The sequence below is a fragment of the Diadema antillarum genome, unplaced genomic scaffold, assembly GCF_040938485.1.
Source record: "Diadema antillarum isolate AM-2024a unplaced genomic scaffold, OU_Dant_1.0 seq00000277_RagTag, whole genome shotgun sequence".
NCBI classification, from domain to species: domain Eukaryota; kingdom Metazoa; phylum Echinodermata; class Echinoidea; order Diadematoida; family Diadematidae; genus Diadema; species Diadema antillarum.
Window position 1 is genome coordinate 2,543 of NW_027271308.1, and position 144,179 is coordinate 146,721.

At 37.7% G+C, this 144,179-nt stretch overlaps 1 protein-coding gene and 1 long non-coding RNA gene across 2 annotated transcripts; one reads left to right on the plus strand and one right to left on the minus strand.

Annotated features, from left to right (window-relative positions):
* The first annotated feature begins 14,527 nt into the window (after window positions 1-14,527).
* Window positions 14,528-18,522, plus strand: LOC139729963 (uncharacterized). The gene is made up of 3 exons (XR_011710895.1): window positions 14,528-14,852; window positions 17,747-17,914; window positions 18,414-18,522. It is a non-coding gene; the product is annotated as an uncharacterized lncRNA (long non-coding RNA).
* Window positions 18,523-30,443: 11,921 nt separating this feature from the next.
* On the minus strand, window positions 30,444-101,173 carry LOC139729964 (SID1 transmembrane family member 1-like). Its single transcript, XM_071640880.1, has 23 exons — window positions 100,885-101,173; window positions 74,519-74,640; window positions 73,224-73,388; window positions 70,423-70,468; window positions 60,678-60,776; window positions 59,109-59,198; window positions 57,884-57,986; window positions 53,541-53,606; window positions 52,726-52,819; window positions 51,514-51,557; window positions 46,976-47,044; window positions 45,724-45,776; window positions 44,957-45,097; window positions 44,093-44,166; window positions 43,510-43,615; window positions 42,507-42,624; window positions 40,716-40,852; window positions 39,609-39,738; window positions 38,168-38,226; window positions 36,082-36,128; window positions 34,840-34,945; window positions 34,207-34,326; window positions 30,444-30,774 (listed from the first exon to the last, which is right to left on the minus strand). Exons 1-23 carry the CDS (start codon window positions 101,038-101,040, stop codon window positions 30,559-30,561), a joined length of 2,361 nt encoding a protein of 786 aa, XP_071496981.1. The 5' UTR covers window positions 101,041-101,173; the 3' UTR covers window positions 30,444-30,558.
* Between the last annotated feature and the right edge of the window lie 43,006 nt (window positions 101,174-144,179).

Genomic DNA, 144,179 nt, shown 5'->3' on the forward strand with positions numbered 1-144,179 from the left:
GATACAACCATTACATTTGTTTTATCAGCATTAATTTTCAATTTGTTATTTCTATACCAGCTATATATTTCATCAATGCAGGCTTGAAGCTTTATTTCAACATCATTCACATTTTGCCCATAGCTGTAGATTGCAACGTCATCAGCGTATATATTACAGATACCTGAATTAACACTCTGAGTGATATCATTGATAAAGAGCAAAAAGAGTATGGGTCCAAGAACTCCACCTTGAGGGATTCCTATTGTTACTTTGTTTGGCTTTGATAGCTTTCCATTCAAACATACTGCTTGTTTCCTTCCTTTCAGGTAACTCTCAAACCAGCATAATTCAGTGCCATAAACTCCATGATATTGCAATTTCAAAAGTAATAATTCATGTGAAATTGCATCAAAACATTTGGATATATCTAGGAAACACACTGCCACTACTTCACGGGCATTTAGAGCTTCAAGCCAGTCATCAATTACTCTGTGCAAGCACGTAACAGTTGAATGATATTGTAAAAATGCTGACTGTTCAACAGTAATCAATTCATGATGAAAATAAGAAATGAACTGCTTTTGGACAAATTTTTCAAGAATTTTTGCAACGTGAGAGACAACCGAAATCGGTCTGTAATTTGACAACACTTCTTTATCTCCATTCCCTTTGTAGATAGGGGTGACACGGGAGAATTTCCAATCTTCAAATACAAGTCCAGTCTTTAACGAACCATTGAAAAAACCAGTCAAAGTTTTAGATATATATAATGCGGCAATATTCAAAAGTTTACTATCTATATCTAAAATATCTAAATTACTGTCTTTGGGCAGTTCACGTAAAATCTTTAGTACATCATCCTCTTGTATATCAGAGAATCTAAATTCGTAAAGACATTTCGGGTTTTTCCAACATAATGATGCATTATTAAAAGAATTAAAAATTTTCTGCCCAACATTTACAAAAAAATCATTCAATTTATCAGAACTTATTTCATTATGAACACTATTAAGATACTTCGAATTACCCGTGGCTCTATGTAATTCCTTCCAAAGTTTCTTAGGGTTGTTTTTATACGTTTCAGAAACTGATGCTAAATACACTTTCTTTGATTTACGAATTGCATCAGTGACAATGTTTCTTTGTTTCCGATATTCATTCAAAGAAGTAGCACATGTAGCCTTGCGTTTAAGGTAATCTCTCTTATACATCATACCTATAATTTCTGATGTTATCCATGGATTATATCTATTCTTTATTCGAATATGTTTAATTGGTGCATGTTTATCACATATTTTCAGAAATGCATTTATCCAATTTTGCCAAATATCATCACAAATAATTTGAGATGAGAAACCTTGATGATTTGTCAAAACATCACAGTTACATATATCATTGACAAAATTATCACAGTTAAATCCACTGTAATCTCTGAAACGGGCCAATTTATGGCCTGAGTTTCTAGCCGAACACTTAACACACGTGAAAATCATGTAATGATCACTTAACGAGATCTGTGCAACATCAGTTATAATATGGCTCTCGGGTATTGTAGTAAGTATAAGGTCAATACACGTAGAAGAGGAGGCGGTAACGCGTGTTGGCTTGTGGACAAGCTGATGTAAAGAGAAAAGACATTCTAATGCATGAATTGGTGAGTTATTTCCACCACTATAATCAACATTAAAATCACCCAGAATAATAAATTCCTTGTTATCCATTAATAATTTCTCAAACATACTGGTACATATCTCAAAAAACTCATTTCCAGCATTAGGGGGACGGTATATACAACTTACCAATAAATTCATTTTCTTACATTTCAGTTCAATTAATACTGACTCAATATCATATTCCTCAATAAAATCACTTTTATCAGTTGTAGTTAAAGAACTTCTCACATATAAACAAACACCTCCTCCTCTTTTACATACACGATCCTTTCTTATGATATTATAACCCTCTATCAGAATCTCATGATCTCCAATTTGTTCATGGAGCCACGTTTCAGAAATGCACAAAATATCAAAATTAAATGTAATCAAAATATACCGAATTTCATCTATTTTAGGCAGGAGGCTACAGACATTAATATGTGCTACTTTCAATCCGGTAAAATTTTCCAGTTGAGTACTAATCAAATGATTTGCTTTAATCTCACGACTTATACTGGGGAGCGAGTTGACATTGGGGTGACGTATTTTCAGCCCACACAAATCTGTATTTGGAATGCGACCATCTACTAGGTGTTCATATAATTGTCCATCAGAGTTCAGTGGTTGGGGTTCAGCAGCCTTTTGGCGGTCTCCAGACTGTCCATCCAATCGCGAGGGAATACCCTCCCTTTCGGTCTCCGACGGAATTTCTGATGATGGTGCTGCCAAAAACTCGGCGATGACTCATCGGTGATACGCGTTGTGTTTCCGCGAATGTGTGCTATGTAGTTTATAGCGAGAGCACGAATGCCGAAGCCATTTAGATGTACGCCATCTACCGACAGGTGTGAGCGAGGGTCGATGTTGCTGTTGTCGATGAATGACCAGCCGTGCTTATTGGCTAGAAGTTTGAGACCTCTGTTTACATCTTCCACTTTGCTGAATTCCTTTGTTGTTTCATTTGCGCGATGTATGATCGATGAGAGTGTGATGGCAGAAGCACTAGTTTCCTCGACTATCTGGTCAGCCAGAGATGCTAATTTGACAATCACCTCGTTGTCATCGTCATGGGGTAGATTATTCGTCCCCAGATGGAGGAGTATTTCATCAGGCTGATGTTGATTGGCCGCTGCACATGTTGCCTCAAATGCATCCTCTATCCGCGCACCAGGGAGGGATTTGCTAGCAACTCGTCGTCGCTTTGATAATCTCGAAGGTACTATCTTTTTTGTCATTGAGTCACCAATGATTAGAAGAGAGGTTCCTTCTGAAGTCACAGATTGGGGTGTGATTAGCGAGGCATGTTGTACTTTGTGTTTGTCACGGTAAGCTCTCAGTTGTTCGTCAGCACTAGGATATTGGGCAGATGTTTGATGCTCCCCCGTTGAAGTAGTAAGGCCATTGATTCTCTCGGTTACATCCCGGTCACTTTCATTGTTTTGTGGAGTTAGTGCATTGACGAGCACCCGAAGATCATTCACTTCTTTCGAGAGGTGTTTGACTTGGAGTGATAAATTCTGGAGACACATTGAAGAATCCACGGGGCTATGGTCATTGTCATGGGCGTTGGGACTGTCAGACATGACAATAGGGCTAGCAGGTGTGACAGTATTGCTGATCCGATTTGGGGAGGTTGACGGGTCGCCCTGAATGGATGTATCTAATAGCGTATTGTCGAAAAGAATTCCATTGGAAGTGACCCTGCTGAAATGGTGGCGGCCATTTTGGATGGCAATACTGCTGTAATGTCTAGCTATTTCCACGTTTAGATTTGCATATATCATTTTCAGTTCTCCAGTTAGATACTCTATCTGCTCCTCTTCCAGAGCTGCATCCCCAATGTCATGTTTCAGGAGATGATGTAACACAGTGTATATGCTATCATTGGTAATATGTTTCGGGAGCTTACAACGGAAGTCTTCAGTTCCGGGTTTTCCATAGAAAGTGTTAGTTTTCAAAGAATGTTTGCGTTTTGATTTCGCCATGGTATTTCACAGTGGGATAATATCAATGATGATAGATGAGATGGTACGGGTAGTCTCATACAATAAGCCAACCTCACCTCGCCAACGGGAAAACTCACCCCTGGGTGTTCTTGTCGATGCTTTGCTGCAACATAACGTAGTGAAGCATATGGGACTAAGCTGATGAGCACTTCAGTCACATCCAGATCTCGATTTACAACGACCGTGTTTTCCCAGCAAATTTCACATTGATGCGTTTTGATTATTGGTCCTTTTGGTTCCACCATGCACCATTGTTCCTTTCGTGGTTGTATCTCCAGTTTTGAATTTTGATTCTTGCGAGAAATTGGGTGCATTTGCAGGAGGATCGTGTGGTCACTTGTGGTCACTTGTGGTCACTTGTGGTCACTTGTCACTTGTGGTCACTTGTGGTCACTATTCAACTCGGCTTCGCCTCGTTGAATAGAGCGCCTCTATCTTTCACCTCGTGCGAAATCTCGTACCATTGCACTCGTGACCATTCACTATTTGTATATTAATTCATGGTACCCTCAACATCACTTTTGCGATGATCTAGAAACATTCCACAAATTCTTAACTAATTTTCTTCTATACCGGGTGTCCCCCCCCCAAAAAAAAAAGAAAAAAAAAAGAAAAGAAAGCGGAACGATGGGTCTTCAGTACCTTGACTTATAAAAGTTAGGGTGCTTTTTTTTGACATCTATCAGTAGAAAAAGGCGAACCAAATTTAATGATTTAGGTGTCACTGTCCTCTGCAGAAGATGCCCTTTCTAATGATGTCAAAATATATATCACTTTTAGAACTCAAGGTATACTGAAAATCCACCGTTCCGCTTTTTTGGGGACACCCGGTATATACTTCAGATTACTTGGATGCGCCCACAAAAATCTTTCAAACTACTAGTAAACCAACATCCATGTTGTGACCTCATCTGTCAATCATTGCCTAAGTACTGATATGTGTAGGTGTCCCTTAACAAAAAAACACTGGAATGCACCTTCCCCTTGACTCAGCATAACTTACATGTTTCTGTGATATTAATGTAACTAACAAAAGACATGGCAAGGGAACATGCAAATTGTGCTTTCTTTATGCCCCAGTCACATAGGCATCCCGGATCACCCCGGACCACCCCGGATCTGGGGAGCATTTCATGAAGGAACTTGTCGGATAAAATATCTGACAAATCAATTATATCCGACAAGTTTTGAGAAATTCTTTAGTCTGATTGGCAGATTTCTCTGAACTTGTCGGATATAATGGACTTGTCAGACATTTTATCTGACAAGTTCCTTCATGAAATGCCCCCCTGATCCCGGGAGAGATCCGTGTTGACGCCGGGAGGCCAACACGGCATTTTTTGGAGGTCAAAAACATCCGGCGTCATACGGGGATTGCCGTGTTGGCAGAGCAATCCGGGGTGGTCCGTGTGGCTGCCGTGTAGCTGCCGTGTTGATCCGTGTAGATGCCGTGTTTGTCCGTGTAGATGTCGTGTTTGTCCGTGTAGCCGCCGCGCTCTTCCGGCCTTATCCGTGTAGCTGCCGTGTTGATACCGTGTGTACAGTCATACCAAAATCCCGGATCTCCCCGGACGGGCTTACTTCGTTTCATCGGGTGATCGCGTTCGGGTCGGGTGGTCGCGATACACGACCTTTCGTAGATTATATGCCCTAATATACGAAGGGTCGGGTGGAGCATTTGAGAATTAGACCCCTATCATTTACGAAGTATCGGGTACAGCTTACCCGAATCTTCGAGAAAAAGCCAGTGCAAATTTACGAACGTTCGCGTGTTTTATCTCCGACTACGCGATTGTATTCTTATGTTTTTACTCTGAAAAAATTATCACAAGCGTTTGTATACAAGGCTAGCAGCACATAATGCTCGCCGTGCATAACTATGGCAAAGCGATACGCTCGCTTGCGATAAAGTGATAATGCAGGTTTCAATGGACGGCATTCATATTGTACAGTATGTGCGGCGAAAGTTTTAGTTGTCTCAACTCGTGGATTACAACGATCTGGTCCTTCCTGTTCTATCCGAACATCTTGACAACATTGTGATAGGCATTATCGTGGTTTCTGTCTCCACTCATTTCTTCACTGCTGGTGACAGCTAGCTAATACCACCTCCATGGACTTTATTGGGCTGAATCGTGATATCGGTCCCCTCTAGGTGCGTGTGTCTTTACCATGTGCAAAGTCTATGGAGGTTGATAGCAGTCACCGGCTGCACTATGACGAAATACAAATTATGTACACTTGTACGTGTAACTCAATGGCGGTGAAAGGAATGGGGGGCTAGGACCTATTTCATGATAAAAATGTCCTCTATTGTACAAAACCACATAGTATCATTAAATGGAGACATTCTTTCAGATCACTGCGAATACTTACGTTGTTTGACTGAAAAGATGGAATTCTTTTCAGATATGATCAGAATCTAGTTACCGGTGCATGAAAGAATCCCTTCAAAATTTGATAAGATTGTGAAACTTTTTAACCCCTTTCTGAATTATTCGAAAACTGCATTAGTTTGTTTGGTTGGTCAAAGTAGACTCACAGAACTCTGATTAATTGGTTCAGTTCATATGTTCTCTGCTTTACCATGTTCCCGTTTTGTTGACCCTATAGACTGTGCAAAATGCAAACTTTGGGATTGAATGAGCATAGATTCGTGTACGTGATTTTGTTGCAAATATTTTAGCCATGTTGCAAACACAATTTATAGCCATGTCTCTGGTTGCCATAGCAAGCGTACACTGACAACCATGTCTGCAAGTTTTTGCGTGTTTTACTGTTCCATAGGACCTAATAGAGGATGAAATCATGGGTTTCTTGGCTGCAATGTGCTTAATTATCAAAATATATAGTAAGTAAATACGGCCGTTAATGGCCCTGAAATGTTTTTTTTTTATTATTTGCTTTATTTTTTATGTGACATGCATGTAAGCATCAAACCATAGATGTAATAGAGATAATTGGAAAAACGACATTTTTCAAAGATGTAGCATCTTATATAATTTGCGTCATTTTGACCCAACTTCAAACAAGTTTTGCCTCTAGTATCACCTCTCTATCATAATATCAATCTGCAAACTCAAAATTCTTATATCATGGAAATGTAGTGAAATGTGAAACTATTATGTGTACCTATTTTGTACTATACATCCGCATACCCAAAGTGTATAAGAGGGTATATAGTCCTAAATTTGTGTAGTGGTTGGTCGGGCGGTCGGGCGGTTCGTCGCAAAGTTTGCGTCGCGATGTTTTGGGGTTTTATTCATCAGTTCTGAATTAATTATGATGAAATTTGGGGTATATGGTGATTCTGAGTGATTATTTTCACAAGTTTGAAGCAAGTGAATCTAAATTTAGTGTATATGATGAAATTGAGACGTGTGTAGATTTGAAGGATATGATTCTCGTGTGCGTTTGTTGGAGAAAGCATCGCAATGGTAATTTAATTTTCCTAAAATTTTGTGGGGCGAATATTTCCACAGTATTTCAGTAATATTACTTTAAATTTGGAATGTGCAATGATTTTTGTGTGTATTTATGTAAGACACACTTTGTGTTTTTATAAGGCGCTGCCACGGCAACGGTATAACTAAGCCTATAATTGGAACATTTCTTTTGGAGTGAATTAGAAAAAAAAACATACATTGGGTTGTGTAGGTGATATACTGTTTGGTGAATATAATGATGATGCAGGAAACGATGGTATAATGAATATATTTATGTGTTGAATAATTGTATAAAAGTGATATATATTAATAGTTTTTGTATAGTTGTAAATGTGGATCGGGTTAATGTATTATGGTGCTATGGTACATAATTGTGCCAGGGCTCGACATTCACGGTGGCCCGAAAAAAGCACGTCGGGCCACCAAAATTTCAAAAATGAAGATTTTGATAACCCGATCGGACCACCAAAAAAAAGTCGGATGTTTCCCTTTTACTTTTGGAAATGGACAGCGGTAACAATCGGCTCCGTAAGATGCCAAAATAAATGTCAGGTGCTTGCTTTTAATTTTGGAAAAGAATAACGGTAATATTCCACTCCGTATGATACTAAAATAAATGTCGGATGTTTGATTTTGCGTTTGGAAATGAATAAGGATAATATTCGGCTCCGGAAGATGCTGAAATGAATGTCGAATGTTTCCTTTGACGTTTTATTCGGAAGTGAATACATTAATATTCTTCCCCATACGATGCTAAAATAAATGTCGGATATTTGCTATTACATTTCGGGTTTTTTTTTTTGTGGCCACCAGATTTTACTTTCGAGCCACCAAAAAAAGAAAAGTTCAATCGATCGGGCCGGCAAAAATAAAAGTTAGTGTGGAGCGAGCCCTGCATATGCTGTATATTGTATATGTTAGTATGAGTTAGTTTCATTCGTATTCCGTGATATATCTGTGGTGTACCTGTGATGTATTTAATGTTTATTTTGCCGTGATATCCGATGTACAAAGAAGTTCCAGAGTAGACAATAAATAAATGAATAAATAAATAAATAAATAAATAAATCAAATTAACAAGAATGGAGTGAGCGCGTTTTGCAATAAAACTCTTCATGTTAACGCTTATTGATTTGCTGTTTTGATCGGAAGTTTAAATATTCATATTCTCCATCCTGTAATGCTATACGTTTTATTTAGCCATAAAACTATGTTTCTGAGGATATTTTATACTCTTTTATTTGTTATTGCCATTTTTACGTGCTATTTTGTGGCCTGTTTGATGTCTTTTGCTTTGATTTATTCACTGATTTCGCCGTCCCTGATTCACCCGATACTTCGTCACTTGAATGACACTTTTTTTACGTATAGTCGCGTTAAACGATCAGCCTTATGTCAAGGATTATCTGTATTAAATTGTAATTAATTTACCCCTCCTTACCCGACCCTTCGTATATTAGGGCACCTAATCTACGAAATGTCGGGTAACGCGACCACCCGACGCGAACGCGAACACCCGAAGGAACGAAGTAAGCCCCCCGGACGTCCCCGAAATCCCATCTCCCCGGATCACCGTGTAAATCCGATCATCCGTGTTTATGTGACTGGGGCATAAGGTTTTATATTAAGTACACACGTGTCGCCGTATACAAGATACACTGTACTTGTCGGCTGCCTCAGTCATTGGGTTGTACGCATAAAAAATATCAATGGCTTGCAAGTAATTGCTAATTTTCGTGCATACTGATTCAAGCTATGGGTTAGCACAAGGATAATGCTCGTTTTTATGAATACGGTCCACATCTCCGCATTCAGAATCAATGAACACAAACACGGGGATTTCCACTGTGCATAGTTCCGACCACACCTGCACGACGCGAAACACACGTCCAAAGTCCAGATTTGTATAATCGTGTCTACATGTTCTACTGCAGACGCTGTTGGCATGATTGTTCAGCACATGTATTTGGAAACCAACAGACCTATTGTATAAGAGATCGGTATAAGAGACAGAAGCAACCACATCCAATATTTCCTGTGAGTTTTGCCAGAGAAATCACCAAGAATCTTCAAACTGAAAGTCAAGTACATGCTAAATGATAGACTTACAGCGATATTATGAAAACAGCTTTATGTCGTGTTCGACGAAAAGTTTACTGAGTATTTCGCACCTTGCACCAAGAAGAAAGGAGAGGTTTGACGTTTTACTGGTACTACCAGGATATACTTGAACGTAAGTCTTTGTCTCCGCTTGTATAATTTGATTTTAAATGCTGGAGATTCATATTTTGAGATATATATATTCATCAGATATAAAATAGTAAGTTACAGACAAAAGTGTGGTAGGCACACCTTGTAGCACATAGGATACACAGTGTAGTAGGCACTCCTTATAACCAGGGAGGTGAGAGGAAAAGGAGTGGGCACTGGATTAGTGTCTTTTGAACCATCCTCGGAGCCGCACTCCCCAAGAGACCACTCCACTAACTAGATTACTGCCGCTTGGCCGCACAGTGCACATGCGCAATCCTTGTCAACAGGCTGGTGGGTCTCACCCCTCCCTGGCCAGAACCTGGGTTACTCCACGTGGTACTGGTGGGTGGTGTATGGTGCATTGCTGGTGCATTACCCATTGCTGTGCCTGCAAACAACACTGGTGCATTGTGATGTGCAGTGAACTGGTTGCATGGTCACATTTTGAATTTTGCAGCTAGTATTCAAGGTGTTATAACTTATGTGCATTTACATGTCCATGTACTATAAGATTTCTTGGGAACAAATGTACTTTGCATGCTATTATGGTGAAATAACTTTTACATGAAATGGAAACAAATTAACACAGACTTAAAAACATTTAATAATAATGATTAGCAGCACCAATAATAATATACTGATTGTAAGAATATGAAGGAAACATGAACAGCTGAGTAGTGGAACACAGGCCCTAATAATGTCTGATGATAATAATAATTTCAATACCAAGCTAGCACAGAAAATACCAACCACAACTGCAACAACCATCATAAAAATACCCATTCAGCTTTCAAATAAGAATAAAACAAAAACAGAGAGACAGACAAAAAAAGCACCATAGTGAATATCTTATCAGGCATACAGTGATACAGGACATGTGAGCTCTCACCAGGGAGGTGAGAGGAAACTCACCTCCCTGCTCTCACTGAACTCTCACATGTTTTCACCATACACCAGGCAAGGAGGCAAGTTATTTCACCAAGATTAGGTCCTATAGTAGTCTCCATCATGACCACTCTGTTGTAGATTCGAGCCCTCCTGCCTCAATATATCCCCAGCATACAACAAAAAAACATTCAAATAGTGTTTTCATCCCCTGGAGAACTAAAATTGCTCACAAAAATATGTTAGTGAGACCAGAAAAAAACATGTCTTGGTGGATGTACGCAAGTTTCCCAAAAAATATGACAAGAGAACCAACACGAGCGAACAATGAAGTGATACATCAGACTAAAGAAAAACCCCAACATCTGCTGATCTACAGGTGAATTTCGTCAGCACTAGTCAGGATTTACACTTGACATTGCGTCGTAATTTGATTAAGACAAGAACAAAACAATGGCTATTGTTAAACAGTTACATTGTCAAAACTCAACTTCTTCTTGGCCGATTTTCAAAATTTTTGTATCTATCGTGAGCTGAATTCTTAGACTAGCAGGTCCCAAGAGTAAATGCCGTGTGAGCCTGCATAAAGAATGTAAAACCCTCATACACGTCCTTGTGAACACACACAAGTCAACTGGCCTGTCCATACTCCTAACGATAGAGGGCCAAATCACCGCGGCCCCGAGGATCGAACATCAAACAGCAGTGATAACGATCAGACTGACCTCGTTACGTAAGAGGTCGTTTACTTGTTCGTTGGGGCACTGATCCCTTGTAATCCTGTGTTGAGTGATAGGGAAAACCCTCAGGGCAGAGTGCCCACTCCTTTTTGTCTCACCTCCCTGTTATAACTCAGACGATACACAGTGCAGTAAGCTCATTATTGTATAACACAGATCGAAGGAAAAGCACGCTGGCGCGAATCGACTATCGACAAAATTTTATCGGCGTCTTCGTCTCTACCCCACCCCCGCTCCCTGCTCCCTATAGCCCTCATGTTATGTTTCTATATACACTGTATGGTCTAATGCTCATGGTCCGAGAATAGAAATGATATAGCTATCTCGTTTAGAGCTGTGTTTGGATTCGCTTTGAGGAATCGAACGCTTTATTTATTACGTGTGAGTTGATGTTGGAATGGAGGGGTTTACCCGTTAAATATACAGACAAAATTGTGACAGGTGCATACACATTCAAATTCAAATTCAAATTCAAGGTTATTCCGTTTTTCGACAGAAAAAATAACATAACATACATCACTCTTTCTTCAGTGATAAAAATCGTATAAAAAAACAAACAAACAAAGTGAGTTTAAACAGAGTAAAACAGTACTTGTATACTTGCAGTAAAGATACATTACAATGCCTGAAGTAAATTGAAATAAAGTGGAATATCAACGTACACAACGTACACATTATGAAAATAGGCGGCGATTCAGGGAGGGGAGGACGCTGTATCCTTAGTTTGTTTTTGTTTTTTTCTGTTTTTTTTTTCTGGGCGGAGGGACCATCCCCATTCCCTTCGATCTTTATTTTGTTAACATCTTTGGATAGAGATTGTATCTGCAAACCTGTTCAAAAGGTTTACAAAGAAAAAAACAACAACAGTGATTGTAACTTTTCCAAATATCCCACCAATAGTGTGCGCCAGATCGTTAAATTTCACTTCTAAAATTGCGAAAGCTCCGTCGTCTTGACGCCCTCCCACTTCGGTCCTCCCCTCACACAACGCGAAGACGCACAGACTGATTCCACGATTTGGGGCATTCATATTGCTAATAGATATTAATCTTTAGCATTTTCTTTTTATTTAAAAAAATTCCAAAAATACAATCAAAGCATGCAACTAGATCGTTTACTTTCAATTCTTACAAGCTCCTTCATTTTTGAGGGAGAACTGTCAAATCAAATCAGTATGCTTCTTGTGCGTTTCGTGTGACAAAGGGGAATATCTATCTCTTTCCTCGCTTCATACATGTCAAATTATCGAGTGTCAGCAATTCATGACGAACTTTCTTAAGTGTGTTTTTTTTTTCAATATTCATTTATATTTCAATATACCTCCCCCCCCAAAAAAAAGAAGAAAATAAAACAAAACATAAATAATTTCATGATAATTGGAGCACGGGCAAAGTTATACGCCATTTTGGTTCTGATAACAGAGATGGATGAACATCAATAACACTGACAATATTACGGAGCGTAACAAAATGTAAATAGGGCGTATACCATTTTTTTGATGACAATCTTTCTTGGAAGGAATACAATAAAAGGATCGTGATTATAGTATTGGTTGAGGTGAGGATTGAGGTGTTAAAATTGTGAAATGTGGAAAGAGTCTGGAATTCGAAGACCAATTCAAAGTTTATTTGATGAAAATTGGTTTTCAAAATATGGCTGAGATATCGAAAGTTAAACAAAGCGATCCTAATAAGAAGTAGTAGGAGGTGCGTATGGGTCCCACCTTTTATAAGGATCGGTTTGTTTTGGATCTCTCAGCCATTTTAAAACCAACTGTAATCGAATAAACTTTAATTTCCTCTTGGAATTACAACGCATGTGCTTTTTCATATCTCAAAGGGGGTTCTCATTATCTCATTTTAAAAAAAAAAACAGTTGTTACCTGCAAAGACTCGAGATTCTCACGCATTATGTTGGGCGTGGTAGATGCTTGATTTTATAACAGGGAGCCACCGTACAACACACTAAAATAAAAAAATAGACCGTTTGAATAAACGCTGGAAAAAGTATGCACGCCGTATAGCTCAAATTCACAAGGTCGTTTGCAATTTATTGCCTGAAAGTCTTTTGTTAATAACGCGTTGTATCAAGATAGCATTATTTCGATATTTGTAACCGGTAAACGATGATATATAATATATTGTAACCTTGCCCAAAACGAGGACAAAAATAGTTTGAAGCATATAGTCCGTAATACAGCCATATTGATATGGTAATTACAATTCACTCAAAAATATTTGAATCATCGATAAATAGATGGGATGGTATAGTTTTGGCTGAGATTGGGATTCAGATTTTAACTTTCTGTGAGATAATCAGAAACCACTTATATGAAAGTTTAAAGAGCATACAATTATAAGAGGAAACAAAAGTATATTATTCGATGAAAATCATTGAGATATTCCAGTAGAAAGCAAATCAAAGTGGTCCTATAATAAAAGGTGGGTCCTGGGTCCGACGTTTTATTAGGACCACGTTGTCTTTGCTTACAGTTGAAGATCCAGTCTTGCTACCAGCTCCTCTGTAGATGGATGGTGTAGGTGACGAGAAGATTTACAAACTCGCCGACGAGATCGGAGACAATATCAGACTACCTCTTCTTGGGATAAAACTCGGTTTCAACACAGCTGAAATCGATGCTTTTCGTAAAACTAATCATCATTTTGGAGAAGTGAGTTTTGACGGAACACGCAAACTTCTCATTCGTTGGAGAGATAAGACTCATCTTAAGAGACAGCGAGAAGATCTCAAAAAAGCACTCGAGGATGCTGAGCTGGGTGGCATAGCTGACAGATTTTTTCCAGATGGTAAGTCGAGAGTTTCATACATGTTAACTAGCACCAATATTGATACACTGTAAACAAAACACTGGTATTAAGATATCCTCGACCTGTGCCTGTAGCCCAGTGTAATGTTGCACAATTACGATGTATCCCTCAGTGTTGCCAGGTCTCAACAGAGCAAAATCACCAAAAGGCATGTGAAAAATCACCAAAAAATCAGACAAAATCATCAAATATGGAAAAGCGTAGTTTAGGGTTCAATTTCAAGACAATTTTTTTTTTTTTAGATAAACCTTAATCAAACTCTGCGCGAGTCTCGACGCACAGATTTACGGCACGCACGTAGTCACACACACTAAATGCAAGATATCTACGATGTGTATGGATCTCCATAGCTGCGCTCTCCATAGCTGACGATTAATAGTGGCCTTCGAATGTTGGGTTACCTTTATTTATTTTTTATACGCGTTGTTTATGTAATAAAAAACATAACTTTTCATCAAACTTGAATATAGGCGCTCACAGTTCACTTAAAGTGTGTAAGAATAAGAGAAGAATGGTAAATGATCAACCACATGGTTGCCTTACATTATTTCGTTGTCACGATGGGCAGGCACCAAACGCCATGTGAAAACTTCGATCGGAAAAACGGCCACCAAACGCCCTGCGGAAACTTCGATCGGAAAAACGGCCACCAAACGCCATGTGAAAACTTCGATCGGAAAAACGGCCACCAAACGCCATGTGGAAACTTCGATCGGAAAAACGGCCACCAAACGCCATGTGGAAACTTCGATCCGAAAAACGGCCACCATACCCAATGTGGAAACTTTGATCGGAAAAACGGCCATCATACCCTGTCACGTCACCTTTAAACCACTCCGGGTGAGCTGGACTAGACAGAATGACAAAGGTACCGATGTCTTGGTGGATTACCAGAACGAGTCGTTTGATCTCGCCGGAGACGACCGTATCACCATGGACTCGAGTTTTGCTCTAAACATCGGAATGGTCAGAGAGTCAGACGCCGCGACTTATACCTGCCTTGTTGCCAATGAGGATGGTGTCGAGTCCAGGAGTTCGACAAAGCTCTCTGTTCTGGGTATGAAGACCGAGGACATTTCATGAAGCGTTTTATCATACAGTATTTTTTTTTTTGGACAAATTGTTATAAGCTCAACAAATCCTTTCATCTGATCGGCTGAGAACAAATTTGTCCGAAAAAAAAAATGTCCAACAAAACGCTTCATGAAATACCCCCAGCATAAAATTTTTTTATTTTGGAGAAACACCGTTTGAGGGAAATTAAATTGAATGTGACCCTGCATTACAAAACCAACAAAAGTCGCCAGACAAGAATTTTTAGTCAAGGGCTTATTCTGAAAGAGCAGACTGTAAGCTTTAAAATGATGTATTCATTTCACTCAAATCAAATGGACTCTCTTAACCTATCTAAATAATGGAAAGAAAGCACACAGTCTGAAAAGTGTGAACTGAGAAAAAAAAAAGGTTCTGAAGTACAGGGTGTATTCAAGCGCTTGATCTTTATCTAGCTGTGTTAGCTGTGGTATGAATGGGACAAAAAAACGGGATGTTAACCACCAGAGCAACAACAATAAAGGGATTATCAGATTAAGCTGAATTCAAGCATGCTGTATTAACACATTTGCCCGTGATTAATGCCAATTTTCAAGGCAGGAACATTATCATTTCAATAGTTATTAGAGTTGAAAGTGAAAAGTGAGCAAAGGGTTTGAAAAGGGACATACATGAGACATACCTGATCACACTACTGTACAAAAAAAGGTTGTAGAAAAGCTGCCAAAAACACACTTTTCAATTCATTCTATGACCCCAAACTTGAGTATAATGTAGAAGATGAATAGCTCTTTCAGAAGATATGAAAAGCTTAAGTTTGACTTGACCGACCCTTTTCATCTTTTTTATTAAAGTCCTCACGTAAAATCAAGGGGTGCGACTTTTTGTTCGTTTTGTGATGCACGGTCACAAATGTGAAGAAATAATTGTTTGAATTGGTAATCGTGTAATAGGCTTTAAAGTGAAAACTAAGTTTCGGTAAGTGCTTGAGAACCCGTCTAGCACCATTTCATTTTTGCTTGCAATATATCGAAAGAGTCCACTAAGAAACTTACCTGGCTGACGCGGTTTGCCGGAATGATGAGTCGGTTTGGAGTATTTTGAGAAAAATAATATTAGTAGGAAAACCGACTTTTATTCCAGAAGGCTCCAGACTAACTCGGTCTCGGGAAAAATTCGACCCTACTTCAGACAATTCACACGCAGTTCGTGATCGCCACATTCTACTGGCCACTGCATAATACCAAATGAGGCCTAACTGAATGGACAGGAAAGTGCGTGCTAACGTAATCCTGTACAACAACAAAAAAAAAAAAAAAAAAAAATGACAGCGCGCGGTCCTCAGTTGCTGAGACGCGCGGTCTTTGGAGTTTTTGTTGTTGTTTATCAAGCGCCTTTGATTGTTTTAGAGGTGCTTGATAGGCGCACACTAATTTTGCATGCGCGCAAAAGAGGTTTTTGATGCGCGCGTTGTAACAACTCGGACCATTACTGCGAGTAGCCAGAACACGAAGCGCTAGTAGCAGGCCGCTTCCATAGGACAACACTGTACAATCAGAGGGACAACCATTACAACTCATCCCGCCGTCAAAGCGAAGCCGAGTTATCCCCGAGTCCGAGTTTAGCCTGACCCCGTTCGGGTAAGTACTGAGACTGAACCTTTTTGGTTAATGTTTCGCATTTTCGTCGTTACCCATCGAATATCTTGTAATAACATCGTTATCCTGCACATTTCCTAAGCATACGTTCACATTTGGGAGCGAAATTTGACAACTTTTGCAGGCTTACCAGAACTTTGTTTGGGCTTTAAGTCCCTGAAAGTTATTTCCAAGCCCCTACTGTCTCTCTTTTTGCATTAATTGTAATCGTAATTTCATTTTTGTATGTTAACCTTTGGATGTGCCACGTACGCACATTCGACTCAATTGACGCCGTGCCAAGTTCGCATGTTTTGGTCAAACTCACAAATCCGCCCAAACCGATCGATAAATCGCCAAATGAGGCAGTACATTGGAAGCTTCAGTCACGATTCACTAGCTTGCATTATGTCGTGATTGAACATCTCGCTACGTTCCCTTTTGGATTTGAGAGTAAATTCTCATTTTTCTGTCATTGTTTTTGTGGACGAAAGTCATGCTTTGACAACTACCTACCACACCTACTGGTCATTGGTGAAAGAAAAATAATCGTAGATTTGTCATTTGTCATACGTCAGAGCAAATCTTGCCGTTTTCTCTGCAAATTTACTCATTGCATGTCCAGGGCAGCACAAATCTTCAGAAAGTTACATGAATCTGGAAAACAATGTTTCCTAACAGCATATACCTTTAGACATTGCAGTCTCAGAATAATATGCCACACTAAGGGGTACAATGTGACGCATAAACAGTTAACGGATTTAGATTATTGTGCAAGTTCGTCAATAATGTACGGTATATAGATGCACATTGACCACGGCTTAACGCTGCTTTTAGAGAATTTGACATTTCCATAGACTTTGTACAATTCTAACTATTATGTTTGTGTAGACTATACCGTGGGTATTCTCTTTATTGAGCACCGTGAAGGCCAACTGCAAGCAAATTCTCCCAAGTAGGCTGTATGTGATTTCATGTGCAGAAAATGCATATTTCTAGGGGCCATCACATCTACATAATGATTAATTTTGCTCCGTTTCAAAACATACCTATATAGAAGTAAAATATCAAAGAAAAAAAAAACAAAGCGAATTCTGAAATGTCAAGTCAGCTACTTAGCTCTTCCTGACCTGTTGAAGTATAAGTATTGTATTTCGAAGTGAATTGCAATTGATTTAAAGCTTCCATCTTCCTTCAACCAGCAGCAAATCATGCAGTTCACTTCAAGTTTGTATATTTTCTTCCTCTCTTCATTTGTCAGATCCTTGGGTTGACGAACTTTTAAAGAAAAGAAGAAAGATCGCTGAATACAAAGTAGGCTCACTGACTAGCTACCGCTTACCTGCTGACGTCATTACTCTGGGTGTCTTTGGTTCGGTCGCTGCGGGCAAGTCAGCCTTCATAAACTCTCTGAAGTTTGCCATCACAGGTTTCTAATCCTCCTTCGATTTTTCAAGATTTTAATAAATATAGAATAGATGCTGGATATATGCCTTTATGTTTGTTCGTGTGTGTGTGTGTGTGTGTGTGTGTGTGTGTATGTGTATCCACGAAAATGTCGATGGTTGACAGCATGAAGCTAATGGAAGACAACCTTACTCATTACGTGGACTCGTAAACTTGCAAAACCAAGTTCTTGTTAAAAGTACCTGGAATCATTTCAGATCTGATAGGCCTTTGCAATGGCCAACAACGACAACCGTTTGTTCTGCCTTTTTTGTTTTTAAAGACATATAAAGACAAAGAAAAAATCTTGGCGTGAAGGCCCTAATATCTCTGTGTCATAAGATGGGGCCCTAGCTGGACAAACCTCAATCCTACGCGATGAAAGCATATTAGAGATACATGCATTTCCATTATCTTTAATGAAGTGTGATGTGACTCTTTTTGAAATGAAAGAAAGGAACTTTCTACTTCTTTGTTGGCAGGGAATTATGACAAGGTAGCGGATGAGACAGCGATGACAGACCATGGTGGCCATGCGCCAGGTCAATTCAAACTGACAGAGTCTATTGAAATCATCGATAATCAAGGAATATACGATTTTGATTGCTGTTGCTATGGTTCTGTGCAAGACTTATTTGCTCAAGTCGGTAAGGCAGCTATGTATAAAGCCCTGGTCACAACTTGCCGTGCGTTCTTTTAGTCCGTACGTTCTTGGCGGAGGCCACGGCATTCACGGTTTTTTTTCTAAAAACGTGGGGAGGAAGTGACTAGCGCAGGGAGGAAGTACGTCAACGCACGACACTCGCACGGTTGCGCAGGGTGTAAGTACGTGGCCCGCACGCCACGCCTCGCCATGAGGGGTTACGAGCATCGTACGTTGTGCACGTGGTATAAGTGAGTTGTACGTGCTTACAAGTTACAATCTGCGTGCGATTGCCACGTTCTCTTGCGGAGGCTGTAATTACACGTGCTGCTCACGTACGGTATCCCTACTCTGTCGCATATTGTAAGTGCGTGCAAGTGCGATGATTTTTTTCCCCCGTCAGATGCTAGGGGTAGCCTAATTATAGGACAACCATCCGAGGTTATTCAGATGTATAGTCATACGTCTTCTCCATACGTGTAAATGGTAGTTTAACCTTCAGTGTGTCATATTCATTTCATGTCTATAGGTTTTTATATAATTTTGAAAGAAAATGAGATTGAAATAAATGAACTAAATGAAATACAAGTGTACGTGAAATGTGTGCATATTTTACTCACTGACAGAGAAAGGGTTAATAGGCTATATCAGGTATAGGACATATGTTACATCACGTATAAAACGGCATTGTATACCTGATGTAGGCTAATAGGCTACTGTCAATATCAGGTATACAATGACATTGTATAACATTATTTTGGTTGAAACATCCTAACGCATTGGCACTGGAGGTGAGATGCATATGATTTGCTGTTATGAAGTCTGCCATCTTTCTACCCAGTTTCAGAGGTGGTGGCATTTCAGCCATGGAGGCATTTTTGAGCTACATTTATCAGCATATTACTAGAACAATGAATGTAGGCCTATGGTATTGCAGTTTTATCTGAGTGTCACGTTTGCAATTAAGGCCCTATATAAGGTAATACTGTCATAGAAATTTCTTCCTTGCTTAATTTCAAAATATACACATTCTCAATTTCAGAGAATGGTGCTGACTTTATCACTGTTCTGCATACACAATGATGGTCAGTGCCTTTTGACCACCCTTGTGCAGCTCTTAAATGTAATTTTTTTTAAAAACTCCAAAAACCTGGTCACTTCATGTACTGACCACTCAGAGCTCAAGATTTCTATATTATGCTTTGCTTCTTCAAGCAGTTTTTCACTGTGTCTTATATGTGCCGCAAAATATGATACAAGTACATATATATGATTATACATGTATATATATATATATATATATATATATATATATTTATTTATTTATTTATTTAATAACCATGGTCATTACTCATCGCCTACCAAGCAGAAGGGTCCTGTAGCATGACATTTTGGTTTGTGACACAATTCGAAAGAGTTTTAAAAGCCCTTTCTAGTGATATAACAATCATTTTTCTGTGTATGCGATTTTTTCGATCCCATAATCCTTACAGTGCATTTCTGCCCGGTAGGTGAAATAGAACGGTATGAATATATAATTGCCAACATCAGGACATCTTGGAGACGGAATGATGGTACTCGTCCGTCGGCTCGGCTCGTGTACATTGCAGAAATCACTGCGCACAACTTGCGTTTTAAGTGCGGAGCAAGTGCTTATTCGGCACGTTCGGTGCGGTCTGCGTGCTCTATTGAACAGTTGAACTCAGGGAAGTGTCGAATAAGCAAGGGCTGCGCACTTATTACGTGCTCAACACGTACGTGCTACGTGCGCCGTCCGTTGAGCACGTGACGGTGGGAAACTTTTAAAAGACGCACGAAGTCAGTGCGTTGTACGCACGTTCGCTGTAGAGGGCATGTACGTTGCCCACACTTAGGGTGAATCCGTAGCCCGAACGCAGCGAAAGTTCCTCGTGTCCTAGAAGTGCTACGGCGTGTCTGCGTGCTCCAAAATCTGTACTGAGGCAGTACTTACTACGTACGGATCCCCAAATTTTGCCAACGTTTTTGCAAGTAGACAGCACGCACTTGCAAGTACGGCGAGTTGTGACCACGGCTTAAAAAAGAGAAGTTTATGTCGAGATAACTTGTCGAGATGTCCATGGCACTAATGCAGCAGCATTATGTTGATTACAAAAAACCACAACAATTCATCACATTATGCCAATCAATTTTTAATCAATAATTATGTAAATCATGTTTACATTTTACACTTTATCAACATGTAAATAGAATAAATTTTGTCAGTCGAGTTATCGTGATCAGTGAACCTATAGTAAAGGGAAACATCAATATCTTTCCTATTTACCACTGATGGTTTCACACTCTATCTTTTATTAATAACAGTACCTGTAAGAAAGGTGGTTTGTTGAGCTTCATGTCACTCACTTTGAATATGGATCTTCTAGGTAGATTCATTTTAATGTCAGAAGTTTTTGAGAGTATTCTCTATCGAAATTAAGGTCCATAATAGAAAATAGTATAATTGCAGGTGGAATATACCTACCACCAAATTCAAACTCCACTGAATTCATGAAATATTATTTATTCGATAAACACCACGAGAATGAAATACGTGTCATCACAGATGGGTGACTTTAATGTAAACCTTTTACAAGTCCTCGTGCCAGACCTTCTCCATTAAATGCTGTCTAAGTCTTGTTTTTTCCTCTCATAAAAGATCTGCTAATATTCTACTCGAAGTTCTGATAATATACAGCAGATATTATCAATATACTATTTGCAATTTGTGGAAAAAGTCCTTTTTTCAAAATCACGTCTGGCTTACTCTCTAAAAAAAAAGAAGAGTGAAAATGTTCACTCTTGAAGGAGTGAATAACAGGAAATAGCTAGTTTCGAGTGAAATTGAAGTGAATTAAGAATGAAAATGTTCATTTTCACTAATTTTGGAGTGACCTCAGGGATCACTCCTAAATCTTCGAGTGATCCATGAGGTCACTCCAAAATTAGTGATAATGGAATTAAATGGAATGTAATTGAATTGAATGACAAACATACTGGCACTGGGTTATTATACATGTCATATATTATGTCTTGTAGCCTACAATAAGCAGAATGCATGGATAAAATGGTGACTAGGATGTTACGGCAAATTTCGACGCGTGATTTTCATATACATGTAGATTAAAGCAAAGGTTTATGTATCAGCCTTTTGACATTGTGTACAAGGCATTTATTGATGTCCTGATGATTTTTGATTTTATCCATTATAACAGTAGGAAAGCGTGGACACGGTCCAGGTGGCAGGCTTAGGTGTGGCAAGACCATCCACTGCCCAATATTCGTCTTGAAGTCAATGTGAGTCTCACTAAGTTATCTCTCGTAAAGATACCGATTCATGTTCTGTGTCAATATGTAAGCTTATTTGGTGTCACCTGGACAGACGTGCAATGATCACAGTAACATTGTTTTCTCATCCGTTCGTTGAGACAATGCTTCAGGTCACATATCTATTCAATGTTATTTTTTTTTTTGGCAAGAAGAGTTTAAAAAAAAACTATTAAATGAGTTTGTGAATAATTTTGCATGACTATATTATGGTATCTAAATCCTTAATTTCAAGCCATTGTTATACAATCTTGAGTCTGTTTCAAGGTACGTTGTGGGTGATTCTGACTTCAATTCTTTCCTTTCTCCTGTGCCATGCAGTCACACAGCGCAGCGGTTGCTTGACGATGACGTCGGGAACTATATTACGAAATTCTCGGAGAAAGTTTACCATCATTACGGTATTGCTATTTTTATATATTATGCAGAGCGTGAACTGGAGATGAGTGGATTGAATCGTTAGTAGACAAAAATATAAACACATAGAAATTAGGTTAATATAATGATAGCAGCTATGTAATGCGTTATCATCATGAGCTTCTACATTTAGGCATAGAGACTGATTCAACTTGATGCTGAATAGGTAGAGATTATATTCCCTTCTCCTTTCAGAATGGGCTTGGTTTTGTATTATAAATTGGTGTAATTCTGTGCGCGCTATACAATAATAAACCCACGTTATACAGGGGCGGATCCAGGAATTCCGTAAAGAGGGGGCGCGTTTACAAAATCAAATGGGGGGGGGGGCGCACGCACCCCTCCCACATTTTCTTTCTTTTTATTTATTTTGTTTCGACAAAAAATAAAGGGGGGGGGGGGGGCGTGCGCCGGTTGCGGTCCTCCCTGGATCCGCCAGTGTTATAGTCCATCTCTTTGACACAATAAAAGTACCCTGTATTCTGAGTCTGTGAATGCTAGACGAGGCAGCTCTTAAAGAACCTCATAGTGTTTATTGGACTGTTAAAATTCCCGTTCACAGGTCATCGAATCGCCCTCGTGGTGACGCACAAACACAGACTTGATTCCACCGACAAGCTTAGAGAGAAGCTCCATTTGAGAACGCATATTCCAATGGATAATATATGGATCGTGGACAACTACAGCAGCAATGATTCATGTAAGACACCGAAAGAAGACCCGGAAAGGAGTGTCCAGTTTCTAGAAATACTCTTGAAGTGCCTTAAACTTGCGGAAGGAAATATTAGATACAGAGAGAAAGATATAACTCCGGACTTCCCGTACTTAATAGCAATTCTGGTAGTGCTTGCGGCACTTTTCCTGTCATACTTGTAATATCAATACAATGGAGGAATGTGAACTGATGTTGTTTGCTGGGAAAATCTGTGTGTTTCCTTTGCTAAACAAAAACGAAGTGGGTTAAAACACAATCTGACGTAAAATGGGAGATTTCGACATGTCAAGTTTCCCTTATTTTGACTAAGATGTGACAATATCCCTGTTTGGTTAAAACATGTCAAACTATTTCCAGTCTGATGAAATTTCTACGGTCATTCTCGTTTGATATTATATATATTCAGTAAAATCACCAATAGGTATAATACATAATACGTGTATATTCATATAGTCATATAGTATACAACACAAGGATATCAAACATTGGCCATTATTGTTGCATGATAATACCCTCATATTTCTTTAAACCAATAACACGCGGATGTTCACCATGGCATTGTAGGGACTTTTCGATTTCACATTTATTTGATGATGTACAAAATTCTTCATGAAATGGCACCTACCTATTTACGTGATAAATTTATTTACAAAGAAACCGGTTACTCTTTAAGACAATGTGAGAAACTGATTTTACCGAAACCTAATTCTCAGAATTGCAAACGTACATTTTTATATCGTGGTAGTACATTGTACAATGATCTACCTTTGTCTATTAGACAGTCGAGCAGCCTTACTGATTTCCACAGAGAAATCAAAAATCGTATGTGTAGATTTTGAACCGTAAAATAGTACAATTATTGAAAATGAATTGATGAATATATGTTGTATGTATTTACATGTATATTACCCTATGTTACCAGAGATCTAAGATGATTCGGGGGGGGGGGGGGGAGGGGGTGTCTGAGGGATTGTTTTGTGATATGATTTTAGATATTATGTTTAGTATGAATGGAAGACATGTTAGTTATTATATGTTTATAAATCTTGGACCCCATGGAAGAACAGATCTATCATGTTGACAGATCTGAAATGGGCTATCCACCGTTACATGTTATCATCATTATCACATGTCAACTTGTTTTCATTGTATTTTGATACTTCAATCTTGATTCATGTTTCAGTTATGTCATGTTCAACACTGTTTATCTTGTATATGATTTTATTGTTTCGGAAATAAAAACAAACAAACAAACAAACTTCCTGGACGTGGACGTTGAGGTGATTATGTCATTTTAAGGAACTGCGCATGACGTCATCGCTTGGCGCACCAATCGCCAGCCCACTAGAGGGGACGGGGCCATGACGTCATAGCAGTACGTCATGAACGGCGTGCACTAAAAACCGAAATAGATGATAACACCGCGGACGTAACGGGTGGACTGAGGCAAATTGAAACATATGTCTTGTACTAGAAAGGCGGCCACGTAAACACCATCGAAAAGTCCCTATGGTTATACCCAAATGAAATGTAACCGATAATATGAAGTGATTGATTTTCATATTATTATCGTATCTTGTTATACAACAACTATGAACCCATTGATAAAATGGCCCTCGTAGACTCACGCTAGTTAGACTTATAAAGCTTACGGCTGCAGCCATTTTGTCATATGGATGCCAGTGATTTGTATTTCTTACAGCCTTGATGAAGGTCTAAAGAAAAGACCAAAAACCTGGCAATAAACCACGCTGAACTAGCTGCTTTCGTTAAACGCTTCCTCCTCTCGCAATATGTATATCGTGTATGCTTCCTCCATTTGATAATACTGTTACAGTAATGGAACACTTGCATGTAGGCCTACATAATTGGATACATGATTCAACGCTTATTGAAAATTATCCTTGAAATGGCTGAGAAAGCCAAAAAAAAAAAAAACGGTCCTTATAAAATTGACAGGCCACGTCTTTTATTAGGATCTCTTTGTTTTTCCTTCTTTTTAGATATCTCAGTCATTTCAAACCGATTTTCATCAAATAAATCTTTGATTCCTCTCAGAATCGTATGCTATTTAACATTTCATAGAGCGGTTCATAAATATCTTGCAAAACGTTACAAGCTGGATCGTCACCTCAACCAGTATTGTACAGTCTCTTTAATTGCAAACAAGACATTCAAATAGAGGAAAACCTTAAACTCCCATGGGTAACTAAATCCCGTGTGCACATGTAAAAGGCCTAGCCAAATGCAAACGGTTAGAAAAAAAAAAGACAAAAGGGCCTACTATTCGAAGCATATTCTTATTCTCATGTGATATGCAAAAGACGTTGAAAGTTAGGAATAATGTTTTTAAAAAGCTCAAGAAAAATATCAACATTTTCAAAAGAAGTTTTAGTGATGTTGTAGATGATCCCAAACAAATATGCAAAATCTTTAACTCTTATTTTTCTATAATTGTCTGTCTGAGTTCGCTCAAAATATCCCCTTAACTTGAAAGTCCTTTATTTTTTTTTTAAAATCAAGTACCCGATCCTGATTCTTTATTTCTATCCCCAACAAATAATGATTAATTGTAAAAGAAAAGCAGAGAATGTGACAACATATTCTCAATAGCAACTAAGATTAGGAAATTATATACGTTTTCCACACGTAACATTGTTGATTGAGAAAATCTTTATTTGAAATATATTCACAATGGGATTCCCCTGTACATTAAATTTAATTTAATCAGCATAATAGAAATTATTCTGATGGTTACTTGGTTGTAGCAAGGGCTTGTGTATCTACGGAAGCCTAAGGAATCTTTTATAACCACTCATTTCTTTTTCTAACTTGTGGAACACGCTTTGACAAAAGTTACGTCAGTGTTGTCATTCATAAATCATGCTTTAAAAAAAAAATCATCACTTCTGTACACTTCTGACTAGTCAAAAAAGGCAGTGTTGCGACTTTGTCAGATGCTACTGACTAAACAATCCAGAAACGTACCCCGTAAAGGGTTGATCTTGCAAAGAAATGCTGAATGGTAAGCTTCTTGAGTTGGTTTTGTCATAAGGAATAAAAATTATGAGGACATAATGTCAAAAAAATTCTTGGCCGTATCCAAGAACTGAAACTTTAATAGATAAATATATATCAACATTAAGATTCCTTGTAACATGATTGTTGTTTCCAGAAAATACGAGTTGACTATATTGGGGATTTTGCAGGATATTGGCCAAGTTGGAAATAATGCCCCCAATCGGAAAATTTTCCGCAATGGAAGAGAGTTACTTGTAAGAATGCAAGTACATTCAAGCAATTTATCATCACTATGACAAGCGTATGAGAGAAGCACAACACGGAGTTCAAGACTAGTGAAGAAGAGTATTTCCGGGCGAACTGCTAGTTTATTGGTACATAATTTCCGTTGATACACATTATCGACACGAGGTGTTACAAATACAAACTTGTATATATGTTTTACTGAACTTGTCTAGCTGACAACACGATGACTTCCCTAAAACTCTTTCCAAAGACTCTCTAAGAACTCTCTTCCAAAAGTCTCTTGTCAAGTTCCTTGCTTCGTCAGAGCAAACGATACTTCTACCTCCATAATCAATGTATTCCCTCAAGCTTACAAAAGTATTCAGGTGATTCAAATTTATGCCAAAGCTATGCGAAATTGCTATTCTTATCAAAGGAGCACATTGTATACACACCATTCTTCTTATTCAGGATAAAATTACAAAAACTGTATGGGTACATAATCGATACGCCTCATAGAAAGTAATTTTTTTTTTTGATGTAATCTGACAAAATGTTATTGAAGGACCTGGAACGTTACATACCAGAGAGTTGATCTCGTACAGTAAAGCAAAGTTGCGTCATACTCTAGGGTACTATGGATCGATTTTTAATTTTTAAATGCTTTCCGTCTTTAGCTCAGGAAAAAAAGATGATTGATAATTTTAGGTGATGTTGAACAACTACAGTAATATGCAATGCAGATGCATCTCTTCGCATCAGTATTCTGTATATGAGCACGATATTTGGTTGATGAGCATCGAAATAAGACGCGTGAAAGAAAAAAAGTCTTTGCTAAAACCATGCAACTTGAATTTTCTGTGATCGTAATTTGCATTATGCTCCTTGTTGGATATCAATGAGCCATGCCGCCATTGATTTGACACTCTCATTGGGCTGATAGATAGTGAGTCAACCTGTCACTAGATACGTGCATAAATTGTACGGTCATATTTCATAGTATATGTGCATATGTTTGCACAATATAACAAATGCATACATACACTCCATATTATCAGCTATAATTTGCTACTAAATAAAGGTACAAAAAGGAAAAAAAAAGAAAGAAAATGACTGAATTTGCGCTTATATATGGCAGCAATAGGTGTTTGGTATTTAGACGTACAGCAGCGTGTACACATCTTAGTAGGAAATCTCATACTTAAATATATCGATACAGGATTTTTTTTTCGGTGTTAGCATTGATATAAATATTTGCATTTATACACTCAGCAAAAAAAGAAAGTAAACACTTTTTTCAGTTAATATTTTGCATAGAAGATTTAGATAAAAATCAATGTGTCATATACCATATCAAAGATTATTTAATTGGCTATCAACCTGGTAGGTTTATACAAACGGAAATTTTACGCATGAGTGAACACATTTGTTTTTGTCCTCCAAGGCAGAAAAGTAAAAATTGCAGAATTGGACATATTGAAATTCATTTGCAAATGCCCTCCGAGATGGCAATGATAACAAAAGACCAATTTAAAGCAATGAGAGAAATGAAGGAAACAGCGGAAATAAGTTTCCGTTCCCTTTTCTCCCTTTATATTCAAAATAAAAACATAGTGGGGAAACTGAAGGTGGAACATAAGCATTTTCCATCAATTCAAACTTTAAATGACATAGGGAGTAAGCCGTAAAGGTGATAAAATTAATTTTAATCGAGGAATTTACAAATGCACGAGACAAATTCAAGATCCAAATAATTATTATTTCAAATTTTCTTAATTTGAAATAACGTTTCAAATGTAACTTTCTTTGTTACCATAATTTTCTCTCATGTCTTTTGACTGCGGATTTGACATAAGATTCTTCAGTTTCCTCCGTTATTTTTTGCCTTTCTTTATCTTTTGAGGGTTACAGAGACATAATTGAGATCATAGGTTGATTTTTGCAAATTAATTTGCATTTCTTTTGTGTCAAATTTGTCTTTTGTTCTCATTATTATATGGAAGAGCAAATACGCTTGAATAACAACTTGTCCATTTTGCAATTTTTACTTTTGTGCCTTGGAAGAGAAAAACGAATGTGTTCACTCATGCGTAAAGTTAACATTTTCACTGACCTACAAGGTTGATAGCTAATATATATACATATTATATATATATATATATATATATATATATATATATATATATATATACATATATATATATATATATATGTATGTATTGAATATTCATATATATATATATATATATATATTTATATATATTGGCAACATTCATACATCTTAAAGTACGAAGATCATCTGTAATTTGTCAGAATTATTCATTACTTAAATTTCACTGTATGAGACTACTACAGGTTAATACGTTTTTCTCAAAAATCCCCTTTGATTAATTGGAAAAAGAACTCAAATGCTGTCCACAAGACATAACACTTTATTGGCTGAGTCAGGAATTCAAGATGGCACCACTGCAACTTATATTCCAGTGTGTATACTCAACATGCCACATCTAATGAGTTTTGCAAGCTGCTTATGACTATATATTTTATACCCTGGTCTGTTTGCTCATTACTGGCTTACAGCCTGTATCCAGATCTACACTCATATAGTGGCATGCCACCAGGATAGTGACTGAAACGAGCATCCAATATGCAGTATTTCATTCAGTTGCTCAAATATCTAATTACCTGCATTACACTATTCTGATGAAAGTGTCGGAATCATAACAATATAAATCTCCTGCTCCGACCTTCACAAACCTTCATTCTAATAATATGTCGCTTATGTATCTCTTATATGTCTTATCAATATGGAATAATCTGATGTTTATTTACAGTGTTCTACATTCCCTGCACCTACGAATAAGCACTTTCCTCATTTTCTCATATAACAGTTATTAGGCATACAGCTACAATGTGAACCACCTTAAAAAAAAACAACAGCAATATTTTCCTGTATTCTACACTGAATAACGTAATCATATTTGTAGAAAATTGTGTGAAATCTTACTTAAAACCGATAGTCATAAGTCATACATTTTATGTGAGGTATCTGCACGGCTAATCACAGTTAAGCTGAGTGCATGCTGACAGAGCAAGGTACACTTTTATAGAAAGTAGAGAGAAGCTGATAAATGACACACAGCAAAGACGAAATCCTCTGTTGATGTCACACCTCACCTGTTCATCTGTTTGTTCAAAAGTTCGGTTCAGTTGAGATGACTAATTTGATTCTGATAGCTGATTATGGAATAATGTATTATGATATAATATTTTATGATGTCACAGCACTGTATATAATACATAATATATAGTTATGTATACTTGTGTATATATGTATATTATTATTTATTTATTCATTCATTTTTTTTTTTTTTGGGGGGGGGGGAACTTGACCAGGTCCGATGACAGAAATGTTTTTCAAATCTCACAAGATAACGCTCTTTACATAATGTTAAAGGTGAATTTTACCACTACACCCATATATTTTTGTATATGTTAATAAAGGTTTAAGGCCTCTCTGTCAGATAATCGTCATCTCAAACCTTGTGTTACTTCAAAGATACACCAAACATTCGTCTTACTGTGAAAATGAAATAACAGCTGTAAATATAAAACACAGGCCCACTCAAAAACAGCAAACACAATATAAGGCTATACATTTTTCCCCTCAACCTACAAGCTCAATGCATCAATCAGAAGAATAGCTGGAAAATCATATATGTAGAAAGTCTTCCAAATTTGAGAGCGTGACAGCTACCAAAGTAAAAAAAAAACAACAACAGACAGCTGTATTCCTCCAAGCAACTTGGGTGAAGTTCTTCTAGAAGATCTCCTCCGTGATTAAAACACTCTAATTTTTGTTCTTGGTTGATCTTTCAAGTCATCATCCATGTAGAGAATAGACTGAAAGAAAACAAATGAACCACGTCCCTAATTCAGACATAATAAGTATTAATGCATTAAAACATTTGATTTAATTTAATTAAAAAACGACTTTGTAACTACACTAAGTAGCACATATTATTTTTTATGATACAGCTGTATAAATATGACAGATCTAAGATGCATGAGTCACTAGCATGTTAAAGCTGTGTGCGCCATGGGATGATAAAATAGAAAACATGCTGCCCTAGGACATGTTTTCTTATTTGAAAAAAAAAATGGAGAAATGAGAAAATAGCAGATTATAAGCTCTTCACGGCAATCTCTTACATCTCCGACAAAATGGATTTCTTAGATTCATTCCTTGATTAAACATACCTTAAATGTTAGTAAGAGCTACTATGTGAATTTCATTATAAACAGATATAGTAAGAAAGTACATTCCTTGATCCCTAACAGTTTTCAATCTTGATAGACTTACCACAAAAGACAAGAATAAGGCTACGGCTGACAAGAAGTGCCAGACATCATGGTAGTCAAAGAAGTCTAGAACCACACAGGATTTGTTCCTTTCTCTTGACTCCGCTGGTGTGTCCTGGAACAATCAACATGAATAACACCAACATTGTATTATGTGTGCATTGCATATAGACATAATATGAATATTACATACATATTGTTTGTATTCATGCTTAGAATGATGGCAAATGGTATGATTGTTATATTTCAGAAGTATGATATACGCGTAAGAATTGAATTTATTTTTTATTTCTTCTTCATTTTTGATACATAATGTATTTCCGTTGATGAAATGATGTTAGATTGTATTTTTGTTTTGAATTTAATGATTGATTTGTGTATGTGAAGGCAATCCTTCAGAAGATTGGTATTACACGACATTACGTTATTCATCTTGGCACATTGTGCCATTAAGATATTATCATTGATCTGTTGGTAGAGCCTGATAGAGGCGTGATGACTGGCCGAAATCCCGATTAAAAGGGAGAACAAGATCGAGAGCAACGTCCGCCTCAAGTCTAATTTCTTTCAATATAATAATATAGGCCTACATAATTACATGTCGTTTGCTGATGTAGTTAAGCTAAATGAACATTTCATCAGGAAATATTTTCAGTGTGTGTGTGTGTGTGTGCTTACAAAACCAATAACACGAAATATAACACAAACACACACACACACACACACACACACACACACACACACAAACATAGAAGAGAACCCTATCCAATCAAACCCTCTATCTTGACGGAATTAAAACTACTCTGCCTATATTTCTCAGAAATGTCCATAATGCATGAACATGATTATTGCATCTTACATGCTCCACGGCGAGTGCTATTAAAGGTGAAACAGATTTACAGGGACATAAACCGAAAGAATACATTACAGCCCCAGAGTGAGGGATATACTGTAAGTGAACAAACACAACAACAACAACAACAACAACAACACACACACACACACAACGTAGATCAAAATGCTTAGATTTTAAACGTTCAGATTTCAAAGGAATATTTTCCGTTTAAGTCCTCCTGTAATATCATGAAGTGCGACATTTTCTTGGCTTTGTGATGCAAGGTTACATAAAAAAGTAAGAATAAGTAGACATGATTTTCTGAAATACCATCACACACGATAACATAATGTTACACAGCTAAAACATTTTAGAACGTGGCGAGAAATATTCCATGCAGTTTATCAGTGTAGGTGTAATGGGTTACATTTGCTGTAGCTACTATGAAATACAAAATGGCAATTCAAACAAACTATATGATATTTTGTGTCAAAAATATACTGTTTTAAAACATTGTAAAAGGATTCTGTAAAAGGCAATTTGATACAAGTTTTTACTAAACAATCGTGTTTACTAAAACGTCCTTTTAATTTATGTAATCAATACATTACACTTACCTTTTCTTTTTCCAGGAACATTTTTCTTTGTTTGTTTCACGTATGTGTATCTCACTGAATGAGAGATAAAGAATTACTCCTACTTCATTCCTTTGCATATCTATTTACACCTTCAATAACACGTGTCAGTAATAGGTAATAGAGAAGAATCATGTTTTGCAATACATAATTTCCTCAAGATTCAGAAAGAAGAGTCGGCGACACGGTAATGTAAGAACTGCACGAAAATTATGGGTTAGGTCCTACTTCTAACTACACACTTTCACAGTTCATCCAAGGAGGAACTTCCTGGGATCATCATGCCCTGATACTTGTTAAATAATACAGCGCAATGCGCATTTGATCAAAGTCAGGATAATTTTTCATCCATGGATGAAAAAAGGTCAGTGACTCAAGTGACCTTGCACATTGTCAACCACATTCATCCAACCATCACAACAAGGCCACGAAAGGACACTATTCTGACGAAGGAAATTTCACTTTGATTGAATCAACAAACCACTGTAGACGAAATGATATACTTGAGGTAGCTGAGTATTAAGAAAAAAAAATACACCAGACCTCACATCAAGTATAACTATCAGAAACCTTTATGAACTAAGTGTAATTGTTGTGCACAACATTGTTTGATGTTTGATGATGAGATCACACCTACCTCCCAGGCTGCCACCCTAAAACGGGGATATAAGAACCTACCTCCCAGGCTGCCACCCTAAAACGGGGAAGTAAGAACCTACCTCCCAGGCTACCACCCTAAAACAGGGATGTAAGAACCTACCTCCTAGGCTGCCACCTTAAAAAGGGGAAGTAAGAACCTACAGCCTATAGGCTGCCACCCTAAAACGGGGATATAAGAACCTACCACCCAGGCAGCAACCCTAAAACGGGGATATAAGAACCTACCTCCCAGGCTACCACCCTAAAACGGGGATATAAGAACCTACCTCATAGGCTGCCACCCTAAAACGGGGATTAAGAACCTACCTCCCAGGCTACCACCCTAAAACGGGGATATAAGTACCTACTTCCTAGGCTGCCACCCTAAAACGGGGATATAAGAACCTACCACCCAGGCTGCCACCCTAAAACGGGGATATAAGTACCTACTTCCTAGGCTGCCACCCTAAAACGGGGATATAAGTACCTACTTCCTAGGCTGCCACCCTAAAACGGGGATATAAGAACCTAACACCCAGGCTGCCACCCTATAACCGAGGATTTAAGAACCTACCTCCCAGGCTACCACCCTAAAACGGGGACGTTAGAACTTACCTCCCAGGCTGCCACCCTAAAACGGGGATGTAAGAACCTACCTCCCAGGCTGCCACCCTAAAACGGGGATGTAAGAACTTGCCTCACAGGCTGCCACCCTAAAACGGGGATATAAGAACCTACCACCCAGGCTACCACCCTAAAACGGGGATTAAGAACCTACCTCCCAGGCTACCACCCTAAAACGGGGATTAAGAACCTACCTCCCATCAGGCTACCACCCTAAAACGGGGATATAAGTACCTACTTCCTAGGCTGCCACCCTAAAACGGGGATATAAGAACCTAACACCCAGGCTGCCACCCTATAACCGAGGATATAAGAACCTACCTCCCAGGCTACCACCCTAAAACGGGGATATAAGAACTTACCTCCCAGGCTGCCACCCTAAAACGGGGATATAAGTACCTACTTCCTAGGCTGCCACCCTAAAACGGGGATATAAGAACCTAACACCCAGGCTGCCACCCTATAACCGAGGATATAAGAACCTACCTCCCAGGCTACCACCCTAAAACGGGGATATAAGAACTTACCTCCCAGGCTGCCACCCTAAAACGGGGATATAAGAACCTACCTCCCAGGCTGCCACCCTAAAACGGGGATATAAGAACTTACCTCCCAGGCTGCCACCCTAAAACGGGGATATAAGAACCTACCACCCAGGCTGCAATCCTAAAACGGGGATATAAGAACCTACCACCCAGGCTGCCACCCTAAAACGGGGATGCAAGAATATACCTCCCAGGTTGCAACCCTAAAACGGGGATGTAAGAACCTACCTCCCAGGCTGCCACCCTAAAACGGGGATGCAAGAACCTACCTCCCAGGCTGCCACCCTAAAACGGGGAAGTAAGAAGAAGATGAGAGCAGGTATCCAGAGAAAGATTGTCGGAAGGATGAACTTGATGACAACGCGGAGAATGTCTCCTCGATAGATGAGCTGAAACAAGATTAAGTAATTGTTAGAAACAGAGATGCTGAATAAGTGTATCTTCACACGGAAGTACAGCTGTACTGTGTATCTAACTTCCGTATGATAACTCGGTGATCATCCTTTGCTAACATTTTGCTAACATTTTGTTATTTTTGTGACGAACCTTAATAATGTTAATTTCATCATAGAATTATCATTGTTATGTTCTTTAAAACAAAATGGTGATGGAATGAAAGTGATATGAGCAAATGAATTGCTATAAGACGTACAATTAATTATTTAAAGGTGAATCTAATTAGCCATTACAGTCTTCAGAAGTGAAAGTTTGAAGACACGCATACATTACCTAAAATGTGGAAAATTGAGCTGATAAGGATATCAGAAAGAATACAGGTATGATGTGATGCACCTAGTTTATAATAGCAAGATCTAAGTTTGATTTGTAGAGTGTCATGACTCATGGCCCCCATTTACAGAACTTTACTGAAGGTAGCCGGAGGTCTTCTAGAGAAGACTTACCTTCATAATGACGTAGTAGGTAAGGTAGAGCAGCATGTTGACAATCATGATGGCAAGAAGAAAAGTGGAGAAGTCATCGGGGGTCATCACCAGGCCTGCGATACTCCTAAACATAGGAGAGAGGGAACATCACTTAACACTATAGTATCATACGTTTATGAAGGTGAAATGTCGAGTGTTTCAAACCAATACTTATCAATATAGGCTGTTTTAAAGGGCCCTGAAATCTAAATACATACTGATTTGTGTTGATTTATGATACCCTCAACATCACTTTTGCTGTGAAACGAATATTAAGAAACATTCCATAAATTTTTAAGGATTTTTTCTTCTATTTTTCCTCAGATTACTTCGAACACCCACCAAAAATCCTTCCAAACCAATATTCTTGAGATGACCTCATCTGTCAATCATTGGTAAGGTACTGAAATGTTTAACAAAAGACATTGGAATGCACCATCCCCTCGACTCGGCATAACTTGCGTGCTCCCTCGCCATGTCTTTTGTTTCGAGGGGAAGGTGCATTCCAATGTCTTTTCTTAAATATTTCAGTACCTTAGCAATGTATGATCATTTAAACATCGTGATGGGTGTCATAATAGGCGTTTTCACATCAGCCCGATGTTTCGAAATAGCGCACTATTTTCTGCGAAAAATATCTCGAGCTTGGATTTTTATCGGGCTGATGTGAAAACGCCTACGTCTTGGTAGAATTATTCTCATTTTTCGGTACCCTCTTTAGTTAGATTTTTACTTGCGTGACTGAATGAAAGACAATCTTTACAAGAATGCAAAATCTCAATTGCGCTAAGTGCCTGGGTGGAGACTAAAACAAATTTGAAAGAATCTGTAACCTGTCGTAGTTTTTAGAATGATAAAGTGGCAATTTTCTAACATTCGCTACCACCACCACCACCACCACCACCAAGTGTGTGTGTGTGTGTGTGTGTGTGTTTGTGTGTACAAATCTTACAGCTTCTTTCAAAATTTGCTTAAATCTTTATAGCCAACTACACGGCGCCAGTGAAATTTTGCAGTCTTGTAAAGATTGTCTGTTATTCAGTCATGAATGCAAAGCTCCGAAATGAATAGGGTAGCAAATGATGCTTGGAGAATAGCTCTACCAAGACATTTCATGAAGTCCATGATTGAATTATAATACTTTAAACAAGATAACTTCAAAGTGACGGAACTTCTTTTTTTTTTGTACTGACTGACTCTGCAGTTAAAGGTTGTTCTTACAATGCTAGGTTTACTAGTAATCCAACTGAAAAGAGTGCAAGCCGTTTCTGAAAAGGAAAGAAAAGAGCAAAGATCAATGTTTTAGTGTATCAATGTGAGATGATTTCTGTCTGGTTTTATCTGACAAAATATCATGATTAAAGGAAACAAATGCCTTTCTTAACTCTAGAATTATCCTATCATTATATTTCTATCATCCAAGACATTTACAACTTCATGAACAAATTTTGCAATGGCAGAAGATGTGGAGTGACGGCCCGAAATACATACAGTAGTGGTTATTTGTAACCGTATTGCAGTTATCAAAAAAAAAACCAAACAAACAAACAAACAAACAAACACACGCAAAACAATGGAGGTATAAACACACTTTTCTACAATTTTCGAAACATTAGTAAAATTGACAAAGTGCGACAATTCGACATCTGTTCTTTATCACCACCTTTAGAAATCGGAAAACTTTCGCTATTTTCATTTGATCAGGAAAGCACATGTCCATATGATAAATTGATTATAGCACAAATTGTGACAAACAAAGCACGAAAAACTTTCGTTACAAAAACTACATCTATTACCAAAACCAAGACTATTATCTCCAAATTACACACAATCTCAATAATCTCTTTAGGAGTGCATGACATGAAAGAGAAACTTGCTTAATTTTTATGAACATATTGCATACATTTATCATACTCTATTTCATGACATTTTCCTACCACACTGTGTCCAATTGGTAAAGTATTCACTAAATGTATTGCATATTGCACATTGCCCAGTAATTTCTTTATCATTCCAACGAACAGTCGTGGATTAAGCGATTTTTTTTAACCTCCAGAGCCAATTATGCTTTTCATATTGCCAGCAGCTTTTAAATTTCTTGTTGAAATAAAATCTGTTTGCGTTTTTACTTTTTTGAGTAACATTGTTTCGTAACAGTTATATTCATCATATCTGACTTCAGTCATCTGTCATTGCGTTTTCTGATATTTGATACAAATCTAATATACATTTTTAAGGACATAACTGTCTTAAGGCCTTATGGAACCATGGCTTATTTCTAAACCTTTTCCTTCTATTTTCTTTAAAACATAAACACAAATCATGAAATAACAATGAGAATAATATTCGCTATTCCGGAGGTTCGTTCTTCCGAAAATGAAATAAGGTGTGTAGTTTAAAAAAAGATTTATTATTACGCACCCCCTTTACATTTTCGGATTAAGAACCTATATTCATAGTTCATGCAATATACATTTTTAAGAACCAATCTCCTCCTCTCGCGGGTGCCCCCCCCCCCCCCCCCCCTGTGGCGGTGACTGATGCTTAGATTAGGCCAGGGTCAAGAAACAGGTGTTTATAGCTTTGGTTTTTAAGTCCTTGATTGCCAAGATATACACTGGCATTGTCTACAGGGGTGTAGCTTCTTCAAACGAGAGATTTGCCTAATGACCTATTTTGGAAAGATGTTTGAGTAAGATGTATCTTAACTCTTTATGTGAAATGTTCAGACGGACGGGTCAGATCACAACCCATCTCAAAACGATCAATAATCGCAGAATTGCCGAAAAACAATAAAAGCTGTACTCAAAATTCCATTCCTTACAAAGAAAGCTGCATTGCCTGGGGATCAAACACCGTTGTTCCAAAATGGATTTTGCGCGAAAATATTTTAATATCTGTTATGTATGCAAAGGTCGTTCATTCCAGCCCTACTTCCAAGGAAAGAAAATAATCAAAGCTTTTTCATGAGACTTACATAATAACAAGGCTTTGAATTTTCTCTGTCGGTAACTTTACTCCTGTGCATGAGCTACATTTTTACTAAACGTGTTATTTCTTTCAAAGACAAACATAAAAAAAAGAAGAACCAAACTCATACATTGTGGTCCTATCAGAGTGATATGGGGGCCTACACAATTGCACAGTCACATAGACTTAACTTTACATAAAATGTTTATATGTGTGTGTTTCTGTGTGTGCATGTGTTTGTGTTATTGTGTGTGTGTGTGTGTGTGTGTGTGTGTGTGTGTGTCTGCTCGCAGAGAGATACATGGCTTACAGTACTGTACCTGATTTCTATACATACCTTGTCCCTTGGATGGGAACACTCCTGTATGCTTCGAATTATCTTGGAAAGACCCTTGTCTGTGCGAAAAGAGAGATAGAGTGATAAAAAGTAAAATATTTAGCATAAACAGGAAGGATAAATGTAGGACCTTTGATGAAATTCGATAGAATTCGATAAATCTTGTGAAAACTTCTCTAGATTTCCAATATTGAAATCCGGAATGGACTGACGGACAATCTAAAAACCCCAAAAAGAGTATTACATGAACGACTCTCCTATTTTTCTAACTGGTATTCAATGGTCTTGCGCCTATTGTATGAGTCCCATAATCCATTTTCAAACTTTTCAAACTTTCAAACTTTATTTTCACTCTTTTTCCAACAGAATGTACAAAAAACAATATGATACATTTGGCATGCGAGTCTTTGATAATATACATAATCAGACAGGGATAACAACATGTTCATGTCTTTATGTTTAGTACAAAAAGAAACATTTATACACTCTGTGAAAAAAAGTGGAGGTACCCACTCAAAAGACTATGCTTGTAACTTGTGGGTACCTCTGAGGGAAAAGGGGGAAAGAGGGGAAGTAAAGGGGGTGAAAAACTTACAACTACAAAGAGTGCGGGAAACTGGGAAAGTCGGGAATAAAAAAAAAGAAAGAAAGAGTGTACCTTGGAGAATTCGAACATATTTGTCACCATCTCCATCATTCCTGCTTTGACAATGAAACAGAGTGTAAAATCGCAAGGAAAGCTCAAACTGTAGTTTCCTTTGAATTAGATTAAAAGTTTACGGATTAGTATTTTGACACACCACCTCAACTCATGCTGATAAAACCAATCTCTCTGGTATTATGATTAGCTTGAAGGTGAGTCAAGGTACCCTCCCATCATACTACACGTTTGCTTTCAGAAACACACGCTGGTTCAAGAGACAGTCCTAATTTCTTGGTAGGCAACAAGATATTCACCTCAGCTGTGAACTATATCCTCTACTGTCTACGATACCCCCCTGTCACTTACAACTCACCCACCTTCAACCCCTTCCAAACTGTGCAGACTCTGATGGCGCGAACACACAATGCATGCAATTACTGATCTACGCGATGATCCCTTCGACCGGCGTCAAACTGTATCGTGATTCATGCAGTGTCTTTCATACGTTTCATATCTATATGCGAGTATATCTATACCAACTTATTGCATTCCAATGCTGAAATTTGAAAGCGGGTTTTCGAATCTGCAGAGAAAGAATATGGTTTTGTTATGTTTTCTTACGAATTTCATACGTTTATTGATCTTCAACGAAACAAATATAGGGACATATAGTCCCCCCAAAATCCGAAGAAAGAATAAGCGAGACCAGCCTTCCTCAGAGTCTGTAGGGGAATTTACTATTATCAACCACAATTTATAATCTTTTAATATAATAGCCTGTAAAAATGGGCAACTTACTGAACTTGACGAATGGCGCATAGTATACCCGGGCACTAAGAAGAAGACACGTTATCATGTGGACAATGAAGAAAACTGCATAAAAACCGTAAGGCTTAGTTTTCCGCTTGAAATGCGCTGAAGTAAACACCTGGAAGAACAAGGAAGACAAGCAGAGATGATGAGAGATTTCATTTTCATTTGATTTTTCCTATTGTAGCATTCTGTTCACTAATATATGATAGAAACGCAACTTTCAATAATATGCAAAGAGCAGGGCAGCGGAAAACAGGATAAAAAGTATTTAGACAGACGAAATACCAATACTGTATCCAGCAATCTAAACGCAACGAAGAAGTCCAGCCTCACATCCCTTTGAAAGAAACAAATTCCATCCCAAATCATACAATAAGATTCTTTCATTAGATATTTGCATTGAATAATCTCCAATATAGGACGAAAAATATAATTTCAACATTAAAAAATAAAGTTGTGGCATTTAACCCAACCTTTAACCCTTAACCTTTAACCTACCTAGGAAAATCATAAAGGCAATACATGGATATAAAGTTTCATGAAAACATCTTCAGCCATTTGAAAAAAAAAAATGAAGCATTGCATAATACAATGTGCTGTAAAATAATGACAGAATTTGACTATGATCTTTGACCTTTTACTCTAAACCAACGCAACGAACGTCCATTTGGTCAACTTTCGCTCATAAATACATTATATTGCAAGTTTCATATGAATATCTAGACGCTTCTCCGAGATAAGGAGAAAAAAAAATGAAATTTTAGCATTCTCACACCATCTTGACCTCTGACCTCATGGTCCAAACCTTCCCTTGAGAATATTAATTTGGTGATACATAGATGTACTAAGTTTCAGGAAAAAATGCAATCGTGAGATAAATGCATAAGTATGGGTAAAATAGAGAAATTCTAAGAATTTGGCCTTGACCTTTGACCTTCAGAATATACAAACGAGAATTGATAGGCACAGTTTACCTTTTGTCCATTCATACATGAAATATGTCAAGTTCTATTTTGATATTTCAAGCTGTTCTTGAGCAAGAAATAAGTATAAGATTCTCACAAACCCTGGATATAAGTGTTAAATACTCACAAATCCAAGAAAGCCAATGTAGAGAATAGAAGCAAAGCCGAGGAAGGCATGGTAGGCTTTGGCAGTTATGTCTGGATGTCTCTGTTGGTACATCGTGAGTATCCCAAGACATGCTATTACGTACATGTAAGCCGTATCTAGGTCAAAGCCAACAAAACAACAGCTTTGCAACATCGTAAAGGTTGTACAACATCACTTTTGGAGTTTATCAAATATAATCAAACAACAAAGATAACATACATAAAAGTAAAATACAATGAAAAACTACAAATCATTACAGCAATACATTGCCCAGGACAGGTCGACCGTATAAGGAACACATAGGACAATTTACAATTATGCACAGATTAGACATACAGAAATCCTAAGTAATACTAGCGCGTGATATGCAATAATTGGATACTTATATAGCCCTCATATGGAAGGAGACGAATTAATACAAAACGTAAAATTTAACGTGAAACATCAAGATTTGCTCGTGAGCATATGTCAAACAAATCAGCCATTTATTCCAACGGTATGATAGTGAGTGTATGAAGTCTGCTGAAAGTAACATCTCCTGGATGCAAAAAAATCGTATACTATACACCGAACGGACGGACAATGAACGACAAATACACACACACACACACACACGCACACACACATACACACACATACGCACGTACGCACGCACGCACAAGAAATGTCATTACGGCGATTTGTATAATTCTGTCATAACTTTTCCCATGCAGTAGGTCAGCAGTTCGTCTTGACAATGTTTTACAGAACTGACAAGTAATGATGACATGTTTGTCTCAGATGTGTTCAGTGTTTATTTTCCTATGACTAATGTTCACTGAAATAGATGTCTGTATCGTTTAAGAGCATGTAAACATTGTCACTCGAACTTAAGCCTTTATCTTTGATCCCATTGCAAACAAATCAGCCATTTATTTCAATGGTAGTGAGTGTATGAAGCATGCTGAAAGTAACATCTCTTGCCCATGATGCAAAAATATCGCAAAGTATACATTGAACAAACTGATACATAACAGATAATTAACGAGAAAAAAACACCACACACACAACACACACATACACACAAGAAATGTCGCTATGGCGATGTGTATGATTCTGCAACATCGCATTATTTTTACAGTAGATTGTGTTTTTTTCAGTGATCACTTACTGGTACCATCCATTTCTTATGGATGGTACCATGGATTCTTATGGATCATTTGACCATTGACTCTCGACCCAATGACCCCACAGTTCCCAAATAAATAACTGCCAGTTGTTACTTATTACTTATACATATATGAAGTACCAATATGATAGTATCATAATGATATTACCTTGAGCCATATCGAAGGTTTGGCGAGGAAGGTGAAATTTTAGCATATTCACTCGACGTTTGATCTTTGACCTTTGACCCCACTGCCAAAAACTTTCCACCGAGAAGCTCTATCAGGTTATACATGTATACACTATGGGCTTAAAGAAACTAACTGCAGGCATTGTAGGAAAAAAATGGTAACATAAGTGGTATCTTAAAAATCTGACCTTGACCTTTGATTTTTAGCCACTTCGTCCCCTTATACGTACATGTGCCAAGGTTCATTACAATATCTTAAACGGTTTTTGATTACGCGGCTATCCTCAAAATTTACTTCTATACAAAAAGACGGACGGATAAACGAACGGGGGACGGACTCAAAAACATCGCGTCTCTGGTGACTTTTCGTTGCGCAGACATTAAAAACTGATTCAGGGTATATCTCAAACAATCTGCTGACTCTCTATACTCACCAAACTGGTAGTTAGCTCTGTTAGGACACACATGGTAGGATGCACTCATTACACCTTCCATGATAAGGGCGTAGCCAAGGGCATAGAAGAGCCCATAATGTTCAGGGATACCATTTTCCTGCAGATTGTACATGCATAGTAATATTTTATCATCGTTTTTGATTATACCCGCTTCTAGGAGGAAATACGACATACACAGTATATCGATGTCGTGAATTGGAGGTGTTAAACAGAAAACTGTGATAAATCTTTGAATATTTTCATTGGAGGTGCTTGAACAGAGTTTGATAAATATTGTGATCCCAACGACGCAGTCCACACACTAATACAGTGTGCATGCTTCAACCAGGTGTCAACTACAACATAATTTGCAGAAACTGGTCCTATGTTCCTCGCAAGAAATTTCCACTGTTGCAATAGTAAACAATTAACAGTAAAAATATAAGAAAATCCAAGAGCACTGAAATCCAAGATCTTCGCTATCTGAGAAAGGAACTTTATTTCTGCAACCCTACATGACATATTTCCTGCATAGTATGCTCTTCTTCTGAGTATCAGCTCATCTGAAAAATCCATTCTAACATTAAAAAAGAAAAAAAAAAACGTATCTGAAATCACACTCGCTTGCTTCATGTGCTGGTAAAATATTTGTTGGATATCTTTTAATTGTCGTTTGATATTACCATTCTAACATGTAATTACTTCTATACTTGTCTCTCAAAATAGGTAACCGGACTAATCGCGTATCACAAGTGCTGCGTTTGTCAATATTATTCATTGAAGCAGTCGGAATATCAACTGTAAATTGAAAACTCAAAGGGGAATAAGTACTGCTGTTAACGATGCACAATTCTTCTGACAATTGTAACGAAGAACACATGAAATTTGTGTCCCCAGGAAGATCAAGTGTATAAAGTCTTCGGATACATTTGCACAACCAGAATTATATAAAAAAAATGTCTCGTATATAAATGGATAGACATATCGTCTCACTAATGCATACTTCCTTCAGACGTTTCTTGTGGATCAATTCTCTCCTCAGGACCAAAAGTAGAAATAGAACTCCTAGGAGCACATAGCCAATGTTGCCGAACACGTTGTTGAAGGCACTGTCAATGACATGAGTGACATACAGACTTTGTTTCCTTGCTTATCAACATCATTACCATTACATCCTCAAATCAGAATTGTGAATTGATAATCAAAGATATCCTTTTTTTCATTATCTGACAAAGAAAATTGATGTGGCCAGAACTGAGGAAGCTGTCAGAATATTTTCTTCACAAAATTTTGAAAACTATTGCAAAGGGAACACGTATTTGCAGAAACTCAAATGGCATTTTTGAAAATACAATATAATGTTCCTGTACACTGAATGTAAATAATTTTACAGCTACTTGAAAATATCAAAGTCTATTATTCAACGGCTTGTGTTAGAGAAATTTTGTTTTGTAAGTGTGACTTTAATACTAGTAGGTTTTTTTTTTTTTGGTAATAAAAGTCGGACTCAGCCAGATGTGTAATACCATTGTTTCATAGACTTTTCACTATATCTTATAGTATAGCCAAAGCTCCTGTTTCATTACCTTAACCCCAAAAACGGCTTTGCACACTTGAAGTTATAATAGCAGTAATCTTCGTTTCCTGTAATTTTGATGACCTGCGGACGAATAATATCATACAAGCTATCAACGAAACAAATGAACAAACGAAAGGATGTCATCATATTTCAATAATTCTCTGTATATGAGTCATCATAAAGACATGGTACAAGAAATAAAGATCAACAGAAACATTGTAATCAATGTAGTTTATTAGTCACACTTAATTATCAAGGCAATACACAGCAGCACTAAAGGATTATGATCACATAACTTTATTATAGTCAATCCCGTTACTTTACTCAACCCTGGCTCTCCCCTCCAAGGTCAGGTAATGACCTACACACTGTGCTCTATAATCGTGTACATCTGGATTCTTTTCTTACAGCAACTCTTCAACAAAGATTAAAGAATTCATGATTTCAAAACTAAATGTAAGTTCAGTTTGAGAACAATTTTTTTTGTTTGTTTCTAGAAGCCTTGTCAGAATGATCGTATGAGATAGTGGCTACACCCAGAAAAAGAAATCATAATTATTTTTAGTTGATTTTCTCCCTGTCTTATTATGTCTTGTAGAGTTGGAGGCTCAGTTTGGTCAATGTCGCATTGTATGGTTCTGTTGTTAGTTTTGTTTGTTTGTGTGTTTTTAAAGCATTAAACACACAACACTCTGCTATTAGACAGAAAGCTACCAGAGAATTGATTTTCCCTCTCATATGAATTCACTTGTGTTTGCCCATTTACCTTCAAAATATTTTGGATTGCGAATGACATTACTCTATCATGCAAACAAACAAACAAACAAACAAAACCAAATCAAAACTTCATTTTCAGACATTAAATTCATACTTGTTGGTATCTCACGACAAGTTGGACAACAGGCAGAGCAAAGAAGAGAGAAACAATGATGACCATCCAGGTGTAGAGTTTGTATTTCTTCTGTAGGTAGTTAGGATTCTTAGTGTAAAGGCCGCTCACGAACTGTATGTTCTGATAAGAGAAAGATTCGAGATATATATTCATTTGACTATAGGTCAAAATTTAATTTCAATATATGTAAAAAAAAAGTATGTGGTCAAGAGTAATGAAATAAAGACAGCCTTTCACTGTAAAAAAAAAAATATGATGACTCATGCATTATTCCCTTGTCCTTCCCTTTGTTCTTTACCGACATATATCTGTGCTGATCAGTGTACATCAGCGGAGGCCGGGGTTATGATACATTATGCAGGAGTAAATTTTCAATTGATCTAATCCATTCATAGAACCTTGTTCATATATCATATTGCTGCTTCGAATGCTGGCAAAGAGTTCTAAATGGGCAAGGCGTAAGTATGTCATGAAATTATTCTTCAGACTCTTGTCAGAAAAGACATAAATCTCAAATCTTACACTATATCATGATGTATGTACATCTATGAAAATCTTTTAAAAAAAGAAATAGAACAGAGCATTTTGTCACACTCCCACATATAAAACAGGCCTAGTTTCTAATAACCATTTATGTTCCAGACTCATATATATTTCACAGTTAGTAAATCAAAGGTAGAGTGAATGCAGTACTGAGTAATAACAGCACACGTGTAGTCTAGTTCTCAAAACCTCATTTCTGTTACCTCCTTTGTAGATCCATCTTCCCCTTGTCTCTCCACTGTCTCTGGGGTTGTATCTATATTACACGGATAACAACGATCAGTGATATGAACTGGCGTATTCTCTGATCAAGCCCTTTAGGTAACCAAGCTTACGTCAATAATACATATATGATATACTAGTATGCCATATTATACTATGTCATACTATATATATAATTATATATATATACTATATATATTTTATCATACTACATATACTATATTATTCAAGTGTTAAGGGGGAAATTTGGTCCACAAATAAGTTAGTCTGATAAAAAAAAGAATAAAATCTTACGAGTTCAAGGGAAAAAATTTGACTGAAATTGGATGAAAAAAAAAGTTATGAAATTTTGAAGTTTTTCTAATTTCAGCAAATCAGTTTTTGTACAGTGGATATGAATGCGCAAATGAGTGAGCTGACCATGTCATAGTATTATCCTCACAATTTTCCATTGATCGAGTACAGAAAATGGCGAAAATTCAATGTTTCTGTCATTGAAATCTGAAACATGATCTTATTCCTGGTTGAATAACTTCAGAATAGTGATCAGTTCGATACATCAGGATTTGAGCCTCGGACATAATTGCGTTTGAATGAAAAACTAGAAATTTCACAATCTTATGTACAAACTATATTAAAATTTGCCAAGTTGTGAGGGTATGACATGCTCACTCTTCCATTTGCATATTCATATTGACTGTTCAAGAACTGTTTCCTAAAAAATTAGCGAAACTTCAAAATGTCACAATTTTCTTATTTTCCATCCGGTTTTAATCAAAATTATATCATTGAAATCGTCAGATTATACTCTTTCTTATCAGACTAACTTATATTTGGACTGGATTTTCCCTTTAAGTTCACTGCGGATTACCAGAGGATGGTGTATAATTGTGATGCTGGGCTTTTCCATAGGAAGTTTGCTTGGGAGTTTGATGACAATGTTGATGAAAGGATATAACAACTATTAAACTGTGGGAATTGTAAGCAGAGTTTGGAGTGGGCTGTATCTCTAAATGAATTAATTAATCCTATTTTCCATCTTAAAATCTTATATAATTGTTTCCTACTTGTCTAATATATATATATATATATATGTATATATATATATATATATATATATATATATATACATATTCTGAATCTCAATCTCATTTACAATTACACTTTCCCTTTAACTGTGTCACATGAAATTATTAGTGAAGAGGCGAAATGAAAACCTCGTCTTGATCTTACCTGCCGTGTCAAAGTTTGACATCCGACTTTCTCCTACAGGATCGGGGACTTCCCCTAGCTCATTGTCGTCTACTTTTATAGTAAGGAAATTAAGAAAGAGTGGATGTAAAATAACTACTGATCAATCACATCCAACAGTCCAAGCAACTACCCTGTGAAGGATAACGCCGAAATACCCTATAGAGGATAAAACGGGAGAACCGAGCGAGCTCGCCGAACTTGGCTCAGTGCCAAGAGAATCGCCTTCACGTGTAAAGTCTATGGGAACCGACAAAACCGCTTCGACATGCGTGTGTTTAAACACACACCGTGTATTTTGCTCCCCGGGGATTGCGCTCGTTTTCCCTTAGAGAGAAGATTATTAGTCTTTCCTTTCATAGACCCTTTTTAAGGATAATCCGCGGGGAGCAAAATTCACACGCTCTCTGTCATAGCACAACATGTTCGAAAATTTTGTCCCCTTAGCCTCATTCAATCCGGCCTGAATTTTTCAGGCTATCGCTACTGAAACAGAAAAACGCGCGCACACCGCGTGCCTCCGTGCAGTTAGCCCACGTGGAATGGTGATCGTATTGCTCTCTGGCTCGCCTTGCTTGCTTGGTTGCCACTTTCGTGGGCTAACGTTGGCTGCTGTACGAAGGAAGCTCGCTCATCTCACATTCGATATAATGTACATGTAATCACAACTGTAAATTTTGGAAACACATTATGTAGGATGAAATCAATGCTTACATCTTTATAGTATGATCTTCAGGGGACATTAAAAGATGGTATCAACGCAGTTTATCAGAAAAATCAAATGTGCATTGATTACGTCCCTGCGTCGATCTTGAGAAAGTGCTGTGACATTGCACTCTCGCTCGGCAGTGTCTGCTGTGGAAAATCACTGTGAAACACATACCTCCCTGCATACACATACCATCCAGGCCCTAATCAACCGGTGGGGGTGGGGGAGTAATGTTGTTTTTGTGTTTTTATCTTAATTCCTTAGTCGGGTTTCCTCGATACCAGTCAGCTAGCTGCCACTGAGACCATACACGGTTCAGTTTATCCCTGTGCACTAACTAGGCAGAATTATTCAAATCTCTTTCCACCTCCCTGATGGTATGGAATATACGCTGTCATTACTGCATCGATAACATTTTTTGAAGACTAAGATGGCGTTTTGTGTTATATCTACTTGGGACTGTGATAGTGTCATAACTGAAAATACAGCTGTAGTTCCAGTTGAGGAGATGTGTGATACCATCGCGTCTTTACAGTTCGGCGAGTGTACCGGCCACGGGCAGGTAGGAGAACGAAATCCATTCAGTTGCCAAAACTGGGTTTTGAAATTGCGTTTGATCGTCTATAGAAGATGTTCTTACTCTTATATTATAGATGCGTATATATTAATATGTCCACACTGCAGATGGCTGTTTTCTCAGTCACAGAGCGGTACGTTTTGATACTGGATGTGACTATTAAATACAGATTTAATAATTGATACATCATGAACATGATTTGAAAAGAAAAAAAAATGGTTATACGTTATTCTCAAGATACAAGTCACAACTGTATCTTGAAACTCGAAATCAACACGTTCTGAATGATGCCAGTTTTCGTTTTGTTTTTGCTTTTGATGTTGTTGACACCCTTGTTGTTTTTGCCGTGGGTGCTTGTGCTTGTATGCGTACGTGAGTGTGTGTGTGTGGGGGGGGGGGGACTGTGTATTTTGCTTATTTTTCGTGGTATCATCATGCAACGACTATGTGCACTTAGTGTGGTTTTCGATTTGTGCAAATTGTTGAAACCATCTTAGCGCGGGTTACTACAATACTTGGTGGATGTGAAGACTGTGTGTGCTATCTCCCCGACTGGTATGTGACGCTGCGACTTGTCCGGCCTGCATGTGGGTGTACAAGGCCACCCAGCTCACTGCAAGCGTGCAGCGCTCGCACGAGCCAGCAAAATCCGCAGAATTTCCAGTCATAAATCGGAACGACCGGCAATGAGAATAGAGATAACGATCGCAACGCTTCGTTGAGCCGCTGAATAGCCCTGAGAGGGTATTTCAGGTTTATCCCTCACGGGGTACTTGCTTGGACTGTCCAAAAGACGAAATAATTAAGAACTACTGGAGTTCATCTTGGTCATTGGTCATAAATGTCGAATTACCGGTCCACTCTGTATTGCCTTTAAAATAACTCAAATCTTAGAAAGAAACTCGTATTTGATTATTTGCATCTACAATATTTATCTTATGACAATGATATCATACGTGTGAATCAATCCGGGCTCTGACCAGGTCATTAAACTTGAACAGCATTTTAGGAAGTCACAGAATACTGGTGACATATTATGAACCTGGGTACAATAATTCTTGAGATTGCCAATACCGAGATGGCATGAGCCGACGGAGCATCATTTCAGATGCATTATGGGATAGCTTGGGGACAAGCTTGCTTCCTGGCCTTCTTCTACCCCAACACCTCTCTCACGCGCTATTGGAGAGCCGAGTCGAAACTTCGCTCAGGTTACGCTCCGTCTGAATGCAGGGGTATTTTTGAAGAATATTTCTTCGCCTGTTATTGTATGACCAGCGCGTTTAATCTTATTTAAGCTGAATTCTAACTAAAGAAAAAGTAACATTGAAGGAAGAGCGGATGAAAATTGTGTTAATTCATGGGAACTGATACAGCCGGGAGACAAACAAGCATGCGAGAACAGTGCACAGTGAATAAATCAAATGAAGATTTACAAAAATGAGTACCATGTAATCACCTTGAATGAGCTTGAAGAAGCGTAAAATCATATTTTCTATTGATTTTGCAATGGACTGTCATATATGTATGTGTGTGTGTGTATGCGTAACTGTGCACACAAAAAAAGGCGCTCCAAATTTTATGTGAGTACTCAAAATAGGTGAAACGCGTCAACGTAGACAGCTGAAATTTTCATAACTTCTGAAAGACCAATTCTCCTACATGATTTTGAAGTTTATCATTATAAAACGAATGGGAAATTGTGTTTTAAGCAGTATTATTTTGTTGAACACCTTTGTGAAGAATAATATGGTTAGATGTGCCTCACAGTCCCTTTACATTTCTTAAAAGCCCTTTACACATTCTTCACTTACTCTAATAACTTTTGAAAGGATTTGTTTCATTTATTTTACATCTTTTAAAATGGTGGTCCAAGTCAGCATTTGCTTGTTACCATCGGAGCCTTTTAAAACACAGTACATAAAACAATATAGAAAAACAATCACTAGCAAACAATTAAAAAAAAACATTTAAATGTAATAAAAAAAAAACCAAGCATTACCCGGTGATACAATAATTTCAAAGACATGTAAATACAACAATTTCTAAATAAACCAAGAGAGAGAGAGAGAGAGAGAGATTAATTGGGGAAATGATGGACAATAACATCTATTGCACAAATGAAACAGCTGATATAACTGTGGGGATATTAATCACTGAATAAAATCGTGATATAAAAAACACACATCATGATTTACTTTTCTACAGTCTTAAATTAGGGGAACAGAGTGCCTCTAATGGCAAATCATTCCAATCATGCCAATCCGCCTGTAAAACAGTATTACATCTAGGATGCTCAAATTTAAATTATTGTGAGTAACGTGTTATGCGTTGCGCTTCATCATCATGCAGAAACAAAATTTGTTTGCTTAAAAGGAGGGTGCAAGGTGGTGAACACATTTAAATGTCATACATGCCATTGCTTTTTATAGTTAAAACTTTTGTAATGTTAGCCAGTTAAGTTGATGCGGATATTGTTTTGACATATGGTACTCATGGTACTAGTAATGTCCAAAATGTGTCAATAGAGCATACTTGATTTCAACTCAATTTGTTAATACCTTCACTGTTGTTGCTATGGAGTTTTACATCCTACTTTTTGTCCCATTCAATGCTCAGAGCACTGCTTGGAAGGATTAAGCCCTTGACTATACCCTATACTTCATAGATTCTTTTCACATTATACACTTTTCCATTATGTGTGCTTTCTTTGCAATATTTGGACTTGTTCGGAGAGTCCATTGATTTGAATTTAATACACATCATTTTAAAGCTTAAAGTCTGCCACGTCAGAATCTGCCCTATAACTAAAATTCCTTGTCTTGCGACTTTTTCTTGGTTTGGTGGTACAATGTTACGTATATTCGTTTTTTGTGACCCAGAATTTGGATTCCTGTTGAAGAAGATTTCACGTTAAATTTGTTTACAAGAAATTGAAGATTGCATTTTAAAATCAGTGTGCTGAATTTTCATTATAACATTGTCAGCGTAGATAGCATGTCAGTATGTGTATGTATAAAGTGGGTGCATGCATAATTTTTTTTTTCTTGATGAGTTTTTGTGCCAGTGGCAGTAAGCATTCGTTTCTTTGCGTGATGAAACTATTCACAGGTTTTACTTGAAAACCACATAATGCCACAAATTGTTACCACATGTCACCGCAGTATAACCAAAGACTATTTTTCTTCGAACTGCTCAGGGAATTTAGAGTCCCATTTTCTTATCACACCATACCTTGTTCATTTGCAGCACCAGACTTCTCGTCACGTTGCTTTGTCCTGAAAACAAATTGTGGCTAAAATCCATCTCTTGGGCTTTCTGCTAGGGGACATTATTACAAATCAGTTTGTTGTTTTATGACTCCAAGAAAATCACTTATATGGATAGAAAAGTAATTCTTGAATAGGAATGTTGCACAAGACAATCCTCGACGACAAACTTTTGTCTTCTGTAGTTGATAGTTCATAACTTAGGAGTTTGGGTAAAATTCTGATTTCGCAATCATTCCATCACTGATAACGTTAAACCAGACACAATGTAACCAGTCACACTGCTTTCTTAACTTTCACACAGGATAATGTTTAGCACCTGAGTCAATACACTATGAACTTTGCAGTATTTGGATAAGGGGATAGTCAGAATTAAGCTTGCAATCCGTCAAAAGAAGAAGAAGAAAAGGATACGCTTTTTTCGTAGTATTAAGCTACCGCGATAGTAGCAGTTTAGAACACGAGACAAACTCCAGCTACCTGTTGAAAACCACGATTAATATGTTACTGTCTTTGGGGAACCATGGTCAGTGGCGTATCTAGGGAAAACGGCGCCCGGGGCAAGCGCGAAAATTGCGCCCCTAATTTCTGAAAAAGTGTTCAACCCCAACCCCATCCCGGTAGCGAAATTATTTTTCCCACATAAGTTCCGGACCCCAAGTCTACATTATATGAATGTTCATGACTTACGTCTTCGGAATAAGAGTACGCATGCGCGTGGACTTGCTGGGTTTAATCACTATGCCACTGGCATTTTTGGTATTGACAATTCATAAGACATTGACGTTTTGGTGATGGTGGTGGTAGCAGCTTCGTTTTTTTTTTTTCGTTTTTTCATTTTTGGCGCCCCCTAGGAGTGGCACCCGGGGCACGTGCCCCCCTTGCCCCCCCCCCCCCCCCGATACGCCACTGACCATGGTAATCATCCTAATTACACTAATGACAAACTTTAGTATCGAGCTGAAGTAATTGAAAATAATCAAATGTACGAGAAATACACACTGTTTGCTTATAGAAGTGTCTGAGATGGGTTTGGCTCTAATATGCATTGTATACACAGCTGCACTTGAAATGATCCTGTAAATGAATTATAGTGGTATGCGGGTATAAACATCAGCACTTGTTGTCATAGTAACCGGACACATATCTCTATACACAGACGTTGGTAAAATCTTACTTGCACCAATAGACAACCAGAATAACTCCAGCCAAAAGGTAGATCGCCAATGTGACTGCAAACGTCGTCAAAATGGGTTTCCAGTAGTCAAAATCTGAACAGAGACAGGCAGATAAATATAGAAATATATTTGAAGAGTTTTATTGCAAAATGAGCCAAGCGCCATTTTAAACATTTCAAAGTAAGCCCATCATCAGATAGAGCAAAAGTAAACCTTTTCAGTAATAAAGGTACCTCACTTGTGAAATAACAAGAAATATTCTTGAAGTTCTTGTTTTTCTTTTTTTTAGGAGCTTTAAACACAAATATCTCAACAAGAATGGTTTTAGCTCGTTTAGTGATGAAACTCTCTATAAATTATGATTTTTTTTATTCCATTACTGGTTATACATTTTATCATTGTCTGACAGCGATCTTCCTGGTGATGTTGTGCCACCATCCTTCCTTGCTTTATCCTTCTTTTTTTCTGTCTGTCAATGTAAGCGTGTGCACCGTTGCCTTTTTCTCTTTCCAACTTTATCTTAAGGAAACATTCCCCCTTATAATAAAACTTGATACAGGGAAAGAGGGGAAAAAACACCAAGAATTAATGACCAGTCTGATGTCAGCTGAACTCCCTATCTTGACTTCATCCTCTCTTCATGTTTCCACTTCTACCTCTTTAACGCTCTTCTATACTCCGCCCTATGCCTATACAAAAAGTCCACTCTCTCTGAACTCCTATTTCGCTGAACTCATCTCTCCGAAATCTACTCCTTGGCGAACTCGTATTTCCCTATGACTCTCCTCCCTCCCTGTAAACTCCTTTTACTTACATCTCTCCTCCACAGTGATGGTGACTGTCTTCCTTCTGAATGAATCATTCCAATGATGGGAAGTTTCTAGAAAACAAAACAAAAAATGCAAAATCCTCACAAGACGGGGTCTTCAAAGTGGCATGCTGTTTGGATTTGCCAAATTGAGTTTTGTGATCACTGTATCCAAATAATTTCTATGAAGTCAAGTTTCTTTAGAACATCCTTCGTGACCGTACGTCAAACACGCACACCCACACACACACACACAAACACGCACGTACGGAGACATACACACACAGTGGCTCGTCAAGATTTTGCGTGAGGAATCAAAATAGATGAAATGAGTCAATCTTGTCAATTGAATTGAATTGAATTGAATCACAGTAGATATTTTTCTTCTATTTCCTGAGAGATTAATTCTTGTATTACATCAGACCAAATATCACTGATCCTTTTAGTTTGGTTTATATCTGTTTGTAGTTTTATTAATTCATTATTCGTTCTCTTATTTTTTTTTTCTTAGGGTCCCATGTCGTACAAGCTTTCCTTTTTCAGTGGGACCCTCCGTTTCAATTCCCTTCATTATTTGATTTGTATTTTGCATATATATATGTATATATATATATATATATATATATAAGCATTTATCGTGTGGAATTGTATTATCTTTGTGACATTTTCCCGTTTGTCTCAAAGGAAATCAAAGTGTTCAGACTTTGTCTTTAATTCAGCACAAAATATCGTTGTTTGACACTAAGAAAGAAGAAGAAAGAAACTGTCACATGGCAACATGACGAGGTGCAAAAATACCCCCTCCTTCTCTCTCGTTCCTGCTGCAACATGTAAGGTAAATATAGTTTATTGTAGACTGAAAATGCAAGTGAAGCCAATGGAACTGATAAACGAGTACACCAAATCATAACAAGCTGTATCAGGTTTATTATTTGTACATTATGCAACAGGACATGTATTTACATTATTTCTCCCTTAAAGCATTCGAAATTTGTCCCATTTCAGGAAAGTACATTTGAAAAATATGAAATCCATGCTACCTAGACGGGCTCGTTCAAGTCTCGTCAGTACGCAAACAGGAACCAATATTTTAGTAATGCTTTCGGCACCAACCATTTAGACCCATATATCGCCAACTAATGACCAAAGGGTTTAACCATGGGTAACAAGATCAACACCAACGAGTCTTACATCCCCTGCTGAATCACACAGCTCATAAGTCGTACAGCCCACCAGTTATATTGGGCCGGATGCATAGACGCTATAGCAATTGCTTGTGCTAGCCTTTTACTCAAATCCGTGTGCATAAAAACAAGCAATTGCTTACTGCCCGCAAGCAATTGCTTAAGGACCAAGCATTTGCTTAAAAACGCCTGCATAAAACATACCTTTTGCTTGTTCTTGCAAGAAATTGCTTACAATTTTCCAAGCTCTATAAAATGAGCTTGAGCTTTTGTTTAACTGGCACGTTCCCTTTTAAGTATCATTTTCATATCCATAAAAGAAAGATCACACTTGTGCAGGAGTGGTATAAATCTACAAGAAATTACTCCTAAGTAGTGTAAGAAGCATTTTCGTTCCAACAACGGGAATGTCCCGTGGTTAGCACGCAAAATGTGATGAAAAACAGGTAAGATGTCTGACTTCGGTGGAGAGCAAGGAGACCTCTTTCCACGTGCAATCTGGCACATCCGGGCTACTATAAGCAGTGATGGGAATCAGCCAGCACGTAAGTGTGTGTGTGTGTGTGTGTGTGTGCATTTATGAGTGTCATTTCGTAGCTCTTCTGCTATGTCAGAGAGTTTCCGCACACACATGCCCTTTCAAGCACACTCGCCTTTGCTCTTCTGTTCGCACAGGCGTGACGTCCCTTTTGTTGAAAACGCAAGCAATTGCTTGTGCGGGACAAGCAAAAGATATAAGCACAAAACAAAAGATTATGCATATGGATTTAAGCAATTGCTTGATCTAGACCTTTTGCTAGACGAGCTTGTGCTTTTGCTTGAAGCAATTGCTTGTTTTATGCATTCGGCCCAATGACCAAAGTCAACGAGTTTGACATTAAGTAAAATGGGCCCACAAGTTATAAAGCCCATGAGTTCAACACTAGGCAATAAAGGCTATGAGTACGACAGTACGCAAAAAAAAAAAAAAACCCGCTTACAAGTAAAAAAAACCAACAACACCTATATAGGCAAAGAAGGCTCATGAGATTGACAGGAAGAAAAGCACCATCTAAAAGCCAATGAAGAATGCATAATTGTAGAGGGTGTACCGATAATGGCATAAGAAATAAGTGATGGGAAAGAACGGGCGCTAGAGTGTTACAATGTCAGCTCTCCTCCCCCATCCCCTAAACAAAATCAAGACGTTTAATAATATATGTGTGTGTTTGTGTGTGCGGGTGTGTGTCTGTAAACAAAACTTACAAATTTCACTTAAGTGTGCAAGAGATCATTTTACTGCAATTCCAAATATGTAAACGCATCCCCGTTTACTTGTTACTCTGCAAACTTTTTAGCTATATCCTTGCTTTCATCACTCTGTATAAAATGCGTAATCTAGGCAGCTATGAAAACGAAAATCAAGGAAATATTTCACAAGATGGTCAATGTCACAACACACACCTACTTCACACGATCTGAAGAGGTGCAGTAGTCATAGTAATACTAGATTTAGTATGAATTCACCTCAAATAACGAAGTACTCTATCAATTTATTAGTAGTGAATCAGGAAAAGATGCATCCATGCAAAGAGCTATTTATTCCTTCATAAATTTACCATGGGGAAAGAATCATCGCAAACACAAACGTCAAATGGAGGATGCATCGCTGCGATATACAAAAAGCGTTTACAATTAGATCAATTGACTACCATGCGTTGTAGTTACAAAGATGATTACAACTTGGCGCTGTAATGATTTTTTAGCAATCAGGCAGGATATCTAACATTTCTCTAGTGAAGCGAGAGTGAAAAGGGAAAATGGGGGGGGGGGATGGAAGGTACAATGTTAGCCTGGAAAAAAAATAGCGTGACGAAAATGCGCTTTAAATTATTCGTATTAGTATGTCATTTACCCTTTTACAGGTCATTAATGCAACACCCTGTACAGATATATATTTGCACTTGAGCGGTAATATTCATGGAACTATTCTTAATACGGTCACGTGGGTGTCGGTCTCGTAAAGTGTCGACATTATGATTTACCGGTATTTCTTTAAGCAGCTGTCTTCACTTATTTTTTTTTTTTTTGTTGTAATCCCTTATCATATTTGATATTCTGTCCATAAAATTATCATTCAGTGTTACAGTAGTTGAAATACTTTCAACTGTTAATGTATAAAAACACTCAAACGCGATACACTGACCAAAAACAACCACTGGAATATAATAATTACAAGAGATGTACTCCGTACGAATGTGCTTGACAATTTTTTCTTTAAAGATAGATACGTCTATTTTTAGATACATGCAGTTCATGAAAAGCAAAGGATCTACTCTAATTATCAAAAGCAACTCAGAATTCAATTAAGAATTCAAATAATATCTTCGGCAGAGTTGGCGCTGGGCCATACTTATGTCTATCTTTGAATGATTTGTCGCATTTTACGGAACAATTCTTATTGCCGGCGGAGCATGTCATGTTGTCTCACTACCAAGTATAAGGGCTTAAATGCTTTTCTTCAATTACTTTAAAGTAAATTCATTGAGAAGTAAATGAAATAAATGACCTTTCAGAAAGTTTAGGGAAATGTACATTGTAATTTGGTTTCAGATATATTCTTTGAGTGGGTTCAATGTAAGGTGAATTATTTTAACAATGACATTTAAGGTGGCCGACATAGGGTGCATGGTTTTCAAACAGCGGGTTCAACAAAAGGTAAATTGATTTGCACTGACTTTTGATCATGCTTAACCTATTTCCTCCTTTGGTTCTCATCCACTATACAACCATTCTTTTTTTCTCATGATATGTGTAACAATCAGCCATATTCTGTGTAATCGTTTCCGGCCCTACTTACAAGCTCTATTTGCTTCAAAGGGGTCCTGGCGTTGATTTGTTGAACAAGTACAGGTGTAGGCATTGTCTTTTATGTTAATGCAAAATTATTCTATACTTATCGATTTTGTGCCGAATAAATTGCAATCAATTGACGAGAAGGAACTATAATCCTTTTATTAGAACATTTTTTTTTTATGGGCAGCATACGACAAATAAACATGAATTCAGCCCGCGAATATAGATAGTCTTGTTTACATTTTGAGAACCTTGTATACCAAGTTCCCATATATCACTTGACACCCGGAAGGAACGGGTTAATGCGAGGTGTATCGATTTTATACTGACCACTTTGACGGTTCGATGGCGTGTAGTTATAATGACACATCTGATCGTTAGGATGAACGACGAAGACCACAAGAAACTTTGATGAGTCCTTGAACCTATCTCTCTATTATGAGAGGAAGAAAGTGACAAAAAGAAGAAAATTTATCATCATCTGAACCAATGGTTAACCTTCTAATACACTTATGTAACAAATCTGAACTGACAGTTATGGAAAATTGTGCCTCGTGAGACGTTGATGTGTAGAGGAATATACAGTTGTTTTTGTCTTCTTTGTTTTTAGTTTTAGTTACACATAATCACAAGAAGGATTATTACCATGTATTTACAAATTAGATTCATCAAGAAACACATGTCTATAACTCCAGTTACAGATATCGTCACGATCGTGTTGTCATATTGTCAACAACGCACAGCAAAATATTACTTATCCAATAAGCGTAAGCTCCAGTAGTGTTAGGGAAATGTTGATGGTCTGATTGAATTCACTGTTCATCAGGGTCACTGGTCTATGTGCCAGAGGCTGAATCTTGTTTTATTATTCGCCCTAAGTTTTATCAGTTCTATCAGTCTATCCGAATCTGCATGATGCAACTTTTGCATCCTTGAGGTTTTTTTTTAACCGTGTTCACGATAGCAGCCAGAATTTGATTATCCCCGAATCCATATAAGAATGCAAAATTTGCATCATCCAGATTCCCATTCATCGCACTCATATTATGAGAAACTTGCTATTTTGTTACCAGCTTTCCACAATCTAAAAGGAAATATAAAGGAATTTCAGATATTGATGGCTATTTTAGTGATCATCTTGAATATCTCAAAACCGTCATGAGTGCAAGAATGACACCATCCAAATTTGATGCAGGCCTAAAATGTGGCAGACTAACACCTCGGTGTGTACGCTTATTAGTAACAATTTAGATTGCTCCTGTCGAGATTCTTCAGCTGTGTTAGTACAGTACTTACATAGAGATAAGAGGTAAAACTGTACACAAATCGGTAAAGGGAATCTCAAATATATCCGAACCGGGCCAGTCTCCCCAATCCACGGTGCCCCCACGTTTGAGAGGTGTTTTTAGAGTTTCTCGTCTTTCAAAGACAAAGGTTTTGTGGTGGGTGTGCCGTTTCTTTTTTTCTTTTTTTTTTCAAGCATACACAATATGTAACAGTGATTAACACATTCTTAAAAGTCTCCTTTATTTTTCTTGTAGCTCTTTGAATTTACCGTGATAGTAATGGCTGCCTTTTTGGTCATGGTCTGAAAGCTGGAACCCTCATTATAGCGGACTGTGGACACCGAGTCGTAAACAGGACACTGAAAGCAAAGCGGCACATTAAAACATTAACAATATCAGAGCCTATAGCAAGACTGGGCCACGTTGCATAAAACATTTAACGTTAAGGGGAGTTTTTCAGCGGTAATATTAGTTTGAATGGGTGTGTCTCACTTCTCACTTCCATGACATTTATATGATTGCAATTCAACACATCTCACATCGCTCAGTAACTGTTTCTTGTAACCCAGCTGCCCACTGAAATGCAAAATACAACAACAAACCAACAGTTAAACAATTAGAAACCTCTATAAAAGACAATCACATACAGTAGTTGAAAACAGCGTTCAGATACCTAGTTGCATTTATGAAATTGCGCACATCTGCCCCTCGTTTCAAAAGATAAACCATCTCTTTGTGAAAATCATTATTTTCAGGAATTCAGTGAACCAAAGTTGTAACGTGTATTGAGCAAACGGCTAGAGGAAATTAAAACGAGTAGAGTAAACTTCTGCACTCGTAAACATGATGCACTCCAACTTTATGAGCCAGTAAGAGAAAAAGAATGAAACTTAAATTGTGATGTTACAATTTCCATAAATCTTACATTTACACGTAAGACTTAACCTCTCTTCACATATTTTTATATATTCTACATCCTTTTCTGTTTTCATCAATGGGAAGCAATTAATTTCATCGCTGGAAAAATTTAAAGCATGATGTCATATGCCTCATTTGACACTCTTACATACACTTGTAGAATTATTAAAGGGAATGGGGTATATTATGATGCAAAGCGTTTCTGCCTTATTTTTAAAACAAGCTGTAGTAAAACTATTAATTACAATGTTTCAATAGCGAAGATAGAATAAAGTATGAATCAAATGAGTTGATTTTCTGTAGCGATATATGCTATTTGATATTGCAGATCAATGTCTTCCCAAGAAATGTTAATTTCTTGATACAACCAAATATCCACACACAAAACTAGCTGCTGCAGCATGACTCTTAAATATGGGATTACGAACCCAAACATCATGACTATATGGCAACCAAGGTTTAATAAGGCGCATAGAGACATTTTTTATATATCTATAATTATGATATTTCGAGTGATATAACAAATGAAGTGCTGTATACACGGAAATAACATATTCAATCATTCATACTCTGTAAAGATCCAGGACATATTGAACACAAGTAAGACTTCTTGTGAGATGCTACGAGGACACTGAGAAAATTATTGCTGCGATTTAGCGCATGCATTTTTGCAGATGGAGGCCTTCTTTAGTCACGCAGCAAATTCGTCAGACAAATAAATGCGCAAACCACTGAAAAATTTTCAGAAAATCGCTAGATGTAGTTATGAACATAATATATTCATGAACCACTCAGCTAAATCAGTTGCTAGAGAAAATGGATGAAAAATAATCACATAGATCAGTACGGTTAAACACTGTCATTATCAAACTTCATCTACTGTGATATAATGTAGATGATTTGACAATAAACACACTCACCTTTGCACGCTGCACGGAGAAGTAGGCACAGAAATCATTATTTGACTCGGCTCTAACGAAGATCATATCTACTCCCTTTTTGAAGTTGAACTCGTAATACTGATCAACGGAAAGACATGATGTAAACGACATGTTAAAAGTATAATGCAAGCGAGTAATACTCTCATGAGCAGCAGACTCAGTTTGTGGATAGAAAGTGCCAACATAAAATCACATCTTGAGATTTCAAATTCAACTTCAGACATCACAATTTAAAAGATTGGCAAACAAAAGAAAACGGAAGGTGGTTGCTTTCTCGTGGAATGAAATATACTCTATTTCTGTTACAATAAATGCTGTATTTAGTTTTGAGATATATTGTGACGGGGGTCCCGGAAATCACCTTAGAAAGAAAAAAAACCGACAAATGAATGAATAGTAGACCTATACATGAAAATCACCATCGAATAATCAGTGATAAATTAATAAAAGTGATTGTCAATGGTGGAAGGTAGGCCTATTTCATTTATGGACTCAACAGTGTTCCAGAAGAATTAATGGCAAATAGTGAATGCTATTTCATTCATGGATTATATTGGTAAGGAATGTTTCGTTTGTACTTTGATACTGAATTGTCAATTGCGTATGGTATTTTTTTTTTGACTGACTGGTAAACAGTGTTTCAGAGGTGCTTAGATTATGAAATGCAGAATTATATGTGATAATTATCTCAATCGTTACTATGATAAAAACAAAAAACAAAAACAAAAACAAAAACGATAATGCGACTAACTCCGTCACAATTTGTTGAACCGAAATGATTGCTTTTTACCCTCCCTTAATAGATCTTTTACTTTCTTCGACTGTATCCGAAAACTGATTTATTGATTTAACTGGACTTCGTGTTCATAACGGATGAATAAATTTGCCTATTCCTGAAAGTTACTTGCCCGACAGTGTCCTTGGTGACTTGGGCTATTGCACTTGGTCTAATCGCCAATTGGGCCAACACCACTCGGGGTATCCATATAAGCCCATTTAGGCTGCAACCACTTTGTCTATTTACCATTTTTTTTTTTGTCTAATTCCCACTTAATATCCTAATCCTAATATCCAGTTCGTATAATTACAATATCGGCTAATCCAATTTAATCTAATTCTCAGTTGGTCCAACATACGTATTTTGGTTTAATTTCACTTCGGGTAATGTCCATATGGTCAACATATCAATTGGTCCAACTTTCATTTCGTCTAATTGTCATTTGTTCTAATAACCTCTTGGTCTAATGACCATTTTGGCTAACAGTCATTTGGTCTAATTTCAATTTCGTCTAATTCTCACTTGGACTAATGCTACTTAGTTTGATTAAGAAACATGGCCATGGACGGAAAAGAAGAAGTGTATACAACCTATAGAGTTATATCAAGAAGGTTCAAGTTCAAGTTCGAGTTCAAGTTCATTTAACCAATTCATTAAACATTTGACATTGTACAAAAGGAAACAGCATTAAAATGAATGGTTTGGGACCCCAAAAGAAGCAGAGCTTGTAAAAAAAAAAGGGGGTCCCGGATAAACATATAAAACAAAACAAAACATACTAAAGTTTTAAACATATTAACAAGAAGTATAATAGTAGCATATTTACGTAGGACAGATGCAACACAAGCACACACACACACACACACACACACACACACATTCAATCACACAAACAGGTTGAAGAGAATGGAGTCACGACTGTCTTATTTCCTTTACTAGATGTTCGATGCCTCCGCTCAGAAATACATATTTGAAGCATGTGCCAAACAGGATCTGCCACGCAGATAGGAAGACAATTGACTCGTGTCTCATTGCATATTCACCAGCCACTGTCTAAGGAAGATATGTCTTTGTGATGGTAATTATACGTTTCGCTGTCCCTTCTTATACAAGGTAGGTGGTAGACACGAGGATGTGCGAATAGAAATTGCACAAAAATGGCTGAAATAAAGATGAAAATTACTCGACTGGGCATACCCGGGCACTAATCTGATATATCTAGCAATAAAGAATTATATTTGAAGATTATTCCAGGTCAGTTTTATTTTTCAGAATTAAGCGGAAAAGTGATAGAACCGGCTTTCCAGGATGGTACAGTTTTAAACATTTTCACATGATACAGCTCTGATTTACACTTTTGCACAAATTTCTGCACGGGATTGATTTTTGTTTTACATGCTTTATCATTAAGTGAAATTTCATTTCATTTGATAAATAAATAAGCAAAATATGGCCAATATTATGTTAACGTTCAAAATGAATCTTCAGATTGCTCAGCAAGACGGCGGCTTCGAACATCGATCATCAAAGGCACAAATGCACCTGTGAAATTCTTTTGTATAGAAATCTGACAACTGTTTGAATAATCACAGCCACTTGGAACTCCAACTTTTAAACCTCCTTGGTTATATCTAGTGAATATCATTTAAATCTATGATACAACCACATGTGTGTCTTTATCTTATACTTATCTAACACCATGAAGATTTAACTTTAATTATTTTGTACAATGTGTTAACTTGATCATGATATCATAGAACACGTAGAATGATGACTCCTCCCCAGACGCCCTACTGGTTGTGTAAAGTAGGGTCAATGGTCAAACAATATCTCGTCCTGTAGGTTGCTTGATACGTGGAGTATTGCTCCCATACTTTGCACACATATAAATCATGTCAGCAGAATCAGTTTCGTAACATAACGACATTTTCCTCAGACGCCATCTTTGGTGTGCAAATGAGGTTCAAAGATACACAATTTTCATTTTGTCTCGAAAATTCATTCATTCATTCACTCATTCATTCATTCATTCATTCATTCATTCATTCACTCATTCATTCATTCATTCATTCATTCATTCATTCATTCATTCATTCATTCATTTTTATTGGTCTATGTCAGACATAGAAATTTGGTTTCCATTGACATTACATTGTACCAAAATAATCATGACAATAGAAACACATCTCGCGATGTTGAATATATAGGACCCCATAGTGGCACTATCGGCTCTTGCGTTGTATGAATGATTATACAGGATACCTCTATTCGGTTCTTTGGCCAAGTAGACTTTTTTTGAACGATTTTATAACATAACCAGGCCATCATTCATTAGCATGACAGAAAAAAAAAACTACAGCAACATCAAAGTTGAGTTTCGCAGCTCAACCTTCCATTTGAGTTTTTTTCTTGGTTTTGTTTTATCAATTTCCGTAATGTGACAAGAGCCTGATGGGATGTTCAATATTCAAATAAATCATTGCATCTTTCTTGCTATCTTTGACAACTAATGGTGACTACATCTGCAAAATCCATGCTTTTGCTGCCATCCATACACTGATTTTTTTTTTTTTTTTGTATAAAGAAGTTTGCTTTCTGAAATTATCCATCATTACTGCCTACAGATTCGTCCATATGACTTAGGTTTCATGGTGTAAATAAAAGAAATCAACGAGCGCATTTGTGAGTTTACTGCCACTGATTGTTGGGGTTTAAATGCTACCAATTTTATGTGCAATCTTGCGATTCACTTCTCACTCTAACGCAGTGTCGGGAAGATAAATATTGTTCACTACATATCACATGAAATAAGATTTCACACAGTGATAAGACATATACGATAAAAAGTCATCATCAACCGGAAAGATTATTGTTTTGTTGAATATGTATATTTGATAAAACACTTATGAGCTCTTCCGGTCTTCAGACTAAACATGGGAATCTCTGCGATAAGAAGAAAGATTGAGAGAGAGAGAGAGAGAGAGAGAGAGAGAGAGAAATAAGCTGGTCTTCTCAATTTCGCTTGATGGATGGTAATCCGATCACACTTTTGCAAACGAAATGTAATATCATCACGGCTTATGGTAACATCTTTTTAGATTATATATATGATACAGGCAAAGTATCTTGGGGAAGTGATCGTCAACATCAATGATAATATTCAATCTACACATTTGTCGATGGGAATGAAGAATTGGATAACTGGAAAGAGAGGGGGGGGGGGAGAAATATGGTTGTCTTCTAAATTTTGTTTGATGGATGGTAATCCAACCACACTTTTGCAATCGAAATGTAATATTACACACGGCTAGGTTTGCATAATAATCTGTGTTATGGTAACATCTTTTTAGATTATTAATAATACAGACAAAATATCTTGGAGAAGTGATCGTCACCATCAATGATAATATTCAATATATACGTTTTAGATGGGAATGAAGAAGTGGATAGCTGGAAAGGAAAGTGATAAAATGTAATGAGATAAAATTATTATAAGGGAAGAGCAAAACGGCAAACTGGAGTGTACACAATGGTACAACATTATGTAAAGATTTTGCTGTCATTTTTTTATATACGTTTTTCTTTCAGTTTCATAGGTAGGTAATTCAAAATCGCCAACAAAAAGATAGCGCCATGAAGATGTTCATTCAACTTCGTTTTCCTTTCACTGAATTATATCACTTCAGAAATGTATCATTAACACAATTCAATTTACAATGCCCATTGAGAACTCACATTCGTCTCAATGTGAGAGAGCGTATTTTCAAACAAAGTTGCAGGTAGCATTCCCGAGTTCGTCGGAGAAGTTCATTCAATTTAGCAACAAAAGGTTGGCCATCCGGAAGCTAAAGAAGTCGACATGACCATGGAAGTATGGCGAGCATATGCCACACAGGTTTGAAGGCCTAACGTCGTTACATCACTTCAGAAAATAAGGAAAAGACAATGTGTGTTGAAATATACGACAATTATCCCGACATTCTTCAACCTCTCATATCAGACGGCTAATTCCGCTGAAATGATCTTCTCTTATGTCAGGAGTGTAAATCAATATTTGTTTTATTGTGTATACCAATCATTCCCCGATAAAAGACAGAAAATGAAGAACTATTCTCATTCAAGCATAATGTATAAAGGAAACGAGCATATGCTGCAATCGTTTATGAATATGAAAATGCTGCAACGCGATTTCATGAAGTCTATAATTCGAATGAAAGCATGTACCTAAACGCAGAGATAGATAGCGAGAAGACGCAGGCACAATAAGTGCTTAAACTACTTTAATAATGGCATTAAAACATTAATTACATCATAAAGAGAAGAACATTTCGTACATTTATTGCTCGAAATACCTTGCTCCCGAAAAGTCCAGTGTAACAATTGAAGCACTCCGTAATCACATCTCCGTCATTCCCAGAATTGAATGAACGCTTCGCAAATTATGAGCGCTTTCTACGAATTTGAATGAAATATATATATATATATTTCGGCATGAGTTGTCATATTCGACTGATTAAAAATGGGTTGAACTACAAACACTCGCGTATGGCTAAAATCCTTGCAACTTAATGATCGCAAAATCATTTTGACTTATAAACTTACATTTACGTTTAGATAATTGACCGAGCGACTTTATTACAGTGTATTTCGTTGTTACATCTTACTTTCTATAATAATTGTAACATGCCCATGAGAACTTGGACATTCGATTCCAAACAACCGTAACATTATTAGGGTCTACAAAAAGAGGTTACGTAACACATAGGAAGAACATATGGACCGGTACAGAAAAAAAGACGACCTTTGACCTTCGACCTTTGACCATAATCCGCCGACCTTTTAGATTTCGTCTACGAGAGGGTCTATCTAGGAATGTTTTTGTATTTGCATCCTGTCTATTCACAGAAATACAATGTAACCTGATACTCTTGCCAGCTGGTCTATTCAAAATATTTTTGGCCATAACACGTGCACATGTGATGCTGTGTTACGCCATGATGAATATACGACTTGGATAAAGTGGCACTATATCGACTCTTGAGTTGTTTGTATACAGTACATCCTGTACTAGGTTTGTTCTCGGCCAAGTGTTTTTTTTTACTCTTTTATGATGTAATCAGAATATCTATCATTCATGACAGTAAAACCCTTCAAACAACTACAGGTAACATTGCTGTTGTTATGATGACACACAGACACACAAACATTCCCACACATCTCATGCAGGGACACGCAACAGATTTACTTTTGAATTTATTCAATTTGCCGGACTCGGCGGTGGAAGAAGGCCAAAATTTAATGTCAATAATGGTAAGCAGGTCCGACGATTCATAACAGGCTCTGAGTTCATCAACAGCGTCGTAGGTCCAGCAAAACCGAACCATTGTTGTGGGCTTCCAGCTTTTGAGTTTCTGTCTATACGCTGGTATCAACAAAACATTGTTGTGATCAGATGCGCCAATCTGTGGACAAGCTTTTGTCTTGTATGCCATAGGGGCATTTCCATAACAACGATCTAACGTTGCATCGTTACGAGTCGCCTGCGTTACGTACTGTTCATAGGTAGGCAGGACGTTCTCAAGTGTACATCGGTTAAAGTCTCCCAAAATAAATGTTGGGCTGTCGGGCGAGATGGATTCGAAATGACTAATTCTGTCAGCAACAACCTGGCTAGTTTCTCCTACGTCTGCTCCAGGATGAATATAAACAATCATCACATACAATTGGTTGAATTTCCTCGGAAGATAAAAAAGGGCGGAGCCCAACGATCATCAGCTCAATGTTTGGTGTACACAATTTCTCTTTGATTGTCCAGTCATTGCACCATTAATCGTTAATGTACATGCAGACACTTCAACCCCTTGATTTCCCTGAATCCTTTGTTCTGTCTGATCTTGCCAGATGAAAATTCGGTAAAGCTACCTCGCCATCAGGGTTACTTTGATTTAACCAAGTTTTTGAAAAGAAAAACATAGGAGACACGATTCTCGATATTCATGAAGGTAACGAGCACTGGTGCAAAGTTCGTCCATTTTGATACATATAGACTGAACATTTCCAGGAGAACTGAAGGAAGTGGTGGTTTTGCCTTACGACTCCTTACGCGGTTTGGAATCCCTCCTTCGTGGTTTGATCCAACTGGGAAGGTTTTCATATCCATTGCGGTCGTAATTTGGCAAAAAGGTGTATGTTTGAAAAATATCATGTTTTTGGTTTTTACCATTTGGGGGCTTTTCGATGCCGAATTTTTCAGTGACCATCTTTCGTAAGTCATCGAGCCTTTGTTTCCGAGATATTCGGGGCTATCTCTGTATCATTTTATCAGTTTTTTAGCTTTTGATTGGGCAAAAAGGTGTATCTCTATGCATACACCTTTTTGCCAACTTAAATGCACGATTTCTCACGGTGTATGTGAACATACACCTTTTTGCCAAAATAGCGTGGGTTGCAGTCCCTGCAAACGTGGTTTGGCAAAAAGGTGTATATCTCTAAAAGTGCTAATTCTGAAGTATCTTTGAAAATGTGATGCAAGAAAATTATCAGGAAATGAAATTTGAAGTGTATACTAAATTCTGGAATTAAATCCTGGAGCGCTGCACAGTTTAGATGGCTTCTACGGTCAAGGAAACTGCCAAAATTTTAAAGTCGATTTTCTCGGCTTTATAGTTGCTGTAAAACGGCAGACATACATCTTTTTGCCATTGGGTCGTGGTACCGGTACTTGCGGGTGGAGTTCCAGTAGTTCCGACCGGCTGTACACGTTGAGTCCGTTAACGGGTATGGGACTTGCAACATTTTCCAGGAAAGGACAGGACACCGGACAAAAAACCCCAAAACACAAGTTTCACCAGACATGATGACATACTTACAAATATTGACACACACGAAAAATGTGGTAAATGATCCAAAAATAAGCTTCAAACTCGGAGAGAAAAAATGCCAATGGCGGTCGCTACAGAGCAGCGCCCTCCCTATGAAAAAAAAAATGCCTCTTTGTTAGCATTATACACCCTTTCCATTTACAATTTGTAGGCATGACAGGTACGATTCCCGTTTCTTTGATGAGGATCTACAAATCAAATAGCCATTCGCCGTTAAGATAATCGCAAATGTATTAACGGATGAGGTCATCTGATTCACGATAGGGGCTTAACATTTATTTGCGGATACATCGGATCACCTAATATGTCAGTTTTGACAAATTCCCGAATCTATAGTTATCGTTATTATCATTATTGTTGTTGATGCTGTTATCATTGTGAAACGACCATAAATCTACTTTGTTGATGTCAACAACACCATCTTAATACTGATACTTCACTATCAATTCACTATTAATAATATACACGAGCTCCTGAAGTAATAAACATGGCCAGAATGCCCCTGATAAAACGGTTACAGCTCGTTATTCCGAAGGTTCGTTATTCCGAAGGCTCTTCAGTCCGAAGATTCGTTATTCCGAAGGTTCGTTTTTCTGAATTTCATTTTCGGATGAACAAATCTTCGGAATAACGAACCTTCGGAATAACGCCACAAATATTCGGACTAACGAACCCTTTTTCATTTTCGGATTAACGTACCTCTAGGTATAGGGAATTTGTGTGTTTTGGATTAACGAACCTTCGGAATATATAACGATCCTTCAGAATATCGAACCTTCGGAATAACAAACAACACCCGATAAGACATACTCGTCGACATTTGGTTGATACACTCACAATGACAAGACATACTTCAAACAACTTTTGCTGCTATAATTAACCATTTCACTTTTTAATTCTATATCATTCTTTCAAGCTTTTCCTTCGTTTTTTACCCAACTTACTATAACGACACCTATGGTAGCTCAACTGGCCATTAGCCCAAGTGGGAATTAGACCAAATGATGATTAGACGAACTTGCAGTTATAAAAACAAATGGCTATTAGACAAGTTAGTGGCTATCAGATCAAATGAAATTAGACGGAGTGTGACCCACTGATCATGAGACGAATGGGAGTATTAGACCAAGTGGGAAAAAATATATTAGACTAACTGGCATTTAGAAGGAATTTGAATTAGACCAAGTGATGATTGGCCCAATTTGTCATTAGACCAACTGGTACTAGACCATGTGGCAAGTAGACCAAGTTAGAAGTGGACCAAATGGGTTAAGCCGACATGGTGTCAGCCAAACTGGTAAGTAGACCAAGTGGTAACAGACCAAGTGACATAAACCGATTACTTGAACCAATTGTGAACCATGTCCTTTCCATTGACTACACATCCATTGAATTATGGTGCGTGCACTATAGTCAACGGGCTACATCCATTAAACCATGTTGCATTATTCATTTACAATAGGCTACATCCATTAAACCATGTTGCATTATTCATTTACAATAGGTTACATCCAAATTATGATGAATCATTTTTCAATAAGCTACATCCTTAATTCAAATTATGGGTCATCATGATCATACAGTTTAATAGGCTATACATCCATCAAAATGTCTCACGATGTTTTTACTGATCTGTGGCCGTCAAACCGGCGTCAGTGTCGAGCGCTAAATAGAAAAAGAAATATATATCTGTGCACATGAAAAGTATACTTAACAGATAGTACATGCTCATTTGCATACTTACTGACACACGTTATTTACCGTCAGCAATACATTATGTCACTTGAGCTGCAAGAATATCTGTATGTCTTATTTAAGATTGCATTAAAACTATGTATCAAGTTCATGTTAAACCACCATCCTGACGTGCACAAGTTGTAACAGCAGACGAGCGCTGCCAACACCGTCATGGATTTCTCTTTCTTCCAGAGTCCACTCTCATTGTTCTATTTACGTGTTGATTCACGTTTCATTTGATGAAGAATATGAAACCAGGATTTTCAAGTTTACAAATTGCCCCTTTTTATGAGTAATATTCAATTATCTAAGTGAAAAAGATACATACCTGAGGAGTAGCTGGATCACTGTCGAATGTCACGATTTCATCTGATCTGAAAGAATTTGATACATGAAAGGAGATGGAATCATTTTGAACATAAGTGTATGAATACATCATCCCGCACACGAAATGATGAAAACAGAATGTTGAATATTATCATTGCTCACCATATCAACTACTGATAACGTAGCCGGGCAAATCATTCCCAGAGGGCAATTACCCCCCCCCCCCCCCCCCCCCGCTAAATACTGCCTAGTGGTAAGGTTAGAGTAAAGATTAGGGTTAGAGTTAGGTTAAGGGTTACTAGTTTGAGCTATTGTTAGGATTAGGTTCAGGATTAGGACTATGATTAGGGCCAGGGGAAGGGTTACATAGGGTTATAGGGGGTCATCGCCCTTAACCCACTGATAAGAATGCCTTAGTGTGTGTGCGTGTGTGTGTGTGTGTGTGTGTGTGTGAGTGAACTAGCAATGGATGAAGATCTGGGACATTGCGCGTAACACACCTTATAATCCGGATATTTGGTAGACTGGGGATATCCCCGATTTCCAAATTGTTAAAAATGACTTTAGAATTGCCTGAAAATAATTGAATTATACCCCCATCTAAAGATCTGATCTTTTGGAAAATTGCGCAAATTTCTATTGATTTATTATTGCACGTTCACACACGTGACACACATGTATATTCTTCTTTTTTGTCCCGAGTTGGAATGTGGAATTCTCTCCTAGTCCTTTTAAATACATTTCCTCAATTTATTAGTAAAACTTTCGCACATCCGACACACCTGTGTATCCTTCTTGTCCCCATTTGAAATGCAAAATACTAAGATATATATCTTCTTTTCAAATTTTCTATTCAATTCATAAATGAAAGCAGCACTTGACATTTAAATAACTGAACTAGAAATATCACTTAAGGTGATTAATACCCCCGCCCCGTGACGACAGTCTTACCCAAGGAATGATCTTTCCTTGATCTTCTGCCATTTAAATGCCGTTACCATGGCAACGCAGCTTCCGACACGTCCGAAAAATATGTCTTGCACATCTTCCCACCAAGACTATTGTGTGTGCCACATTTCATAAGCTTTTGTCAAAAACTGAGGAAGTAGTTCAATCCACAAGATCTTTCCTTGATCTTCCGCCATTAATATGCCATTACCATGGCAACGCAGCTTCCGACACGTCCAAAAAATATGTCTTGCACATCTTTCCACCAAGACCAATGTGTGTGCCACATTTCATGAGCTTCAGTCGAATACAGAGGAAGTAGTTCAATCCACAAGATCTTTCCTTGATCTTCTGCCATTTATATGCCGTTACCATGGCAACGCAGCTTCCGACACGTCCGAAAAATATGTCTTGCACATCTTTCCACCAAGACCAATGTGTGTGCCACATTTCATGAGCTTCAGTCGAATACAGAGGAAGTAGTTCAATCCGCAAGATCTTTCCTTGATCTTCTGCCATTTATATGCCGTTACCATGGCAACGCAGCTTCCGACACGTCCGAAAAATATGTCTTCCACATCTTCCCACCAAGATCAAGGTGTGTGCCACATTTCATAAGCTTTGGTCAAAAAACTGAGGAAGTAGTTAAATCCGCAAGATCTTTCCTTGATCTTCTGCCATTAATATGCCGTTACCATGGCAACGTACTTTCGGGTACTGTCAAAAAATGCGTCTTGCACATCTACAACCAAAGGCACACATCTGTACCAAGTTTCATGGAAATTGGGCAAAAACTGAGGAAGTAGTTTGCAAACACAAAATTTTCCATCATTTTGGCTCATAATATGTGAGCTGTTACCATGGCAACATACTTTTTGTCACTGTCAAGAAATGTGTCATGCTGACCTATATCCTAAGACAAACATTCAATATGAATTCCATGAGAATTGGAAGAACACTGATGAAGCAGTTTTGCCATGAAGCATTTTGCCCTATATTTTACCAATAACATGCCGTTACCATGGCAACGCACTTTTTGCCACTGCGGAAATATGTGTCTTGCACATTAACATATTCAGATGAACATCTGTACCTAATTTCATAAAAATTGATCAAAAACTGTGGGAGGAGTTCGCGACGCAAGATTTGTACCCATTTTTGCCCATAATATGCCGTTACTATGGCAACGTACTTTTGGGTACTGTCAAAAAATACGTCTTGCACATCTACAACCCAAGGCACACATCTGTGCCAAGTTTTAAGGGAATCGGTTGAAAACTGAGGAAGTAGTTCGCGACGCAAGATTTGCAACGGACCGACCGCCCGACCGCCCGACCGCCCGACCGCCCGACCGACCGACCGCCCGACCGCCCGACCGCCCGACCGTCCGCTGATTCCTATATACCCCCTTCAAACTTCGTTTGGCGGGGGTATAATAACTGAAATGTTATCAGGGCTTTCATTGCAATATCCCTATTTGACGGTGTAAAAAAAAAACTATCCCCAATTTCCACACAATACAAGTATGTTTGTGTGTGTGTGTGTGTGTGTGTGTGTGTGTGTGTGCGTGTGTGTGTGTTGAAGATACTGATTCATCATATGGTTTATCACAATGTTATATCAACACAACGTGTAAAACTCGTAAGCATTTCAATCGTTGTTAGACGTATTTGGCAATAATGTTTATTGCAGCATAACTCAAGGTACAATCAATTCATAAGAGTGTACCATTGCAGTATATTCTGCGACTTACTGCTGAAAAATAGTTTTCAGTTTGTGGAAAAAGTATAAGTGAGCATATAAGAAAATGGATTTATTTAATTGATTTAGAGATTGATAAGTGTATAAGCTTACTTGAAGACGTATCTGATTAAGCTGACATTGAGGCTGAAGCTGAGATTGGCGACAGAAGACGTACTGATGACAATATTAATTTCCACGGCACCATTGATCACAAAGTCATCACGGCACAGGGTGTGGCTAATATAGTGATATGTGTCATTGAGTTCAGGGGAGAACCTAAAGAAATGAAAAAGAAGAAAAAATAACAGTTCACAGTGAGGGATTGACAAAAAGAATCTTCTTCAATTTTTGTTTATATACAAATATATGCGACCTTGCACAAAAAACAAACAAACAAACAAACAAACAAACAAACATCAACAAGTCGCCAGATTCTGAAAAAAAACAGACTTAAATCTTTAAAATGATTCAGAACTAATTTCGAATGGACTCTCCTAACCCATCTGAAGCACACATTCTGGAAATGAGGAGCTGGGTTTATTCAAACCCTTAATCCTATCGAGCAGTGTTCTATGCACTGAATGGGACAAAACAGGATGCAAAACTCCTTGGCAACAACAATTAAAGGAGTATCATATATAACTGAAATTGAAGACCTCGATTGACACATTCTATTCATGACTCATGCCAACTTTCATAGCAGCAGCATCATCCTTTCAAATGTTATTAGAATTGACTGCGAAGAGCGTGTAAAGTGTTTTCACGAAATGAAAAGGGGCCTCTAAGACACACCTAATCACACTTTCCTACAAAATGGTGTTGTAGGAAAAGTTTTAAAAATACAAATTTCCTATTCGATTTATTTGATCCCTAACTTTAGAGTAATGTAGAGGAATTGGCCTTTCAGAATGTGATAGAAACTTAACATCGACCAGGACAGCTACTTTTGACCCGTTTCATCTGTTTTTAATCCTCATGTAAAATCAGGACGTGGGATTTTTTTTTTTTTTTTTTTTGGGGGGGGGGGTTGGGGTTGGGGTGCACGTTAACATGTATAATCCGCTCCATACCTGCTTAACATAACTTACACTACACGCTTGCAGCACCCATACAGGCACTGGGACACTCTAATGGCTGGTCAATATAAAGAGAAATAAAACTGAAATACATATGAATTCAGTGAATGCAAGAATAATAGGCATACAGCACATCAGCGGAATTGTATAGAAAGGCGGGCAACCCATTCAAATGAATGCATTTCGATCAATGACGACAGTTGTCTTGGGAATTTCAGTATTTTCACACCTTAAGGTTTTATTCTCTAGTTTGACATAAACAAAAATAAGGTTACAGATATAAACAAACACACACCTTTATTTACAATATCAACGTGGTTCAAGACTTACTGATTTGGTGATGCGTCAGGCACCGCCCAGGATAGAATGCTACGAGGACGCTTCACAACCATTAGAATCGGATAATCAGCCTCGGCATTGGGACTTTCTAAGTATACTCGTGCAGCTTCAGACTAGGTAAGGAAGTCAGAAACATTAAATGGAAATATGAAACAAAACTTGCCACTTTAAAGGGAGGTATATTCTTGCTAGAGATGGGGGATCTAGATTTATTATTTTTTTGTTTTGGTGAGATAATGAAAAACTACTTATGAAAATTTTTAACTATAGCTTACAATCTTGAGAGGTGTTCGTAGTTTATTCTATGGGTGAAAACGGGTTTTGAAATGGCTGAGATATCCAAAAGCACAGGGTGAACATACACCACTGCAGTAATGATAATAAAATATTCATTTTTTTTTTCACACTGCAGAAGGGCATCCGTTACATGACTACTACCAACTTTCAAAGCAGTAGAAACATCATTTCAAAAGTTATTAGAGTTAAAATTTAAAGTGTTTGAAGAGGGTTAATCATCAATCCGGTGGACAAAGTGTAAGGTTTCAGTTTTAGAGGAACGTTCACACATGGCCTAGTGGCCGAACAATGCGCACCTGGAGTGATTGTGTACAGGACATTGGAACGTTCACAAACGCATAAGAAACGAATATGAACCGGGATATTGCCCACAGGACAAAACGCAGGAGGAACAAATGGATGACGCATGGGACATACATCAAACGTCAGAGAACCGTGCGTGTGCGTTTGATGGGCTGTACATATCCGTTCCATCCTTTCCATTTCTTGCACCAACGGACTCTACGCGTGGAAAACAACAAAGTACAGTACAGATACAAGAGAAAAAAAAAACCGTACAACTTTCGGACAAGGGTCAGATCGCGCTATCCTTTTTTGGCGAGAAAAAAAGGAAGGAAAAAAACAAAACAACACTTTGTGAATACACAAAGCTTTCTGGCCGGCGTGACGGAAATCACCAGAAGATAAACGTCCATCCAAAGGATAAAAAGGACAAGAAGTGCATTTTAACGGATATCAACGTATGCCAAAATCGACATTCGTTTCTCATCCGGTAAAGTGTGATTAACAGAGTCCTCCGGAGGCTTTCCGGCGGTCCTCCGGTTAAGAATCAACCCGAGTAGGCCCTAACATTCCTGAGATTCCACAGAACACGGGTTGAACAATGAGTACACCGTTTCAACAGATAGTGCTCGAAAACATGATATTTTATCATGTAAGTTGTCTCGATAAGGAATAAGAGGCAAGACATTAGATAGATTCAGTAGTTATTTGCATAACAGGAAACAATTCGTCGTTGTTAATGGCAAAAAAAATCGAGTGAAAATATTCACTCTTAAAGGAGTGAATGCAAGAAAAAGAGTGAATTTAGAGTGAAATTGGAGTGAATTTTGAGTGAAACTGTTCATTTTCACTCGTTTTAGAGTGACCTCAGGGATCACTCCAAAATCTTCGAGTAATCCCTGAGGTCACTCCAAAATGAGTGAAAATGAACAGTTTCACTCAAAATTCACTCCAATTTCACTCTAAATTCACTCTTTTTTTTTATTCACTCCTTCAAGAGTGAATATTTTCACTCGATTTTTTTAAGAGAGTAGAGTCTATCATATGTGGCATACCTCAGGGGTCACTCCCTGGTGACCCCGATTTCCCGAAATCGAGTAATTTCCTTTTCTTCACTCTTTTTGCTGATGACACAAGTGTATTTTATTCTCACCAGAACTACTACACTCTCGAATACTGTGAATTCCGAATGGACCAATGCTCTGAAATGGAAAAGAAAATAGAATGTCACTAAATGTTTTCCAGTGTAATTATATGTTTTTAGTATAATACAGCTTATCAGCATCAATCTACCTTCTCGTGTAAGTATTGATGGGACTGAACCAGTCATATTGTTCAGATTCATGAAATTCTACGTTGATGTGGGGTATTTTGTCAATCAGTTGCGATAGTAATGGTTGATTGTACCAGATTTCTTGAAATAATCATTAATAAGAATTTAACCTCCTTCCATCTTATATTGATTTTTGATAATAATATTATGTAAACTTAATGACCAATGTATGTATTTACTCCTACTTGAACTGTATGTCCCTGTTCTCTCCGTTTCAATTTCTTTTCTTCTCTTCCTTCCCCACCTCCTTCTTGTTTTTTGTGTACCACCTCAGCCCTTTATTTATTTTGCAATACACTGTATATCACTTCCACTCATCTGCATGTAATATTTCTTTTTTGAGGGGACCTTGTTTAACAAGCTGTGCTTTCTCAAGGTCCCCACGCAACATTCCATGTAAACATCAACATAGCTCTTTTTTTTTTTATAATACAAAACAATGTACTTGTCCCCACAAGGGATTTATGTTACATGTGAATGGTTTGTGAAAAAAATTTGAATTGAATTGAAATTTATTAAAACCTTCGGAGAGAATACACTGTTCTGACCAATTCATTACGTAATATACATCCCCCCCCCGTTGAAAATTGAAGTATATCACATCATTGCAGCTGCAGTTGCAATTTGCGTACTACTTTCCAGGTGTGTACTGATAGAGGCATTATTTTATTCTTTAAAGAGGTGTTCGAATTACTGTTTCACGTACAAACCCATTAAAACCAAGGCAAAGAAATATAAATCATTAACTCGACAACATAACATGCATAATGTTTACAACCAAAACGCGACTGTATATCATTATACCGTCTAACCAGGGAGGTGGAAGTGTCTCTTCCACCTCCCTGGTCTAACCAAACTCAGAGGTCGAGTATGACTGTAAAAACATGCGTGACATGGAAACTACATACAAAGCTCTATTGCTGTACAGAGATCGCTGTACTTCGCACGGCGTCTGGTAGGGTCGATACAATACACAGGATGAGTCCAAATGATATGTGCTGCGCAGCGCTGGTAACCTGACTTATCTCTGGTTACAAGACGCCTCCGGATAAGATTCATCCATCTTAACGGTCCTCTAGCAGTCCTCCGGCGCGACGGTCCTCCGGAGGCTACCCTGACCGATCACATGTTGAGATTTCTCTGGAGGTCCTCCGGAGGAGGTCCACCGTGTTGTGTCTTGCAGAAACGATGTCCTCCGGAGGAAAACATCATCCGGCTATTGACATAACACCCCGATTTTTTCTGACCTGTTAAGACGGGGCTTAAGGTCGCTCGCGTCAGAGGTAGCGTTTAGACCGGCAACCACGAGTACATACAGCTCTTCACAAGACAGGGGCCTGGTATACCAGGTTCCCGTACCGTCAACTCATGCACGGGAACCTGATATACCTGGGGTCTGTTCAACTAAGCTCTGAGATCAATCCTCTGTTCAATACAATTTCTGATCTCAGCCACATACGTTTTGGGATGAATTAGTCCCAAAAGTTACGAACTGTTTCCTTTTTAGGAATGTTTTAGAGCCAGACATTGATCCAAAGTTGAGGCGAATTCATATCAGTTTTAGTGAGGAATGATACACTCTTATAGAATGTTACAGGTGAACCTGACAACTGTCTTGGAAAGTGCCAACTGATGTTGGTCGAATTTCAAGCAGTTATTTTGTTTGATTCTACATACTAAGGAGTTGTATAATACCGAATAGTTTGATATAAAACACATTTTCAAGTCATGTATAAAAGCCTTTAAAGAATAGCCGGTTTGCTTTTTTTTCAATAATAAACGGTCACTTTGTTAGCTTAGACATTCTTTTTAACTCACCCTGTGCACATGTCCTGTTGATAATGTGTTCTAGTCTGTTTATTGCTAGATGCTAATTCCATCAATCAATTTAATGGTTGTTTGTCAAAGATCATTCATCATAGAGTGAAAAGTTTTGCAACACAAAATTATGTACTTGGGAATTTCAATGCCAACAAAAGACACACAGGGCATGACAATCATTGACCGTGGATAATGCTCTAAACTGTATTTAAATAACTTTGCCGCAAATAAGTAAGCGTTCAATCATGATGTTGTCTCTTTATAAAGCAATCTTGCACTGAGGCAATCGAAGGTCAATAGTCTATCAATGGTTATGAATTACTGTCAGTCATCCATCTGTCATGAATATGCATACACACAAATTCATTATATTCATGAGGTCATACAAGAAAACGAAAGGATGAAAGACACATTTACAATATCTTTAACATGCCACTTTGTTGACGCTCTCCATGACACTTTGATGTGCTTTCCGACATGCAATGACCAAGGATCATGATTCTAAACTCACATTGTAAACGATGTATATAATAGTGCGAGAAGATAAGAGCACTCGTGGACATAGCTAGTGATCAACGTAGTGATTTATTACCGAGCTTTCGGTCTGTTTAAGACCTTCATCAGTGCTGTGAAATGATACTCAAAATGACTCACTCGTATGGCTGCACTCGTTACAGTACAAATCTGACTAACATGATGACCATGACCATGTCATCAATACATTCGTAATTATATGACAAGTTACAATGATAATTACGTAAGTGGTTTATAATACGTGAACGAATGATTTTGTTATGTCATTAGTATTATTTATGTCACAATTACACGGTGGCCAGAAGACGACGCATGGCTGTTGTACTGCGTTATGGATAGCCATTTACACGTATAATACCACAACGTCCGGTTTTGCACTGCTGCCAAATAATCTATGTTTTATATCATTGGCGACAACATGGACATGTTTAGTGTTATATCATCATAGTCTTATGTTATACAGCACACAACACGAGGATATTAAATTGGCGTTATTGTTGTACACCATAACCAATAACACGGGAATACTCAGTTTGATAGGATTTCATTTTTATGAAATGCACGATGTTGCGACACGGATTGTCGCCCCTACACGGATTGTCGCCTCCTGCTCGGGGCGACAATCCGTGACGGGCGCTGGCGGCACGGATTGTCGCCCCCGTCACGGATTGTCGCCTGGCGACAATCCGTGACGCTTGTGCAGTTCCCAGTTTTTGACCTCGAAGGCGACAATCCGTGTCGGCAAAAAAATTTGTTGCGACACGGATTGTCGCCCCGTCACGGATTGTCGCCCCGGGCTCGGGGTGGTTCCTCCGGTGTTAAGCTTTGGTGGGATGGGTATGAGTAGTAAGTTATGCGTATGTGTGTGTGTGTGTGTGTGTGTGTGTGTGTTGTGAGCTGCATGATATGTGATGTGTATGATTTGTTGTGTGTGTGTGTTTGTGTGTACATGTGTGTGTGTTTGGAGTATAATAATACAATATGTAGAAACTGTGCATGTATGGTGGTTGTATAGTGGTAGTAGTTTGTTTGTCTGTGTGTATACGTGTGCCTGTATCAGGGGCGGCGCAGCCGTGGGGGCCGTGGGGGCTCGGGCCCCCACACTCAGTGCACCATACAAAGGAATACATAAGGTGTCATCACTTTGGGCCCCTACACTTTTTTCAACCCGGAAGTATGTAAGAGGCACTAAAATAGGATGGGAGAGAATGAGCTGAGGACCTTTTTTTTTATTTTTTATTTTTTGCTTGTCAGCTGAAGAAACCCGGAAGTGGACGGGGAGAGATGAGCTGACGACATTTTTTTTTTTTTTTTACTTGTTAGCTGAAGAAACCCGGGAGTGGGCCCCCACACTTTTGAAAACAGTGCGCCGGCCCTGTGTATGCTTACGTGTGTATGTGGAATATAGTGGCGCTACTGTGGCAATACAAACGCCTTCAGAGTGTATGAGCACGTGTTTAAAGAATTCACACCAGCGTTGATCTAAAAATAATATGGGTGTGTCAACCAATATCAGCGGTGAGGCGAGCTAGGCGAGAGAGAGACCGAGAGAAAATACATACGAGGGAGGTACCCTCCCCAAATGTTATTTGTTTTTGTTCATTATTCAATGCAGTCATTTTCTTCCATCAGTCTTATAAACTAGAACGTCCATACCACTATTCTTTGTCCCAGAATAGGTTTGGCATGCTTTATGCATGAGCGAATAATTTCCACACGCCGTAAAAAATTTGTCAATCGTTAGCTGATTTTAGCACAAACGAACTGCCATTGCACACCGCTAATACATACGTAATACAAACAAACACCAACAAACACTCAAACAAATCCTCATAATGCAAATAAACCAACTCAACACTTTTTTCCTTGATATTTATTGATTTCATTCAAATCATTCATAAATCGACCCATTCTGGGTGTAACATGAAAAAAAAATGCGAGAACATTCATGGTACCCACTCGTTTGTTTCCGTGTGCATTTTTACCGTACAGTGTCTTCATCGTTCGTCTTCCAAGCAGCGAGTTTTCACCCTAGTTTTCCTCAACGTAGTTTTTTACCTCAATTTTTTTTTTGCGGTGCAAGATGTTCAGTGTATTTTTTCTACGGTAAAATGCCATCGTTGATGATCTCCGTGTATTCATTACTAGTTTTCCACCTCCGTTTCATTTTGTGTACAACTAACATTGATCTAAAGTCTAACGTAGTTAGCTACAAAGTCTGCGATGTCTGTACGTTTGCTGATATGTTTTTGTGAGCTGGGAGTGACTATGGTGGGAATAACATTCAGGGTTTTGCTGTGGTTGAGATGATAGTGATGATGATCATAATGATTCTGGTGATGATATACGAACCCTTTTGATGATGCTATTTATTTCGTGTGACCATGACGTTGATCATTGATGATGGCGAGAACGACACGAGTAGCCTAGCCTAGGCCAAGGACGAGAGTGACACTGTCCACGGGGGCTGTTGCTCGCTCATGCACAGGAGTGGTCTAGACCTAAAGACCTGCGTTTAATCATTTTTTTAAAAACCTTTTGGTTGTTCACTTGGGTTAGTGCTCCAAAAATTCGTTTCTCTAAAGAAACTCAACCAAAAGCTTGACAATAAGGTTGCATCAGGGCTATTCTTTAGTAAATATTAGATCTAAATGGCGATGCTAATTTAGTTTTCATTTAGAACTCGATTATATCCCATTTTCTTTGCTCATTTTTCATATGATAAATTATTTAGAACTGTAAATTTAAATTCTGATGTACTGCATTCACCATTGTAAAAATCAATAAAAAAGAGCCCGCTGAGCAGGTGTTTCATTCTATCCCTTTCATTTCCTCCCTATCGTGTTGGTTTCCTTCCTGTCACTTCCTTCTTTGACCCTGGATGGAAGAAAAAAAAAATCCCATCTTGCCATGTAAAGACAGAACACATACCATCATGAAATATTATGACATTAGAATAGTTTTAAAAGATTATGTAAGTCATCAAAATTCTTGTGTGTGGAAATAGATAATAAATAAAAGGTGATTTCTTACAAAGCAGTTCTTTCAAATGTCCAACAGCCTCAGAACAGCTTCGATAATGAAGCTAGTGAAATCTGAAAACTATCGTGGCAACAAGTGATATTGATAGGAAATTCTGACAAAAACTGTCACAACATTTGATGTTTAAATTTGTCGTTTTATTGGATTAGGTCATGAAACTATAAATGCCACCGATAAAATCACAATCGCTCTCAATTTGAACAGAGGCAGTAGGGTAGGAATGACTCAGCAAACAGCTGATTATTTATGCGTCGTATCCATGGGCAACTGCGGGGTAACTGGAAGAAGACGCACGAAGTTTAGACTTGAGTCACGAACTATTACTTATTATCAATTTTTTATTCAAAACATTTTTTCTTTGGATTTCAAAAAAAAAGGTCAAAATATTTCATATTACGCTTCTTAAATGTATTATGAATATAGATATGAAGTATTTTTATCGTGATTTCATGAAGCATTAGAAATATTTTGAATATATAAATACTCGAAGGGCTGAACAATGAAGTCTAATTTTGCCCCAAGAATTTGCAGCCCACCGTACGTGCTGGTGGTGCATTCCTATCGTTCTTGCCGCACTCTCCCAGCCACGTGCAAGCGCAGCATGCATGCAACAGTCACCAACAGTCACATAGAGTACATGTTTAGCTACTTCACCGATCTCACTCCTGATCTCTTGCAAAGAAAACCTTTACAAGTGTAGAAAATTCTCTCGAAACTAAGCCAGACATGAATTTGGAATATACATTACAGTGTCAAAACCTTTTCAGTGGACTTTGTTTTCGCTATTTGTCTGTTTAGCTCTTGAATGTACGACTTCTTACGTCCGATTTGTTTTTTTACCTCACCACGTGGTACTGTTTTTTCAGCCCCATGCTTCCTCCATATGCACACATGTTGTAAACACACACAAGCCACCGGCACCGCGATCGAAGTTTGAGCGATAGCGATAACATGTGTGGAGCAGACATGCGGATTTCAGCACAGATGAGTAGTTGAACGTATCACGATTGTAAAACAAACATTTTTCTATGTCACTGCCAATTTGAATTAGGTTATCTAATCATAGATAGATTACGATTTTATTCTAAAATAGATTAGCTATGGCAAGAATTTGCTTACATGAGAGTTATTTGATAACATTGCAAAATAAAACCCCCGTCATTCAAAGGAATGTTCCAGAGCTATCTCGGGGGTTGGGAGCATGAATACCCTTCGCGTGTAGATCGCGCCGTAGGGAAGATCGCGCCCAAGTTCGCTGCCGACTTACTAGGCAGGCACGAAGATTACTAGTACACAGAGGCCCGGCGCCCGTACGTAGTATGGGTTAAGCAGCTGAAAAAAAAAAAAAAAGGTACTGGAAGCGCACGTAGTAGCAAGGCCTACAAGTGGATGAGATTAGAAATTGCCGCGCGCCTCCAGCTCACCAGCTCCTGGCCGCCTCTTATTGGCCGGCCTTGAGCGCGACGTTCGACAAGCCATACCATAGTCTTGAATATTCATTAGCACAGTAGCCAATAACAGAGGCCGTCTCATGAAAACTGCCCCGTGTACAAAGTGAATGGCAAAAAAAGTGTGTCAGAAAGAGTGTGTCAGATAAATTGGGTCAGGAAATGGCGTAACCCGAATAATGAGCCTTCGGACAAATGAGCCTTCGGACGAATGAGCCTTCAGAATAACAAACTTTGGCAATAACGAAATGTAACCCCCTTCCCACATACCGACGCACACCCGAACCGATACCACATTCCCTCCTGATGAAACGATTTCCCAATGTTGATAAATAAGACATAATGGACCGTATGCAGAAAAGCAGCATCCGCCCGCACGCAAGCTCCACTCCGAATTCATACACAAATCTGCCAAACAAACTCATCAAATTCGAAGCTGCTGATGAAATCAATTTCAATGTTTATGCCAGCAACAGCTTACTAGGTATCCCTCCCCACGCGCAGCTAAAAAAACACATACGCAAAAAACTGACATAATAAACACATTCTTCCATCACACACACACACACACACACACACACATAAAGACACACAAACGGACACTAAATTATCATGTGCACGCGCACATACACACTTCCTTGAAACCTCACCATGACTTTTTACATGGCATGTTTGCATGGATGTAGCCATGTAAGTTATGTGTTAGTATTTCAATGATTATGTCCAGAACGATATTACCCAGCAAAATGTGCTTCGAGGGTGGGCGACAATCCGTGCCGCCAGCCCTCGTCACGGATTGTCGCCAGGCGACAATCCGTGACGGGGGCGACAATCCGTGTCGCAACACACCCGTTATTATTGTAACTGGTTATATAACTATGCATTTATTGATGAAGTGGTCATGGTCATGTCAGTCAGATTCATACTGTTACGAGTGCAGCCATACGAGCGAGTCATTTTGTGTATCATTTCACAGCACTGATGAATGTCTTAAACAGACCAAAATAAAAAATAAATCACTACGTTGATCACTAGCTATGTCCACGAGTGCTCTTATCTTCTCGCACTGAATAAATACTGAAGGAGCTACACTGGTTCTGTACACGGTCGGGACCCCTTCTCGCACTCTCTCTCTCTCTCTCTCTCCCCTTCTATACTATATATAAGTATATTATATATATATATATATATATATATATATATATATATATATATATATATATTATGAAGTGCGTGCAACAGAGCAATATAGGCCCTACTCTTCTTACTGGGCAGAAAAAAGATAGAGCTCCTAGAGCCATGACATATAATGATATAACTATGTATCTCTGTCAAAAAACACATTAATGATATATTTTTTTTCTCCTCATTAAAGTCTTGTATATATTTCTTTGCTTCAAGAAAATTATCACTCATCTGAAAATAAAGAATGAACAAAAAACGAATAATAGATGTGAGAAAAAATAACAAATCATTCGGTACACTATTTCCCTTTTACATTCAGTACTCGTTTAAGAGAGTGCAAAAATTAGTTTGTGCCAAAGTATCGTTATGCCCACTTAATGTTTGAGAAACAACACTAGGAAAACGAGGGATTTGGTTTTAAATTCTGTTTTTGCACATCCAGATAAAATCCCTTAGAAAATCGGCAATGCCACGGATATCAAAACAAACAGTGTTGCACTTAATGAGTCGGAATCACAGACACACACACAAACACACAAACTCACTTGACCTTTGATGGCCTAGACGTCCTTTGTTAATGTCGAGGCTCATTACCCGTTAGTAGGTAATCCAAGGTTTACATACCTGTTTCCCAACAAGGGCAGCTGATGTTTGTTAAACATCGCTCATGGCGTCTCATGGACACTGTCACATGACCATTAATGAAACCCAGTGCACTTTCTATCCTAAATGATGACTTCTCAAAAACAATGCATCCTTCCCCTCCATTAAATTGTGAACACATGTCATACTAAAATGATATCAAGTGATTTGACTTAAAACGTTCTTTCAAAACGAGTATGATGTTCTCATGTCTATGGCTGGTTATTATCAAATCAAGGGGTGATGTTAGTGAATGCGTGTTAAGAAACCGGAGTAAAAATTCATAATAGTATTATAATAACAAAATTTCGTAAGCAGTTGTATGAAAAGTATAACACCAAACATGGCATAAGACTTAGTAGATAATGCATGCTGTTTATTACCTTCAGTCTCACTGCATAAATCCTCTGTGTCAGATAATGCTCATTATGCAATGTGCATACTCTATTATTATCAGACAGATTTAAAGAGGTCCTACACATGCTGCATGATTTAAATTTTGACGTTTTCTGTTGCAAACAGCGGTCTCAGCGTTGCAGCGCAAGAGATCTATAGCGCCTTCGTGGTAAACAACCTCTTGTTGAACGCTTGTTTTCTTTTGTATGTTTTGTAAAGGTGCTGTCTATAAGCACACAGTGCCAGAAAGATTTGTTACTTTCACTGCACCAATAATAAATCACGGCGAAAAATTATAACTACAAGTCAGTTATAAGTCTCTTCCATAAAAAGAAATTTGGATTTTTTTTCATAACTGAAAGTTATTGACTGAAAATTACGATAATAACCACAAAAAAGAAATACGATTATAAGTGGGCCAGAGTTATCAGAAATTTCAAAAATCTATCATACCTCTCGGATGATGAAACGAAACCTTGGCCACATTATTCTACAAAAGTCTTCTGGAAAAATGCTAACAATACAATATCCCATTTGTTTTGTGATCCCAAACTTTGTATATTGTAGAAGAATAATTGCTCTTCTAGAAAATAATAATTAAAAAAAATCCCTCAAGATTGACTAGGCTGTTCTGTTCACCTAAAGTGAATACTCACATAATCTCAGGGTATGCGACTTTGTGTTTGTTTTTGTGATGCACGGTCTGTAGAGCCGGGAAATGTGTAAACGATGGTGGAAATAATGTGCAAACGCCTTTCCGGATTGTGGAAATTACATCAACAGGAAATGTGCAAAAATAACGCAGGGATATTTGCAAATGTTTTGCCGGGAAATGTGGAGATCATTTACTTCAACAATATCATGTATAGACTGGTAGACAAACTGGTTTATTGCCACTTGGTCTATTATCTATGATCTACTTCCCAATTCGTCTAACACCACTACACGGCTAAACTCATTTGGTCTACTATTCATTTATTCATTTATTTATTTATTTATTTATCTATCTATTTATTTATTTATTTCCAGCAGTATAGGGTGGATAGCCCTTTCAGCACAGCTGATTTTCAAAGGGATCCACTTGACATACATGTACATATAAAATTCATATAAAAAACAACAACAGCGATAAATACACATTAAAACTTGTACGACTTGGGTATGAAATAATTGTAAAAAAGTGACTTACAGTCGACAAATAAATATAATTAATTCCAATTATTTCAGTAGCAAAAGAAAAAAATATCATACAAAAAATGACTTATACAGTCGACATATCAATACCATACATCAAAATAACTGCAGTAATAGAAATAACCTGACAAAAAGACGACAGAAATATACTCAGAGAACTCAACTTAACACAACTAAATACCTAACCAATATACTAATTACTAATTAACAACAACAAGAAATGCGGAATATCCAAAAGCGGAAACTTGGAACCGGTGACCAAAATAATAGTAAATAAAACAAGACTTTACATAAATACTTTACCATCAATGTCGTCTAATGCCCGTTTAGTATTATCCTTACTTGGTCTAATACCTAATTTGTCTAATTATAATTTCGTTTAATAAACAGGTGGTCTAACTGTCATTTCGTCTACTTAGATATTTTCCCACTTCGTCTAATATCATTTGTGACCGTACACCACAAAACGAACATAAAGTCGCACACACTGATTTTGCGTGAGGACTGAAAATAAGTGAAATGGGTCAACCAAGCCGATCTTGACTTTTTCATATTTTCTGAAAGAACAGATCTTCTTTTACATTGTGCTAAAATTTGGTATCATAAAACGGGCGGGAAAGTGTGTTTTTTGGCAGTTTATCTCGATCATTTTTGGTAGAATAGTGTAATTAGGTGTGTCTTTAGAGTCCCTTTTTCACTTCTGAAAAACCTTGTACACACTGGTCACTTTCAACTCTAATAAATTTCAATAAGATAGTGCTACTGCTTTGAAAGTTGGCACTAATTATGGCCAGAATGTGTTATTAATGCATGCTTAATTTCAGTTTAATCTGATAATCCCTTCATTGTTGTTACTCTGGTGGTTTACTTCCTGGTTTTTTTTTTTTTTTTTTTTTGTCCCATTCATCGCACAGCCAGCACGGTTTGGTAAAGATTAAGCGCTTGAATGGACACTGTACTTCAGAGCCTCTTTTCTCAGTTCACACTTTTCCTGAGTTTGTGCTTTCTTTCCAATATTATTCAGATAGGTTAGCAGAGTCCATTTGATTTGAGTTATACATCATTTTAAAGCTTAAAGTCTGCTCTTTCAGAATATGGTCTTAACTAAAAATTAATGTCTGGCGACTTTTTATTTAATGAAAGAAGGATATTATTCTGAGGGGTGAAGGTTCAGGTTTCAAGTTTCTTCAGTTTGTCTCCCTCTACAAATTAAATTTGTTTAGATCGCAACTGCTGATCAGCAGTTGCGATCTAAACAAATTTAATTTCTAGGCCTAGAGGGAGACAAACTGAAGAAACTTGAAACCTGGACTTTTTGTTTGTTTTGTGGTGCAGGGTCACATTTGGTCTATTGTCAATTAGTCTAAATTTCATTTAGTCTATTTATCATTAGTCTATGGACATTTCGGCTAATCACCACTTGGTCCACTGCCCGATTTGTCTGCATTTCAATAGGTCTAATAGTCAGTTAGTCTACTCCCATTTCGTCTAATGCATGCAGTCTTCTTTACATTTTGGCAACCTCGTATACCGGGTTTCGTATATTAGCTGCTGCCACGGAAACCTGGTAGTAACAGCTTCCAAAAAAAAGGCATTGAATTCAATTCAATTTAAATTCAGTTCAATTCATTTATTTTCATTCTTCTTTATTGAAACATTCATGTGTTACATTGTTGTCGTTGTTGTTGTTATTGTTGTTGTTTTGTGTTTTATATGACGAATTCTGATTCCCTGATAACATATTTGATGTATCGAAAATCTCAATTTGAAGAAATTAGTAAAAGTATCTCAAATCACGCTTGTCTGAAACGGTTTTTAAACGGTTTCTTCCAACTCTTGCCTTTGAAATACGCTGTGAAAAACATTGCGTATAATTTTGGCAAAAAGACGTATCTATATCAGATACCCTGTACATATTTCGGTTAAAAAGGTATGTTAATAAAAAGTGGTTATTCTAAAAGATGTGTTGAAGTTTGATACAAGAAAATTATCAGGATATGAAATTTGAACTGTATACAATATCGTGGTATAAAATCACGCAGAGCTTTGCACGGGACCGACAGGATGAGCAGCGCAATCTGTAAAGTACACATAACCGTTTTGTTTACAGGGTTTTCCCTTCATGACATAAACGGGGAAAATAACATACTGGTGGAAGCACAAGCTATTTTTTTTTTATAACATTGTACTCTCATAAATATGACAGTCTTGCCAAACTGTCTTGTAAAGTAATTAACCAATTGAGGTTAATCGAATTTCAACCAGTAGTTCTGTTTGATTCTACATAGTAAATGATTACATGATACCAAATGATTTGATACGAAACACACTTTCAAACCATGTATGATACTCTTTCGCTAATGACCGTATTCTTTTTAAATAGTGATTTTCTTAGCGTAGAATAGATATTCTTCTTAACTCACCCTGTGCACCGTGTCATTCTGCTTATTGCTTGATGCTAATTCAATCAATCAGTTTAACAGTTAGTGTTTATAAAAAGAAATTGCTATTCATCACAGAATGGAAAGTTGTATCTCTCAAATTCTGTACTTCATTATTTTAATATCAGCAAAAGATACGTAATGTATAACAAAATTGCATTTGGATAAGACAAGAAAACTGTATCTGTATATGCCGCAAGAAGGTAAGCGTTCCATTGTGATGTTGTTCTATTTTAAACATTCTTGTACGGAGGCAATTAAAGATCAGTACTTTATTACTGGTTATATTAATTCAGTCATCCATCTGCCATGAATTTGATGACGCTTCCACGGACATTTTGATGTGTTTTCCAATGTGCAAGGATCATAATTCTAAAATTATACGTCAAACAGAGCAATTACTCAGTTTTAATTGAGATGGAAAAGAAAGAGTATGATCTAATGATATAATTATGATTACGTATCTCTGTAAAAGAAGACGTTGCTGACATTTATTTTTTTATTTTTTAGAGAAATACAAAACAAACAATCTTTTGTCAACAATGCTGAGACTCTCATTGGCAGTTTACTTTCATTGCGCTCGTGGAATAGAAATCTGTCTCTGGATAAAATATTCTTCATAAGACAATGGGCTCTTTGGCTCTCATGACTATAAGGAGGTCGTGACTGGAAATAAAGCAGGGCTACTGCTATAGCCTTGAACTGAACGTCATTAAAACTGGTGTGTCATTTAAGTATCGTATATATATACACATCCCATCATAATATGTATTTTTATATGGCGCACCTTTCCACAAAATCTGCCATAATTTAAGAAGCAAACTTGGGGCACCCGGATTCTTAAAGTGGACCTTTTAGGAATTATTTATGTGTATCATTATTGTAACATTTGTAGCAGTGACGCAAACTTGATCAGAAAGGTACCTTATGAGTAGATTTGTCTCTGGCGAACAGCAAAATTTGACGAATTTGAGCATATTTTGCCGTCCTGTAATTCTTCCACACGGGATATCTCGAGAACGGAAGGTCGCACAAACTTGGGGCGGACGGTTTCAGAAAGTACAGATTCTGCCCATTTTTGTGATATAAGAATCCTGTTCATTGGTTGAGCAGTCCTGACGCAAATTGGCAGTAAAGCTGGACTACCCAGTCACAATTGCTGTCATAGGGAACGTGTACAATCCATACAGAACTATCATGTGACGAGACTACCATCGAAAATTTGAGCCGTTGACCTTCACTGTTTGCCGTCGTCAGCAGTGTGAATTCTTGTGATCTCAAGCTTTAGTTTCTCGCCAAATATCATTTTCAATGCAATATCCAGATAGAGTTGTATGTGAGACATTATCTAGATACGTAGCAGCCTTATGAACAACATATACCTGTTAAGTTTGGGAGCAAAAACAACCAAATATATTTCACATTCCGTCTCATTTTTCGATGATGGCTCTTGTCGGACTGGTGCATTTCCTTCGAAGGTGGTAATAATGTAAGTAGTTGCAACGGTCGCTTAATTGCCACCTGCTGTCTGCAATCGGGCGCTTATATACAAGTGTTGTGCACAGGTAATAAACTGAAATAATGTTGGAATGGAATGATAAGGTCCTAGACTATATCTCAACTGTAGATTTAACCCGATTTCTGTCGCCTACAAACACAGAACACTACGCGTGAAATTATGTGAACATGATGTCCCTCCACGCACGGTGCTGCAGGCCACCCCCATTAACGTGTCGACTAGCTACGCGCCCCACACGCACTCACTTTCGCCAGCGTCTGCTACCTTGGATTTTCTGTGTGAATTAGGGCGAAAGATTTCAATGTATATTTTGTTTAGGAAAATTGTCATCTAACTGAAAATAAAGAATGAACGAAAAAGAGATAAGTGGATACATAATAACAAATGTAAAAAAACAACAACAATGAAGGGATTCGTATACTATTTGTCTTTTATAGTCAGTGCTCGTTTACGAGAGTGTAAAAATTAGTTAGTGCCAAAGTATCGTTATCCCCACATACTGTTTGAGAAACAACAATAGGAAAACGGGGGAACTGGATATGAATTTTGTTTTTGCACATCCAAATATGGATAATCAAAACAAACATTGTTACACTTAATGAGTTGGAATCACGAACACATGCACGCACACACAACCACACAAACTTCTTTTTCTATTTTAATGGCCTACACTTCCTTTGTTAATGTCGAAGGTCATTTCCCGTTAGTAGGTAATCCAAGGTTTACATACTTGTTTCCCATCAAGGGCACCTGATGTCAATTATATTGCTGATGGCGTCTGAAGGCCATTGTCACATTACCATTACTGAAACCCAGTGCACTTTCTATTCCAACCGTTAAGTTGACTTCTCACAAACAATGCTTCCTTCCTCTCCATCAAGTTGTGAACACATGCCATACTAAGATGATAACAAATGATTTGCCACTTTGACACTTTGACATTTTTTAGTTTTGATATTGCTTTCAGTCAAATCAAGGGGTGATGTTAGTGAATGCGTGTTAAAGGTACTAGCCCACATTTGTAAACCTGCAGCAATTGGTCTCATAGTTAGCATGGAGTTTGGGTATGATTGCAGTAACACCTGTGCAAAATTTCGTTCCAATTAGTCCATTACTTTCATAAAAATAAATGAAAATGCATCGTATGCATGTGTATAACGCTCGCTAGCTCCGGTCCACGTACGTACTACATGCATGCGATACATGTGTAAGTTACATGTACGTAGCTAGCCCGCGCTCGTAATTCGATTTTGGGTCGGGTTGACCCGGTTTGAAAATTGATTTTAAAACGATGATTTTCTTTCTTTTATCGAATGGTATAGACAAAGAGCAACAGGTGAGGTATGTTGCTGTTATAACTTATACTTGAAGTCGTATTGTGGACCTATTTTATGCAGTTTTGATTTTCGTGGGTTTGCAAATGTGGGCTAATACCTTTAAGAGACCAATGTAAAAAGTCGTATATGATAACATTTTGTAACCAGTTGTATGAAAAGTATAACACCAAACGTGACAAGAATTAATATATAAAGCGTACTGACTATATTACCCTCTGTCCCATTGCAAATAATTCTCTGTTTGAGATTATATTAATTATCCATGTGCAGGGGCGGATCCAGGAATTCTGTAAAGGGGGGCGTAACTATTATTTTTGGTGCCACTTCCGGATTTTATTTCATTTTTTCTTTTTATTTCTTTTGTTTTTAACGATAAATAAAGGGGGAGGCCTGCGCCTCTTGCGCCCCCCTCTGGATCCGCCACTGATGTGAATATTCTATTATCATCAGACAAATTCAAAGAGGATTAGAGGTCATACACATGCTGCATGCATATGTTTTAACGTATTCTGTTGCAAACAGCGACTGCAGCCGCAGCGCTGCAGCTGCGCAAGAGATATAGCGCTTTCGTAGTAAACAACCTCTTGTTGAATGCTTGTTTTGTTCAGTATTTTTTATTGGTGCTGGGCCGGAAACCTGACTTGTCCAAGATTTATTATTGTCAATCACTGCACCAATAATAAATCATGGCGAAAAATCAAACTTCAAGTCTTTTCGTCAAACGGAAACTTTAATTGCTTTTTTTTTTCAAAACTGAAAGTTATTGACGGAAAATTACGATAATTACGATTAAAAATGAAATTACAATTTTAAGTTGGCCAGAGTTATCAGAAATATCAAAATCTATCATACCTCTTGGCTGATGAAACAAAACCCTGGTCACACTCTTCTACAAAAGTTTCTGGAAAAATGCTAAGAGCACAATTTCCCATTTGTTTTGTGATCCCAAACTTTGTATATTGCAAAAGAATAATTGCTCTCTTCTAAAAAATAATAATAAACCCTCAAGATTGACCAAAGGGTGCTTCGTCCACCTAACTCAATACTCACATAATCTCAGGGTATGTGACTTTGAGTTTGTTTTGTGATGTATGGTCTGTAGAGCCGGGAAATGTGCAAACGCCTCTCCGGTTAATTTGGAAATTACAATATCAACAGGAATGCGCAAACAGACGCAGGGATATTTGCAAATGGTTTTTCGGAAATTGTGGAGATCATTTACTTCAAATAGTATCACGTATAGATTGATAGACAGACTGGTTTATTGCGACTTGGTCTACTATCAGATGGTCTACTTTCCTGTTCGTCTAACACCACTACACGGCTAAACTCATTTGGTCTAATATCAATTTCGTCTAATGCCCGTTTGGTGTAATTCTTACTTGGTCTATTATCTAATTTTTCTAATTATCGTTTCATGAATGGTCTAATTGTTGAGTTGAGTTGAGTTTATTTATTCAACGACGGTAAAAAGCTTGCTATCAGCTAAAAGATGCAGCAAGGTGGTGAAATGATAACAAACATAGAAATCATACAATGAAGAGAATACAAATAAAAACCATAATCATCACAAACGAACACCAAAAAGAAAAAGTGAAAAAAATCACATAGTATGCAAATTGTAACATAAAAAGTATATACAAAGAACACAATAAATCAAAATAAGAATTGAGGAAAAGAATTATTTAGAAATACAAGAAGGTTTAAAAAATTGACAATGATAATATCACAGTGGAAACAGATTTAGACGATTGAAAATAACAGACGAGCTTTTAACGAGACGGGGGAGGGGTAAAATGAATTGATAGACCTGTTCTGTGAGCAGATATTTGATTATACAAAATCAAACACTTGAATTGATATAAATTAAATATAAATTGTTGCGATCATACAAGTCTTTTCTTTATTTCTGTTATGAATGATTTAATACCATTAATTGTCCTGAAACTTATAGGGGAATCATTAAAGAGCTTATAGAAGCTGAATATAGTGCGCTTTTATTAAAAAATTGGTTCGTGATTTCGGCAGAACAACGGTGGTGTTATCGTTGCGGAGATTGAGACTGAGATCTAAATTGAATCCCGGAAGACAGTGGATCAGGGGCGAGGTTATGGAGCAGTTTAAAGATGATTGTCAAAGCCTGAATCTCCCGTTGATTTTACAATGGTTTTTACATCGGTGGTAACATATAAAGAGTTTCTCTATTGAAACGACCATCAACTCCCAGGATTAAGCGAAGACACCTGTTTTGTAATGTTTGAAGCTTTGCAAGTTGGGAAGCATGACCATTTATCAAACCATACTACAATAGTCCAGCTGTGGCTGAATCAATGTTTGATAACGTATCAATGAGGTTCTTTTGTCGAGGTATTGACGGAAACTTTTTGTCCACGTTAAATTGTTGCCTATAGAATAACTCCATGATATTTGCACTTGTAAACTCTTTGCAATTTCCTGTTTTGAATGGAAAGATGCACATTTTCAAACTTGCCTAACAATCCCTTTGAACCGACCAACAGAAAATGACATTCGTCTATATTAAGAAGAAATGATTATCTGAGAACCATTTTGACATCGACTTTAAATCATCATTCATAACCTTTTCTAATACTCTTGTATCTTTGGCGGCAAATTTAAACATAAAAACATGTGATTTCGTCTTTTTGGATATTTTCCCACCAATAGATTCGTCAAGTATCATTTCCTCCTGCCGTACATTTCCTCCTGCCGTACTCTTAAGTTTATATTATACCATGATCTTGCCTCATTTCATGTATTGCAATATCATCTGGGGGAACTGTGTAAAATCTATTTTAAACCGTATTTATATTTTACAAAAACGTGCAATAAGAATTATTACCCATTCACAGCCCCAAACCCACACAGGTCCCTTATTTAAAAAGCTAAAATTGCTTTCTGTGTATGAAATTAATAAATTTGTTTCCTGCACATTTGCATATTCCTATATTAACAATATCTTGCCACATTTTTTAGACAACTGCTTCATTGAAAACAATACTCGTGTTGTATACAGTAATAATAATAATAATAATGACATTTTTATAGCGCATATAACAAATGAATGTTCCCTATGCGCTTTACAATCTCATCACAAAACATACTGTAATTAACAATTTACTTTCAATACACACATACATGTACAAAGAAAAAAGAAAATATCAATTCACAAATAGATAAGTCTTCAAAGAAGATTTGAATGAGCCCAGTGAAGCTGACTGACGGATATGTTGTGGTAGTGAATTCCACAATCTTGGGGCAACAACTGAAAAAGATCTGTCACTATAAAACTTTGTATTGACTTTAGGTATGCGGAGAAGGGATTGGTGTTGCGATCTCCGACTACGTGTGGGGACAGGTGAGGTGATCAATTCCTTAAGATATTGTGGACTAATATCATTTTGAACTTTGTAAACTAACAGGAGAATCTTAAATATGAGACGCTTTTCAATGGGGAGCCAGTGAAGTTGAGTAAAAGTATGTGAGATTTCACTATACTTCGGGAGCTTTTCAATGATGCGGGCAGCAGTGTTCTGAATCCTTTGAAGATGATAACAGTCCGAATTGGGAAGATTAATCAACAGACTATTACAATTATCTAACCTACTAATAACAAAAGCGTGAACTAAAGTGTGAGTGATCTTCTTCGTGAGGTAGGGTCGTAGTTTGCCGAGACATCGAAGAGCAGCTGTAGCAGACTTGCAGACCTGCTTGATGTGTTCCTTCATGGTGAGATGGCTGTCAAGAAGGACGCCAAGACATCGAACACAGGACGATGGCATAATGTTGACATCACCAATACTGACTGCCACAGGACTTGGGGATGCAAGAAACTTGGAGGAGAAATGGATAACTTCAGTCTTTGAGTCATCCAAGGTAAGACAATTGTTGGTAGACCAGCGTTTTATGTCAGCCAGACACTTATTGAGCTTGAGAACAGACACCTCTCGATCATCTGGATTGAAAGTGACTAGAATCTGTGTGTCATCTGCGTAGACCATTGGTTGAAGGCCGTGATCATTGATGATGTCGATGATTGGAGAGCTATAAAGCGTAAATATCAGTGGTCCCATAACTGAACCTTATGGGACGCCACAGCTGTCGTGGATATCAGATGTAGCGTCTTCAATCTGCACACTGTGTGTCCGGTCTTTCAGATAGGATTTTAGGATTACAGTACTCGTCAAAGTAATAAGTTTAATATTCCATTTTATAAATACAATGCTTCTAGACGTACTATAAGGTATGCTGGCCCACTTTTGTGGAATAACTTACCAGACAACATTAAAAGTACCATTAGTCTTTCGTCATTTAAAAGAAAGTATAAACAATTTCTTTTGATTTAGTAATCTCGTTTGACACACGCATGAATGACTTAGATAATATATTGCTTGCCTAATCACTTGTTTATTGTAATGTTTTGTCATCTGTATAGTCCCAATTTTTCTGTAATGTTTTGTTCTGTGACAGTAATTAATAATTGTACCATTTTCAATTGTCAGGGAGCAGCCTTTGAAAGGCCTTTATGGCCTATTGTTGATTCCTCTACGTGTTATATATTTATTGCATTGCATCTTGCATGATGTAAGTTGCGCTCACGTAATGTTTGTATGTCTTTTTATCTACCCTGTGGAAATAAATGAAATGAAATGAAATGAAATGGTCTATTGTCAGTTCGTCTAAATTTCATTTAGTCTATCTATGATTTAATAGTCTATGGACATCTCGGCTAATTACTATTTGGTCCACTGCCCGACTGGTCTACATTTCAATAGGTCTAATAGTCAGCTAGTCTACTCCCATTTCGTGTAATGCATGCAGTCTTGTTTACAGTTTGGCAACCTCGTATCCCGGGTTCCCGTATATCAGCTGCCGCCACGGGAACCTGGTAATACCATCTTCCCGTAAAGGAACGGGGTAAAGCATCAACAGTCGAGCAGAATTGTCTTATCAGCATCAGGTAGGGAGGAACTTTGGTTAACTAGTCACAATAGTCCAGGCTAGGCTTCATAGAAAGTGCACCTAACCTTGTTTTGTAATATATACAATGTGTTTTGATGGTTTCTTGTCAATTCGAAGGTGCTGATTCCAAATCCGATTGATGCCACTCGCGTAATCTTGAGCATTCTCGGCAAAATGCAAAAATCCAAAATGGCCGCCAGATATGCTAATTTGGCCATTATAATCCCAGTTATGTCAATTTTATGACCAATTATTCCATCAAAGTTTTTAAAATTTTTGTTCTTTGAGTAATTCTACTCACACATGCACGAAATTTTTCATTTGAAGACGTACATTTAATATTTCAAGGTTATTTCCCATTCAAAATGGCCGCCACTCCTATACTCATGTACTATATGAATGGCAAAAAATATGCATAGAAATAGAAGACGAATTTTCAGTCACATACCTACAATTTTATCAAGTTTTGCATGTGCAATGCAAATCTGATGAGTGACAATAGCAAAACAAGCAAACAAACAAGTAAACAAACAGCAAATTTATTGTTTTTAGGCTTATTATATTCTTCTTTATACAAAACTTCAAAATTGATCCCACTCATATACCCTTGCACAATATGAACGGCAAAGTTTACATGGAAATAAACAAATTTTCTTTTATTTCTGTCACTCAGGTACACTGTTTATCAATTTGTGTGCTGATTACAAATCAGAAGGTTGTTAGTAACAAAAACTGTTTTATTTTTTGATGCAAACATCCAAATTTGCTACCTAAATCTGAAATCTTTCCTAGGAATTTGGAAAAGTCCACCAAAGCTTGAATTGACGCCAACATCAAAATTGTTTATCAGGAATCATTACTGTACATATTATGAACATTGATACCTACTTGCCTTGAGATGTTCAACATCATGATATTCACTCTGATTTACTGAATTAAAAGGCTGAATCCTAAATAATAACACAAATGAAATTTCCAATTACCTGTCCTGTTCTACATTATCTAAAAGCGATATTATACAAACTTTTCAGTCCCCTCATCCGAGAAGGAAGATGAGGCAGGGGAAAGTGGAAAGAAGGGACCACCTCACTTCCTGTCGTCAAATCTTTGAAATGAAAACAATGCCCAAAATTTTTTCAGGTTAACCCAGATGAATTATATATGGTAGATGATTTTTTTTTTTTTGGAGTGAATGTGTTTGCGTATTATGATGTCAAGGGAGACTCTGAGATCTGTACAGTGCTGCCTCATTCTGAAAGCAGTGTTATAACAACTTCACACTGCTTTTCTTTAATATTCAGCACTTGCAGATTCAGGATTGCTCTACATGTAGGTAACTAGACCAGCTGTGTTAGGACTCTGAATGATGGCCTCCTTAATGGTGGCTGCAAACTAACTCCACTAGAGCTTTTTTTTACGTGCATGGTGACATAACATTCACTTCACGCAGGAAGTTTGCAGATGATCTTGACTTTACGTCTCATAGGAAGTCCTTGGATGACATGAGCCGAGTACTGACCCATCTGAAGACAATAGAGGAGTACTTCACCTTCTGGAGACTATGCCCCAACCTTCATAAGATTATCATCAGACCCATGCTTTCCATCTTAATAACCATTTTGCCAACGCTATGTTCAAGGCAGCCCTCTGTGGCAAGCCTTCCAAGCATAGGCCAAGGAAGTCTACCCTCCTTCACCGGCACTCGATCACTTTCCCTCACGCTGGAAGGAAAGGATGGCAAGTGTCACCAGTGCCGTCAACGCATACCCTGACCTTCTAAACATGATAGCATGGGGGCATTTCATGAAGCGTTTTGTCTGACAAATTTGTCTGACAAAGTTGCTCTCAGCCAATCAGATGCAAGAATTTTAGTAGCTTGTAACAGTTTGTCAAAAAGAAAAGATCTGACCAAACGCTCCATGAAATGCCCCCTTGAACAACCTGCCATCAATGCGTCTGAAATCCTACAAGCCTAGATTTCCCTCCCGTAACTTGAAAGCTTTGACCCCAAAATAGGTTGGTGCAGATGCTGGTCGGATGTCATCTCTGATACCACGCAAGTTACCTACAACTGTCTCTGGCCTGGCAACAAAGCCATAGGTCTTCAACGGGTGGTGATCAAGCAAGTCCTCATGTCTTCATTCTGTTTCTATGGCAAATAATCGTCCTCTGACCCCTGAGGAAGTGCTGAACATCACCAGATGTGGTTGCAATTAAAGCAATTGCAGGACTAATATATGCATCTGTAGCCCGAGAATTCTGCAAATTTGGGGCTGATGTCGCCTGCTGCCAAACATCCAATTAAAGGGTTCTTTAAAGACAATAAAAATAACAGTTTTAGTTTTAAGACAAGACTGAATGAGATCATGATGTCAAAGTGTATATCATCAACACCTGGGAACTGTGAGAGAACTGAAAGAGGTATCTCACATTGCTCCTTGGTTGATGTTTAATGAATAGTTTGTACGGTATTGCGTTTGGACAGTTTTGTTTATGCCTTCACCAGTTTTTATTGTTTTAATTCAAGAAGAAAATCAAGTTTGCTCGACAATATCAAGGCGGTACTTCTGAATTATATCTGAATCATATCAAAGTGATGGAGGTTATGATCCATTTCAAACTCGCTTCAGGACTCCTCCCTCCCATCCCCCCCCCCGCCCCCAACTCCCTGCTTGAAAAAAAAAATACATTGAAAGGGTTTTTAGTCACGTCATTAATGTCCGACACGTGTCCGATGTGTTTTTGTTTGCAACCATGTATCTCTGCACTTACTGTGTAGGATTTTTCTGTACTTTGTTGATATGGTTTTATGGGAACGCATATTAGAAGCTTTGCTTTCTAGCTTCCCCTCCATTTTCAACATCATTTGATAAATACCATGCATCTAGGCTTCTTAATATACTGTGTTAGTATACAATTTTTATATTCAACCTCCATGTTTATGATGGTAAATTGATTTCTTGCGAGACGTTTAGTGAACTTATAGTTGTTGTTGAGACAAAATGAAATACATGTATATAAGAAACTGTGTTAAACATCGTAAGGTTTATGAATATTAAATGCTCAAATATACATGTAGGCCCTCTATATTGTAAGTGACACCCAACATATTTGTATTACACATGCAACACTTCATGACAGCATAGGTACGGGACTGGAAATACAGTAAATTTGTTCACTATTTCCATGCATATGTTTTGCCATTCATATAGTACATGAGCATAGGAATGGCGGCCATTTTGAATAAAAATGAGCTTTTAATACTAAATGAACCTATATGAAATTAAAATTCTCTTGCGAATGCAGATGGAGTAACTCTAGGAACAGAAATGTACAAAGTTTGGTGGAATAATTTATCATATAATGCACATTATTGTGTTTATCACGGCCGAAATAGCATGTCAGGCGGCCATTTTGAATTTTTGCATTTTGCCGAAAATGCTCAAGGTTACGCGAGTGGCATCAATCCGATTTGGAATCAGCACCCTCGAATTGACAAGAAACCATAAAAAACATTGTATATATCAAAAAACAAGGTTGGGTGCCTTCTAGCCTGGACTACAACTCCAAATAATTCCTTCGATCAAAATCTAGGGTCCTCTGCTCTCAGGAAACTACTTCGTGCATAAAATGTGTAATTTCAAGTTTGTTTGTTTTTTTTTTTGAGGAATATGCACGGAACTTGATGTAGGGCCTATCTGACTTTTGTCACCTCTATCAACAATCAAATGTTATTTGACAGTATAGAAATAGTGTACGACAAACTGAGTGTATGGAATCTTACATCGCTTGCTTGTGGGAAATGACAGTTTCATGGAAATCAATTAACAAAGAAACGCAGCAGAAGATAGAGAAGCAACCTTTCCGTGTATTATAGAGTAAGGGCCATGTGGAGATAGATCTTACCTCTGAGACATCATGTGTAAACCTGTACTCCACGGCCGAAGCAGACGAAACGGTTCCGTCATAGATCTCATCAAAATTTGCGTTGATAGCAGAGGAGAACTGAGCACAGAGCTGTAACAATACAGCGATACAAACTACAACTCGAATCGTTTCCATTTTAACTAAATTGTGTTTTAGAAAAGGAATTGAAACGATGATGCATGAAACAAAGCACGAAATTCACAAAACGTAGGTTGGCGAGAATGGTGGATCATTATGTAGAAGACCTACAAGCCGGTACGTGTGGCCCGGACAGCATACCGGTGAGGACTGCGGACGATCAGTAGTATCGAATAGTAAAATTAACGCTTTGATGTGACAAGGAAGTGTTCTGTATGTGGGAAATATCAAATGCTGCCAACAATCGGGGATCTCGCCATGCCGTTAGTTATCGAGCAAGGAGGCGCCTTTAATTTCATGGCCAATTGAGACTATACTAGTACTAACAACGTCTTGTGAAAATTGATTTCGCGGGATAAGCACAAGCATCGGTTGCTTTCGATATATGTGCCGCTGTTTGTAAATGAGTCATAAGTCCATCTTTCCCTGCCATGAACCAAAAAAGGCATTTAATTCAATTCAATTTCAATTCAGTTCAATTTATTTTTTTTTCTTTATTGAAACATTCATGTGTGACATTCAGGGGCGGCGCAGCCGTGGGGGCCGTGGGGGCTCGGGCCCCCACACTTTTTGTGCACCAAACAAAGGAATACATAAGGTGTCATCACTTTGGGACTTTTTTTTTTTTTTTTTTTTTGCTTGTCAGCTGAAGAAACCCGGAAGTGGACGGGGACGGGGAGAGATGAGCTGAGGACCTTTTTTTTATTTTGGGGTTTTTTGTATTTTTTTTTTTTTTTGCTTGTTAGCTCATAAAACCCGGAGGTGGGCCCCCACACTTTTGAAACACTGCGCCGGCCCTGACATTGTTGTTGTTGTTGTTGTTGTTGTTGTTGTTGTTGTTATCATCGTTGTTTTGTGTTTTATGTGACGAATTCTGATTCCCTGATGATATATTTTAATGTATCGAAAATCTCAATCTGAGGAAATAAGTAGAAGTATCTCAAATCACAGCTTTCTGAGACTTTTTTTTTAACGGTTTCTTCTAACTCTTGCCTTTGAAATACGCTGTGAAAAACCTTGCTTATAATTTTGGCAAAATGACGTATCTATATCAGATACCCTGTACATACTTCTGTAAAAAAAAAAAAAAAAAAGGTACTTTAATAAAAAAGTGGTTATTATAAAAGATGTGTTAAAATTTGGTACAAGAAAATTATCAGGAAATGAAATTTAAACTGTATACAACATCGTGGAATAAAATCACGGAGCGCTTTGCACGGGACCGACAGGATGAGCAGCGCAATCTGTAAAGTACAAATATAATCCGTTTTGTGTACAGGGTGTTGCTTTCATGACATAAAAGGGGAAAATTACATACTGGCGGAAGCACAAGCTATTTCTTTTTTATAACGTACTCTCATAAATATGACAGATGAACTTGCCAACTGTCTTGTAAAGTAATTAACCAATTGAGGTTAGTCGAATTTCAACCAGTAGTTCTGTTTGATTATACATATCAAATGATTATATGAATTAATGATTTGATACGAAACACACTTTCAAACCATGTATGATACTCTTTCGCTAATAACCGTATTTTTTTAACAGTTATTTTCTTAGCGCAGAATATATATTTTTCTTAACTCACCCTGTACACCGTGTCAGTCTGTCTATTGCTTGATGCTAATTCAATCAACCAGTTTAACAGTTAGTGTTTACAAAAAAAGAAATAACTATTCATCACAAAATGAAAAGTTATACCTCTCAAAATCTGTACTTCATTATTTTAATGTCCGCAAAAGATACGCAATATATAACAAATTCGCATTTGGATAAGGCAAGAAAACTGTATCTGTATAACTATGCCGAAAGAAAGTATTGTGATGTTGTTCCTTTTAAGCATTCTCGTACGGGGCAATCAAATTCAGTACTTTATTACTGGTTATATTAATTCAGTCATCCATCTGCCATGAATTTGATGACGCTTCCACGGACATTTTGATGTGTTTTCCAATGTGCAAGGATCATAATTCTAAAATTATACGTCGATCAGAGCAACTACTCAGTTTTAATTGAGATGGAAAAGAAAGAGTATGATCTAATGATATAATTATGATTACGTTTCTCTGTAAAAGAAGACATTGCTGACATTTATTTTTGTTTGTTTTTTTCGAGAAATACAAAACAAACAATCTTTTGGAGTCAACAATGTTCCTATTACACAGCTGAGACTCTAATTGGCAGTTTACTGTCATTGCGCTCGTGGAATATAAATCTGTCTCTTAATAAATTCTTCATAAGACAATCACTCTTTTGGCTCATATGACTACGAAAAGGTCGTGACTGATATAAAGCAGAGCTACTGCTAAAGCCGTTAGCTGAACGTCACCATAGCTGGATTGTCATTTAAGTATTATATGGATATATATATATATATATATATATATATATAATCATATTTCTTAGCTTCAAGAAATTTGTCATCTATCTAAAAATAAAGAATTAAGACACACACACACACACACACACACACACACACACACATAAATATCGATTTTAGAAAAAAAAAGCCGTACACCGTTTGTGTTATATACGTTTAATATGAGTTTGTGTCAAAGTATCGTTATGCCCATAAACACGTAATGTGTTATTAACATCAATGGGGAAACGAGGGAGGGATTTGGGTATAAATTCTGTTTTTGCACTTCTAAATAAAATTCCTAAAGAAAAAAGAGCAATGCCACGGGTATAAAAACACACGAACAGACACAGACACACAAACTTAGTTGATCTTTGATGGCCTAGACGTCCTTTGTTAATGTTGTAGCTCATTTCCCGTTCGTTGGTAATCCAAAGTTAGCATACCTGTTTCCATCAATGGCAGCGGATGTTTGTTAAACATCGCTCTTGGCGTCTCATGGTCACTGTCACATTACCATAAATGAAACCCAGTGCACTTTTTGCCCCAAAGAAAGATTGTTCAAGTCAACTTTACCTTCTCTCAAACAATGTTTCCTCTTCCATTAAATTGCTAACACATGCCATACTAAAATGATAACAAACGATTTGACATAAAACGTCCTTGTGCTTGTCCTTGTTGTGATGTCTTTATGTTCATGGCTGGCTATTAGTGTAAATGACAATTATCTAGGCATATATACATATATATATATATATATATATAGAAGACCTGAAAATAAGAACGACCCAAGTCCAATTTTTGGCCAAATTCAGTTTGACATGGGAAATTGTAGCTTATGCGTGGACTCATCTTGTGCATAAATGATAAATCCTAATTACCCCCGGAAGTGCCTGAAATGAATGAGTTAAATCTTATATTAATGTAAGAATGAAGGACTTGGGTCATTCTTACATTCATATAATAGCGCCTTCTCTCATCCTTCTCTCATCTCCATAGCAGAATATCATGTATATGAATCAAAGAACGACCCAAGTCCACCACACAAATGGCCTCTCCACAATTAATGTAAATGTTAATTGTCATAATAATAATTATATGTTCTAATTTGTATATACAATGTTGCCTTCCCATCACAGTTAAATAGAATATTATTGGACAAATAAAAAAGATATGACGGTTTTTTTTTAGTTTACTCGAAATGGTCTTCCATGGACTTGGGTCGTTCTTATATTCATATACTCATATATATATATATATATATATATATATATATATATATATATAAAGAGATGCTTGGTGGTACAAAACTTCAAAATTGCGTTAAACAAATACATACTACTGAACGTTTTCGACGTGCACTCGTCGGAGTAGAACCGCACGTATGAAACAAGAGTTGTTGTTGTTGTTGTTGAGTTTTTTGGCGTTTTTCAGTCACACTTGACTATTTACGCCACTCTGTACGGTGCGTTTGCAGTTGTGATTGCTTACAGTGGCTGACTGGGCTGAGGCTGGGGTTGTATGGATTGGCTTGTCGAGTCCTGGTACGGTTCGTGTGTGTCACGTCGTCACTGCTGGTTGAAGTCGTTTGATGGCGCTCTTTATTCTGTGTCCTTGCTGCGCAACAGCTCCCGGCAAATATATTATATATTGTATATATTAGCATGAATAACTTTATTTTTGTGGTTTATCAAAACAAATTGCTGTCAACCTGAAACAGATTTTGGTTTTAAGGCATACACACCGGGCACTTTTATCATTATGCATGCTATTCCATAAACAACTAGTGTTAACATATCAATACAAACTATAATATCCAATATTCACCAGTGCATCTAACATAACAAATGATATATTTTTGTTGAAGATGATTCAATATATTACCTATAGCAGGGCTCGACACTAACTTTATTTTTCGGTGGCCCGATGGGGCCACCAAAATCATCAATTTCAAATTTTTGGTGGCCCGAGAGAAAAATTTGGTGGCCCCCCCAAAAAAACATTGATAAAAGTCCATTTTTTTTAATAAGTCGCACACTCACTGCATGCATTTATGCATTTCCGGCGCAAAAAGTTACGAATTCATTGACACACTTTTCAACAAATTTTGGTGGCCCGAGGTGGGCCACCAAATTTGCCCTTTTCTGATATTTGGTGGCCCGACTTTCATTTTTGGTGGCCCCGGGCCACCGGGCCACCGTTAGTGTCGAGCCCTGCCTATAGTAAGATTACTTACTCCAAGATAACTTTGCAACTGATTTCTGTTATTCTTTGTAACCCGGACATTCTAGGAGGAAATGTTGCACCGTTTCTAATGTACCGCACTGAGAACATTTACCATCAATATGTTTTCCTAATTTAAACAATGTTTCATTCAGTAAACAGCTTCCTACTCTTAATCTGTGAAGAATGTTCTCATCACGTCTGCTATACAGATTGCTTTTACGTGTTTGCGTTATGTTTGGTTGTATGTGAAATAAAAATCGACCTCTTTCCGAGTTTTCACATTGTAATTGCCACTGTTTCATATTATGATTGAATATAATAATATTCGTCTCACTTATGCTGCTATAGACTTCCGTTTCCTGAGTGTTTTTCAGCGCGTTTTTTGCTAACGTGTCGACTTTGTCATTCCCTCTGATGTCACAGTGGGAGGGGATCCATTCAAAACAAGAAGCGCGAACATAACAATATATACAAAACGAGCAAACCATTCAAGCAAGCGAAACAGTGCGTACGCTGATTGGCTGACGTCAACATGAGTCACAATCTAAATTTAGATTCTGACTCATGTTGACGTCAGCCAATCAGCGTACGCACTGTTCACTGTTTCGCTTGCTTGAATGGTTTGCTCGTTTTGTATATATTGTTATGTTCGCGCTTCTTGCTTCATACGTGCGGTTCTACTCCGACAAGTGCACGTCGAAAAAGTTCAGTAGTATATATATATATATATATATATATATATATATGATATATGCGTATTTACTTACCTTGTAACTGTTGATATTGTACATTTTTATTGCTTAGTTTTAATGGTCTTTTAATCAAATATTCTGAAGGGTAATGTTTGTGATTTTTAGTAATATACCTGCTTCACAACAAGGACATCAGATGTTTATTACGCGCCATCGAAGCGGTCCTCGTATTGCGGTGAGACCCAGTGTACCTTCTGTCCCAGGAAAGATCGCTCAAGTCGACAATGCTTTCTCCTTGTCCATGAACACATACCATACTAAGATGATGACAAATGATTTGATATTGCAAAAGAAAAACCTCTTTCAAAGACAAAATGACCTTTGTGTTCATAGTTCTTTCTTAAAGTAAACATTTTTTCCTAGCGCTGTTATATGGTAATAATCCTGTCATTTTAGTTTTTAAGTTTAAATGGCTTGTACTATCTAATATTACATTTATGATTATATTCATTATTTCACACATTAATCATTTTTTTCAGTAGTATCACATAAAATATCAACATATAGATTAGAATGTATATGATTTGAATTCCTGAACAAAATATACATTGTGTTATTAAGTTTGCAAGTACACGTGTAATTCCCCGAGAAATAATGCGGGAGGACTGCCACTATACGCGGGTGCTTGAACACGTGCCTGGCAGCCCAGAAAACATACGTAGGCCTACACACGCACACCCATATACACATTCACACACACACACACACACACACACACACACATATACATATAATATATTCAAATTAACACGGCGATGACACTATGTCAATAAAATGTGAATTTGTACATTTAGTATATAGGGAGATAATAGGTACGTTCATGTATTGATGACGATGCCATTTTTCAAGAGTCAAAAAATATTATCTTACTGAGTACTGTATTAGATGTCAAGGTGGAAACGGAGGTGAAAACAACGAAAATTCAAATCAAATGAAACCAAACGTCTTTATTTCCTTAGGGAACTAGAGGCTTCTTTTTCACAATAAATTTCAGTATACCCTATGTTTGTTTCATAAGAGTGTCCTCCAATCTGTTTTATTTCTCTGCTCAATTTAGTGGTTCTGTGGACTTGCAGAAAAGCTCAAACTCAAAGTGATGGGAGTAATCAATCAAGCAAGTAAGATGATAGTTGTCACGAGGTGTAAGGAGCTGATTAACATACCTGATTTAAATATCTGGCACCCTCTTCAGTAGGGTTTGAAGGGAATTCATCAGTTAGGCAGCAATCAGAGAAACTCGCACTCAACTGAATTGAACTCCGGATGAATAATCGTGTATATCTGAAAGATTGAATAGTGATAAATCACATAATCAAATTTATTGACATCATACCAGTAATGCTGAACACGTCTGACAGACATAGACTGCCAAGAATGAAACAGGAATAATAAAACAAGAAACATTATTTGGCTGTGATTCCAAAATATGCTATGGAACATGAAAAATGGAAAAAAAAAACTTGCGTGTTCCCTCGCCATGTCTTTTGTTTGCAATAGTCATATTAATATCACAGAAACATGCAAGTTATGCTGAGTCGAGAGGAAGGTGTATTCCAAGCTCTTTTGTTAAACATTTCAGTACTTTAGCAATGATCGACAGATGAGGTCATCTCAAGAATATTGGTTTGGAAGATTTTTTTTTTTTTTTTTTGGTTGGCGTTCCCAAAAAATCTGACGAAAAATAGAAGAAGAAATCGTTAAAAATTTATGGAATGTTTCTAGATACTCCTTCACCGCAAAAGTGATGTTGAGAGTACTATAAATAAACTCAAATCAACATGCATTTGGATTTCAGGGCCCTTTTAACTTATATCACGAAGGTTCGAGAAATGGATTTCCAACTGGCTGTAAACACTCAAACAGCCGTCAATAAAAAAGAATTCCACAGGTGCATTTGTGACTTTGATGATCGGGGTTCGATGCCGCCGAGCAAAGAGATGATTCATTTGGAAAGCTAACATAATGTCGGCTATATTTTGTTTGTTTTTGTATTAAAGAAGATTAAATTTCAGCTAAGGATGAGGCATATGAAAAGAGAGTAACTCCTGTCCAGGATTATGTCAAAAAGTATAAATCTGAGCTGTACGTTGTAAAAATATTTGAACTGCACCCTTACCGGTAAGTCGATTTTATCATCTTTCCGATCATTTCCGACAAATGAAACTGATATGGTATAATCTTCAAGTGCAGCTCTTCATTCATTTGTATGTTAGATTAGTGTAAAACATGACAAGTCGGTTTTATTTAAATCCTTATTTCATCAATTTTTGTGGAATTTTTATTCGTAAATCGCTGTGACTGTACTTTTATGTGCAGCTCATGTTTCATGAGAAGAGACAGCGAAAAGTAATTACATGTACCATCATAAAGACATATCTTCCACTGAGGGTGACGAGTCATGATGCAATGCCACATGAATCAATTGTCTTCCTATCTGTGAGGCAGTTCCAGTTTAGCACATACCTCAAATATTTCTTAGTGGCGGCATCAAACATGGGATCAAAGGGAATAACACTGTTGTTACTCCATCTCTTGAACCTTCTTTACCTTTTATTCTTAATCGTTCAAAATCTATAGAATCAGATAAAACTGTCATTGATATGAGTAACAGCTGAATAGTGTACAATTTGGTAACAGGTGATTTGACTATGAAAGCCTTTAACAGTAACGTTGTTTCATGAAATCAATGATTTATTTCAATGTTAGGTTCCAAATTTTGAGCAAATTTTAATCCTCTGTACAAAACTTGAACTTTACCAAGGAGGTTCGAGAGATGGAGTTACAACTGACTATAATTATTCAATCAGCTGTCAGTTTTCTATGGATGGACAAAAGAATTCCACAGGTGCATTTGTACCTTTGATGTTCGATGCTTGAAGCCGCCATCTTTCTGAGCCATCTGAAGATTCATTTTAATGCCCCAGTCACATAACACGGATGCTCAAGGATCTACACGGTGATCCGGGAAGATCGGGGGACGTCCGGGGAGATCCGGGGAGATCCGGGATTTTGGTATGACTGTACACACGGTATCAACACGGCAGCTACACGGATAAGGCCGGAAGAGCGCGGCGTCTACACGGACAAACACGGCATCTACACGGATCAACACGGCAGCTACACGGCAGCCACACGGACCACCCCGGATTGCTCTGCCAACACGGCAATCCCCGGATGACGCCGGATGTTTTTGACCTCCAAAAGTTGCCGTGTTGGCCTCCCGGCGTCAACACGGATCTCTCCCCGGATCAGATCCGGGGTGGTCTGGGGTGATCCGGGATGTCTATGTGACTGGGGCATAACGCTAACATAATATCGGGTATATGCTGCTCGTTTATGTATCAAATACAATAAAATTTCACCTAACGATAAAGCATATAAAGCAAAAGTCAATTCCGTTCGAAAATATGTGCAAAAGTGTAAATCTGAGCTGTATTTTGTGAAAGTGTTTGAAATGTTACGCTCATGGAAAGCCGGTTTTATCACTTTTCTCCCATATGGAAAGGTTGTCTCTATTAATACACACAGAACACGCGCGCGCGCACCCTGTACTATAACCTATGGAGACGTACAAGCAAACCCCGACATACTGTCATTAATGCAGAAATATCATAAAGTAAGTAATATCCATGGACTTGTGGCTCACAGCCTTCCAGTCTTTGGACATTTCTCTATAGAATACTAAAATTAGAAGATAAATTGACTTCTAATAACGTCGGACTGGCTGCTCAAAAACAGCTTTGTGAGTTTACTTCAGAATAACTACCCCATAGGATTGTACACACTTCCTAAGTATTTGCCGTGTGATGCAGTGATACCTCCCTAGTTGAAAGGCTCTATCTCCGCAACCAAATTGCACATGAAGCAGTGGTTTCTACCATATTACGCGCCAAAAAAAATTTCTATCATAAGTCAAACTCATTGTGATTGGATTGTACAATGTATAAGGTCTTGTCGGAATTGGCAAAAAAAAAAACTGAGAAGGTCCCGTCCTCGATCCAATCACAATCAGCGACACAGAGAAGCTCATTATCATATGAAACATGACGTCACTGTTTATTTGTGGCTGCCTTTGGACGAGGTATGATTTCATATACCGCGAGTTACAACGTAAATTGGATATGTATTTCTCATTTCTAAGTTTCCTGAAGTCAGCGGTGAACCCTTGTATTAACTGACCACCTACTGTACCAGTTATGGCTTTATGGGCCCGAATTACAAATGAAACCATGGTTTAAACTATGGACAAAAACCATGGAGCGCCAAGTGTCGCATGGAATATTTCGTTACGAAATTGGTCATTTCGTCGACAAAATGACTGTTTCGTTAACGATATTATCATTTCGTGGACGAAATTTTCATTTAGCTACAAAATGCTGTCATTTCGTTACAAAATAATCATTTCATCGACGAAATGACTGATTTCGTGACGAAACATTCCGTGCAACACTTGGCGCTCCATGATTTTTGTCCATGGTTTAAACCATGGTTTCATTTGTACCACCTTCGTAAATTCGGGCCTATATGTTGCTGAGAAGATATAGAAAACGGGAATTTTCTTCTTCGATGATGTTCGATAATCTTATCTTTCTCGGCAAGCACATTATACGGAGAGTGCACCATTGTGTAATGGGGGTGAACGTGTCGAGGTAACCGCGAGTCGAGCATAAAGCACAATGCAGTGCAGTGCTTCTGGAACTTCCGGTGGTCAACATTGCAACATGATTGGGAATCTACACTACATCAGCTTTCAGTTTCTATTTGTGCATCTTACAGAGTGTACTTGGGTTTTGCTATTAATTTTAGAGTTGCTGCACACTACCTTGTTTCTGCAGCATTTTACCCATATTCGACAATGGACCAGTCCGTATCACTGCTGTGTGCAAGACGTGTGCGGCAGACCGTGTAGGCTCATGAATAATTCAAAACGTGCACCTTCGCGTTCCGTGTGTGCGGGTGGCGTGCACTCTCAGCAGTAGAATGATTTTAGTAGACTTTTGACCAAAAACCTTTCCATACGTATTCCGCCAAATGAAACTGATATGGAATCATCTTCAAGTATAGTTCTTTATGAATTAATATGTCAGATTAGCGTACAGACACGTACATTCGAGTAATTGTGATATCAGCAATATTTTAGCAAATAATATTTCTATTCGCGCACCCCCGTGCCTTTATACCATTGTCTACCGCCCATCGTTTGTAAGGAGGGATAGCGAAAAGTAATAACCATCGTAAAGACATATCTTCCATTCAGAGTGACGAGTCATGATGCAATGCCACATGAATCAATTATCTTCCTATCTGTGAGACAGCTCCAGTTTGACACATACTTCAAATATTTTCGAGTGGCGGCTTCGAGCATGGGATCATAGGGAATAAGACTGTTGTGACTCCATTTCTCGAACCTCCTCGGTTAAACAGTACGCATGATACGTACACGGCATTACAGCCAGTCTCAACTAAAGCCTCACCAGCTAGGCAGTCCGAAAGTGTCAAATAAACTATCAGCAACGTAGGTCGAAAAACATTTGCAACCATTTGGACTTTCAACTGGTATCAACTGGTATCAGCCGGTCCCAGTTGACTCCATTAGACCCAACTTGTATCAATTTAATACACTTTGCTTTGTTCAGTCTTTTCAATGCTTTTATTGTGCCGAGCAGGGCACAGAAATTCACGCCAAGCGCTTTGTGCGGTCAGGCGCGTTATGTTTTATATTGTTAAAAAAGTGTATGGGTTGTTCCGAGTTCAAAACTGAATACGCAGCGCTTGTTGTTGATTTAAGTTTGTGTGTTCGCTCTCGCGATGGATTTATTCTCATGAATTTCGCGGTTCTACAGTCCACCACTGCATCCTAATCATTTAGAGCACTCTAGAGCTTGGTCATTGTCCCCCCCCCCGCCCCATTCTAATGGTCATCCGTACCTCATGCGCGTTCCAGATTTATCGGGAATTGGGAATATTTTCGGAGCTCAGAGTGAATGACACCTCTACGATCTCTTTGACAGGTATGTGGTCTATATGGTAAGCCTATGCTCTATAGTCCATGGGCCAAGAGCCGAAAAATGGGTTGTTGGTACCACCCGAGGTGGCAAAACCTTTTTGGTGTCATTTTGTTTGTCGGACATAGATACGCTTATCAAGCTATGATAGCATTTCCAAATGAGTAGCTTAGTCATAATAAATGAATTTTTAACCAATTTGGTCTCGTTTTTATATCCCTATACTTCTGAATTGAAACTAACCGCTATACAAATACGAGCACTGCCTTCTGTATGTCCACAGGTGTTCTGTTGTAAATGCGGTGCGCTTAGTTTTCATTCAATGCAGCGAAGGGAATATCCAAAGTGTTATGATGTCCACAGCTGTCACGCGGTGCACTTAGTCTTTATCTAGAACACTGTACCGTTATCATATCTAAAGTTCCTAATTAAAGGGATTATCTATACTGTTTTTATACCACCCTCTCAACAAATACATCAGTTTTAAACAAAAATCACTCTGTTCATTTACAACATCATTAATTATAATGTATTGTAGTATACCGGTACATTGTTTTTGCATAATCTGTCATTGTTGGATGGAAATAAAGCGACATTGGCGTGGTATTAGCGTTTTCAACCCAGGGTTTTCACCGAAAAATGATAAATAATTGAAAAAGACGCTAAAATTCACGAGAAATTGCTTTTTTGTTGTTGCTGTTTTTAGATAAAGGGATATACACTGTATCATAAGCTTTGGATATTCCCTTCGCCGTCTTGAATATTAGACTAAGCGCTGTGGACATCATAACCCTTGGATATTCCCTTAGCTGCCTTGAATAAAGACTAAGCGCACCGCGTTTACAATAGAACACCTGTGAATATACAGAAGAGAGTGCTCTTCTTTGTATAGCGGTTGGTCTCGATTCAGAAGTACAGGGATATAACAACGAAACCAAATTGGTGTAAAATTCATTTACTATGACTAAGCTACTCATTTGTAAATGCTATCATAGCTTGATAAGCATATCTATGCCCGACAAACAAAATGACACCAAAAAGGTATTGCCACCTCAGATGGTACCAATATCTGGCCTGGCCCATGGACTACTAGGTGTGTATGCGGTTCATACATGTAGTCATTTATTAATTACCACCTACACATTCATTGTGTGTGTGAGTGAGTGCATAATAAGTTATTCTGTTAAATAACTTGATTTCACTACAGAAAGAACATTAATGTATGGGTATACATAGAGGCAGCAAAGTCCCCCCCCCCCCCCGCCTCCAGTGATATGCCAGTGTATAAATGCATGCATTAGGCCTAGTTCCAGGAAGCTTCTTACAACCCAACGTGTGGAAAGTTCCTTGGACGGTTCAACTGTATGTTCAAGATGGAAAAAGTTAATCACAATTTTGAAGGATTTTCAGATATCTGTTAATATGTTACAAGACAAGACACGGAAGCTCTCTGAAATACATGTTAAATCATTGTACGCATTACTATTTACGTTCAGTACATGTATCTCTTTTTTCTTTATCAGACATGTCCATCTGTAGAAATCGAACCCTGGTCATCAAGTTTTGGAGGCAGACGCGCTATAACGACTAAGCCATATCATCAAGATCAAAGTGTAAGTGAATATGGTTCTCTGTTTATTGTATGTACCACGATAATACCGTGAAATATACTATTCTGGAAACATTCTACAAGTATGTTACTATCAAGGTATATGCTTCATTTTCTTTTTCCTTTACAACAGTGATATCAATGTACATTAAAAACGAAATCTTATAGACACGCACACATACATACAAGCATTTCACACAAACAGATGTAGGAAAAATCCTATTTGATTTCATTTGATTTGATTAGATTTGTTTTACTGGTTCCTGTATTATCACTGTACATAAACATACATGCATATTATGTAAACATTGGTGGTGTCATACATGATTCTATTATAAATAAACATAAGTTGTTTGGGTATTTTTTCTTAATTGTCTTTACAAAGTGCCACAAAATGTATCAGCAATAGAATGAATAGTACAAAATGGCTAACAGCTTAAGCGTAGCTTGATTTACATGCAGCCTTCGTACATGATACATATTGGAAGAATAGGAGGGAGCGACAACTGGCGTAGAGAAAGGATACTAGAAGAAGAAAAGACAAAGGAAGGGAGAGCTCTTTCTGCTTTCACTAGAGGTTCACACGATGTACAGACAATACGCATTCTAGGATGTGCACAAGAGACATACACTCATGCTTACATGCACACATACCTTACACAAACGTACGTACACAAACTCAAATTAGAGCATGCATTTATAAAAGCAGTCAAAATGCCAATACTGAAAGAAAAAAAAATATCGGTCAAAGTTCTCTCGTATCTAACAAACAAAAATGCATGCACGATCAATTTCTTGAACAAAACATTCCACGGTTACACACCAGTGGCAGCACTCAGCATAAACACGAACAGAATCAATGGCTGTATAGGGCAATGTAATTATGGTTGGAAAGAGGATTGGTATTGGTCATTGAGGTGCTTATGCTTTTTCAAGCAGAGACGAAGTACGAACACGACGAAAGCAATTGCTAGATGAACAGTTTACAATCAGTTTTATCTATATAATATTCATTCCGCTTTCTGTTAGCAGGGTGGTATAGCCCATTCAGCTCAGTCGGAACTGTTCTGTCAAGAAGCATTGCAACACGAACAGAAATACAATTTGAGTTAAAATAACTTACAGACACATACACAAAATAAACAAATGCCATCCACCAGTACCAAATGGTTTTACACAAGCAAAACGAAATCTTTGCTTTCCCACACTACATGTGCAACTGACTACCGTCTTGGTATCAATCTTCCTGGAAGTGAAAATCTTTTCATGATCATAGATGTGTAAATTGGAACAATTTTCTGATTTCATTCGAAAAAAATGCTACCTCCGTATGAGGTGAACAGAAATTTAAAAGCCTAGCCCCCCCCCTCCCCCCCCACCCCCCCCCCAAAAAAAAAAAAGATACGGGAAATATTCAAAATGCCAAAACGGAGATTCGCCTCCTCACCAGTACACACACACACACACACACACACACATACCCACACACACATACCAATACGCATTACACGAACGCACACTCGTACAACAATGCTTACAAATGATGTCTGAAGTCTTTAAATTAAACCTTAGGCCTTTTGATCAATCACATGTGTTTGACGAGCTTTATTCCTGCAGGGGCTAAATAATTTTTATTTTCGAGTAAGTCAAGTTGTTTTTGTTTGTTTTTTATTTCACCGCTTTCGTTTCTTCTATTATTATCTCAATACCTTTCACACGTTAAAGAGACAATCATCATTAAAAAGACATTGAACGATATCCTGGTATCGTTACTTTATTTCGAGTGACTTTGGGCCGAATCTGGCTAATGCAACTCGTGCATTCTTTAGGGCTTTAAGTTATTCAAGATGACTGCCAAAATGGCTGTCAACAATTGAAATTCCAATCTGAATTTTAGATTTTATTTATATTTCTTTATTGCCTTCTTTATAAAAGCAGGGTAGACCCATTCAAGCTGCAAGGCCTACTTTCCGAGGGAGCCCTGCTGTAACAAATCACATTTCTGATACAATGATGAATATAACTAACGTATACAAACATACACAATTACTATATATATCACAAGAGTGGAGAGCCTCGTAGATAGATAAAGGGAGAGAGAGACAGAGAGAGAGAGAAAGAGAGAGACAGAGAGAGAAATACATGTACATGACTATTGTGCTAAACTTTCAAAGAAACAAGGATATAACTGCTGCTAGTAATCACCTGGATGTTGCTGTGTATGAAAAATATTGTTTTTATATTCGGCCTTGGGTTTAGCTAAAGCGTTTAGGTAGATACAGTTGGTGCATGGAGACCGATCTCGTAGAGTATGGATTAGCTCGCTGGAGTAGAGCTCGTCTTAAAATATTCGGGAGCAAAGCTATTCACAATTTTATACAAGAATAAATTATAGATATATTCCAGTCTGTTTTTAACGGATTGTAACTTCAAAGAATCTAACATAATTTGAACAGGGGGTATAAGTCGCATCTAATACTAAGCGACAATATTTGTTTTGACACCTTTGTAGCCTCATTAATCCTCATTAAGTAAGCCCCGCGCAGTTGAAAAGCAATCAATATATGGAAGTACCGAAGGGAAATACAAAATAAAGGAGTACTGGTTTCGGCAGACAGTGCTTAATCCTTTGCATACGTATAAGAGATTTCATAATTTTCTTAACAATATCATTGATCTGAAAAGACCTATCTAAATACTGATTTACAATAACGTCTAAATACTTAAATTTGGTTACATTTTCTTTTAATCTGTCTTCCATTCTAATCTGTAATTTTACTAGTTTTTCTTCCTTCTGAAAGAAATTAACATAACTTTAGTTTTGTCGGTATTGACAACTAATCCATTTTCATTTAGCCATTTACATAAAACATATACTACTATATCATTCTATGAATGTGTTTGAACAGCCTGTACTCTATATCCTAAGGAAAAAAAGAAGGTTGTGTCGTCTGCGTACAATGGAATATTCGTACCAATATGAAAAGGCAGATATCTTATGTCATCAATGTGCATACAAAATAAAAGCGGGCCCAGTATTGAACCCTGCGGTAATGAATATTTCCTTATAAATGACAAGCAACTGGATATAAATTCATGGCCTTAACATATTTTGAGGGTGCTAAAATCTGAACCTAGTCAAGGCAATAGCAACTGTTGCATCTTTCAACGTTTTGAGAAATTCAAATTATTCTGCATAAGCGGCAATTCTTTTTTTATATCAATAGAGAAATATTGTGATCTTAGGTGAACCAGTTGATTGAACCCAGAGCGAAAGCATTAATTCACATTTTTTACGAAACAAATCATTTGAGGGACTTTGTCAAATCAGCCAAAAATAAATGACATCCAAAATGGCCGCATGTGGTGTTTGTACGCGTATCAAGATCTACATACCCGAGAGCATACAGATGCTTTTTTTTTTACCATAAAATACTAAAAATAAAAGATTTGTATGTGTTTCAACATGGCCAGTTCATGTTTAATTATAACAACAACTTTTTACCTAAAATATTTCACGACTCATCATCGAAACAGTCATGTACATAACTATCCCACGCGACGATCCGACGAATTCCATCTTCCATTAATGAGAACCGCACATGCCCAAAATACATTTCTTTATACCGGACCCAGACTTTGGAATAATCTAGGTAATAGCTTAAAAGATTCCCCCAAATTCGTCACATTTAAATACAAATTCAGAAAACACTTACCCTCTACAAATAATTCTACATAATTCAAATTACTTCATGCTTGAGCTTTCATCTGTCCTGATGTCGCAGCACTTTACGTGTTCTGTATGCAGGCCTCTCTTCTTTCTTCTCTCCTCTTCCTTTCCTGTCTTTTGTTCTTCGAAGACTTGTATTGTTACCGTCTTCTCTCCTCTCGGTACTGTCTCGCGTCTTATATGTGTGGGGGTAATTGAATGTGTGTACGAGTGTGCTGTCCTTGGGTGCGTTTATCAACTCCTTTTCTCGGCAGAAACAGGTTTTCCAGACAGCTTTCAGGGAATTTTTACGAGTTGATAAACGCAAAGCTGTTTTGAAAGCCCTTTCGGAAAGTCTTTTCGAAAGGGTGCGTTTATCAACTCTCCTTTTCTCGGCAGAAACAGATTTTCCAAACAGCTTTCAAGGAATTTTTACTAGTTGATAAACGCAAAGCTGTTTTGAAGCCCTTTCGGAAAGCCTTTTCGAAAGCCGCAAATTTGTAGCTTTCCAAACAGGTTTCCTAAGCAGGTTTTCAGAAATCTGTTTGTAAAAGCCTTTTGAATTTGATAAACGCAAAGCTGTTTTGAAACGGCTTTGTAGTATTGTACCGCAGTTACGGACAATGCACGCCTTATATGACCTCTTTTCACGGGTCAAATTGCGCAATGCAGCTGTGCAGTGATAGGCCAGTTATCGTGTTCGCGAAGAGTTGATAAACGCAACTATTTTGGAAGCCGTTTCTAAAGGGCTTTGGAAAGGGCTTTGGAAAGCCGTTTAAACAGGGGAAAGTTGATAAACGCAGCCAAAATCTCATGCCGCCGCCACTCAGAAATATTTGAAGTATGTGCTAAACTGGAGCTGCCTCACAGATAGGAAGACAATTGGTTCATGTGGCATTGCATCATGACTCGTCACTCTCAAAAAAAGATATGTCTTTATGATGGTAATTGCTTTTCGCCGTCCCTTCTTAGAAAACAAGCGGCACATTAATAGTACAGGGCTTTAGAAAGGGCTTCGGAAAGGGCTTTGGAAAGGGCTTTGAAAAGGGCTTTGGAAAGGGCTGTGGAAAGGGCTTTGGAAAGCCATTTAAATAGGGGAAAGTTGATAAATGCAGCCCTTGTCATATATTCCCGGTACACGTGGTTTAGTGAACAGTGTCCGGGCATTAGCATTGTTATTCTATTCTTATTTTTTATTTTTTCCCGACCTGCATATCTCAAAATAACTACATGTATATCTTTACAAATGACTGAAATAATCTATATCAAATACAATAGCTATAAAAAAGACCTCAAATAATCTATCATCTTATAATACTCATTATTTATCTAGCTCGTCCCACAAGCTTTGCTTTTTAGTGGATCACTATTTCCATAATCGAATTTATTTTCCGCACGTCCACGAAGTATATATGCATTGTTCCTCGTAATCTCTCTCATTCTCTCTCTCTCTCTCTCTCTCTCTCTCTCTCTCTATATATATATATATATATATATGTATATATACATATATATGTATATATATATGTCACCGCGTATCACAAAACGAACAAAAAGTCGCACACACTAATTTTGCGTGAGGACTGAAAGTAAGTGAAATGGGTCAACCTAGCCGATCTTGACTAATTCATATTTTCTGAAAGAGCAATTTTTCTTTTACATTATGTTAAAATTTGGGATCATAAAACGGGCAGGAAAGTGTGTTTGTAAGCAGTTTATCTCGAAAATTTTTGGTAGAATAGTGTGTCTTTAGAGTCCCCTTTTCAATTCTGAAAAACCTTTCAACTGTAATAACTTTTGAAAGGATAATGATATTGCTTTGAAACTTGGTATTTATTATGGACAGAATGTGTTAAAAAGGTATATTTAATTTCACTTTAATCTGATAATCCCTTCATTGTTGTTACTCCAGTGGTTTACTTCCTATTTTATGTCCCATTCATCGCACAGCCAGCACGGCTTGGTAAAGATTAAGCGCTTGAATAGACACTGTACCTCAGAGCCTCTTTTCTCACTTCACACTTTTCCTGAGTTTGTGCTTTCTTTCCAATATTTCGATAAGTTAGGAGAGTCCATTTGATATGAGTTATACACCATTTTAAAGCTTAAAGTCTGCTCTTTCAGAATATGGTCTTAACTAAAAATTCATGTCTGTCGACTTTATGTTCGTTTTGTGGTGCAGGGTCATATATATATATATATCTATATATACATACATATATATGCGTTGTTATATAATTTATCTCGTATACTACATGAATCTTTTGCAAATGTTTGAACAATATCATTTCATGACATGTATACTTTGTACTATGTTTTGATTTTCGTTGATTGGAAATAAAGTATGATTGAATTGAAGAAGATTTATATTAACATTACACTAAGACTTACTTAAACAAGATATCACTAATAGCTTTATTTCATTTTTATTAAGTAATGATATAAGGAAAAGTAGATCTTATTCCTTTTTAGATAGTTCTATGGCGCACAAAAGTTCATTCAAATTTCCACTCCACGGAATATTCCACATTTAAAGAATGGTGGTCACACTAATAATCATTGAAAAAAAAACACTTTTGAATCAGAACATAAGAAGGGTTTATCAAAAATAAAGATTTGTTGCACAGTCGTCAGTAACTATTTTCTGAAAAAAATGCCAATAAACAATTCAACTAATGGCGATATAGAGGAAGTAAGTGATCACATTTTTGCAACCATATTCGCAGTCATCTTTTTATGTCTTTTATCATAAGTCATGAAATCAATGTGTTCGTGTAGTGTGATGCTTCCGCTTTTTCTAGAGGAGAGGTCGTGAACAACATTTTAAATATGCCTGAAAGCATGCTATGAGGCAAACGCTATTGGGATTTTTTGGTGCACATTGTCGTTGCGGCTTTTTGGACACAAATATGGCTGATTTGACAATTTCACGCAACTAGCCCTAATCTACACCTTCAAGGATTCAAGAGTTGCATCAACCAGATTCACATTTCGATTTGTCTCGAAAGGGCGCGTTGAGCGGAGTATGCTCGATGAACGTACCCATTCGAGACAACCATGGAGAGGGGGGGGGGGGGGGGGAGGTGAGGGGGGCTAGTCTCGAATGTACGCGTAAGCTAGTCTTGGAGACCAGCACTTTTGTCTCATCGTATCCATCCACCACTTATCCACTTTTCATTTATTGTTATTGGTTTTTTTTTAAACATTATTTACTTATTCCCTGAAAAAATTTGCATTTGACGTACCTTAAAAGCGCTAAAACAATTGATTTGCGGGATACTTTCACAAAGTACTTTTAAAGAGGTCTAGTGGGAAATTTGGGGAATCTTGACAGCACGCGTTTCTTCAATGAAATGATTAATAATTTCACGAGCTACCTCACATCCGATCTATGCTTTGGATGCGGGGGGGGGGGGGCAAGAGGTGTAAAAAATTCATTTCATGTTAATTTTAGTGGCTTTATTTCATAAACATATGCCCTATTTTTGCATTGCGTTTTATGAATTTTTAAGTTGCCGAAATTATTGGGGCAAAACGATACTTCTCCCCCCCCCCCGATCGACGCCTCTGCCCTTCACTCGCTCTTACAGATTATTTAGAGGCAATAATAGCTACCATGACCATAACAAGTCTTACCACCATTCACCACGCTGCCAAACTATACGTTTGACAGTTTTATATTGTATGCTTTGGCATTTTTATTTTTTGTGTTGTGTTGACAGCTCCTACACTGCTCTATCACGTAAAAAAAAGAAAAGAAAATAGAATAAAAATCCACTGTAAAATGTCTTGAGAAGTAGCCTTTTCATGTTTTTGGAAAAATTGTCACAAGGCCTAATTAATCTCAGAATTATGTGTTAACCTTGGTAGCTTCCAGCAAGCCCTATCAGATAAAACAATCAGAATCAATTACAAGTAGCATTTGTGTGTGTCTGTGGGTTTGAAGAAATTGCCACACAGGGATCTTGCAAAAAAATCTGGTATCTAAGACTAGCTTACGCATACACTCAATACTAGCCCCCCCCCCCCCCTTGTCTCGAATGGGTGCGTTCATTGAACCTCCTCCGCCCAACGCACCCTTTCGAGACAACGCACCCTTTCGAGCATTGAGCGCGCCGCACCCGTTCGAGATAAGCCGGTTAGATACACCTTTTGTTGTTTCTAACCGGCCTCCACCTTCTTCAGGAGTCCTGAAGAAGGTGGAGGCTTCCGAAAATTTGAGTTGCTCAATAAACTCATTCTTTCTTATATATTGGCGAAATAATGCATTACCGGTTTATTTCTTGATTCTTCGTTTTATATATATATATATATATATATATATATATATATATATATCTATGAGTATATGAATATAAGAACGACCCAAGTCCATGGAAGACCATTTCGAGTAAACTAAAAAAACTTCATATCTTTTTTATTTGTCCAATAATATTCTATTTAACTGTGATGGGAAGGCAACATTGTATATACGAATTAGAACATAATTATATTATTATGACAATTAACATTTTCATTCATTGTGGAGAGGCCATTTTGTGTGGTGGACTTGGGTCGTTCTTTGATTCATATGTGACCGTGCACCTCAAAACGAACATAAAGTCGCACACACTGATTTTGCGTGAGGACTGAAAATAAGTGAAATGGGTCAACCTAGCCGAACTTGACTTTTTCATAATTATTTTCTGAAAGAGCGGGTCTTCTTTTACATTATGCTAAAATTTGGTATCATAAAACGGGCAGGAAAGTGTGTTTTTTTAGCAGTTTATCTCGAACATTTTTGGTAGAATAGTGTGATTAGGTGTGTCTTTAGAATCCCTTTTTCATTTCTGAAAAACCTTGTCCACACTCTTCACTTTCAACTCTAATAACTTTTGAAAGGATAGTGCTACTGCTTTGAAAGTTGGCATTAATTATGGGCAGAATGTGTTAATGAGGCATGCTTAATTTCAGTTTAATCTGATAATCTCTTCATTGTTGTTACTCTGGTGGTTTACTTCCTGTTTTTTGTCCCATTCATCGCACAGCCAGCGCGGTTTGGTGAAGATTAAGCGCTTGAATAGACACTTTACTTCAGAGCCTCTTTTCTCAGTTCACACTTTTCCTGAGTTTGTGCTTTCTTTCCAATATTTAGATAGGTTAGGAGAGTCCATTTGATTTGAGTTATACATCATTTTAAAGCTTAAAGTCTGCTCTTTCAGAATATGGTCTTAACTAAAAATTCATGTCTGGCGACTTTTTGTTTGTTTTGAGGTGCAGGGTCACATATACATAATATTCTGCTATAGAGGTGAGAGATGGATGAGAGAGGACGCTATTACATGAATGTAAGAACGACCCAAGTCCTTCATTCTTACATTAATTTAAAATTTAACTCATTCATTTCAGGCACTTCCGGGGGTAATTGGGATTTATCATTTATACACAAGATGAGTTCATGCATAAGCTACAATTTCCCATGTCAAACTGAATTTGGCCAAAAATTGGACTTGGGTCGTTCTTATATTCAGGTCTTCAATATATATATATATATATATATATATATATATATATATATATTGGAACATTTTCCGTACACGGGGTCTTGATTTTCTCGTGATTTGTTCTCGAAAATGTCTTTAAATCCTCGTCTTTTGCGGAAGACCTCTTCAAGGTGTGCGTGATGTGCGCAAAATCTTCATGAAACCCCAAACAGATCCCGAAAATTTTTGGAAATGTTTCGCGTAATCCACGAAGTTCATCCGATCCTTTTACAACATAACATCAAACTATTCGCGTACCTTTTGAAACATTCTCACGAACGTTTGGCGCAGGTTTGGGGGCAAATCCGCACCCTTGATATATGACCTTTTTAAAGCTCTTCATTTTCCGCAAGTCAAAATCGTAGCGTATACATACACATATCAGACACCTAACACTAACCCTAGTGATAAACGAAAAACAAAACAAAAAACGAAAAACAATCCCCCCAAAAAACAACAACAACAAACAACCCCCCCCCCCAAAAAAAAAAAAAAACAGCAAAGAGAACGAAATGTTTGATATTAAATAAAAATCACAGAACATATTTCAAATGACTTTTATATGCGCTAAGATTAAGATTTGAAACAGAAGATAATGTGGGGAACCTGCAAAACTCAAAATTCATGTGGGTTAGTTCCTCAGAAAAGGTGTTGGCATGCATGGTACACAGGACATTAGTACAAACTGCGCAATGAACACATTTTGAGAAAAAAAAAAACACCTTCCTACTGTTGGACTTTGCGTGTTTGTTTGTAGTTGGGTGTTTTTTGTTTTCGCCATTCTCGTCCTTCGCAAATCGTTTGCGTGAAATCGGCCCTTTAGTTAGGGATAAAAACCTGCATGAAAATTAATGCCATTCTCAATTCAAATATTACAGCTTAAACGCATGAAAAGAGATTACTATGTTCATGCAATATTTCTTGTCTCCAAGCCATTTATGCAGTTACACGGGGTAGACTGTGTATCTGTGATTTTTTTGAAAATGTTACGTTCTGAAAGTCTACGCGTATGTGAATGCAACCAAAAATTGCCTTGATTTTAATTGGTTGGTGACTTACATTTTTTGGAAAAGGGAAACCTAGAGTATACTGTTGATAACATTAGTACATTTGTACAGTATTCCATACATTATAAAAGGCTATTCATGTAAAATGAATTCAAACCACCAATCGGCTGGATATCAAACTGATCTTCAACTTTCATAGGCCTGAGCCAATTGATGTTGAAAAGGGAAATTGTAGCAAAACATTTACAATTGAAGAGTTTGTTTGCAAAAACCGATAAGTCCATATTTGCCAAATGGAGATATTTGCGATTAAAGGTCAAGAAAAATAAAGAGAATAATAAGAAATTTTTTGCTTCTTTTGACCATAACTTCAAAAATATGCCTTTATATGTAGTGACCAATATATCATTTAAAAGGTATTATTTTGTACTTTATAACAAAGATCGTACTTCAAAATCATATATATATATATATATATATATATATTGTTTTTAGCATAGCAAATAATGACAGTGAGTCGTGTGTTAGAATACAAACAAACAAACAGCCAAACAAATAATTAATGTAAATGTAATAAAATGCATTCCAAGAATAAGAGCATGTATTCAGTAAAAAAGATGTCTTTATTCATCAATAAAATCTTATCATTTATGAATAATAATCTTCAAACTCATGATTCTCTAAATGCGTTGTGTTTGTACACACATACATAAAAGTAATGTCAATGGTGTAGAAGGCAGTTTCATACAATATTATAATGAAAGTCCAGGGCTGCACACTAACCCATTTTTTTTTTTTTAATTACCAGTCCGACCTGTTGTTGTCGGACCAGTGAATACCCAGCTTTTCCATTTTTTTGTAGTTCTCTCTGGACAACAAACAAACAAACAAACAAACAACGAACACGGATATGCAGAAAACTCCAATAGATGACTTGCCTTAATTCATGCAACGCATGGAAAATTTATCCTATTTTATACCGATTAATCAAACCTTTGAGTAATCTTTGCATTTGGATTACACAAACATATGGATATTTATATTGAGAAGGAATAAAAAAGAAACCATTTTTGAAAAAGAAGAAAAATCTTATGAATAAAAAATACAAAGATTAGAATTCCCCCCTGCGATACATATTGTATGGATTCCAGGTATCCATGCAATATGTATCGTCCTACGATACCTCGATCCTATTTTTCGATCCTGCTCTCAGCCCTAAACGTACTAATCCACAGAAATTTATTCTCATCGGTCATTCGTTTGAAGGGAGGTTTGTTGATTCCGACCACCCATTGAAATGTACCGGATCGCAGTCTGATAAATCCGACTTGTGTTGGTCAACTATAAGGTCAGTGTCAGACATTGCTCGCATGATCCTCATTGGACGATCTTGCGTTATTGGATCATGCATGACAAGTCTGACACTGACAAGATAGGTGACCAACACAAGAAGAATTCATCATACTGTCATCTGATACACTTTTATGCCGTAATAAATATTTTACTATATCTTTTTCATGTAAACTTTAAAGGGGATGGCTAGTAACTGATAAGTGGGAATCAGTGGATATGCTGTGGGATGATAAATCCAATTCTTGTGGGATTCCTTTAAGAGTACATTATATATCTATTGTTGCGTGAAAATTGTTTGCTACAGAATAGTCCCATATTCAAGTAAGGTGCAGTTTAATGTATCCAGGTTATCATGCCTGTACAGTGACGGGGCGATCGGGAAGCACTACTTGAATATGAGACCATTCTGAAGCAAATAATTTTCACACAACAATACATAATGTACCCTTAAATGAATCCCACAAGGATTGAAACAATCATCCCCCAGCATTCCAACTGATTCCCACTGATCAGTTACTAGCCATCTCCTTTAATGCAAATGGGATTCTTTCTTATAGTTGCTGAACTAGTCTTTATCCTGATTACGAACTTCCTAATCTGTTATTATTCCTATGGTATTTTTTAAGGTCTTTGATGTCGTATAACGTTATGAATTAGACCGAAAAGAACGACATCGAATATTGATTTTATATCCCGCAATTTTCATGTGCTGCCAGAATTAAGTGAAAAAAATTCATTTATTACTACAGCGTACGTGATAAAATTATATTCTCATTAATTTACACGGACAACATTGTTATTTTGCTGTACGGGTGTAAGGTGAATTTTTAAGCGTGAATTCCATTCCTTTAACGAAAAGCCGAATATTCTTTCAACATTTTTTTTTTAATCATTGGGAGGATAAGAACCTACCAGTGTCATCATATATTATGTGAGAAACATGAAACAAGTATTTCACGTCAACTTTTGAAAAAGGAAAATACATCTATAGACTATGAATTTCATTGCCTAATTCGTCATTTACAGACAGATTTTTGGCAGCAAATAAAAAAAAAATCAGAGTCATAATGACGTCACATGATTTTGATATTAAGTTCAATCAATCTGAATCCCCCTTAAAACCCCAAAAGTCCGTGTTATTGCAAAAGAAACTACTGAATATATATTTTGGCGCACTTTGATCTCATCGCTTCATTCTCATCCAGCTGTTTCATTGTAGATCTATCGATGGATGGTGTAAGTGACGCTGAGCTGCTCCAACTCACTGAGGCGATTGGAGACAGTGATAGACTACCTCACCTTGGAGAAAAACTGGATTTCAAGGTGGCTGAAATCAACGCTTTTTGTAGGAGTAATCATGTTGGTGGAGCAGTTAGTTTCAATGGAACTCGCAACCTTCTCAATCGGTGGAGAGACAAGACTCCTCGTTGGAGACAGCGAGAAGAACTCAAAAAAGCACTTGACAATGTTGAGCTGGGTGGCATAGCTGACAGATTTTTTCCAGATGGTAAGATAACTAACGTCATTATTGACACACTGTGGCCTGATACATTGCATTCTCGTCAGACTATTAACTCAAAAGGGTCGCCGCTAACTAAAGAAAATGGGCACCACTATGGAAAGTTGATGCAGGAGTATGACACATAACGCGATCCTTTTTTTTATATAAAAAAGTTTTTCTTTAAACATAGAATAAAAAAAAAATGTAAAAGACGCTTCTTTAGTCCTTTTTATAGTTTAAAAAAAAAAGATGGAAGAGACGGCCTCAATAAAAGAAGCGGGAGGGGACCGAAATTGTGTTTCTTTTTTTTTTAATCTTGCCTATAAAAAAATGGTCATCATTATGTTGATGTTGTATAATAACGGTCTTACTCATCCAGTGATGTTTGGAGTATAACAGTATTGTTTGAAAAATCAGGTCATAAAGTAAGTATATAACATTCTTGTGCTGTGGAAACCTGATACAAAAATAATGAAATTGAAAACTTGATGAATTGATTCGCGATCGGTTTACGTATAGTGTGTGAGGTCAGGAGAAGAATGGTAAAGGAATCAAATAATCAACCCCGATGAGAGTGTTGCCTTCTTATTTCCTTGTCATGATGGGCAGGCCTCGTACACACCAAACCCCATGTGAAAACTTTGACAGGAGATACGGCTACCATACCCTGTCACGTGACCTTCAAACCACAACGGGTGAGCTGGAGTAGACAGAATGACGAAGGTACCGATGTCTTGGTGGATTACCAGAACGAGTCGTCTGATCTCGCCGGAGACGACCGTATCACCATGGACTCGAGTTTTGCTCTGAACATCGAAAAGGTCAGGGAGTCAGACGCCGCGACTTATACCTGCCTTGTTGTCAATGAGGATGGTGTCGAGTCCAGGAGTTCGACAAAGCTCTCTGTTACGGGTATGGAAAGCAGTATGACATTTTTAGTTTGGAGAAAACAATGACATTCTATAAATTGACCAATAACAAAGTAAAACAAAACAAAACAACAACAACCACAACATCAAACTCGAAAAAATGTGAAGTAATTGGTCTGTTCGCACGTTACTGTTGTTTGCGATATTTCATTATATTCACGTAAATTTAATTTTCTTCCCGTGCATTCTTATCATAAAAGTTCGTCACCAGCTAGTATGGAACCCATGTACATCAACATCAGCTTAATGTGGAAGTAAAATCATTTTATCTATTTTGATCACGTTTATTAATCATAACTTCATATGGAAATGAAATAAGTTGAATTGAATTAAATTGAATCTGTATTCTGTGATATTTTGACACTTATGAGAATATCAAGGATAAGATGTCAAATTTCTGAAGGCATGGGCCAATATAGCATTTCATTTCAATTACTGTCGAGCGTAATGGCTTACAGTAGATGCTACTATGTAATCCCGTGAGATTTTTGTGCCAAAATTGATTTTTTGTTTGTTTGGCTAACTTTGTCAATTCGGGGGTGCTGAATCCAAAACACTTCGGTTCCATTTTTCCGACCACGTCTTCAGCAGCCATTTTGAATTTCAAAATGGCCGCCATAGCAAACTGTATTTTTTATCAATACCTCATTAGGTGAGCATTGTAAAAGCTTCAAATTTGATGCAAAAAACACGCTTCTGATGTCAGACATTCTGATACACCATTTCCTGATATTGTAGATTATATTGATACAGTTTGTAGGCTGCCATCTTGAATGTCAAAATGGCCGCCATAGCAAACAGTTTTTTTAATCAAATCTCATACAGTGAGCATTGTAGAAGCTTCAAATTTGATGCAAAATGCATGGTTGTGATGTTAGACACTTTGATATATCAATTTCTGATACTGTGGGTTGTTTTGATGCAATTTATAGGCTGCCATCTTGAAATTCAAAGTGGCCGTCATAACATTTTTACCCATATCTCATGTTACAATTATTGTAGGAGCATCACATTTTCAGTAATGCACATGCTTGTGGTGTCCAACGTTCCAGTACAACTGTTTCGTATTGTTGATCATTAGATAGGTCACCATTCAAGATGGTGACCATAGAAAAAACATATAATACTGATGTGGTAAGTGCCTTGAGATGAATTTGTCAAAATTGTCCTAGTTAGACCGAATTCATTTTCAGGTCACGGAGAACGGCAACCATCTCTTGATTCAAAATGGCCGCAATAACTTCAGACGAGGTTCCAATGACATCATTAAGCCATCCTGAGGGGCAACAACTGTGTAAGGGGGGGGGGGGGGGGGTCCTATACAATTTCCCATAAGTGTGGGCAAGCGTGTAAGCGTTACATTCAACGTGCCATAATAGCCAGGCGGGTATATATATGGTACGTTCGCGTTCTGCGTGATACAGCTAGAGTATATGCACTTAAAGCAGAATACTAAAGGAAACGAATATTTTGTTGGATTATTCCCCCATTTCAAGCTTAGAGCATGTTAAACACAGCGGCCTTTAATTCATCCATTTAGAACATTGCGTTTTGGAGAACGGCTGCTTAGATAAATTGTATCCTGAATCAGGCTCAATCGGAAGATCCGTGGTTATTTTGGGGGCGTGTCCATGACGTCATGGGGTGAAGGGCAAACCCGGAAGTATCACACAACAGCCTAAGCTTACCTATCTATGCTCTCGATGACAGCGAGATGTCGAGGCTCGTACCCCGAAATCATAAGACATTTTTTATCAGAATGTCACAAAAAATGAATTAAAATTGTTTTCTACTTCGAGTCTCTGTGAAATCACACATTTCCTCGTTTAAATAGAGTCTGTTACGTGTTATTTAGGCCACGAATACAGAAGTTGTCAGGCCTAGTGCCTGTAGTGGAGCTTCGTAGTCGATCAGTCACATGCATGCGCCCATCACCGGCCGCGTATGTCGCAGTGCAGTAGCCTCCGTGTATCAAAGAGCGGAGAAGCCTGGGCTACGTACCTCTTTGGTACGTACAATGTACGATCAGCAGTTCCTCGGTAGTACTACAGCTGTGTACGCCATATATTTAGCGAGTCTTTTTTTTCGCGAATCGGGATTTGCCAATAATTTCGCGAGTGCTTAAATTCGTGGTTGTGGAGTACACTAAGGAAGAGGGAAATATATACGGAAAGAGAGTTAATATTTTCTCGTGTTTTTAAATTCGCAAAAAGCACCAGGTTCGCGAAATTGGCGAAAATAAAAAAAAAAAACCTCGCGAAACATTCGGCGTATGTGGATCGCTAATACTAGATACCACGCAATGCGCGGGCATCGGCTAAGTCGAAGTCTTGACTAGGCCGGCCGGCCTACCTGGTGATAAAATAAACGACACAGAGCACCGAGATTTTCATCGATACAGTGATAAAACTTTGATGGACTCGGTGAAGTAATGAATGGATTGTGCAGTGAATTTGTGAGGGTACCTAGATAAATAGAATGCTGATGAGCTGTAAACGGGAGGACGGAGTGAGTGTGATGTGATAAGATATAATACGTAGCCCGACCAGACGCTGCGCTACTTACAGCGACTGGGCTGTGTTCAATTAGGCCTACTGCTGCTCTGAAGTACGAGTTCAAGTCAGCACTAAGCTCGGTTAATTTTCAGTTTAGAATAAAAACAACTCTTACCAATACAAATTTTGAAGTCTATTTGGCATTGGTCCTGCGTCACCAACATTGTCCCCTGGCCTGCCGTGTGGCAAGGGCTCGTACTGCCAATCTCCACTAAGTCCGTCCGCTTCAACCGGACCGCCCTGGGCCTTCCCCACTAGCTCGCCCGCAGCGTCTCCCTCCTGTGCCCCGCCGTGCGGCTTGTCATCAACATCTATCTCTCCAACTTCACCAGGGTCATCATCACTAGTTTCATCATCGCTATCATCAATGACTGTATCACTCAGTTCATCATCGCTTCCACATTCAAATTCCACCGAGAAATCATCCTGATCATCACTGGCTTTAACGTACGATGTCGCACATTATTGAAAAACAAACTTTCAAAACTTTATATGCAAATAGTTACTATACAACAACTTGTATAATACAATGCATGCATTATGCGCGCGGGGGCCTGCGGCGCTCGAGACCTTGTGCGATTCTCTTCACCCCATGACGTAATCTGCAAAGCCTCGAAATTTACGCTGTGACCTAGATTTCAGGGGGGTGACAGGTGTAAATCTTCAATGTCCTCTAACTCCACTTCAAAAAGGCCATTTTAAACGATGTAAACGACAAATTGTTCTATGTGTCCCACTCTTTGACTTCATATATAATTTTATTTCTTCAGTATTCCCCTTTAATACGCACATGATTTGTTTTTGCCTCTCAGGTAATACATTATCTGAACATTGTCGTTGAGCCTCGTTTAATAGTTGTATCTGATCCCAGTTTTTAAATATTTGTACAAAAGCAAGCATTGACACGATTAAAGGTGATCTTCAAGAACTTGATGCTGCCTCTAAGAGAATGGAGACAAACAAGGAAAAGTCATGAAATGCCATGGTTACCCTATTACCAGGCATCCCATTCACAAGCTTGTTTGTCGAACACAAAATGAAACAACTCATCAGGGAGCTCATAATTGCTGCATGTATTTCTGGAATAACACAGAATAAATAAAGAATGTCAATGAATAGGCTTTTTCGTGATTGCCCTTGTGTGGTCATCCTCAATTATCAAGACTTCCAAAATGCTTACTGCTGTACTGCCAGTGATTCTAAATCTACAAAGGAGCAATAATAATAGCTCAGTTCTGTGGCAGTTTGGATGCTTCAGTATTCTTCAAAAAATTTAGAACACCATCACACGAGGGTAATCTCAAAAATTGTCACTGCATTTATTTAAAACTGTTGAATGTGGTGTTTGGCAATCAGGTATCGGAAACATTCGAGGAGGATATTCTAGAAAGAGATGAAAAGGGAAGTTTTCATGTTCTGTTCTAAGAATTTGTATCCGAAAGAAATTAAAAAAAAATCTATCTGGGCTTATATGAGAAAGGCCGAATTTCAGCTCTTGTAAGTGAAATACACCGTGTAAGATTAGATCAAAAGTAACTAAGCTTGAGAGGACCACTACGTTTTTATAACATGTCTACTGGTACAACAGTCTGATAGACCTGTTATTATCCAGTCATTGCTCGGCGATACATTTATCGGAAGTTATATGTTCTCAGTAATTCCACAATCACTCTTCATCTCACAATTTTATGGCCTTCTCCTCATCCTCGCTAACAAAGGTTAATTTTCATACTCATGCCTTAGAAACCAACAAAACTGAGCAAAGTTGGAAATTTGAGGATGTCTCAAAGAGCGTATGGATCAAGAATTCCCCAAATCTTGAATCATGCAGAATGTACAATGACACAGTCCATGCCTTCCAGAAGATGACTTCAACCTGGATAATCTCCTGCTTTGCTCTCGTAGAGTCTTGATACAACACATCCAGAGAACAAACTTTATAAACTTTCACAGCCTAATTTGTGCCTCTACTTCAGGGGAATTTAATATGGTTCATTCTAGTTATTTCCAGTGGATATACATAAACTGCAATTAAATGCTTTGAGCTTCCTATATACACAAACGGTAGCCACAGTGTTCATAATCATGTTCATATGGCAAGAAATGCAAAAGCCATTGTTTCTGAAAGAAGTTAGAATCAACTCTCCCCTGTGTGTAGTCCTATAAGTGCTGTGACGTCAAAAACACATGCAGGGAATGGGCCTAGAAGACATTAGAGGGACATTCCGGACGATTTTTCATAATTTCACATGATGTAGTACATAAATCGACAACTCCATGTATACATTTGTGGAATTTATTGCTGTTTTTGAGCAGAGAAACAATAGTTTGAAAAACCTTAAACAAATCACACTGAACAAGGATGATGACATAGGAGGTTCACAAATTTCAGAAATGTAGCAGTGTAATTCCATTACAATACCGCTTGCTTGCGAGTTCACATGTGTATAATCTATGCATGCCTCCTTTTGTTCTGCTTCCTTGAGCCGCAACTCATGCATTCTTATAGTGACTCTGCCATGTCATCATCCTTGTTCATTGCAATTATAAATATTCTTTTTCTTCATCCCAATCATGACAGATTCTGAAACTCTATCCTCAATATCAACTAATTTATAGTTGTTCAAATGAAAAAAAATATGAATATCATCCGGAGGTCTCCCTTAACTGAGTAAATATTCCATGATTTTTTATAGCACACGGCTAATATTGTTTATTTAAACTCTACAACCAAATCGTCAAAATGGGGGCATTGAGTCACTCAGACTCAGTTATTGAGGCACTTTTGAAAGTCATTTACTCTGACACCAGAATCACATGATTTCCTATTCACAAGTTTTACCAAAATGCAATGCTCTTAACCCTATAAAGCCGAAGGGGGGGGGGGGTGCACATTGTGCCCCCCTACCAGATTTTCATTCGCCACTCCTTCGCCCTTAATCCAATTTTAACCAAATTTGGTGACTTTTTCTAAAGTCTTATTCCGAACATTTTGATATATAATTTAGCTACATTTGATATTGCTGGTTGCTATGGCAACCATAAACTGACAACCCTGTCAGTCAGATTTTGCGTATTTTTTCTGTTCCAATTCCAATTAACAATAGAATACCTGAATATAAGAATGACCCAAGTCCATTAGACAAAATTTTGGAAAATTAGAAATTAATCAATAACTTCCTACTGCTTTTAGTGCTTCTTGTTATTGGGATGTTATTCATACAAATTTGAATGTAAAACAGTCACTTGAATGATTATCTATATTTGCATGCCTTCGTAAGTGGTTTCCAAAGACGATGGCCAAATTTGGACTTGGGTCGTTCTTATATTCATGAATTCATATATTATAATGTATAAAATGGGCGTTGCTTGGCTGAAATTTGCTGAAGAAGCAATATTTGAAGTACTTATAGCCCTGAAATGTTTTTCCTATTATTTCCTTTGTTTTTCTGTGACAATAGCATAAAACAATAGATATAATAGAGATACTTGAAAATGACAGTATTTTCCTTTTGATTCCTTCACCCAAGTTATATCTCTAATATCATTTGTTTATCACATTATCAATCTGCAAACTTAAAATTCCAATATTATGGAAACATGAAATATGATAATTATGCATGTACCTATCTCAAACAATACATCACAGGTCTCATAATGTATTTCTTTATTTTGTTATGAATAGCGCCCCCATGTGGTGACCTTGAGAAATTTCAACCATAACAAATAACGAGCTTTGACTTGCACATCATTTGTGGCAAATATGAAAACTATTTGTCTGTGATAAGACATAATATACTCGGGATAAAGAAATTATACAGAGAAATCATGTTTTAGCACATTTCCTATGTATTTCTTTATATTTTGGTAAATATCGCCCCCTATAGGTGACCTTGAAAAAATTCAAGTATGCGGTCACGTAGAGTATGAGTTGCTTTACCCATGTGCCAAATATGACGATATATATAACAAAGTTATATAGGGGGCACAATGTGCCCCACTCCCCCCCCCCCCCCCCCCCCCTTGGGCCTGGGAAGGGTCAAAATAGCTTTGGCTTTATAGGGTTAAAGGAATGTTTCCCATGGCAGCAATTTGCATTTCAACATGGCAGTGTACCTACAGGAAGCAGTCCCACCTACGCAGTAATGATACTATTTATTGAAGTAATTGACTTACACATAGGTCCTACATGAAAGTGCTCCGGCATGCTTGAGTTTGCAGGGTAAAGATCTTACAGCAACAAATATGGGTCGAAATCCATCTTGAATTTCAAGAGTGACAGCCAGTGTGATTAATCCATTATAGCAGAATGTATGCGTGTGTGTGTGTGTGTGTGTGTGTGTGTATGTATAAGAATGTACAATGTACACCACCAAACGGAAACATTGATATCCCTAAAAGTTGGTTGTAACCACAGATATTAGCTGAAAAGAAGCCATTTTGAATGATAAAATGGCAGCCTCAAAAATGATCTGCATTTTTAGGGAGGGGATCAAGTGCATCTGAATGTTCAACATCATGAGCCCGGTTTATGCCCGAAATGTGAACTTTCTGTATTGTTTACAACATGAAATATGGGTCAAAACATACATTCTAGTATGGCGGCCATTTTGAATTTCAAGATGGCCACCTATAATATCAAAATTGACTATCATTTCAGAGAAGATGTTTCAGAAAGTCTGATAGCATACGAATGCTCTTTTCCCCAAGTTAGAACCTTACACAATGCATACGATATAAGATATAGACCCAATTTTGCTATGGCGGCCACTTTGAATTTCAAGATGGCCGCCAACCGAAAAAAATCCATCATTTAAAACCAAAATGTATATTTATTAGCACTTCTGACATCATGAGCATGCTTTTTGCCCCAAATTTATACTTTCCATAATGCTTACAACCTGAGATACAGGTAAACATACATTAAGCTATGACGGCCATTTTGAATTTCAAGATGGCAGCCCTCAAATCGTATAAAAACAATCTTCAATATCAGGAAATGGTGTATCAGAATGTCTGACATCATAAACATGCTTTTTGCATCAAATTTGAAACTTCTATGATGCTCACATTATGAGAATTGGGTCAAAATACAGTTTGCTATTTAGATTCAAAATGGCGGCTGAAGACGTGATCGAAAAAAATGGAACCGAAGTTTTTTTTTTTTCATTCAGCACCCAAAAATGGACCAATTTAGCTATAAAAAAAAAATAATTTTGGCACCAAAATCTCACGGGATCCAATATTTCGACATAGCACACCGTACTATTACGGGAAGTACAATTATTCCTATCAGGATATAACTGTGTTAAGTTTAACTGTACTAAAGAATACCTAGATTTTATCAAGTGGTCATCACATCTACATAAACAATAAATTCCTTCATGGTAAAAAATATTATTAGTCTACCTACTGCCACAAATGTGACAAAACAACCCAGTAGATTCTATAGGTTCAATTCACATACTCTCCCTAACCTGTTAAAAAAAGGATCGAATTTTAATTAAAAAAAAAAAAAATCATTTTTTCCCTGCCTTCTGCCATCTGCCATATTAGACAATAATATAGGAAGGGTTTTTGTTTTCTTTATCATTCAAAATCTTCTTCCTCTTTATATTCTGTCAGACCCTCGGATCGCCGATCTAAGAGAAAGGATCGCAAAATACAAAATAGGATCACTTACTGACTATACCTTACCAACTGAAGTCATTACTCTGGCAGTCTTTGGATATACCGCTTCGGGCAAATCCGCCTTCATCAATTCCTTGAAGTTTGCCGTCACAGGTTTCTATTACCAATTCTTTATTCAATTATTATTATAGATATCTTATACTTTCTAAAATTTTACTGATTCGTATGTCGCATTTTATGGTCGTATGCGTTTGTGTTTGTGTGTGCGCCTCGTGCGTCTCAGAGAATAATCATTTCTGACGTAGAGACTGGTAAACTTGCAAAATCACGTTCATGTAAAGAGAAACTTCGAGTATATTTGTAGCTGACGTGCAACTAATTAGAATTTTAATTTTGATCGGTGACGTACATGTCTTACATAGAACATTCGTTTGGATTAAAATGTGTCCTTTTTCAACAAAATTTATTAAACCCTTTATTATACAAGTCTTGTGTGATGAAAAGAGTATAAGAATTTAAACAGATTCACGTATTCTTTTAAGTATGAAGTGTCAACGTGCGTCTTTTTAAATGAATAAAAGGAACTTTCCCCTCCCTTTTTTGGCAGGGCATTACGAGGAGGTAGCGACGGAAGTATCAATGATTGACATGTCTGGTATCCATCATGTACGCGAAGCATTTAAACTGACAGAGTGTATTGAAATCATCGACAACCGTGGAATGGTATACATAACACCCGGCGCTCTTAAATCCGTCCAAGACCAATTTGCCAAAGTCGGTAAGACAATAAGTTTCCGAGAGGATAATGCAATATTAGTTTAGGTTGAAATATCTCCAGTTGATCCATGGCACTGCATAATATTCGGGTCATTGTCATGTATACCAATTATGCGGAATTCATTAAATGATAAATGCTTTATGAAGTCGAGACTAATGAGGTAAATTTCACGTCAAATTTTTCCCAATGCTTGACACTGTATCCGCGTCGCGAATATTTAAAGTTCCCCCATATTGTACACAGCTATATATAATATGTCCTTACAGTCAAGCAACAAAAACTATAGTTTTTAGCCAATTTCTGAATGATACGTGATATAAGCCTTAAATACTTTACTGAATTAAAAAAAATGTGGTGAAGGTTGTACGCTACCATTAATTCTGTTAAGAGCTTTTTGTGAAGATATTAGTAAACCACCAGTCTATATCCGATTTAGTCCAGTCAGTGTAGTAGTTTTTTTGTTTTTTTTTGTTAAGGGAGGGGGAGGGGGGGGGGGACTCACAACTAATTGCAAGAGTAGGAATTCCACTGCAGTGCAACTCTTTGGTTCCATGACATTTGCTCCTGCGACAATTGCTCCCATGAAATATCTGCACGCTAAGCCCAACATAAAACCTACTCAAACACGTGACCCTCACCCTAATCCTAATCCTCACATCAAAATAAACCTGAAACCCTATCACACCCCTAACCCTAAACCTAAGTCCTTGGAGAAAATGAGACCCAATTGTCGCAGGAGCAAATGTCGTGTCACCGAGCAAAATAGAGGGAAAGTTGATAGATCCCTGCTTTCCATTATCCGATTTGAAAGATTAAAATGTATAAACTTATAGTTTCTAGGCCAATGAACACAATGGATGCCTCTTTGACCTTGTCAGACAAATACAATGTGCATAAAATACAAACAAGCTGTACCTTGTAGAGCAAAGACTTGTTCCATAAAAGGAGACCTCCGGATGATTTTCAGATTTTTACATTTGATCAACTATAAATTGGTTATGCTGAGGACAGAGTTTCAGAACTTGTGATAATTGGGATGAAGAATAAGAATGTTTTCAAAATTTAGAACAACTTGCAATGAACAAGGATAATGACATGGCAGAGTCACCATATGAATGCGTGAGTTGGGGCTCAAGGAAGCAGAACAAAAGAAGAAGGCATGTATAGATTATACACAGGTGAACTTGCAAGCAAGCGGTATTGTAATGAAATTACACTGCTACATTTCTGAAATATGTGAACCTCATCATCCTTGTTCAGTGTAATTTGTTTACGATTTTTCAAAGTATCGTTTCTCTGCTCAAGAACCACAATAAATTCCACAAATCTACACATGGAGCTGTCAATTTATGTACTACATAAAGTGAAATTATGAAAAATCGTCTGGAATGTCCCTTTAATTTTAATCGTTTACTAGATTTTTTATTTGAGCGATCAAAGTGTTCTGGTTCTAAAGAGTTTATGTCTTTCTTTATTCATTTTATGAATGTTATTTGCATGAAAACAAGTGAACGTCTCTTTATTGGTAACGACAAATGTATCCTTTGAATATCTGTAATGACTCAGTTCCCTGTCGAAATAAAGCAGGATCATCACAATGACAAATCTTTTGAAAGCCAGAAAGAACAAACTATATTGCTATATTTGGAAATATTATTTTGAATCGGGTTTGCGTAATACCTAGCCAACTTACCTTAATTTTTTTTCTTGAAAGTTCCCAAGTATGATCAAGCATTTAGACTTATCTATTCTTTTCACAGTTTGATAGATATCCAGAAGGATAATATCATATGGCCACTGTATACAAAAGCTTGGAAATGAGGCTGTGTCCAAAGCTTTAAAGTATCATGGCCAGGTCTCAATCATACCATTAAAAAAGTGCAGGCGCTAGGAGGAGGGGCCCTCATCTACTGGTCATAAATTCAGTATGTTGACATTTGCTTAACAACAGCCAAAAGAGCTGGTTAGATTTATGGGTTCCTCCTTTTCAGGGAGGTAAAGTCAATCGAATGATGATTATGAAGATCACTCCTTATCTGGATGATATACGAATAATTTTGTCATGTCGAGCAGAGTGTTTGTAGATCAGGATAGCATTAATTTTGGCTATTTTCGAAGTTGTGCAAGAAAGTTAAATTCGACATGCTTTGTGAGTATAATGTACTACATGTGAGACTTTTTGAAATAGGCGTCCCGACTTCATAGCAACATCGGCCTTCTGTTCCTGTTTCTGAGAGACGTCTCATAATTTGCAACTTCTTGCTGAAATTTTGTTTTATATGCCATACACATAATATACTCTATTAGCAACTTTGCCAAATCCTAACTACCTGGTAATTCTGAAAACTGATGCTCCTTTTGTATGTGCCGTCCCCGGAAGTTCTTCAACAAAGTTAACTTTCAGCAGTTGTTTGAATAGTTACTGCGTGATCCATATGAAAAACTCAATTTATATTAGCACTGAGGTGTAACTGTATCCTGTACTTCTTCACAAAGTTCTGTATTTGCATCTTACTCTACATTAAGTTGGGAACTTCATTTCCAAAATGGCGACGGACGAATCAACCCAATGGCTGATGGAGGAGATCTGATGTTCGCGCGCCTCGCAGAGAATAAGGATTTGCTTCGTTCTCTCCAAGCAACCTTCTTCATCTTCTTCTTCTGTTGAATTTCTTCAGTCCTGGTGAATTTTCGTTTGATTCAAAGAAATCATTGAAGACATGGTCGAAAAGAAATTCTCCAAATTGCACGATCGCCGGATGAGCTTTGCTCGTTTTCCCGTTCCTGAGCAGGAATGAAGACTCACGGATTTCGAACGCGAGAACAAATCCATGGCGCAGAAGATAACGAGTCTAAGGGGTATGGTTGACAGGCAACAGAGCGAACTCAGATAATAAAATTATATCTTCGGCTCTCGACTCGGATGAGTTCGAGCAATACTCGAGAAGAAACCGTGTTTAGTTCTTTAGGATCGCCAAAAGTACAAAGTAATCCACAAAAGACCATTAATATGTCTGTGACATTGTCAACAAGCGGCTTGGGTTACACAAACAGGAACGGGAACCGAAACAAAGCGTCCACATCCATCAATGGACGGCATGGAATGAAACGGCCAGGTACAATTGTAGTCAAGTTTGTTTCCTACAGGACCATATAATTAGTCATCTCAAATCGCCGTCCTTTGAAAGGCTTTAAGTGTCGTCATTCAAAGAACATTTGACAAAAGTAAACCGCGAATTCCTCGGCAATATACAAAAACACCCAAAGCTATCATAAGGGTGCAGTGCACTGAGTGCAGCTCCCTGCACCCTGCTCCTGTTTTGTGCTTCTATTCCTGTTTGGTGGTGCTTGTTTGTTCATTTCAATCTGTGAAGATGGCTGGATAGTCCATATTCAGCCATACTAAGTTGGTCTTCCATGGGGTCCAGTTAGATGTGAGGTGGGACCACGTCATTGGGTTACACTCTGTTCTTTGCGATAATGAATGAAGCGGAATCTTTTACGTGCATGAGATGTGACTCTCTCATACACGGTGCCTCCATTTTAGGACCTATCCGAGGGACAGAGTGTTTTGCCTCTTGCTAGAGGTGATATGTTTATACACAGCATTGCTCAGTCCAGACTCGGGTTCGAACCCGAGTCCTTCGGATCGTGAGGCAGACGCGCTACCGACTGAGCCAACTCACCGCCCTCATATTATAACTGGTGCGAGTGATTTGTCTAAACTCGAGGACATTCCTGGATACCTTTGGTGACATCTACTAACTTGTATCTTAAATGGGATGGCAAGTAACTGCTCAGTGGAAATCAGTGGGAATGCTGGGGGATGATTGTTCCAATTCTTTTGGAATTCATTTAAGACTACATTATATATCTATTGTTGTGTGAAAATCATTTGCTCTAAAACAGTATACCAGTAATGTGAAGTTTAATACCCGTCACTGTACAGGCATGCTAACCTTAAAACATTTAACTGCACATTACTTGAATATGAGACCATTCTGAAGCAAATAATTTTCACACGACAATAGCTATAATGTACTCTTAAATAAATCCCTCCAGGATTGGAACAATCATCCCCAGCATTCCCACTGATCAGTTACTAGCCATCCCTTAACACCAAACATTTGGGAATATGTTTTGGCTGTCTTTGCCTGAGCTGAGCCTGTAGTGGCTGTTCTACACCACACGTTGCATGTACAGGGTACTAGGGCTACTCATCCTTGAACCAGTATGATGGTCATTCTTTTGTTGTGGACAATAGCACCTGTCAGTCACAAATGGACTGTGTGCGTTCTTCTTCCCAGCACTTTTATGCAATGTGGAGGCGTGCTAATATCACAGACAAGCGTGTACCTCGTGAACACTGGAAACAGCCAATCCATCAACAAAATTACTGGATGGACATTATTCAAAAGTAAAGTGGAATAAGGATATGCTACTACTGTATCCCAACTCTGACGCATCCTTCTAGTCTCTTCTTCTACAAGCCGGTGATATCAACCCAAATCCAGGCCCGCATGGAGCTGCAGCCAGTGATAGTCTTATATTAGAAACCTACTACACAGAGCTGACTTGTCGTATGGAAGGACCAACAGCTGCACGCACACCCACGCATACGCCAGAGGCTTCCACAATCTGTATGAAAAACGATCGTCGACTTGGGAATCGCCCGCCGAAGGAAAACAAGGTGATCCAAGAGAGGAGGTTCAAAGGAAATCATCCACTTTAAGCAAACTGCAGATTCCGAAAGAGACTACTGCCAACACGACGAGACAATCGGTGACTCTTTGTCTTGTTACTCTAGAACCATGAATGTTAGGACGAATGGGTTAATGTTTGCCCATCTGAATGTACATAAGGCAAATAAATTATTTTGACAGAAGTTATTTAATACGCCATGTGACGTTTTCACTTTGTCAGAAACACCTTTAGATGACACTGTAACTGATGCAAATTTTTGTTTTGATGGCTTCATAGTAGAGAGGCGTGACCGCAATCGACATGGAGGGGGCGTGGCAATGTATTATTTCAGACACGCTTGTGTGTTAGCGCAGATTAGACCTAGAAATTGATGGAATAGAGGCAATTTGGGTTGAAATTAAACTGCCCAACTCTTCAACCATTCTAGTCCTGGATTATTACGGCCCCTAGTGCGGATGTACGTTGCAAATGTTGATTAAGACTCGCTATTAAGAGCGTCAAGTGTAGGGGAAAAAATGTATATCTTAGGGGATATGAAGTTTGACATGCTTTTTAAAACAAAATGTCAGTTTGTTTTGAAGTTACGTCGAACCCATGGATTGCGACAGGTCATCCAAGAACCCACTATATAGGGTAACAGAGACAACTAAGATTTTGATCGATATATTATTAACAAATACCCCAAACAAAGTTTGTGAGCATAAGGTTATATCTGAGACTATCAGTGATCATGATTTTGTGTATGTTGTACGGAAGCTGTACCAGCCCAAAATACTATCGAAAATGGTTACTTTTTTTTCAAACGATTTGATGCACAATCCTTTCTGCTTGAACTTAAAAATTAAGTAACTATTTTGAAACACAGTTTAATATACACAGCCAATAGAACCTATGGAAACAAACGTTCTTGGAAATTTGTAACAAACATGCTCCTGTTGTCACAAGGAGAATGACAGGGATGAAAACACATTTGGTTAACGGTTACAGCTCGTTATTCCGAAGGTTCGTTATTCCGAAGGCTCTTCAGTCCGAAGATTCGTTATTCCGAAGGTTCGTTATTCCGAATTTCATTTTCGGATTAACAAATCTTCGTAATAACGAACCTTTGGAATAAAGCCACAAATGTTCGGATTAACGAGCCCTTTTTCATTTTCGGATTAACGGACCTCTAGGTATAGGGAATTTGTGTGTTTCGGATTAACAAACCTTCGGAATAACGAACCTTCGGAATAACGAACAGCACCCGGGTTGGTTAATAATGAATATGTGTCATTGTCACAGCAGCGTGACAGATTGAAGCGTAAAGCACAACGTAGTGGTCTGACTGCAGATTGGAAAGCCTATCGTGTATATTATGCAGAAATCATGTAAATAACTTTACGTTTACATTGAAGAAAGACTAATGTGTATAATAATGCTGCAAATAGGAGTAAGTCTGCCCAGTTATGGAATATTTTAAAGGGCATCACGAGGACCAAGAGTAGATCATCGGTGGAAAGTCACAGGATTAAAGGAGAACGTGTGTTTGATTCTGTTCAAATGGCAAATGAACTGAATGAAATATTTGCTTCTTTTGGTGCTACGTCAATGTGTGGGAGAGGCGCTATTGGTACAGTCAAAATCCACCGTGGGAGTGTCTTAAACCTTGGTGATAGAGCCGAATAATGTGTTCGAACTCATGAATAAGCTTGATGTAAAGAAAGCTTCTGAAATTGATAGGTAAATTTGAGATTGTTGAAAATAGCAGCACCAGTGATTCATGTACACTTGACGGGATTCTTTAACTTCTCTCTTGTAAATGGGGTTATTCCCACCGAGTGGAAGGAGGCTATGAAGGTTACCCCAATCCACAAGGGCGGAGACAAACACGATCCGAACAATTATCGCCCTATCTCCTACAATCGGCAATCATTAAGATTTTTGAAAGACTAATCCACAACCAGCTGCACATCTTTCCTACTGAAAACAACTTCGTTGTGAAAGAACAATCTGGATTCAGAAAAAAACAACAACAATCGACTGATACACAGTACTTACATACTTCAGTGATTTTATTTTTTTTTGGTACAGACACACAGATCGTAGTAGACTAACTGGAGTGGTGTGTTTGGATTTGAAGAAAGCCTTTGACTCAGTAGACCATGAACTTTTACTGGGAAAGCTATGTACATAATATGTATACGGTGTCAGGGGAAATAGCCAATGCACATGAAAGAGAATTTAGTAAGATGCTTTTTATGCAAAAAAAGTGACAATCGAAAAAAGATATCAGTTACTGTTTTTTTTTCTTTGAGGCGTCAGATGTGGATACCGTGGGAAAAAAATGTCTCCGTTCACAATGCCATTATTGGTTCATGGAGAAAAAAAAAAAAAAAAAAAAAAAACGTGTCTCCGGCATAACGACTTTTTAAAATCATGCACATTTAGAGAAACTGAGATCACGTTGGTTAATGCATGTTTAGTATTTGTGGTCGTGGAGACCTCATGGTCGGTAAA

What these genes read in the sequence shown, in the direction of transcription:
- LOC139729964 (XM_071640880.1), bottom strand. Translation starts at nt 101,040, where the DNA reads ATGGAAACGATTCGAGTTGTAGTTTGTATCGCTGTATTGTTACAGCTC. An exon ending in CAGAGCTAACTACCAGTTTG is followed by an intron (nt 40,853 to 42,506) that starts GTGAGTATAGAG and finishes GCTTTGACCTAG; the next exon opens with ATACGGCTTACATGTACGTA. An exon ending in ACATTGGCTTTCTTGGATTT is followed by an intron (nt 39,739 to 40,715) that starts GTGAGTATTTAA and finishes TTGTTCTTCCAG; the next exon opens with GTGTTTACTTCAGCGCATTT.